Source organism: Paroedura picta, chromosome 6, assembly GCF_049243985.1.
Source record: "Paroedura picta isolate Pp20150507F chromosome 6, Ppicta_v3.0, whole genome shotgun sequence".
Classification (NCBI taxonomy): Eukaryota; Metazoa; Chordata; class Lepidosauria; order Squamata; family Gekkonidae; genus Paroedura; species Paroedura picta.
Window position 1 is genome coordinate 27683320 of NC_135374.1, and position 144179 is coordinate 27827498.

The 144179-nt window shown below is 45.8% G+C and overlaps 1 protein-coding gene and 2 long non-coding RNA genes across 11 annotated transcripts; 2 read left to right on the top strand and 1 right to left on the bottom strand.

Annotated features, from left to right (window-relative positions):
• Positions 1-21379: 21379 nt before the first annotated feature.
• On the bottom strand, positions 21380-91485 carry LOC143839631 (galactosylgalactosylxylosylprotein 3-beta-glucuronosyltransferase 1-like). 9 transcript variants are annotated; one of them, XM_077341912.1, is made up of 10 exons: positions 91144-91476; positions 88572-88645; positions 50950-51053; positions 45623-45796; positions 42490-42710; positions 39949-40093; positions 37864-38396; positions 36132-36428; positions 32948-33051; positions 21380-23853 (listed from the first exon to the last, which is right to left on the bottom strand). In XM_077341912.1, the coding sequence occupies exons 5-9, from the start codon at positions 42634-42636 to the stop codon at positions 32965-32967; spliced, it is 1209 nt and encodes a 402-aa protein (XP_077198027.1). In that variant the 5' UTR covers positions 42637-42710; positions 45623-45796; positions 50950-51053; positions 88572-88645; positions 91144-91476; the 3' UTR covers positions 21380-23853; positions 32948-32964. The 9 variants fall into 9 exon arrangements, with proteins under 9 accessions (XP_077198027.1, XP_077198024.1, XP_077198025.1 ...); XM_077341909.1 differs by lacking the exon at positions 88572-88645; XM_077341910.1 differs by lacking the exon at positions 45623-45796.
• On the top strand, positions 45265-53804 carry LOC143839633 (uncharacterized). The gene is made up of 3 exons (XR_013231805.1): positions 45265-45712; positions 51641-51754; positions 53206-53804. It is a non-coding gene; the product is annotated as an uncharacterized LOC143839633 (long non-coding RNA).
• Positions 91486-134151: 42666 nt separating the features above from the next.
• Positions 134152-140726, top strand: LOC143840642 (uncharacterized). The gene is made up of 3 exons (XR_013232275.1): positions 134152-134559; positions 135341-135465; positions 140612-140726. It is a non-coding gene; the product is annotated as an uncharacterized LOC143840642 (long non-coding RNA).
• Positions 140727-144179: the final 3453 nt, after the last annotated feature.

Here is a 144179-nt window from a genome sequence, read left to right on the forward strand (position 1 = left end):
TACAGGGGTACTCAGACTGTGGCCCTCCAGATGTCCATGGACCACAATTCTCAGAAGCCCCTGCCAGCGAATGCTGGCAGGGGCTTCTGGGAATTGTAGTCCATGGACATCTGGAGGGCCACAGTTTGACTAGCCCTGGTCTGGTAGAATGATTAGCTGGTTAGAGCTGGCTGAAAGGATTCAGCTGCAACAATTGTGAGAGTAGGGAATTATTGTTCAAAAGAAAAGAAAGCTTGTTACCTCTATCATTCTTTCTTCAGTCTTATGCTGACATTATAAATAACAGTTCTTGTTTTGAGATTCAAGTGGGTAGCTATGTTGGGCTGAAGCAGTAGAACAAATTTCTTAGAGTCCAGTGGCACCTTATAGACAAATACATTTTTTATACTTTAATTCTTGTTTTGTCTAACCCTATGGGTTTTGTGTCTCAGGGGAAGTATATATATACACACAGACAGAGTAAAGATCTTGCTATTCTATTTGAGAATAGAATGGTATCAACATGTAACTGGATCAGTGTATGAGCTCCAACCCCAATAATTCAGTGGAGGTTTGAGTGAGGGTCAGGTATTAAGGGGGCTGGGCTACCCCATCTGTGGCTGTCTCTGAGAGTGAGACAGAGGACCTGACATGTGAAATGGTAATGGCTGTCTATTTAGTCTAAAAGAGACAAGATGGGTGGTGAGTGTGACAGCCTGACCGATGTGTAACCCAGAACTTGATATACAGAAGTTTAGAAGGTGGCAGGTGGAAAGGGGGCATTCCATGTGGGCTGAGGGGTGTCTCTGCAGGCTGAAAACTCATATGTGACTGAATGTTTCTTTTCCTGTCCCTTAACACTGTTTCTGTTTCTGTTATGCATCTGTTCTATCTTAATAACTTATCCTCACAAGATGGAAGTGATGCTGGTCAGGAAGGCTGAGGTGTTAGAGGTGCTCGTAACATTAGATGGAGCTCAGCTGATCTTTGCTGTTATGGTTAAGAGACTCAAGGTTATACTGAATCCAGATGGAGAAACAAGTGAATTCTGTTGCCAAAAAAAAAATGCTTTCTTCTATCTCCATCCCTCCAGGAGGATGGCTCTCTGTCCCTTCCTCAGCCCACTCAATCTGGCCGTGTGGATTCATGCCAAAGTAATCTTAAAATTAGACTGTTGTAACATGCTCTACATAATCTACATTTAAGATGACTCAGAAATTCCAGTGCTATAGAATCCTTCATCTCAATTACAACCTGGAGCTAAACAGAGCATGCATATTACACTCCATTGGTTACTAATTAGTTTCTAGGTTCAGTTCAAGGCCCTGGTAATTATCTTGGAAGCCTTCACAGCCTTGGATTCACATGTCTGCAGGAATCCTGGTCCAGACATACTCTACTTGATAGCTTCACTTGTCTGAGCAAAGGTTCCTAAAGTTGTCTTTCTGCAACTGGTTATGATCCAAAGTTGCTGGTACCTAAGCCTTCTTTGTCCTGCTTCCTACCCAGTGAAATGGCCAGCCTAACAAAGGCCCACACTTTTATCGTTCTGCAGAATGTTTATCTGTGTCCCTCAAGAATGTCTGTGAAATTCTAGATTCAAGTGGGTAGCCTTGTTGGTCAGAAGTAGACACCTTTATTGAACCCAAGATGTTTTGCATCCAATTCAATCTCAAGTGAATACAAACAAATCCAGATTGCTGTTTTTCGTATTTATCTCTAGAATCTAATGGGTAGCCGTGTTGATCTGAAGTAGCACAATAAAATCAGAGTCCAGTAGCACCTTTAAGATGAACAAAGATTTATTCAGGGCGTGAGCTTTCAAGTGCAAGCACTCTTTGTCAGACTATAATCTTCTTACATGACAGGGAATATTTAGCAAAAATCAATTCTGTTACATCAGTAGACTATGTCACAACCAAATACAGCCCCTGGACTCTGACTTTATTGTGCTACTTAAGACCAACACAGCTACTCATTTGAATCTTGGTTTCTCTTTGTAAAGTACACTGAATTCTAGGGGATTGGTTAGCTGTTTTGACAAAGGATTATCATTGGCTGTATTTAGTTGTGACACAGTCTACTGATGTAACAGAATTGATTTTTGCTAAATATTCCCTGTCATGTAAGAAGATTATAGTCTGACGAAGAGTGCTTGCACTCGAACACTCACGCCCTGAATAAATCTTTGTTGGCCTTAAAGGTGCTACTGGACTCTGATTTTATCTCTAGAATCCGTTAACCATTTTCATTATGTTGTATGTTAATTTACTCTCACACTACACCTATAATCTCAAACTGATCCATTCTGTGACATTATATCCAAGGAAATGTGTGTGCAGGAAAAAAATCATGTTCAGGGGAACTTTGGAGGCATACAAACCTCTGATTGGTTGCCTCCATTGATTGACAGGCTGAGGAGCAGTGACTAAAAGAGTGTGTTGGTCTCACTGGTGCCTCTTTCACTGCTAGTGAGCAGGCGGAAAGGCGAGACTGTCACACAACTGAAGGTAGGAAACATCACGCAATTTTGCCCCATGTGCGGAAGTGGTAGAGAAGTTGTTGTTGTTGTTATGTGCGAAGTCGTGTCCGACCCATCGCGACCCCATGGACAATGATCCTCCAGGCCTTCCTGTCCTCTACCATTCCCCGGAGTCCATTTAAGTTTGCACCTACTGCTTCAGTGACTCCATCCATCCACCTCATTCTCTGTCGTAGTATACCTGATGGTCATCTGAATTAAATTCACCCATTCCTGTCCATTTTAGTTCACTGATTCCTAAAATGTCGATGTTCAGTCTTCTCATTTCTTGTTTAACCACGTCCAGCTTGCCTTGATTCATGGATCTGACGTTCCAGGTTCCTATGGAATAAAAATCTTTACAGCATCGGACTGTCTTTTCGCCACCAGTTACTTCCACAACTGAGCGTCCTTTCGGCTTTGGCCCAGCCGCTTCATTCATTCTGGCGCTACTCGTACTAGCCGTCTGCTCATCCCCAGTAGCATATTGGACACCTTCCGACCTGAGGGGCTCATCTTCCAGCGTCATATCGTTATGCCTATTGGAACTGTCCATAGAGTTTTCATGGCAAAGATACTGGAGTGGTTTGCCATTGCCTTCTCCAGTGGATCACCTTTTGTCAGAGCTCTCAGCTATGACCTGTCCGTCTTGGGTGGCCCTGCACGGCATAGCTCATAGCTTCACTGAACTACGCAAGCCCCCTTGCCACAACAAGGCAGCGATCCTTGAAGGGGGGTAGAGAAGTAGAGTTTCTTAATAATTGTAGAAATTCCCCCTTGAGGAGCCTTAATAGCTTCGTTAATGAGTGCTTGGGGAATATGACTTTCCTTCCCTTGGCTGAAGAGAGCATGTCAATGTGTGTCTGTGAAAAGAAAGTCCAGTTTGGATGTTGAAAATGACAGAGGAGCAGTCGGATGGCTAGGGACTGGAGTGAACAGGATTTCTGTTGAGATATGTGATGTTGGATAGGCAGACCTGCTGCCCTGCAGGAAGGCCTCTGTACAATCACCTGTGCTACATTTGTAAATGATAAAGAAAACATTACAAAAATGCCATAGATTTCCATAGATCTATGCGATAGATCTTCTCCAACAGGAACCAATCCTACCCCTGGAATTTTTCACAGGTCTCAGAAACATGTAGCATCAAAATTCCCAAGACCCATGAGGGCCAGTGTCCTTAAATAAAGGAGAGCCTAAGAATGCTTGCACAGCAGTGGGAGGACTCCTGTCTCATCGCCCACCCCCTTGCTGCTTCCCTACATGGAAATGGTGCTGGAAAGGAGCAATGGAATATTCTGTGCATGTGGAGTAGGAAAAATGGGGCTATAGCTCACTCCCCCAGCACTGTTTCCATGTGGGAAAACAGTTCAGCAGGGAAAGCAGGAGCTGTTCTTCCCCCTTGAGGCAGTTTCCCAAGCCCATTTGGGTTCTTCTTTACTTTTTAGAAGCCATTCCCCTACAACTGCTGTTCAGCTGCAGGGAACCTGTGTTTGGCCCCAAGAACGCAGACCCAACAAATGAAAAACCTGAATATATCGTTTGGCCCTTGGTCCTGTGTGTCCTCACAACTAACTTTATTAAATTAAGAGCAATTTCCAAGTAGCCTAAGTTTAATCAGCAGTCTATACAGCATACAGCAATAGGATGATTTCCTGCATTCTACTACTAAGCTTTGGACCACTTAATCAACACAGAGATGCAAAGTAGAATATTTGTTGCAAGCAATAACCCTTTTTATTGGACCCTGGGAACTCTCCACCAATAAGAGTCAGCTCAGCTGGTTTCCATTTTAGCCCAGCGTAGCATAAAACAAACAGCCCAGTAGCTCCAGTGTGTAGCAGAGAGATGGATGAAATCTGCTATGGTTGTCAGATGCCTGTCATCTATGGGATGTCCCTTAGTTCTGCATATTTAGACTCTGCTAGATATAAGCATAACTCCACTGTGAAAACCAAATCCATACTAAGATAGTTACAGTTTTAACCAGTGAACAGAGAAATATTCTTAAATCAAGAATCCTGTGCCTGCTGTTGGTAGTATTGCATGGTGTTAGGAAAGATGACTGATCAGGCACTGCATAATCTGACTGCCCCACTTTTTGATGACCCTTTGGAGAGTCATTCATTTCACCCCCAGTCTGCTAAGGTTCTAGCCAAATCATTTTCTTTGCCTCTTTCTCAGGCTTAAGTCATTGTGCACTCCTGTCCCCATTGCAGCAAGCTTCCTGCACCTTTTCCCTATGCTGTCAACCCCGAGGGACAGCTGCCAATCAGTTATGGCAAATGGATGTTACTGTGTGCCCTGTTATCTTCCTTATCTCGCTTGCACGTCATCATTGATACTTACTCTGGTTTTATTTGGGCTTCAGCTTTTCGCAAAGAGGTGACAGCTCGTGTCATTTCACACATGCTTGTGGCCATGGCCATCATGGGCCATGGCCCCAGCAGGTGAAAACAGATAATGGGCCAGCATATGTTTCTAAACGGTGGCAGATTCTTTTAACTCATGGTATTCCCTATAATTCAACCGGCCAAGCCATAGTGGAATGGGTCAATCGTGTACTAAAAGCGATCTTGGAATGTCAGGTGTCTGTGATAGAGCACACCACCTCCAACCCCTGTAATTTTGCAACAGGTATCTGGCCAAAGCGCTAGTTATAGTCAATCAGCTTACCCTTAACACAGATGGGCACACACCCATGCAAAGACACTTTGTCATGTGTTCACCCCTCCCCTCACCATTAGTCTACTTCAGAGAACTTCTGGATCCTGTCTGGAAGGGCCCGGTGCGTCTCATCACATGCAGCTGTCTCCACTTCTACAGGTCCTGTCTGGGTCCCCACCCATTGTGTTTGTCATGGCAAAAAGATCTGACCAACCCCATCCTGAACTTCAATCCTCAACTGACATCAATGTCCCAGCAACAGCACTCTAGGGGAAACTCCCCAATAACCTGAGGCTCTCACCATGTAGGCTCAATTAATGCTGCAGGAACAAAGACAGGAGCCAACTCCAGAGAATTTCCTCCTGGCTATCCTTGCTGTGATTACCACCAAACTCTCTCTTGCTGTGTGCGTTGTTTCTCTCTTCAGCCTTCCCCAGTAGTCAAGGCTGACCCCTGATCCCTTCATGTGCTACGAATTTTTGGGTAGAATGGGTAGAAGTCCATGGGCAGAATGCCACCCTGTATTATGAACACCCACTTGCATTATCTACTGCAGCCTTCATTCCGGCCCTTATTGTGTCCCCCACTCTGATTGTGGGCCAGCGACAACATCCTGCTATACACAAATCAACACTCTTTTCTACCCCTCCAACTGAACTTAATAAAGTTTCCTGGCGATTTTTGCACTTTTCGCATTTTACCAGAGGAATGTGCTTTTGTTGTCCCTCCTCTAGCATATGGAACTCTAAATGGAAAGATTGGAAACAGGCAAAACTCGTTTTGGACTCAGTAATTATTCAGCCTGTGATGAATATTTTTGGTTGTGGGGTGGGTTCAATTCTTCCTTCTCACCTAGAATAACTTTAGCCAACCCTATAATTACTGATATTTAGGGTAATTTCCCCACCTTCCTGGTCAACTTTGCTGAAAATGGGAATATCTGTGGGGGGTGGCAAATAAAAGCCCCCAGTATGTGGATTTTGCTTGATGGGATTGCTACAAATTATCACCCTGGTAACTATTAACATGCAGCCATTGGCTATTTCATGCTTCCTGTTCAATTAGTTAAAGATGCTGGCCTCTGGTTCCACACTGCCAAGATGAGGTGATTATTGATGTCCAGTTGTCAAACACTGGAGTTGTGGGTTGTCCTATTCTTAGTTCTGTGGCAGGAGTACTCACATTAGGAATTTACCTCGCCATAGTCACCCAGGAGAATTGCAATTCTATCCTGGCCTCACATGTAGATCAGAAAAATCAGTGAATGCCACTGGAGCAATAATTAGAGACTTACAACAGGAGACTGAAGACCTCCATCAGAAACAAGTGCTGGTCTGTATAGCTTTAGATTACCTCCTAGCCAAATCTGGAGGATTTTGCAAGATTGTAGGAGTTTAAGGCTGCCAAGTACGCTTTCGTAATCACTCCATCGAAGATTAATTACAGTGCCTCCAACGAATGATCACTAATAGTGTCAGTGCCCGTGACAAATTTTATGGTCGGTTAACAAATTGGTTACCAGACCTCTCCTACCTGCACCAAGCCTTTTTCCATTAGTTTATAATTATCATTTGCTTAATATCAAGTTTTTGTTGCATTCAGTGCCTCATGGGACAATGGGCAAAGATTCGCCCATCAGCCCCCTGGGGTCCTTGCGAACAAATGAGATATGTCTATAAACAGCTTTGACTTTTGGAGCTTGATAAAATTGGGAACGATGGGATGTAGGAGTGCTGAGACAGATCTTACATAATTGCACGGTTGGGCAAACCCAGGTACAAATGAGCTAGATCTGCCCCGGACTCTTATCCCAAGCCAAGGCCTTCATCTCAGGCCAGGAATTTCACCCCCGTATGGAAATCTCTCTTCTCAAGGACTCTGTGAGCTTGCAACTCATTATATGCATCACTGATCAGACAAGGCTAAATGTCAAATCCTATGGGCATGTGGGCCACTTTTTCTGCCTAACACTCATGTGTACTTTAAAGATGATCAATAAGAAGAAGTGCCTCTCGAGGCATTGGAGCTCTGCTCACAGATCATAACCAAGTGTGTGTGTTTACTTCATTTTCTTCACTAAGTTGCCACCCTGTTTTCTCATGGGCTCCCTTGCCTTGAATAGCAGAGAATCAGCAGACGTGCAGCTTCAATTGCAGATTTTTCTGACTGTTCTTGGCACATAAAATGTTGGCGACCCTGACTGGTTAGCCTGTAAAGTAGGTACAATTCTCCCATGGATTTGAGGATGATATACAAGAAAAGGGCAAAACATTTAGCAAATAAAAATGAATTTCGGTATGCACAATGGTGATTTTTTTTCCATTGAACAGCAAACCACCAAGCCGTATTGAAGACTGCATATATAGAAAGTCCTCATGGTTTCAAAAGACATTCACTGCGTGATCTGGAGAAGCTGCTGTTTGTGAAATAACAAGTTCAAAGGCATTCTGGGGGTTTACCTTTGTCACCTGTTTCTGTGGATCCTGGGTTACAACTAAAGAATAAAAAACCTTTTCAAGTATTACATGGGGGCAGTTGAAATTTCCCTATAACGGCAAACACACATTTTCCAGCTTCAGAACGTGTAAGCCTGACAAATTGTGTCTTTTTCCCTTTGTGTAGTTCAGAGCTTGAAAATAGACACATTTCCCTGTTCACACAAAATAGTGACTGCATACATTGGGAGCATCATGAATAACATGCACACCCAGTATGCAGAGTTGCATCCCCCCCATGTAACATCTTAAAAGGTTGATACTTTCAAAATTATGTTAGTATCTATTTCCATCTTCACCGCCAGCTGCAAGGCAGTCTGGTTGTAGTGGTGGAAAGTGTCTTCGTGTTGCAAATGAGTTATGGTGGCCCTGAGGCAAGAGAGGTTCAGAGTTGGTTTGCCATTTTCTGCATAGCAACCCTGGGCTTCCGTGGGGACTCCTATCCAAGTACCAACCATTAATCACTCTGCTTAACTTCTGTTCTAGTAAATTGGCTCTTGTTTTTTCTTACTGTGATGTCATGCTTTCTTTGCACTATCTCTCCTGCATTGTATTGGACATAGAAGACAGTTTGGTGTGAGAGCCAGTTTAATGTAGTGGTTAGGAGTGCAGACTTCTAATCTGGCATGCCAGGTTTGATTCTGCACATGCAACCAGCTGGGTGACCTTGGGCTCGCCACAGCACTGAGAAAACTGCTCTGACCAAGCAAGAATATCAGGGCTCTCTCAGCCTCACCCACCTAACAGGGTGTCTGTTGTGGGGAGAGGAAAGGGAAGGCGATTGTTAAGCTGCTTTGAGCCTCCTTCGGGTAGAGAAAAGCGGCATATAAGAACCAACTCTTCTTCAAGTGTTCTCTTATGGCAGAGCTCAAAGACCACACATGATTTCTGTTAGACTTTGGTGCGCTCTATTATGTAATTTCATCTTTTTTATATAATCCAGCAAGAGACCTAGAAAAATTGGACTTGCACCATGTTGAATACAAACATGAACTAGAATTGAAAGGCTAGGATGTTATTACATTGGCATGATACATGTATATTGCAGTTTCTGTTTGTTATTCATGGTCATTCATAATGCCATGATTCGAATTTTAGAAACTGTAGAATAAATTGCTGATTAGTTGCGTGCCTCTGTGTGTGTGTTTGTGTGCATGCGCGCTGGAAGTATTCCTTGAGAAGACGTCCTGAATTTATCCTGGTGGTATAAAAAGACAAAAGGTTTCATTTTAGATTTTCACTGGCATCCTTCCCATCATTTCAAATTCCAATTAAAAAAAAGGAAAAAAAAAAACCTTTCTCGATTCACAGTGAGGTTATTACCAAGGTCACTGATTTCTCTTTTAAATGTATATATATATATATATATATATATATATATATATATATATATATATATATATATATATATATATATATATATATATATATATATATATATATATATATATATATGGTATATATATATATATATATGTATATATATATATGGTGTTGCAAACTTTGGTCTTCTTAAATTAAAAATTGGTTTGATTGCTTTAAAAAAATATTAACAGCCTCCACTGAAGCATGCCAGAGCTATGCCTGGTGTATCGAACATCAACTGAGCTCAGCTGCAGTGTTGGGGAAAATACCCGTAAGCAATGCTGGGCTGAATATTTAAGCATCATGCATGAGGCTATTTTCTCAGCCAAAGGTCTGTCTTTCTCATTTTAACGCAGCAGCCTCAGAAATTAAGCCAATGTGTGTATGTGCGTTTTTTTTAAATGCAGCAAAACACAATCTTCAACAGAGCTTGAAATTAAGTTTTTGCAAAGGATCATAGATATCTCAGGGAGGAACTGGCTCACTCTTTGCTACCACATATGCATGCCCTTGAAATGCAGTTTCTCTTTGAATGAGTCCTAAACTGGATGTAAGAATTTTTTTTTAATACTACTTAATGACTAAAGATATACAGAACATTGTCTGAAGGCCTTGTATTGGACTTCTGCCACAATCCTGAAACAAGTTGTATCCTAAATTTAGAAGGTTGTTAACTCTGTTTAGGGTTGCATTGTTATTTACATTAAAGGTCTGAACAAACCTCAGAATTCTTGATAAGCCAGCCTCAGCCGCTTAATTAAAGTCGGCATGCATACTGGATCGGTCGGTTTGCATTGCAAATCAATAACCCTGGGAACATTCATGTTAGCTTGGCTGCAGTAAGAAAGGAGTTTTCCCTGTCCCTTTGATTTGATTGCCGAGTTCAGTCCTAAAAAACAAAACCTCTATGGCAGATTCCCTTCACGAGGCTATTCATCCAGATCTCTCCACAGCTAACCTGTCATCAACATGCAGTTATGTATCTGCAGGGAATTCGTGTTCCTCCTAGTGAAGCAAAGGAAGCAGATTCCACGGAGCAAACTGCAAAGCAATGGAGAGCCGTTGTGCTCAGGAAGGTTCGCTTTCTCCTCCGGTGAAATAACAAACACTAAACTAGCCCGGCTGCCCTAAGAGGATCAGTGACAGCTTAGTTTACATAAATGATCAAAAGCATATATTAAAGGTGCAAACGAGAGCCTGCAATGGAATGAACAAGCTGGATTTCATCCCCACCCCCAAAATTTGTGCTAGCACCCAGTCAAGACATTACGGTATTTCTGAGCATTTTGCAGATGTGAAAACAAGGACTTGCTTGAGTCTGTTCAGCCATGCAATCCCAATTTTGGAATATATATGCTTTTTCAGACAACGGCAAAGGGCATGGCTTCATTTTAAACACTGTATGAATGTTAAGTCCCATCCAGCATCTGTGGCGTAACAGTCTGCTCATACATTTCAGCTGGAGGGCATAGCAATATTTCTGCAACAGAATGGAGATCCTAAGGAAAGACATATTGAGAGAGGAGTAAAATCTGTGCATGCCAACATAGCCATCTGGAAAGACCCTCTGTCTTCCTATTCCATTCCAGTGAAATGAGCCATTTAGAAGCATGGCTCTTGGCTTCCTTTCCCCCCATTGACCTCTTATAACGAGCATAGAGTGAGGAAGAATACTAGGCCCGGTGATCAACTATGTAGGGCCAACATACACAGAGTCACATAAGGCATAGTGGTGGCGGCGGGGGGAGGGGAAGTTGGAGAATGGGCTTTGCTTTTGTTCCCTCCTTTGTTACAGCCACTTAAGCCTAAAAATGCTTGAATAAATAAGCAGAATGATGGCATTGATCCTGGGCTGTGTTACTTCAAACTGCAGGGTAGGAGAATTAGATGGTGGACTGCTTCCCCCTTAAAAAAGGGTTCCTGCATACAAATAGAATAATATGGACTCTGTCTATGACTCTTGCAATTCTCCACCTGCACTCTAAAGTCTATCTATCTGGTTTTATTCCACTCTTCCTCCAAACATTTCAGGGATGTGTACATGTTTCTTCCATCTTTTGTTTTCTCACAACAACCCTGCAGTGTACGTCAGGCTGAGAGAAAATGAGAAGCCCAGCATTGGCCAAGGACTGGGCAGAGACTTGATCCGAGATCTCCCGAGTCTCAGTCTGACTTTTAGTGGCTCTGGCCACGTTTCAATTTGCTATTGGTGGGAAGTAGCTAAACGTCACTAAAACTGACTGAGACAGGTACTGGAGGATGCACAAACACTCAGACACCATTCGTAGCTGTCACTACCATAAGAACTGTGGCCCACAAAGACCGTATTGAAGGATAATTGTATGGCGCTGAATTTCAAAGGGTGATGTATCAAGGAAGGCAGGAGGAGGGAGAAGTTCAGAGATGCCCATCCCAACATATTGATAGTCATGAAGCTGGTATATACCAAGAGCCAGATTAATGTTGTGTGTAAGAGTGGCAGCCCCTCATCTGGAGAACGAGGGTTGATTCCTCATTCCTCTACATGCAGCCAAGCCAGTCACAGTTCTTTCAGAGCTCTCTCGGACCCTTCTTCCTCACAGGGTGTTTTGTGGGAAGAGGAAGAATCTCTGTCTTCGCCATTTTAAAACGTCTGGTAGTAGATGATAGGAAAAGAGCTCTGTGTAAAATCTTGGAGAGCTACTGCTGGTCAATTTAAGCCAGCCTTTCTCAATGTTTTTACTATTGAGATACATCTGAAACAGGCTTCAAGGAACCCCAGAAGTGGCACAATCATGCAGAATATGGTTGGGAAGCATAACTGTGTACACGCCCACCTGAAGCCCTTGCCTTCCCACTCCCTCCAGGCCCATCATTGGCCATTTTGGGAGGGGGATCCATTCAATATGGCCATATAGGGTCATATTGTCCAATAAATGTTTAACATTTTAAAATATATATAGTAAAAATAATTAACTCCCACTCATTTGGAAAACCCTTCCTGAACTGTCAAGTTCCAGGATTTTGTTTGAGAAAGCTTGATTTAGGCAGTACTGAGATTGATAGACAAATAATCTTGGATCCACCATAACCCCGCCCCCCCCAAAATACATACATAAATATATACACACAGAGAGAAAATTATATCGTGTGTGTTTCAAGGTACATCTTCTTAGGGAGACATTCCAATTTTGGAATGGTTTTCCTGTACCTGCCATTTTCAAGATGGCGGATATGTAGGATGCTCATTTTGGTGTCAAAATATTTTTTTAGTTGTAGAGACAGTCATTTTTCTTCTTTGTAATGTTGAGACAGAATGTACTGGGAGAATTGTTAAAGTGACAAAGATGATTTATTCTGATGTCTTGAATAACAATAGACAAAATATTAGAGTGTTTGATATTTATCATGTTTATGTGTTGGCTAAAATCTCATTTTTAAACCATGTTTATAGCTCTAATACAAAAAGTAAATGGTTATGCAACATTTTTGCATAACTTGATTCTTGCAAAAAAATAATAGTCAGCTATCTTGCACCTGCATGCATTAGATCTGCAAGTTTTAGATCCACACAATGTCAGTAGTTCCGCCTCTGAAACCCTGTGTTGGTATCAAATGCCTGTTCACTTTTAGAACTTGGTCATCTCAGTAGGAGTTCACATACCAAGGGACCAAGCCCTATGAAGATAGGTTGAGGGACTTGGGAATGTTCAGCCTGGAGAAAAGGAGGTTGAGAGGGAACATGATAGCCCTCTTTAAGTATTTGAAAGGTTGTCACTTGGAGGAGGGCAGGATGCTGTTTCCGTTGGCTGCAGAGGAGAGGACACGCAGTAATGGGTTTAAACTTCAAGTACAACGATATAGGCTAGATATCAGGAAAAAGATTTTCACAGTCGGAGTAGTTCAGCAGTGGAATAGGCTGCCTAAGGAGGTGGTGAGCTCCGCCTCACTGGCAGTCTTCAAGCAAAGTTTGGATACACACTTTTCTTGGATGTTTTAGGACGCTTAGGGCTGATCCTGCGTTGAGCAGGGAGTTGGACTAGATGGCCTGTATGGCCCCTTCCAACTCTTTTATTCTATGATTCTATGATCATGACTAGAGGTGTGCAATTTTTTAAACTAGTATTTTCCAGTTTGGGTCTATTGGACCTGGACATTTAAAAAAATATATTTCTAAAAATCCCAGATCCCAACACTAGTATGGTATTTGAACCCAGATTTTTTGGGTAATCTGTCACTGAGACATATACACATGGCTACTCCCTTTAAGGTAGGCCTCAGAGAAGTAGAACCTTCTCCCTGAAAGGATGCTTCATCAATACAACCACCAACCCCTAAGTCAGAAGGGTCCTTTGTTTTAACCTTTGTTTAAGAATGAGAGTTTAACCAGCATATAAGCACTATAACTATCAAGCAAGCACTCTAATATTTTGTTTATTGTTATTTAAGACAACAGAAGTTTTAGACTTTTAAAAATTTCATCTTAACAATTCTCCTGCTATTTTTTGTCCTAAACATAAAAAAACAGCTTGTCTGGATTTATTCTTCCCTCCAAATATATAGACCTTAAAGAATAATACTTTGTTTCATTTTTACATCAAAAGGAATAGTATATTTTGTTTTCTTGACCCGCAAAATATATGGTTTGGCATCAGTATGTGCATCCTACAATAATGTGAAGAAAAGATCCACCATCTTGCAAAATGATGACTACAGGAAAAATGGCTGTCTTTACAACTAATATGTATAATTGGCTTTCTCAATCTCAAAACTCCAAGTTGTGCATTCTATGTGAATTTTAAATATTGTGATAACCATATCTGCCATCTTGGAAAATGGCAGCTACAACATAACCATCCAAAAATTGGAATGTGTACCCAAGAAAATTTTAAAGCAGTAGTGCCCTGAAACACAGACAAACAATAACATTCTCTACATATTTTTCCCCAGGAGTCTATGGTGGATCCATGACTGCAATGGTCTATATTAACGCTGCTTCACATGAATTTTTAATAACTCCAAGTACTGATCCAATCCAACCTCTTGTTTAGCTGCAGGATTAGGTTTCCCAGACCAATGACTAAGCTTTTCAGAGAGGGGAGCAATAAATACATTGCTTTTTGCAGAACTCCCCATTTTGTATGTGAATAGGCCCATACCTCTACATAAATTATAGCCAGTTTGCTTTTGGAAGGTATATTTCTTTCCTTTTCTTGTGTGTTCCGTATCTTAATTCCTGTTGAAGATGATTCCTTCAAATGAGGCTACTCCTGAGCCAAAGATTAATTAGGACAAACTATATGGCCATTGATTTTTCATGATTATTATCTTGGTAGCCGTCTCTCCCCTAGTTTGTTCTCTCTCCCCTTCCTCCCTTCTGTAACACTTATGACTGCTGGAACAAATGAGCTCTTTGAAATGGTTTTCTTGAAACATTCTTTTCACCTGTGATTATGTGATAATGAGTTTGCAGGAATGTCTCCCCTGTAATATTTTCTGGCTCTGGAGGTGTCTGTGAACATCCATTGTCACTGTAGCACCATCTATTCCAATTCTGAGATTTTGTGGATAAGATTGACAGAGCAAGAATTGAATTTGCTATTCAAGATTAGGCTTTGAATCCTTAAATGTATGCATGTTTGGAATTGGGTTCCATTTCTGCTGCCTTTGCCATGAATACATATATTTTTGTAACAGCTTTACAAGAAGATTATGTATCTATGTTGCAATGCGAATTTGTTTATGGATGTAGACATTAATTCTTAGCCTTTTCAGGCAGCCGTTATCTCTTTTCTATTTTACAGAGCTGGGAACCTACTTTTATTCCTTTCCCCTTCTTTTGTTCTGCATCTCTCTGGGCATAGCCACCCCATGAGTATACGCAAAGGAATAATTGCCTCAAAACTCTCCCACTGCCTGTGCTTCTAGTGGCACTGAAGAAGCCTAAATTTAAACCACTGCACACCATCCCAGTGTGGTCAAAGCAATGGCTTGTTTGATTGTTCAGGGCAGAGATACATCATCCTGTTCTCATCCTATTCTTCTACTGAGAAACTCAGAGCAGGTTACGCGTGCCTTGTGCCAAGTATTTATCCAACCTCTTTTGCTTAGCTATTGGATTAGATTTCCCAGACCATTTCAGGTTTTAAGAGCCATAGTGGATGGGGTCAGATTCATGATTCCTCAAGCACAGAAAATGGAAGCATAGTTAAACAAGTTTACAGAACAGGAGAGTTGTTCACCTTAGCTGTGGAAGAGTTGTTTACCCTGGTTGATGATGGATTCATATCCATCCCGCTGCCAAACAAAATCTGAGAAGGTCTCAGAGAATACAGAGATCTTGCATTGTGGTTGTCACAAGCATGTATGGCAAGCTGTTCTCAGCAGCATTTGCGCATCGATCATTCTTTTGTTAAGCTGTTGACTGGCTCGTAACTCAAAACAATTGGGCCGATTCATAAATAGGAACTGCTAACAATACACTGGGCCCCGGTTTGGGTGGCATAGTAACAATTTTGCATGCAGTAGGATCCAAGTCCATCCCCTGGTATTGGCAGTTAAAAGGGCCAGGTAACTTGGTGATGTGAAAGACATGAATATGAGACCCTGGCACAGCCAATCGGAAGCTCCTACGTGGCCCTGCCCACTTTCTATAAACACTTGAGAGGCACCAGGAAAGGTGTTGGCAGGTGCCATGGGCGGGGTCCCTGCCCCGGAGAGCCATTGCCACTCAGAGTAGATAATGCTCATCTCAGTAGGAATGAGTAAGAGTCCATTAGCACCTTGAGAAGACATCTGGCGGAAGAGATAGTGCAAAAGACCTGCCGTGGGATTGGATGAGGTTGAGTGTTCTCTCTCCTCCGAAGGAAACCAGTCAGTAGGCTGCCCCCTGGAACTGATCACCTCTCAGAAGTGAGGTGTACATGACAATACATTCTCCTTTAGCAAGGAAGGACCTTTGCTTTTTTCCAGAGGAGAGCTGCACTTTCATTGCGAGACACCAGGTATCTTCGTGTGCCGTTTTAATAATAGCCAAGCACCCACAGTCATAAATAAGCATTAAAAGGACTTCATTGACATTCTCTCTTTATCTCTCGTTAACATTTTTTTTTTTGCGATTAGAATGCAGGAGGTTAATAGAATTCATGAGATTCAAGGACTAAAACAATGGCCCCGATGAGATGCGGAGGAGCTTCTGTACTGCGTTTACTCTGCACATCCCTTTTCAAGCCAGAGGCTTCTCCCACAGGAAGCGTTATGGCCAGATCCCTTCCACTGACATCGGATATTCATGTATCAGACTCTCTTCAGACTGTGCCATCAATGCCTCTCCTGCTCACTTCGCTATCCCTCCTCTATAGCTTGCTGTAGTGGTTAGGAATGCGGACTTATAAGTGGTGAGACGGGTTTGATTCTGCGCTATCCCACTGGGTGACCCTGGGCTCACCACAGCCCTGATAGTGCTCTTTTGACTGAGCAGTGATATTAGGGCTCTCTCAGCCTCACCCACCTCACAGGGTGTCTGTTGTGGGGAGAGGAATGGGAAGAAGATCGTAAGCCGCTTTGAGACTCCTTCGAGTAGAGAAAAGCGGCATATAAGAACCAACTCTTCTTCTTCTTCTTCTTCTTCTTCTTCTTCTTCTTCTTCTTCTTCTTCTTCTTCTTCTTCTTCTTCTTCTTCTTCTTCTTCTTCTTCTTCAGACAGGGGCACCAGGCTATGTGCTCAGTTAGTGGGCTGTTCAGTTTGTAAAAGCCAGACTCTCCCCAAGCAATGTGGAAAGCGCTGTATTTTGAGGTGACATTGGACACGTCACAGTTCTCTTAGAGCTGTTCTCACAGAGCCGTCTCAGTCCCACCAACCTCCCAGGGTGTCTGTTGTGGGGAGAGGGAGGGAAAAGTATTTGTAAGCTGCTTTGGGAATAGCGGGATACAAACAACAGGTCGTCTTCTTCTCAAAACCACGGGAGGAAACCCACAGAAAACTGAAGGGCATAGGAAGGTTGGAATAAGACGAAAGAGGGTATGCGGGGGAGGGAACACTTGTCATTGCATGTGCAATGTGATTGCAGATACGGTTGTCTGTGAGCAACAGAATGAGTGCCACTGCTCTGGAAAATCAAGTTGTCTTTTGCAGAGGGCTTGTCTCAGCTAACGATAACATCTAATCCCTAGATGGCAGTAGCCTAAAGCTGTTTCTAGGAACCAAGAATGCCTTTATTTATTGATACTTACTGATTTCACATATGGCAAAAGAATACTTCACAAACTCACTTGTCACTAGACTAAGGTTCACAACAGTTACTGCCCAGCCCAGTAATGGGCTGCTAGGGCAATATGGAGCTTTTAGGTGCTTTCCAACTCCATGCTGAAGCTTCCTCTACGCTGGCTGGCTGTTCCTAGTGGAAGCTTTTGCAAGTAGTAGAGATAAGAACGGTAGTCATGGTTAGTGATGGTAGATGCTGGAGTTTTGGATTCAAAGGCTGTCATTTTGATTAACTTGATTGTTTTTTAAGGTTGCAGTGATCTTTTTTACTGCCCTCTGTCTTGGCCCTTTAGTGAAGTTCCAGACCCAAGAAGGAAGTTAAGCGGATGTCACTTTCCCCATCACTTTAGATCAGTGGTTCTCAACCTTCCTAATGCCGTGACCCTTTAATACCGTTCCTCATGTTGTAGTGACCCCCAACCATAAAATTGTGCCAGTGGTCTTTCACGGAAATTAAACTGAAACTGACCAATGGCGTGAAGATCCATTGCTCATGATTGTATATAAATTGTTTTCCCCCCCCCGGGGTTTCTCAGTTAACATTTTATGATTCTATTCTATGATTCTAAGTTCTGTCTCTTGTCCCACCATGCTGATCTCGCTCTTTTCCACTGCTCCAGAGAGACAAACGCTCTCCCCCCCTGCCAAGCTGCTTGCCCTGCCGCAACCCCTCTGAAAGTGTTGTTCGACTCCCAAAGGGGTCCTGACCCCCAGCTTGAGAACCACTGCTTTAGAGCCATGCCAGGCTTGCTTGCTATTGGTGTGTTTGGCTGCCCAAGAGCATGGCCAGCAGAAAGATGGGAACCGATGAGAAGGTGGGAATGTTCCACTTCTCCATGCCTTGCAGACAGACCATGAGCACATTCCTGAGTCCAATGGGATACAATCCAGGTGTGCAGCACAACAGACAGGAGCAAGTGAAGGAGGCATTCCTGAGTCCAATGGGATTTATTTCCTAGGAAATGCACATTGGATTGCGAACCTAGTTTTAAAAAGCCAAACTGTCTTTAATAAAATTTGGCACTACAGCTTCTGCATGCTGGAAATTTCTCATGGGGCCCTACCAGGAAAAAAAGAGAAAAAACGAAACCGTATCTGGGATGTAGCAGCCATACGTTATCACAAGGAGATAACGAAGGTTATAATCTTCAGAGGGACTTGCAGTACGGGGTAAATTAATTAATTGTAAAAAATAAAGGGAGTCCAGCTACGGAGCTTTGATTGTAGGAGTTTGTGAAGAATGAATTAAATTGCAGTCCATGAATATGATTAGATAATAATGGTGTAAGAAGTGCAAATAATACACTTGGTACAATAGGTAGAATTTATACAGGCTAATCCAAAAGTTACACAGTTCACATATTCCTCAAATGGATCTTGACAGATGGGTTTAAGCTGGGAATTTGATTTGAAGGAGCCAACGTGAATCAGGACTCTGGCGCATGAAGGGCCTTACACTGCCCCCACCCTGTGCCACTTTCGCCTCCAGGCTAGGTAACTGTACCTCACTGTATGCCTTCCCTTATCCCTGACCCAGAAATTACAATGGTACAGAATGCAGCCACTCGGTCCATTATGAGGACCCCATGGAGAACCCACATTCAACCTATTCTCCAGCAGCTGCACTGGTTGTCGCTTGAGTCCCAGATCAGGTGGTTTTAAGGCCTTACATGGTCTGGGACCTGCGTACTTGATGGACTGCCCCCCACCCCCAAGAGCTCTTTGCTCCACAAATTCCTACTTGCTGGTGATTCCTGGCCCCAATGAAGTGCCACTGACTTCAACCAGAGCCGGAGCTATTTTCCCCGGGCTCCAGCCTGGTGGAATGAGCTGGTGGTGGAGACCCGGGCCCCTGCAGAACTTCCGAGATGCTGAAGGGCCTGTAAAATAGTGCTCTTCCTTCAGGCATTTGGGTGAGGCCCAGGGTTGCTCCTATACCATCTATTTGGACCTCCTTTTATTTATTTATTTATTTTTATTTATTTAGATTTATATACTGCCCTCCCCGAAGGCTCAGGCCAATTTTTTGCCCAGGTTGTTCACGCACAACCTGAGCCAGCCCAGACAACATACTATCCATTGTGTGCCTTTGTCTCTTGAGGGTACAATCCATGGATGGGGCGATTATAGTGAGCTTTAATACTTTAGCAGGAAATTTTCAGGTTTTATATGTTTCTGTACTTGGGCTGTTTTTATGTATTGTTGTAAGCCGCCCCAAGACCATTTTGGAGAGGGGCAGCCTAAAAGCCAATAAATAAATAAATCCTTCATGGCACAGGAGAGCTACTATTTACCTGTTGAGGAAATGTAGGGAACAGATGATTATGCATGAGTTTCTCCTGTGGGGCAAAGAGTGGATTCCTGGGTCTATTTCAAATCAGCAAATGGCATCATGGACTAGGGGAGGTCTCAGTGCCGTCTCTCTGTGCACTGTCGTCCCGTTTACTTAGTCACTGAGTTCCCAAAGTTTTCTTGGCATCCAGAATTTGGAAAATAGCTTTGTATTTCCTGACATAGTGAGAAAAGTGGCTGCTGTTGTGATTTCTTTCGTTTCCTCCTGTCTGTTGTGCTGCACACCTGGATTGTTTGCAGACCTCGGGTTCAGCTGTGGTTTGTTTGTTAGTCTGCTAATCGTAGACTTCATTCAGATGTCACAGCAAACTGAGATCAGGTACAGGAGCAGCTTACTACAGTGCTTGCAAGAACCCCACACTCCTTGCACCTCCTTCTGCACACGGACCTTGATTGGTTTGAGCAAACACCATTTCGCCATCTTGTCTGAAGGCTGGTGCCTTGGCAAACTGGAGTTCGCTTACTGTCCACAAATAGGTTTTCTGTAACTCAATTTAATCCCAGGCTGGGAGGGGCAAACTCCAATTTGCCGTGTCGTTCAGGCATCACGGTGAAATGGAGCTTGACTGAACCAAAGACTTGCATTCCAGTGTCATAGCAAATTGAAGCTTCATCAGTCTAGGGAGTTTTGCTTGAACTCAAGGCTTGCAGGAAGTTTTGAATCAAGCTCTGCCCATGAAGGGAGCAAAGACCTGGACAGATTGAGGAGCACATAGGAGCAGGGCACTAAGTGGTTGGTGCCCAATCTTAGTCTAATTGCAGCTTGTTGAAGTACCTGGATACCAACTCAAGTATCAAATCATGGCTTCTGCTGTCAGTTTGCTCCTTGCAACTTTTTGTCTCCCAGCAGGGACAGCCAGCATGTTGTAGTGATTAAAGTATCATATGAGGATGTACCATGAAGTTCTCTAGATGACCATGGACCAGTCATACACACCGAACTTGATCTACCTCACAGAGAGCCAACTTGGTGTAGTGAAGAGTGGCAGTCTCGACTCTGGAGAGCCAGATTTGATTACCTGCTCCTCCACATGCAGCCAGCTGGGTGACCTTGAGCTAGTCACAGTTCTGATAGAGCTGTTGTCATAGAGCAGTCTCTCAGAGCTCTTTCAACCCCACCTACCTCACAGGGTGTCTGCTGTGAAGACAAGAAGGGAAGGTGATTGTAAGCTGCTATGAGACTCCTCCGGTAGTGAAAAGCGGGGTATAAAAACCTTCTTCTGTTTGTTGCAGGTGGAGAAACCAATGTACTACCTTGACCTCCATGGATGAAGGACAGGATAAAAATAGTAAATAATGCATTGCCCTCTCTGCAGTTGTGGAGCAATAGTAGCACTGTGCTATAAACAATGATTCGTGAAGTCAGACATGACAGCAAACCACCATTAATACAAAAATCAGCTACAAATCCTACTTTTGATATCTCAGTTTGGCATCAGCCAGCAGAGTCTGACTTGTGAGACTGTGTTCTTTGACACATTACAAGTAAATGGGGTTTGACTGAACCACAGTTTATAAACCAAAGTTTATCATGCTGTTATCTGAAAGCAGCCGAGGAGGCATCTCCTTTTACAGAAAGGAATGTAAAGCTACACGTACATTGTTTGAGCTGGCAAGGGTTTTAAGAAGCACTACAACTTAGATAAAGTTTGAAAAATCCCACCCTCCCTGAATCTTGGAACGATTTTGTGATCGTATATCTCCCGAGGGTGTGGTGCTGAGAGTTCAGACCAGACCAAACCATTCAAGAAACATTACTGTAATCCTCTACTTGTTTTATTATTATTTTTTTATTCTTTAGTATCTTTCCTCTAACTTTTCTTAAGCCAAAAATCCTTTCTTTTCCAATTAGTGCTGCCACTCCCCCCCCACCCCCCGGGGCGATTGCATGACAAGGCAGAAAGTTGACAAGGTAAGCCATTTTCCATTATGCATTATGTGTGTGGGGAGCCTTCATTCTTGAATTTCCGCATGTCCTGTTGCTATTAAAGGCACTGGAACGACCCCTCCCCACACTCAAATGTTTCTTGTCATCATTTTATCCTCAGTGCTGCCACTAAGTTGAGTGAAGGTTATTTGATAATGACACTAATAGGGGCGGGCCGAGGCCTAGTTCCTATTCCTGTTCAGCCAGGAAGCTCATTGGTTGACCAAGCGGCCGGTCACTCCGACCTTCCTTACGGTGCTGCTGGAGGATAAAACAGAGGAGGGGAGAACCGTCGATCTCACCCCGAACTCCTTGCATGAAAGGCATGATACACTAGAATAGGCAATTTCCCTCAGAATATTCTCAGGATTGTGTTGAAGGCATGAGCTATAATGAAATGACCTCCACAGTTTACCTCAAAGAAGCAGCTGGTAAGAGAATTGAAAAGCTTGTTAAAACCTGTCTGCTAACCTGAACACCCACATAGACATTTTCTCTTTTAGATTTCAGACTTTCCTCATTACTGTGCTTCTAATTATTTTGCTAATTTAAGACACCAGGTTGTTGTTTTTTGAAATATAATGCAGCGAGCATGAAATATATATGGCATTTCAGCAGTGAGCATGAAATTTGTTATTCCCTACTGAGATTCAGAAGAAGGAATGGGGAGGGGGGGGGGAATTCTCTACCGTAAACATGCCTGATGAACCCGGTTAACATAAACGGAATAGGCAGATCAGACACTGGTTATAAATAAGTCAACAAACACAAATACTTGTCCTGCTGTTTCATAGTCACTTGCAGGAGTGGCTCAATTGCTTAAAAATGTCTTCCTTCAGTTTTCTCCCTTGGGAGACCTCCCAACACATGTGGAAACACCCAGGATGTGCTCTTTGTTGTGTGAATGCAGCCCACTACGGAGATGGATACTTGTGCTTTCAACCCACCAGTCTTTTTCAGGATTTGGCCTTGAATCCAGCCTTTTCCTAAGCATTGTTGATATCCAGACAACCTTTTCTCAGTTACAAGAGCAGGTACTGGTTACTAGTAGGTATGAATGCTCTCTCCAGGCATTCACACGTCCAACTCTTGCTCCAGTTTCAGCAGTTTGGGCTTCTGGTAGTTCTCCTGGTTCCTTTACCAAGTAACTCCGGTCTTATTTCTGTGCATTTCAGACATTCTCACATGGAATACTGTAAAAAACTGGGAGGCCATGGCTCAATGTTGCCGAACATTACTTGCTTATTCTGAATATCTTGATTATTTGGAGTTCATAGCAGTCCAGATGGGTCATGTTCCAAAATGGACCATCCAAGCACACCAGCAGTTCCAGAAGGAGCAAAAAGTATACCAAGCCCTTAGAACCCTGAATAAGACTGTCTTGTTTCCAGAGAGTGGTCAACCAGATGCCCCCACGAAGCATGTAGCCTTGCTATTGCCCAACATGCCTCCTCAGTACACCAAGAAAGGCTAAGAAGCATGCTGTACTTGTTGAAATGGTTACTTGTAACAATTACTGGTGGTGATGGGGAGACAGGTTTACTTAAAGAATACAGTGCATCAAGATTGAATACTGCTGAATTGCAAACACGGAGGAGCCTTTGAGTCTAGTTTCTCGCTCAAGTTTGGCCTTCAGATGTAAGTCACTGGAGATTTCTGAAACCTTGCTCAAAATAGTTCAGTTTCAAAAAGGAGCTGATGACAATCTTCACACATCCAAATAATGGGCTGCAGGTAAAATGTACATTTTTAGTACTGGCAAGTACCAGCTGACCACATGACTTCTGGCCAGAGAATCCCTTAAGTGGGATTAGCTTTTTAACAATCCCGAGAGCAATTTTTCCTCCTAAAGATGATAGAAAATCCCATTGTTCATACTACAGAGCAACCCCACCCCCAAATCTCATGGTTGAGGTTAAGTTTTTAAAAGGGCATGTTCCAGTGCTACACAAAACAGGGCTGCATATGTTTATTCATGAATGTAGGATTATCAAAGCGAGTTCTGTTTACTGTGGAGACCTGGCTCTTCTTTCGCTCCAAAGGCGGTATATTTTTAGCCTGTGGCTAATTTTTTAAAAAGTGTTTTCCAACAAATAAATAAAAAACACAGAAAGAAGAAGACACTTTCCCTTGTATTTACGGTCAATGGTCAGACTAGAAAGTAAACAATGGACTTGGGTACCATATTGACTGTGTCTCTTTTATGGCTCTTGGGGACTTGGAAGCTGTTAGATATGGACACGACTAGGATGTTGATTCTTGCCTTAATGTGCTGCACGTGATGGAGATACTGAGATGGTGCCACCTGAAAAACAAACACACAAGGGAAATTGGAGTGAACATCTAGGGGTGTGCCCCATGCCATGGAATCCCCATCAACTAGATTATAGCCAAGATCGTGCTTAGAGCCACTTCAGCTCTTGCAACAGGCTGTTGCTAGCCAAGCAAAATCTTTGGCTTTTTACTTGGAACTGACTCCCCCACGCCGAAACACACCCACCATGTAATGAACTTGTTTTGAATTTCTCAGTTACAAAATCAATCTCTCATACTTGATTAGTGGAGGGGTTGCTGTTCAAGACAACTATGTTCAAATGCCTCTTGGAATGAGTTTCACGGCCCCCACCTGGTAGAATGAGCTCCCTGAAGAGATCAGGGCCCTGCCTGAACTCCCAGAGTTCCGCAGGGCCTGCAAAAGGGAGCTCCTCCACCAGGCATTTGTCTGAGACCGACCACAGTCCCCCCCCCCCACCTCTGACATCCCCTCCTTGGCCTGAAGCAGCCTGACCTCTCTAAGGAATTTAGCTTGTATGTTGTTATTGTTGGGACCACTGAAGTTGTTGTTTAGAACCTCTGTTGGGTTGTTATTGTTGTATATTGACTATGTTGTATGTTGACTCGTTCCATGTATCCCCTATGATGTTGTATGTAAACCGCCCTGAGCCATATGGAAGCCATATAGAAATCAAATCAAATCAAATCATAAATAATCTTAGCCAATATCAGTTGATGGATTTCACATCAAGCCATTCCAGGACTGGATCCAGCAAACCTCCATGGCAGAGTGGGGATTTGAACAAGGCTCTCAGTCTGACATGTGAACTTCTGGCGACCAACTTCCACTCACCCTGGGAAAAGTCTGGCTACGTTACAGAAGCTTTGTAGTGGCAAGTTGGTCAGGTGAGTTGTGTGATGTTCATTGCTGGCTCCAGCTCAGTAGTCCCAAGTTGTACAGAGGCTGCTGTAGGGCCCATCTGAGTTGTGTGGCAATATGTGATTCAGTAGGCATTGCCACACTTTCGTGTCACACAGTTTGCACAGGAGCAAGTTGTCTGGTGGTTGCCATTGCCCTGGCCCTGATGAGTCCTTTTTCCAGGGCAGGAGGGGAAGTGGGCAAAGATGGAGTGATAAGCCAAAACAGAACTTTAGGGACAGAACCCAAGGTTTGTCTGGTTTGTGGTTAACCAGTAGTAACACAATCAGCACTGAGACCATGCTTTTCTTAAAGGAACAGGTGCTACTTCACTTATTGGGTGGGTTGACAGCAATTTTAATTAATTTAGCTTTCAGATTTTTGTATAGGACACCTTGTCCAGTCTGTTTATGGCTCCATTCCTTGGGTTTAAGTATCCACAGATGGGACTGTGTTGAGAATTACATATATAGTTGGGGACTCGCAAAGACTTATGGGGTTATTTCATTTCCTCCTTTCCCATTCTTTCTTCTTTCTCTTCCCTGAGAAGTCCTCATAGCCTCTTGTCTTTTCCAACTTCCTTTTCTCCTCTCTCTTCACCAGCCAACCTACATTTATCTGCCTCTCTGGCTTCAGCTTTTCTTCCTTCTTTTCCCCAGCTGCCTCTACCCATGAAAAATATGTTTATGATGCACAATACTGGTTTCCAAGTCCAGTTCTGTAGTGGTGGGGAATCCACAAAGACCTGCAAGGAACATCTCATTTCTCCCTGTAAGCCCCACAGTATTTCCTCTATCTCATCTAGGCATATCCTCACCTTTCCTTGATTCTTTCTCTCCTTTCATCAACCAACCTACATTCCCCCCACTCAATCATGTGATCATTTAGCTTATATCTGCCTTTCTCACAACTGCTTTCATGGAGTGACTGGTTATGTAGTAAACCCTGGAAGGGTTTCTGCTGCTCTCCCTGTCTCTTACAGTCATAAACCAAGGCATGAAGGCCAACAATACTATTGTTGTTGCCCAGCAACAGCCAGTGAGAGCAGTGGTCTCTTAAATATAGAGGTGCTGCTTATATTATTTTGGTGTTTTTACAACTCCCTCAGAGTTTTTGGTTTGAATTTGGATTTTTCTGCAAACCTGGGACATTTTCAGGTTTGTAGAAAGACCTGGATTTAAATATCCACAAATTTAACAATGTCGAGAACATTATATATTGACTTAATTTTGACCGCTGCTGGACAAGAAATTAGCAGTGTAGAAACACAGTTCTTCATTTCCCTCTCCTCCTCCAATTTGAATGTACTCAGAAGAAACTGTATTAAAATAAGGATGGAAAACAACCATGCTTTTAATAATACGATTTCTTCAAGCCTGAACAGAAATGAAATGTCTTGAGCACTGCCTCTATCCTGGAAAACAGACATGTTTCATTTCCATGCTGAAGGATGGTTATTTATGCAGTGTGTCCAATTGATATGCTATCTCAGAAGAAAGACAGAAGATACCCAGCGTAGTTCTCTGACAGTAGCCTCCTGCAAAGAAGCAGGAAGCATTTTGCATCAAGAGATCTACAACAAAGACTGCATAGCCTAACAGGAGAGAGGAACATTTCCCCTCCTCCCCGCCTTCTTTTTTGCTCATTATATAATCATCAAATAGCAATGGCATTCATCTTTGATTCTTCTGGAGGGCATGTTGAGGGTTACAAAAAACACAAAAGAGTATTTTTATCCTAAAGTTGAAGAGCATCTTGCAAATGGTCCTTTTAGCCCCAGGGTTACTGTAGTGTGAGGTGGATCTCTTTTGAGAGATACAGACAGTTGCAGGGCTAGATCAAACTTTTTTTTTTTTTTTGGAGGCACTTTGCAAGCTGTGTGTTTTGCTTGGGTCAGGAGACAGAAAGCCAAAATGCACACATCCATCCCCTGTTCCTAAATGAGCTATTAGGGGAAAACAAAGGCTTCTGACTGCATTGTGCAGATGGTGATAGCGGTGGAGTGACTTGCCCCTGATTGAGAAAACAGCACTTGCTCCCTTCTGTTTCTGTTCCCTTAAAATCTAATCAAGAGTAGGGCTTTTTGGAAATGCCTTTCCTGTACCTATCTTCTTGTGGCTGGTAGGTAGCCAGTTTGTCCTTGGAAGGATGGGATGGTCACTCAAGAGCCAGAGAAGAGGAGCTCAAAGTGAGGGGCAGAGGTTTTTTTTAAGATGAAAAAATGCTTCTGAAACCACAAGGTAATGCCATGGGGAGGGAGATGCTGCTTTTAAAGGGGACTGCATCATTGCTTATGACTATTACTTACTAATGCTTTGAATCAGGTAATTTCAAGCCTCTACGGCAGGGGTAGTCAAACTGCGGCCCTCCAGATGTCCATGGACTACCATGGAATTGTAGTCCATGGACATCTGGAGGGCTGCATTTTGACTACCCCTGCTCTACGGTGACCCCAGCGAGGGGCTTTCAGGGTGGTTTGACACTGCCTTCCAATCCCTAACCCTGCGTAGCTTCTGAGACCAGGCTATACCATGCTGCCCTCCCTCCTGCAAAGCAGATTGCAATCAGTTCTACAAAGTTTGAGTCCAGCAGCAACTTGAAGAACAACAGCCTTTTATTCTGGGTATAAACTTTTGTGCTCGCCGCTTATTCCCCTCTGCGGAAAGAGAACCCAAATGCTGTCACCAGCCTCCCTGATGTCAAAGCTTTTTGCTTCATGAATTATGGAATCAAGTTTGCAGGTGTGCTTTTGTATAATTGGTTTTGTTTCCGATACTCATGATGATCAAGACATGGAGCCACACAGAACATATTCAGCTGCCTCATGCCAAGACAGCCCTTTGGCTCATCAGCACTGCCTGCTCTGACTGGTGGGAATTCTACAGCCTCAAAGCACAGAAAACTGCCACCTGGATTCCTTCGGCTGGAGGTGCCAGGGATTAAAGCTGGCACCTTCCTTGTGCACTGATGAAACTGCCTTATTCAGAGTCAGACCATTGGCCTAACAAAGTTAATACCATTTACTGTGGCAGCAGCTCTTCAGGGTCTCTCCAAGGTCCTACTACCTGCTCCCTTTTTAAAACCATAGATGCCATGGATTCAAATTACATGCCCTCCCACTTAGCTTTTCCTAAACCGCTGGAAATCCTATTGAGCTACTCCCCTTTCAGCATCAGACAATTGATACAATGCTGACCGTATATTTTCAAGTTAACTTTATAATGAACTTTCAGGCATAAGGGCTAGGAACTTGTTTTCCTTTTTTAAAAAGACAAGGGGATTCACACAATACTTGGTGCTGTTCCTTTTCTTTTTCTTGTTGCTTCTTAGTGTCATTTAAATTGTGGAGATGACAAAGGAGTGGCCCAGATTCAATCCCTATCATCTCCAGTGGAAGGGATCAGGTAGTAGTTGATAGGAAAGTTCTCTGCCTAAGATCCTGGAGAGCTGCTGTCCATCTGGGTAGACCGTATTGACCTTGATGGCTGGATTCCGTATAAGGCCGTTCCATGTGTCCACTTTCTCCCCCACAAAATTCATTCCCCATGGAGGACAGGTAATGACCATAAGGGCTTTGTTATCCAGCACCTGAGTATCCAGAACACCCAGTCAACTCGTGTTGCAGAGAAGGCGAGCTCATTCTTTCAGCCGTCATGTTGCTGCATCTTTGGTCGCCCATGCTCTCCACTTTTGCTTCTGTAGCTGGTCAAGATGGTGCTTCTAGCTGTCGCTTGCCTTCTGCCCACTGGGCCTGCCAGCTGACATCATCCTTGGGTGCCTCCTTCCCCCATTAGCTTGCCTGAAGCTGTTGGAAGATGGATCTGCTGTAGGGCTCCCAAGCATCTAGCCCTCTTGTCTGACTGCTGCAGAGGATGGCTCTATCAAGAATCCTCCCTGGCAAGGGTACTGTCACCACAAAATTCTCACCATGAAATCTGGGTGGGGTTTGGTCACTGTGGATTTTTCTGGGCAAGGGGGTGGATTAGAGCAATAAACCAGGGTTTCTGGAACCCTTCATTCAAACTCCTATTCCATGTGAGTGCTATTCCATGTCAGCTTTGGGCTGATCCTGCGTTGAGCAGGGGGTTGGACTAGATGGCCTTTATGGGCCCTTCCAATTCTATGATTCTGTGATTCTGGATAAACAAGGATTCATTGGTGCTTTCAAAAAATGAAACAAAGCTACAAGAATCAAACTAATATGCCATTTCACAATTTCACAAGGTTTAAGAAACACAGGCCAAATAATGTGTAGACTTCTAGCCATCTGTTCGACCACTGTCTCTTGATACAAACTCAGCTGGGTAGATTCTGGAGAACAAAGGACCAGTTCTGCTTTCCACCTGAATACAGGCGGTTTTCGATCCTTACCCTTGGGCAAGCTAAATGGGTATCATGCCATTATTATGTGAAGAGCTGGAGTTCAGCGGGGACCCAACATCTAATTGTAGGACCACTACCGAAATGAGGAAATGCTGTGTTTCGTTTGCGTTTCTTCCTTTGTCCATAATGCCTAGTAGGACTTAGTTATGTCCTGGCATTGTGTAATTCCACCCTGCTCTCCTATCACTATCAGCCCCTAATGGCATGAAACACTAAACACCTTGGCTGCAGAAATCTTCCTGTATGTTGAAGAAAGAGAGAAAGTAAACACGCAGCTGCTGTTTTCAGCAGGAGTCTTGCATTTAGCATGATGATCTGAAGTTCATCTTGTATCAGTCTACTTTTATTTCATTCAACTAAAATGGGTATAGCGGCACATATTACTACACTGCGCACAGTCCACTGGAAGAATCTTGGGAGAGCTCCATTGGAATTAAGAGAAACGGAAATCTCTGTTCCTAAAATCTACATAGAAAACCCTCTTAGATTTCTGAGGTCTGAGCAGACTAAATCCCTGCACATGGTTACGCTCCTCCACAGACGTCCAGTGTATTTTGGAACCTCTGAGATCTGTAGTTGCTTCTCCCCACCTCAGGCCCAGCCTGAGGGTAACAAGCCCAGCACTGCCGTCTGGCTCAGGCTGATAGAGTTTGACAGTTCTTAAAGGCAGTTAAATCCAGGTTTTCTCCGCATGTCTCATTTCTTTATAAAATACAAAAGCTCAGATTCTGGAGACCAAACGACCAATTCTGCTTTCCACCTGCATATGGGTGGTTTTCGATCCTTACCCTTGGGCAAGCTAAACTGTTCAAGGAAATCGAATCTTCCTTATTGTTGCATTCGCAGTCTTGCCCATTGGCTCAATCCTGAGATAGAGTTAATTTCTAGGAGGTCTCAAGGCAGAAACTGGGGTTATGGGTGGGAGAGAACATATAGGAGGGGGCTAGAGATTAAACATACCTGGGATTGCCCTGATTCCACACACAAAGTCATTCCTGTTAGGCATCCCACCATGGTTGCTTTTATCCGAGTTTAGCTCAAAACCCCCATCTAGGACGTTTGGAAACAATAATTCTAGGGCACTTCAACCAGTGTTATGTGACAGCCGTAAACATTTCTAAGTAGGGCTTAATTGTAGTTGCACAAGCATCACATTGCGGAGGAGGGATCTTATACACTACAATCCCCAGACAAAGGTCACTTGGAAATCCTCCAGGTACTTCAAGCGTTGATTATGAAATACAGAATGGCTCACCATGCAGTTGCCACTGGTGACTGAAGATTTTCAATGCCAGCCCCATCTCACCATTAGCATGAGAAGCACAGAGAGCCAGTTTGATGTAGGGGTTAAGAGCAGCGGTCTCTAAACTCCAGAGCTGGGTTTGATTCCCTGCTCCTCCCCAGGAAGCCAGCTGGGTGACCTTGGACCAATCACAGTTCTGTCTGAGCAGTCTCAGCATGCAGATTATGAGGATAAATTAGAGAAGGAGCAAACTATGATTGGCACCTTGAGCTCCTGGAGGAAGCGTGGGTTATAAATGTAATGGCCAGAGGGAAAGACTATTTTAATATGGATCATTATACTGTCTTCATAATGGGTATACAGAAAGGGGGGAGAAAGACACATTACAATCCTGTTGAATTTCCAAACACTTTAGCCGGTTTCTGCACATGTAAGACAGATGCATACAAGACTGGGGCTGCAAATTGGTGCATGGGTTATTGCCGTGCATCGTTCACCAGTGTTGGTTAAGTTGCACTTCTCCAGTCAACCTCTCCTAAGATTCAAGAAATTCATTTCAGAGGGTAGCTATGTTAGTCTGTAGTAAAATAAATGGATTTGAGAAGAATTGTCTTTATACCCCACTTTTCACTACTCAAAGGATTCTCAAAGCAGTTTACAATTGCCTTTCCTTCCTCTCCCCACAACAGACACCCTCTGAGGTACATGGAGCTCAGAGAGCTCTGAGAGAACTGTGACTGGCTCAAGGCCACCCAGCAGGTTGCATGTGGAAAAGTGGGGAATCAAACCCAGTTCTCTGGATTAGAAGTCACTGCTCTTAACCACTGCACCATTCTGGCTCCAGTAACACTTGAGAGATCAAATTTTTTTCAGGTTATAAAATGTTCAAGAATCCAAATTAACTGACAAAGGGAGCTTTGACACTCAAAAGTTTATACCCCCCAAACCTTGTTGGTCTCCAAGGTGCTACTGCTCTTCTATTATTCAAGAAGACATTTTGGTGTCACTCATTTGGTATTACAAAATAAATAGTTGTTGCAGGTTTTCCTCTTAAGCTGATTGAAGAGCAGGTCTGTGCAGAAGTCCCCTCTTTTCAATGGGGCTTACTCCCAGGAAAGTGTCCTTAGGACTGCGGCACTGAATAGCAACCCTAAACAGAGTTCGATCTTTCTATGCCTATTCATTTCAATAGAAGCATGTAATTCTGTTTGGGAAGGCATTGTTAATGATGAGAGACAGGAGAGCCCTACATGGCTTGGCCTGAGTTAATTTATCCAAATGAACCAGAGAAACCAAGAGTGCTTAATCTAGCCAGGCTGGGAGGTGGAAAATGTATGGGTCAAGCATTCAAAAAGAGATACTGATTAAAAAAATAGATGTGTAAAGGCTAAAGTGTTTCAGGCTTCTTAAGTTGAGGGAAAAAATGACTAATGACAGAAATAAACATCATCCTTATCCATTGTTCCTCTATATATTTGTGAAACAGCCTGGGGGGTGGAACGTGTCCGGCTGTCCAAGTTGGAATAAGGCCAATCAAGTTGGAATAGGGCCAGCAAAGCTGGCTGCACCCTGATTGGCCCTGCCCTTGCAGCTCCTGCCCTTTGTCCCTGGACTCTAGCCTCTTTGCTCTCAGATGCGCCTCAGTGCCTGGAGCCAGCAACAGGTAAGGAGAGAGGGCCCTGGGCAAAGGGTCATAGTGGAAGACCTGCTAAGGAGGGCCTCTTGGCCTGCTAGGCTGTGCCTGCTAATGAGGGCCTCTTGGCCTGCTAAGTAGGGCCTGCTAACGAGGGCATCTTGGCCTGCTAGGCTGGGCCTGCTAACAAGGGCCTCTTGGCTTGCTAGGCTGGGCCTGCTAACGAGGGCCTCCTGGCCTGCTGACTACCTGCTAAGGAGCTCTGTCCTGGGCCTGCTAACGAGCTGGCCAGCTCCCGCCCGCCCCACTTGATCCAGCTGCGAGCTGCGAGCTTCAGCCCAAAACATCCTTAAGCTGCCTGGCCAGGGGCCAGGGCAGGGGACCCTTTCAAGACCCATTCTTAGGAATGGGCTTTGAAGCTAGTTGGATTATAAAATTATATACAATGAGAAAATGGATGGAAATTTTTCTCACCAGCATGATATTAGAACTCAGGAGAAATAAATGGAGAGTCAATTTGGGGCACTGGAAAAAACACAATGCCCAATGAACTTAAGATACAGCAATGCCTACTTGTTTTGGGTGGCTTTTAAAAAGGGATGAGACAAATTAAAGAAAGGTCTCCCTATGACAATTGATGACAGAGGCAGTGTATCTGAACTGTCTGAATCTGAATTGTCATAGGGAGTTGCGAGGGGGCAAACTAGAGTTTCTCAGCTTCCTGCACTGTTTTGGAGCTTCCAGGAAGTGTCTAGCTGGCCATGGTTGGAAACAGGATACTGCTGGACTACACTGGCCTTTGGGATGACTTTGCAGTGCCCTTCTTATACTTTTATATTCTTTTAATAAAGTTGCCCTCAAGGTTGAATTTCTAAATCTCAAATTCGAGATAAATGTAGAGCTACTTACAAGACTACAAGAGCAATCAACAACACAGAAACACTCACAGCATAGGATGAGTTCTCTACACCTCCACCCTTGGGTCTGTGAATCCACGTTTGCCTTCATTAACCAGGGTTGGCCTTTCAGTCCTTGTGTGCCAGACCAAGACCTACCGAGAGAAATTCATGCCGTATTAGAATCACATAACGGAGCCTGAAGGCATCGGCAAGTGTACGTGACAGCAATCTGTAAAGGCTGTGGGTAGGATGAGGGGCATGAGCAAAAGGACCTTTAGAAAGCAAGCCTATCAGCTGGCAACATGAGACTCCTTTGTGGAAGGGCATGCTTACGCATCCGCACGCTTTGGGATTCTGTTTTTTGAAACAAATTTGCAGATGCAGCAAAACCTTGTGAGAAATGATTAAACAATCATCTCTGCATGCAGAGTAAACCATGCAGATGATGAAAGACTCACAAAACAGGACTCTCACCGACCAAGGAGGGGGGAGCTCTAAAGATCTGGAGCACTCGCCAGGTAGAGAAATAAACATGACTCTGCAAACTAAACTGAACAAAAGAAAAGGGGGAACCCACAAAATAATATCCTCCATAACGGATGGAACATTGAGAGCAGCCAAAGATGTCAGGCCCCCAGATGGGAGCTGCTCATGTCCAGGAGACAAAAAAAATGTTCCCCTGGAGAAAGTGGCTGCTTTGGAGGGTGGATTCCATAGCATTATACTCCACTGAGGTCCCTCCCCACCCCAGATGCCACCTACTCCCAGTTCCACCCCAAGGTCTCCAGGTATTTCCCAACCCAGAGCTGGCAAGCCTAACAGCCAAACATCAAAGGCCAAGGGAGGAAAGGAAGATAATTTCACCTTCTTTGGCCCTTGGGAACTTATCGAATTCTGCAAGTGTGGCTTTGTGGACAGGGATTTCCAAGTTCCTGTTGTCACAGTTCCTCATGAACCTTATCACCTTCTCATGCCTTGTGAAAATAAAGTGTCTGGCCCCCATTATGTAATGCTGGCCCCCAAGAGCAGTAAAACTGGATCACGTAAAAACAAGCTGAAGATTTCTACTGACCTGTGGAACTTGCCTGGTATGTAGAAGAAAAGTTTATTTTAAAGCAAGCATTTGAAACCACTATTTAAATATGCACTCATCCATCCACATATTTAAAACCAACATGCCTTTTATACTAAAAAGTTTTAAACAAAAGAAAAAGACAAACACCCATCCCCAAAAAGCTTGCCTATGCTCCATGAGGTATAGAATGTTGAAAACAGCTGAGGGTCAGCTAAGGATAAAGGAAGGAGGGGGAATTAGTCTGAATAATCTTCAAAGAACATATAGAATCCTCCTGGGGAAGGTTTTGGGAGGCAAGGAGGGATTTCCATACTACCCCATTTTCCACTCTGACTTTCACAGGCCCCCAGCCTTCTTACTATTCATTCATATTCTTGATAAGAACTATATTTCCCACTCTATTCCTTTGATTCCCCAAGACATTATAGGGCACTGAATTGTTTTGGTGTATGCTGCTTTTGTGTATGCCCCTCTTGTGGCGCAGAGTGGTAAGGCAGCAGACATGCAGTCAATCTCTGCCCATGAGGCTGGGAGTTCAATCCCAGCAGCTGGCTAAGGGTTGACTCAGCCTTCCATCCTTCCAAGGTGGGTAAAATGAGTACCCAGCTTGCTGGGGGGTAAACGGTATTGACTGGGGAAGGCACTGGCAAACCGTATTGAGTCTGCCATGAAAACGCTAGAGGGCATCACCCCAAGGGTCAGACATGACTCGGTGCTTGCACAGCGGATACCTTTACCTATGCTGCTTTTGTTTTTTTGAAAAGATATATGACAAATAGTTGTCTGAAAACTGGTACATGGTGCAAGAACACTCATCAGAGATCCCTGCTTGATTGGTTGCAACAGTGGGTTGCAGCTTCCAGGTGGCACCTGGGGATCCCCCACTATTACAGACAACCAAGATCAGTAGCTGCTTTGGAGCGTGGACTCTATGGCAGAGAGTGGCCAAAGTGTGACTCTCCAGATGCCCATGGACTACAATTCCCACAATCCCCTGCCAGCATGCAGCATGGGAATTATAGTCCATGGACAACTGGAGAGCCACAGTTTGGCCACCCCTGCTGCATTATACTCTGCTGAGTCCCTTCTCTTCCCCAAATAACTCCTTCCCCAGGCGTTACCCCCCTCCAAATCTTCAGGAATTTCCCAACCCAGAGCTAGCAACCCTATTGCAGCACCCCATTTGAGGTCATATTCAGCAACAAACTGAGGTTCATCCCTACTTAAAAAGTTAAATATCCCTCTGGGGTTACCTTGGGGACTTATAACTGGCATAGTGGAAGATGACTGAGTCATCTCCTGTAACTCTTAAGTTTAATTTAGAACATTTGGTGGTCAGTTTTTGTTCACATCTAGCACCCAGCTGATCCCCACAGATGTACAGCTATTTACAAGACTATCTACATCTGCCTAATACCTCACTAGCAAATCCATTCCAGTACCTTATACAAGGTACACCTGAATGATTTATGATGGGATTCACACCAAGTCTCTCTGCTCCAACTCCTCTTTCTTCCCCCCTTCTGTGATTTCCCTTATCAATATCATATGAAGCTCTGGCTCATGAAACCTCAGGATACAATAAATGTTAATCTTTATGTTCTGCTACGTTTTGATCCAGAGACAGGGCCAAGAGTTTTCATACAGGTCCAGTCAACTTGCTGAACCCTTTGTACCCTGTGGAACTTGTACCACTTTTTTTGGGGGGGGGGGGTCCCTTTCCCTCATTGCATGTGCCTTAGCTTGCTTACCTGAACCATTTAGAACACTGCTGTTATTCCCCTCCCCCCAGTTCTCTCTCTGAACCATTGTATTAAATAGGTTGTGAAAATGATATGTAAGTGGTCCTGCTTTTTGCCCTGGAGACTTCAGTGGATAGGATCTGTGCCAACTCTGACTGCATGATAACCTGAAAGTTGTAACCACAAAAACCTTGGTAAGGGAAGAAAGTGTTTTGGGTGCCAGATTCCAGAGCTTCTGATCAGCATGTTCTACTGCACACAGTAGCCAATCAACCAAACTAACAGGATTAGATGCAGTTTGGGATGCAAAGGTTCCAGGGTCAGAAGGTCACATCTACCTATATCTATACCTGAAATACACAAGACAGGTAATGAAGAATTGCAGGTAGAAACTGCTGTATAGGTTCTCTGATACCTTTGTGCAGTTGGCAGCTTTGGGCTCCAATCCATCCATGGTCACCAGATCTTTCAGTAAACTGGTTTCTTGGTAGCCTCCTTTCACTCCGTCCAGCTTGAAACTAGCGTGAGGTTTCTCCAGGATCAGTTTGATGCTGATGGCAAAGCCTGCCATGTCGATGGCAAAGGGCCGGTTAGGGTCAAAGACAGTTTTCCAGCCGACCACTTTTCCTGCTGGACTCACTTTGGGGGACTCAAACCGGAGGCCACCGACAAAGGCGACTGGCCACACGGAGACCTTCTTTGTGTAGCGCATCTGATTGCCAGAAAGAAAACAAAGGATTTCCAGTCCCTTGACTGTGCAGTCTGCCCCTCCCCTATATTGTTTACTCAAGCTCTGGTTTTTAGCATTCTCCAGAACAAGCATCTCATTGCTTGACCTTCTCTTGCTTCCTCTTGTCTCACTTTTCAAAGCTTCCTGCTGTTCTGCTCTGTTGATCCCTCTTAGGATCTCGCCCTTTCCCTGACAACATCTACTACACTTCAGTATTATGTTTTCCTGGGCTGAATCTGCACTTACTTTGTTTATTCCATTGTGGATCCTGCTGAAACCAGATCGATTTGAACTCTTCCTCTATCATCCCCCTCCCCATTGAAACAGAAAAGTGTTCTGCACTTGATTAGGGAAACTCAGAAGGGGAGGGGCAAGTGCAGCAGGAGCCTCTTCCTTTCTTTTCTTGAAGGGGGGGGGGGAAGAGGGTTGGAGACAGTAGAGGAGGGAGAAAAAACCAAGAGACAAATCTCTACCGAGAGAAGTTAAGGCTCCTGGAGCTTCTGCTGAGAGAAGTTAGGGCTTTCCCTTTAAGGCAGGCTTGTAGCCTGGGAACGAGAAAGCCTTTGAACCGAAACCTTGGCCAATCAGGGCTTTTGTACAATGGAGGCTCAGCAGCAAGTTCGGAACAAGTAGAGAGCTGCATGCCGATTTTCAAATATAGAGGGTTATAATCTCATGCCGATTTTTCACATATTGAGGGTTATATCCACTCTAGGATATTGCAGGGAAAAGGTGGGGTCACTCTGGATCAATCATGCCTGTTTCAGAGGGAAATTTTAAATCAGACAAAATCAAAATGGAAATCACATTCAGTGGAGAGGGCAGGGACTGAATCGACCTGGGATTGGAATAAAAGCTCCATGCAGATTCAGCCCTGGTCCCATGAAGGCGTTCACCAGCAGGGGTCTGGGAGATGTTCCAAACTTTTCATGTGCCTGTCTATGAAGGTTCATCGAACTGCTTGAGAGTGGCTAATCTAAGTGCCATCATCACTCCCAATATGTTGCAGTCTTACTGCCTATTAAGTACTATCAGATCTCTTGATATCACAAAACGTTCATTTAAAATCTCCTCTGTCATAATGGATGGTTGGTGTCGTTACTTGCTTACCCCAATAACATGTTGTGGACCAAAGCAGCTATGAAGACACAGCAACTTACAAAGACTGCTTCTGGATCAGGCCAAAGGTCCACCTAGGCCAGCAGCCTGCTCCTAGCATTGGCTAGCCAGACTGAAGGCCCCACAGTCAGAAGCAGGAAGGCCCCTCATATTGTACCCTCAGCAGCTGGTATTCTATTGCCTCTGAACACAGGGGCTCCATTTAGCCCTCATATCTAATAGACACTGATGATCATGTCCTTCATGAACTGCATCATGGACCAACAAGATGCAACGACTGTGACCCTGAGTCGCTTACCTCTTCAAAGAGCTCTAGGCTATAGGTGTTGTCATCATCGGCAAAGTACACGACCCCTTCTGGAGGTGGTGCATTGCGGAAGTTCTCCCTCAGCCAGTGAAGTCCAAGATTCCTTTGCAAGGTGCCCCTTGGCGTGTGAGATGGGATCCAGGACAGGCCTACTTTCAGACTCTTTGGAGTCTCCACGTTCAGGTGAGTAAAATTGATGCCCGCCTTCTCTAGCAGATTGGATACTAGGTTGGTCCTTCGAGGCGAGTCCTCCACCACTACCCAATGCAGGTTCTGAACATGGAGGAAAGTGTTGGCCAGCCGGGTAAGCTCTGCCTTCTGCACTGGCCGGGTGTAGGTGGGCGTGATCACAAAGATGGCAGGTAACGTGTCCGACCATGGAGGAGGCCTGGCATACACATAGCTCCAAATTATTTTGACAGCTGTCCCCACAGCTGGCTGTCGAGCGCATGAAGAACCTTCTTCCCTCACGAGAGATGTACTATTGAAGAGTGATTTGGCTGTCACATTTTCATCGGTTTCTTCTAAGGCAAAAGGAAGACAACGGTTAGAGAATAAAGCACAAACACCACGAGGCAATTCGATGCCCATCTCAGCACCAGTTTTCATCCAGACTTCATCAATCCCCTTTGGCGGACTAATTCGCTTCCCCTGAGGCTGCTTATCGTTTGATCAGCTGCAAAAAAGCCCCAGAGAAACACCAAATTAATTAAGACAGCAGGGATGCCAAGGCTGATGGAAGAGAGGCTTGCAAAACTTCCCCTGTTAGCAAATCTGATTGTTAAGAATTTGCCGACATCAGTCCTAGAAATGCAAACTTCACCACGGAGCTTTGGAGGAGCATGTTTGAAGATGACACCGCAGGTTCCCCCCTTGGTGAGGATGTTCTTTGAAACCTTGTGTGGAAGGGGAACATTCTGGGAGTTGAGGAGAGAAAAGTATATGCCAGGGTTCACCAAGGGAGTTTTCCACAGGGCTCAGTTCAGAACTGGGCTCTATAGGCTGCACAGCTGTGTTGAACAATCAGAAAACAGATTTATTTTTAAAAGACCAGTCCTGAGATTTTTTTAAGGGAGAAGTTTAGAGCTTTAGAAGTGGTGGTCTGGGTGTCAGAACTTGGTATGAAATCAGAATTGGAATGGGGTCATCTAATTGAAACCTACAGGGCTTTTAAATAACTTCCCCATTTCTCTGTAAGTTTCCAGCATCCACCAGTCGCCCATCCTAAACACACTCACCTGGCTTTCGGCTGCTGTTCCAACAACACAGTGACCGCTAATTTTCCTGGGGCCAGTTTGGAAGATGAAATTTTAAGGGCTTTCTCCCACAATGGTGCCAAGTTTTGACACCCCCTCCCTTCAAGCTTTTGGTTGTGAAGTGCTGGCAGGCCTTACACGTGAGGATGCTGTGCCCTCCACCCAAACAAAACAGACATAAGTCATGTTCATCAGTTTGGATCATTTTTTGCCCCACAACGGGTGCATTTTTTGAAAAGAGCTTTCTGAGGCATCATAACTCAGAAGCCAAAACCACCTCAACAAACCGGGGAAGCAGTCCACCACAACATGAAAGACTGGAGACTCCATGAATATGACCTTCTCCTTCGGCAGCAAAAGAGGAACTGAGGGTGGGGTCCCTGAGCGGGAACAAGCTTTTCAACTCTGGCATGTGAGGGCTTTTAGCTGCAAGAATCTCTCTGATGACTGGCCTGCTCACGCACAGTTCTCACGTGGGACTGCATAGAACAGGGGTCGTCAAACTGCGGCCCTCCAGATGTCCATGGACTACAATTCCCATGAGCCCCTGCCAGCAAATGCTGGCAGGGGCTCATGGGAATTGTAGTCCATGGACATCTGGAGGGCCGCAGTTTGACTACCCCTGGCATAGAAGATCGATGAGTGGGGGGACGGACCACTGCAAGTCACTTTGAACGACTTGGAAGAAAACCAGGGTGAAAGTGTATTATGTAATTATTCCACCATTAGCATCTTGCATTGTTGTCTTCAGATTCCCCTCAACTACACCATTAGGGAGAAGCTGTGGGGGAGTTTCACAAGGCCAGGTCTGTGCACTTACTTCTCAGAAGACTGAGGTAGCGGGTGGTTGGGTACTGGTGCCACAAAGTGAGGAGAAGGCCCCATGGCAAAGCAATCAGGAGTGTGGTGAGTAGGTTACGTCTCCTCAGCATGCTGCAGAGAGCTTCCAGTGCCCGGGCATCTCCCTACCTTCCAGAACAAAGCAGGAAGTGAGTTACACGGGTGATAAAGGCACAGATGCACCCAAGAAGAACCATGTAGCTTCCCAGCATTTGCTCATTGGCATCTGTAGCTTTTCATTTCCCATGAAGTGACAAGCTCTCAACATATTTTGTCCATGCAAAGGGGGAAAAAAATCCTGAATCCAATCCTTTGCAGTTTAGCACTGACCGTGGTTGCTTTAGTAAAGCACAAGAAACTGTAGGCTCAACAGAATGCTACGTGGACATGGCATTTTAGTTTTTGAAAGCTTGGTACTTGCAGGAATATATGTCTGTAGCAAAACCAGCACAGAATTAATTGTCCGCTTCAAACCACCAGCAACTTGAAGCAGCCACTTGCACAGAACTCTCTGGGGAACTGGCCTCCATAATGAAATATTCTGGAATTATTTGGGTGGTAAAATGAAGCCGTAACCCTATGCGCTTTGATTTGGAAGTTTGTTTCAATGAACTCAGGGGCCTTGCTTTGAGCTAGCTTTGCATCAGCTCAGGTAGATGAGGCTTAAATGACTCATTTGGCAGAATTATGTCTCAGACCCTGTGCCAACCGGTACAGGGCACCGGCTACTCCTGCCCCTTTTCACAGAAGTTCATTTATTTTCAAATGTGGACTTGTGATGAACTTACAGGGAAAGGAATCCCCCTGCCTACCATGGGTCCTTCTTTCCTCTTGCTGCTTCTTTCTGCCTCCTGCTTTTCGCCCTGGGCTCCTCTGTCCTGGTTTATTGCTTCTCTGCCTGTCTTCCCTGCTGTCTTTTCCTTTCCTCACTGCATCACTGCTGGCTGCTTCCTTCCCTGCTGCCTCCCTTACTCTCCTGGCTTCTTCCTCCCTTCCCCATTGCTTTACTTGCTCAGCTGCCCCCACTGCCACTCGCTCCTTCTTCTCTAATGACCCTACAGCCCCTGCCGCCTGCCCACCACCCTCCCTCACATGGGCATCCACTGCCTCCTTGCTTCATTTGCATTTGGGTTGGGTTTTTGTCATCTTTCCCTTGTCCTTGTAGGCTCCTCCCTGCCCCAGCTGCAGCCAGCAGCCGGCTCACTCAGCCTGTCTTAAGAGTAGAAAGTGGGATTTTCCTCCACTATTTTTCTTTTTCTTCCAGCCACATCCAGCCACATTTTTTCTAGCCTTCTCTCAGTCTTCTAGGCAATGTTAATTGTGGTTGCTAAACAACCCGCAAAATGTTGGTCCTGATCTTGCAGCATTATGGGGTGAGACTGGCTGTGTTCAAACAACATATTTGCAAGCACAAACGTCACTTCAGTTCATATTCTTTATGTTAAAACTCTTTTTTTTTCTGAAAGCGTAGAGATTCCGTTGGATTTGATGAAAAAATCCTACCTCTTTGTACACGGTCCTATTCTAGGGCCGTGTTCAGAATTAGATACATGACGTGTTTGCTTTGAAGACTTACATGCCACTTTCCCAGAGAACCAGCTCATAGTGGCTTACAAAATAAAACTTGATACAATCACAAAACAGCATAAAACCTCTTGACAAACTACTTAAACCCAGCCAGAACATAAACACACGAATACTTGGGATTTCAGAGTGCTTCTTTTATTCCCTCCCAACAAATGCCTAGTTGCCATTATGGAAAAATTCAAACAGAGTGATTTACTTGGCATCATACAGAGTGCATTTTCAGCACAGCCAGTGAACTAACCGAAAATGTCCTTGCTTTGCCACTGAAGCACAAACAAACCAGAGTTCATGAGGGGTGTTCACCTGGTTAAAGGCTGAGCTTCCATATGCCCTTCTTCTACAGGGAGGGGTCTTGAAGGAGTGGGAAGGGGAGGGGTCCCGGGTGGGCATGCACACAGCTATGCTTCCCAACCATATTCTGCACAATCTCGCCACTTCTGGGGAATGTTTCAGGGGTTTTCCAATGGTAAAAATATCAAGAAAGGCAGCTTTAGAGGCACCAGGGGGCCCAGACTTCTGCGATACCAGAATTTTGCGCCCCTAATCACCTTCTGTCAGTAGTCCTGATTCTAGTTTGGTTATGACATCTAAATCAAGTTGACCTTTCACCTGGAGAACAGAGCCACTGGGCCAATTATTTTTAGCAGTTCTCCTACGCTGGACTGCTTCTTTCATCTGAAAGTTTAGAGTGTTCTTTAATGCCCACACAAAAGAAAAATGCATCTGGTGTACCTTTTACCATCACTGACTCTTCCAGTCTAGGAAAAGGCTCACCAAACGTGCAAATGTGAAAAGATACATGTGTCCTGATGCCCCCCCCCCAAAAAAAACAAAAACCAGTAGCCAAACTGCTGAACTTTCATATCTCTGTGCAAACAAGAAAGTTACATGAAAGGCAGGGAGCAACCTGATCAGCTTTCTTGCTACAACTCACCAGTGATCTGTCACAACAAAGGACATGCCTTGACACCGGCAGCTGAGGGGGAGGGGAGCAAGTCTGCCTAATTTTTACCCCCCTGGTCTCCCTGGCATCTGCTGCAGGTTTGTGTCCTCGGAGACTCTCCTCAGGGGATGGGTGCATATGTTTGGCACTTCCTCCTGGGCCTTCTTCCACATTCCTACCTGTCAAGTAGTAACTGAGCTTCCTCTGGGGACCTAGAGACAGAGAGAGACAGAGACAGAGAGAACAACTCCCATTAACCGAAGAAGAAAAAGAAGAGCTGTTTTTTTTGTACCCTGCTTTTCACTATCCAAAGGACCCTCAAAGCGGCTTACGATTGCCTTCCTCTCCCTGCAAAAATACACCCTGTGAGATAGGTGAGGCTGAGAGAGCTGAGTTACAGTTCTCTTAGAGCTCTCTCAGCCCCACCTACCTCACAGGGCATCTGTTGAAGGGAGAGGAAGGGAAGGCAATCGTAAGCCACTTTGAGGCTCCTTTGGGTGGAGATAATCAGGGTATAAAAAAACAACTCTTCTTGTTGTAGCATGCTTTGATGAACCTGTCACTGTGTTCCATTCATCATTTTCTTTTCGCTAGAGGTATGTGCTTCTCTCAAGCCTCTCCTCAGACGGCTCGTTTTCTTGCGCTCTAAATCTTTTCCAATTTGGCAGCATGCTTCTGGAAGTGCAGTGCCTATAAGAACAAACACAGAGCCACGGCAGTATGCAGTGAGGCATAGGATTACCAGTCAATTTTGGGAGATGACGGCTTAGATTCTATGACACTTGTCCCCTCTGACTTCAGTCTGGACCCTGCTCAGGCTTTCCTCCACTGCAGTGCTCACTTCCTCTGCCACACTGTGTGTGTAAGAACACCTTTAAAAACCTGGTTCTTCTTCTCCCAGGACTGCGAGCGGCCGAGGAAACAAACCCCACAGGAGAAGAAAGCATCCTAAGCAAAGTGCATGGGGAACAATGCCATCGGATCCAATCTACCTAGAATGGCTCTGGCCTTTTGTGCTGCAGCATCACATGTCCGGCTCCTCTGTGGGTCGCTCTGAAGCCAGCCCTCATTATCTGACATTCGTGCCATTGGTCTTCTCGCCAGCATTTCATTAGGGGTCCCCTGGCAACATCTGCAGTGACATTTCATCAAAGCCACGTATTGGCAGCAGACCTCATATCAATTATAAATGCTGTGTTTTTATCCAGCCATGTAAAAAGGATGGGGCGTGTAAAAAAAATGGGAGCAAGGCCATTTTCAGAGAGCGTAGCACTTAACGCGCATGTTTAAAAAAACAGAGAGATGGAATGATGAAGAAACGGAGATAAGAATGGTGAACTGCAAACCTGAAATGTTCTGCTAGGAAACAGTAAGCAATGCAAAGGCAAAGAGACATAATAGAAACAGAAGGTTGGAAAACAACAGATGTAAATTAGGCACCAGGAAGTGTAGGGGATGATTAAAAAAAAATAAATGAAAGGCTACAGGGAGAAGTCCACAGCTGGCAGGGCTACGAGAGAAATGATTGTGTGTGTTTAAATACATCAGGAACAAAAGACATCTGAACAATGAAATGTTGCGTCTCATTACTAGAAGCAGCTAATAGTGATGCAGAGAAGACAGTTGTGTTCAAAACAGTTTTCCAGATTAATTATGGAGAGAAGCAGGATGATACATTCATGCCACATAATGATGATAAACTATTTCCTGTTCCAACTGTTTAAAGGACTGTGGTTATATCTATATAGAGGCACGCAGATTGAAATGAGCAGGCCTTGATATCCTGCTGCAGTCATATTCCTCGTCTCGGCATATTTGCGGAAAAGAGTTTTCTGAGCAAGGGGTTCACCTGCGCCCCTTCGGTTCCCTCCAAGGAGCTGCATAACTGGAATCAGATTATTTATAAGCATTCCAATGGCGTCCAGAATTATCGATCCCTTTAATACATCCAGAAGTCAAGTCCACAATGCCAGAGTCCATTAGAACTGCTAGACACAGAAGACGACAATCCTGTTCCAGGGTAAGATGGCTGGGGACGGCTGAAAAACCTGCGCTTAATGTTGAAGTCTCTGTTGTGTTGTAGCCAGAGGCGTTACATAACTGGCTTGGAGCATCTTCTAGGGCAGGGGTAGTCAAACTGCGGCCCTCCAGATGTCCATGGACTACAATTCCCAGAAGCCCCTGCCAGCATGGACATCTGGAGGGCCGCAGTTTGACTACCACTGTTCTAGGGGGCTTTCCTAAATAGCATCTGTTTGGAGCCATTATTTTCAAGCAGTGCAGAATTTCCCCAGGACAGTGTTGTGTTAGTGGGGAGGAAGTGATTGTGGCTGATCTGGGGACCTTCCAAAATGTCAGTCTACGTGAATATACGTTAGGTGTGTGCCGGTTTGTGTTTAAAGGAACGTGTGGGCATGATATGTATGTGCAAATGATGACTTTCTAGCATAGTGAGCGTGGAGCTTAGAATGAACAATTCACACTGGGCTGGTGGACTAAATATATTTGGTAACTCACTCTAACCTGCACTTTGGCTTGCAAGCTCATCCATCATTCAGTGGCATGCACTGCGGAAGGACATGGCACCCCCCTTTCCAAACACATCCATGCTATGCATTTCTGAGCATATGCCTTGGACGTCAAGTTTTTACTTGCACTATGGTTTTTCTTTACAGAAGGTTGGTGGGAGAGGGGGAGCTTTCCTTGCACATCGTTAACTTGTGGAGGGCCCCCGATTTCATTGATGGTTCAGAAGCCAAGATCACAGAATCATAGAGTTGGAAGGGTCCATACAGGCCATCTAGTCCAACCCCCTACTCACCGCAGGATCAGCCCAAAGCATTCTAGAGCATCCTAAAGATAAAAAGTCTCCACCACCCCAGTTACTGTCCAGTTGCAAAGCTGTCCAATAGCTGTCCAGCTCAGTTGCCAGCAAACCAAACGGATCAAAAGCCCCGCCTGCAGGCGCTGGTGGCTGAGGAACACAGGATATTCCCCTGTTGAACTCGTTTGTGGCATTCTTCATTTTATGCTGAAGGCTGGGGATGATGAAGAGACAACCTAGGCATTTGGAGTTGTTTATAAGGGATTAATTTAGCTGGAGCAGTTGTGCTTTGCTGGTTACCATAAATGCTTGGGCAACTAAAGGTACCCGAGCACAGATGAATTGTTTCTTCTTAATGGCCTCCTCCACATGTCCTGGCACAGCAAACAGGTACAGATGCTGCCTCTTCTGCCTACAGTTTTATGGTCTTTTTAAATTTTACTTCCTTCTGTATGTTCAGTTCTGTTTCTCCTCCTTTACAGACAGAATTTAAAAAACCAGTTTTCATTTGCATTCCCCAAGAATTACTTACAATGAGTGATTTTTATATCTTGAATCTGGACCTTCCCATGTTCCACCTCGATTACTACCCTACTTTCAGATTGCTACCCGGAACAGCATTTTAGGGAAGGCAGACCAAATTATTCAGGACCAGAGATACCTCTGGCCAGCTTGCTGTTTCTGTCATTATATGCAGCTACTGTCTAAATTCTTTTCCTATTATTGGTTATTATTCACTAATTCAGGGGTAGTCAACCTGTGGTCCTCCAGATGTTAATGGACTACAATTCCCTGCCAGCAAACACTGCATTAATTCACTGACACCGCATCTTTTTCCCCAGAGGGCACTCAACGCGGCTTATGTCATTCTCATCTCTTCCATTTTATTTTAACAACAACCCTGTGATGAAGGCTAGGTGGAGAGACTGACTTGCCAAAGATCACCACGGCAGAGAAGGAATGTGAATCTGGGTCCCCTAGATTCTAGAACAGGAGTGTCCGAACTGTGGCTGTCCAGATGTCAGTGGACTACAATTCCCAAGGATAGCCCATGGGAATTCTAGTCCATGTACATCTGGAAAACCACAGTTTGCCCACCCCTATCTTAGAGTGACACACTAACTGCTATACTACATTGTCACTGGGACAGAGTCATATTTTGGAGCTGCCCTTGTTATATCCCCTTGTTCTCAATTCTTAATTACTTTGAACATCACATTCACACAGATTTGGATTTGATTTTAATCATAAGGCACCCCAAGAACCACCTTGTTGACTGAGGAAAGATACTTTTATAAAGGGAATGCATAAATGGCTGCACATGAATTTTTCAGATTGTAAATTCTACCCCTTTTGCCTTTCCATTTCTAGAGTATAATCAGATTTGTAAGAAAAATGCCTCTTCTTTCTTACTAGCAGTTCTGCACCTGCTTTTCTTTAAAATGCTTACAGTCTAAGACTGCCTTTCTCAACTCTTTTACCATTGAGGAACCCCTTCAGGCTTTGAGAAAGCCCAGAAGTTGTGCAATGGTACAGAATACGGTTGGGAAACACAGCTGTGTCCATGCCCACCTGGGGCTCCTCCCCTTCCCACCCCCTTTAGGTCCATCATTGGTAATTTTAGATGGGGGGGGGGGCAGATTTACAGTGTATCCTGACTTAAGTGGCTACTCTTTTGGGAAAAGAGCTGCTTGAACTGGAGGAAGACTCCCTTATCTGGGGGGAGGTTTCCAACTGCATAGTGGAATGGTTGGAGAACTATGTTTTACACATGTTAATATGTTGCATGCCCCACCTTACTGTTTTCATGGGCTGTTTCAAGGTCACCCTTAGCAATGTACACCCAGTAACGTGGGCCCAGCAAGGTACAACCGGACGCATAAGCAGACTTGGTGCAGACCTCCTTGCACAAGGTCTCATGCACCATCTAGCCCTTTCCTCCGTGTACTATGTAATACTCAGTAATTGGTTGTTCAAGGAGAAATGAGGCGAGGGATACAACATGTTTGACTTCACGGAAGTGGGCACTGCGGTCTGTTTCTTGCCTCGCCCTTTGCATAAGAATTGCAGCACAAGCAGAAACGTTGCACTGGCTCCAGCCCAGTGTCTGCACTTGTGTGGCCGCCTTCTCATGCCAGCCCAAGCCATTGCTCTGACCTGTGATGTGGGCAGACCACCAAAGTTGGACCATCAGCTCCACAGAGCATTTAATCAAGGGTGGGGCAACTCATTTTTCTTTTGTGTCATGCGCTCTGAAGCGCAACCCCAAGATAGACTCTGTAAGCTAGAACAGGGGTAGTCAACCTGTGGTCCTCCAGATGTTCATGGACTACAATTCCCATGAGTCCCTGCCAGCAAATGCTGGCAGGGGCTCATGGGAATTGTAGTCCATGAACATCTGGAGGACCACAGGTTGACTACTCCTGAGCTAGAAGGCCCAGAAATGAGTCGCTGCCCATTTGTTTCCAATATCGTCCCCCCTCCCCTGCCCAAGCTTCTTGCCTCCAGCCTCCTATTTTGCCAGTACTCGTGGCACCTTCCTTTTCTCAGTGCCTCTAACAACGTTCAATGGCCGCATGATGGATGCCTTCAATATGCTGCGGGTAAGATTCTTGAGCCGATTTCCAATTATGCATGTCTCCATTTAATTTCACCCATCCATCTTCCGCTTCCCTTTTCTATAGAGACATATACAGTGAAGTTTCATAATTGAAACTTTCAGAGTCAGCCTTCAAACAGAACCCTGCTCTTTACCTTAAGTGCTCCTGTGGCCAACATGATAATTGTGTGCATGTGTTGTTTTCAGCGGCACAAGTCATAAGAGTAGATTAAAGCGAGTCCTTGGTTAGAAGGCAAAATCGTGGAGAACAGGATTATGGGCTGCTTTACAATTACAAAACAAGGAGAATCTGGCAATCAGCAGCCTTTAAAGATTTTTTTTTGTTAGTGTGAACACAGTGCTCCAGGGCAGCTGTCTTTCAGGTTTCTGTCTCTTCTTCTGATCATTAGGAGGTAACACTATGATCCTAACTATGCTTACGGGCGAGCATCAGTGTGATCTCATGCAGCATTAGTCCAGTCCAAGGGCCATCAATGGACCAGAGGAATTCTGCATAGGATTCCTTGTTCCATTGTCTGAGGGTCAGCTCGGAAGTTCACGCCTTGAATAAATCCTTGTTAGTCTTAAAGGTGCTATTGGACTCAAATTTTGTTCTGCATAGGATTGTACTGCAAGAGTCATAAAACTCAGCACAGCTTCTGTCTGAGCAGAAATGCACAGGATCCTGCTGTCAGTCCCATTTTAGGAGACACAAACATTAAGCAAACAGAGATCACAGCTGTCAGTTCGACATGCTACAGCTACTCAGGTCCTTTTAAAACAATTAATTGTGATAATATTATTATTAGCTATCAAGTTGCAGCTGAATTATGGTGAACCCTGGTGGGCTTTGCAGGGCAAGGAATCTTCCAAGGTGGTTTGCACTGCCGATGACCCTTGTATTCTTTGGTCCTCTGCCTTCTAGATACTGACCAGGGCTGACACTGCTTAGCTTCTATGGTCTGACAAGATTAGGCCAGCCTGAACTATTCAGGTCACAGTGATAACATATTGCTTTTCTATAACTCACAGGTGAAAATTCCAAAACCTAAACCAAGAATCCCTTTGTGGACCCCTCCTTCATCTATTCTTACACACTGCTGAAAGCTGTACTCCATCTAACCTATATGGTATGTCTTCCCTTGATTTAGAAGGCCAGAAAGGGATGGTACTTTTAGTAAATTTAGAACTGAAAAATCCTAACCGCCTTCCCCTGACCTGGATCACCTGGGCCAACTCCATGTTGTCATTTCCCGGAAGCTCGATAGGCTCACATTTGGATGGGAGACCGCCAAGGAAACCAGGTTTGTGATGGAGAAGTAGGCAGCGGCAAACCACCCTGGAATGTCTTGTGCCTTGAAATCCCTGTGAGGTTGCCTTAGGTCAGCTGTGACTTGATGGGGGTGGGGGGAAGCAAGCTGTGGGTTATGTAATTAGCTGAAAATACGCCTCACCACTTAGAGCAGGGGTGAGCAAACTGTGGCCCTCCAGATGTCCATGAACTACCATTCCCATGAGCCTCTGCCAGCGAAGACCTAGCATCTAGAAACTCTGAGGAAAGAGATGATCTTTGAAGAATGAATTCAGACTTGAGGACAATTACATTTTATCTGGCAGACAAGGAGGCAGACCACCCCCAGGGAGGTTTTATTGGCTCCTTTTTTAATTGGCCTTCCAAAAGTAGGCAAAGACTAGTCTGTTCCAAAGAGCATCCGATACCTGCCTGAGAGCTTGGCGCATTAGTATGCACTGTCACTCCTTCTGCTCTGTGTTGCTTGCAGTTTCTCTATTTGAGTTTATTGTCTTGAGCGTTGCATGTTTGTAGCAATTATTAATGTTTGGGGCTGCCTCGGTGCGGTGGCGAAAGGTGAGATTTAACCATTTTAAGGAATTAAATCAACAAGCCCAGGTCTGACACTGCATGCCTTCCTCCATGAGCCTGTGATTCTGTGCAGAAAACATTTTCTTGAGACTTAATTGTACAGAGCTAGCAAAGATGGAGTGAAAATAGTCTTAGACCTGTGTTGTTATTCGCGATTGGTAGGTCAAAGTGTTCCATCACACCTACCGCATCTTCTTTCACGGGGCATGAGCTTTAGTGAGTGGCTCAGTGGGTCGGTTTCTGGCCAGACAAACTGTGCAGGGAGGAAGGGAACATGCTTCTTTTTCATCCACATTCTCTACCCCCCCCCCCTGATCCAGCTATCTTTAACCGCTCCTGCGGAGCGGATTAAATAAAGGAGTAAGGGCTAAAGGGGAGGAGATAGGGCAGGCTCTGTCCGGGATAAAAACTTGGAGGGCCCAATCAGGAGCCGTGAAGCGGCTCCTGATTGGGCCCTCCGAGTATCAATGGAGTATTGGGTCCTCAATGGAGTATTGGGCCCTCCATTGGCTGCTAGGCCCAGCCTTGCCTGGGCCGGCCAGAGAGTCACCACTCAGAGGAAGAAGCCTTCCCCAGCGGTAAGTCTTCCGGCCGCCTTCCCCTCGCCCAGGGAACCTTCTGCCGGGCCCTCGGGCAGGCTCACATGCCCTTGGGCCTGGCAGAAGGCCACAAAGCCCGCCCCCGCCGTCCCGAACCTTCTGCTGGGCCCTGGGGCAGCCTCGCCTGCCTATGGGCCTGGCAGTAGGCCGCAAAGTCCTTTTCCAGGCCACCTACCTTACTCTGTTCCTGCCTTCCTCCCAGCATTCCCGTTGTTTTTCCCTTTCTCCCTCTCTTCCATCTGCCTCTTTCTCGCTACCTGTTTCTCTCCCTCTTCTTCTGTCTCTGTCTTCCTCCCTTTCTTCCTCCCTTTCTCTCTGTCTCTCTTTCTCCCTTTCCTCCTTCCTTCGCCCCATCCCTCCACCCACCCACCATGCTAGGGCCCGCTGTATTTTGGCCACAGCGGGCTTAATATCTAGTATGTAATAAATCAGGGTTTGCAGCATACGGTTTTATGCCACTAGCAATGGTATTTTCCTCAGCTGCATGAGGCTCCCCTCGGATATAAGACTCTGGTGTCTTGTTCCGCACAAAATCTCCTTGGCTTACCTTTAATGCAAATTGTGGAGAAGGAATTGCAATCCAGGGATGCATGGGTGGCTGGTCTGGCTGAATGTCTTACATCCCTAGAAGCAGGGTAAAATCGCCAGGCACTGGGGTAGGGGTGGAGAAAGACAGAAAGTCGGTTTATGAGCCATAGATTCATATAGTTTTGTCACCGGCATCAAAATAAATAGCTCAAACCTGGTTTTGTTCAATGGTACATTAGGTGGCTGCATTCAGGCACCATGCTAAACCGGAATTAAATTCCAGTGTGTTGCACAGGTCACAGGTGCGGCTTGTTTGTCATCCGAGCATGCTCCCCTCACCCTCCTTTTCAGCACAGAGCAAGAAAAAAACTCCAGTCGCTCATCGTGTCTGAATCGTGTTTATAGATTGTTCTTATGTAAACCGCCCTGAGCCCCCGGGGAGGGTGGTATATAAATATAATAGATAGATAGATAGATAGATAGATAGATAGATAGATAGATAGATAGATAGATAGATAGATAGATAGATAGATAGATAGATAGTTAGATAGTTGGGTACAGCCTGTCTCCCTTTTGCAAGGCAGGATCCTAAGCCAAGATTCAACCTAAATGCAGCCAAGGTTTAGAATGGGTACTACGTTTTAAATATTTTTGTCATGTCCGTGTGACAGATGGAAGGCCACATCTGACCACTTCCATTCCTTTTGTAGGTCTTCATCCATATTTTTCAAACTTTTGACCATGGAGGAACCCCTGAAACACTTTTCAGGCTCCAAGGAACGCTGGAAGTGGTGACGTGCCCCTTCAGAGATGCCGACAAAGAAGTAAGATATCCATCATTTACCATTTCCATTGTGGAGAAAGAGATTGTAGAGCAACACGGGAAGGGGGATCCATGGACATCCAGTGATGTCAGCAGCCATCCAAACTTCTGGCTGCATAACCCCAGGGGAGCTCTCGTGTAACGCCTGGTTTCCCTGGAACCCTGCTTGGGAATCCCTGATGTACATCATTGCACTATATATGGAATGGCCACGTGCAAACGTGAGGGCAATTTCACACACCAAGCTTAAAAGCTGTCCTTGCTTTAAATCTGTTTACAGTGCAAATGCACAGTTGCGTTGGCCAGTGCCCATTTGAATTAAAAGAGCCTCTCTAATGCTTATTCTTTCCTGCATTAATAATGATTGCAGATCATACTTAAGAGAGTGACTCATAGGCTGTAGACCACAAAAATGGTCTGAGATGTTGGGAGGGCACACAGAGGCCTGCCAAAGGAAAGGCTCAGGATCTTGCAGAGGGTCTGTATAAAAGCGGCCCTTTTCACGCTTGAAAAGGTTGGGAGCAGTTGTGGGAACAAGAGTGCCTCAGCCTACTGTCCTACAGGTCTGATCAGAGTCAGGTCCTTGGAACATTTTCAAATTGTGTTAATATTTTTAATTACTTCAAAATGGCGGCGGCATCCTTGAGTTGAACCTGTGGACTCCATCATCTCTCCTCTCTGTTTCCGTCCTTTCCTTTCTTTGCTGGCACACACTACCAACTCTGCAGGCCAGATGGTGGATGGCTGGGGGGGGGGGGGCTTTGTTAATTGCTGATCATTAACTGTAATTTAATATTTTTATGTAATTCTGATTGTTTTATTGATTGGTTTATCCTACTGTGAACTGCCCTGAGACTGTTAAAGTAGAGGGGTGGTAGGGAAACTAAATCAAAAAGATAGATATATGATAGATGGATAGATAGACAGACAGAGAGAGAAAGAGAGATGATAGGCTCTTAAATAATAATAATAATAATAATAATAATAATAATAATAATAATAATCATAATAAAAATCATAATAATAATAATAATAATAATAAATTGTTGTGGTTCGATTTCCTTCACAATAACTTGGCCAGAAGGATTATTATGTGTCAATTGAGCTTTGCTGTCCTATCTTTTGATCTCCCTCACCTTTGCTGTTTTTGTCCTGTCTGCTTGACGGATCAGCAGATACAATTGTTCCCCTTGACCTCATATTTATCTGTCACCTTGCATGTCTGAAGCACTGGGACCCAGTCTGCTGAAACACAGGCCGAAATACAAAAATGTGTTCTTCCTTAAGAAGCCAGCAGGCTGTCATTTGTTTTTCTGCAACAGAACAACATAGTTCCCCTTCTCAAATACGGCTTCACATGTTCTCTTATGTTGTTCTATTTGCCATGTTATCAGAGTTCTATTATGTTGTTCTATTTCTCTTATGTTGTTCTATTTGCCATGTTTAATTCAGCCAATTCTGCATAGACACCCAAGACTTCCATCAAAGGGAAAAGTTCAGAAACCTCTACAAGATGAAAACAGACAAGTAACCCCCGGCACTGCTAAAGTTTGTGATGCTGCTACAAAATTGCATAGTATATATTTAGGACAGAAAGTGTGCCCCCCCCCGACCTAACCAAACACCCTAATGACTTGATATTTTGGTAATGGTTTTTTAATGATGTCTTTAAATCACAACTGGGTTTATAGCTGTTAATTTAATAAACATTTTTTGTATTTAAATATTTTTTCTATACTAATCTGATATTTTAAACGTACATTTAAATATTGGTCTGAATGACCATAAATAATGTTTGTACTATTTGTTCTAAATATTTGTACTAACTGATCTCTAGGCAGCAGAGATGCATTCTGCTGGAAGAAATGCCCACTTGGGAGAGGGAACTCAAATCCCTGATGCATCCCCTTCCTTCCCCAAATGCCATCCCCTCCAGGCACTGCTCCCAAAGCTCCAAGAATTTCCCCAAGCCTGACATGGCAATCCAGCCTATCACTTTCTCCAGCCTAGGAATCCACCAATCTGTCTAAGCCAGCGGTCTGCAAGCTTTCTCCCACCGCGGACCGCTGTGGCGTAGTTGTGGGAGAGGGCAGCCCGGGGGTCCGTGCACGCGCGGCAGCCCCAGTGCAAACGCGCATGTGCGGACTGCCGCACACATGCGTTTGCTTCCGGCAGGGGCGCAAACGCGCCTGCGCGGCAGTCCACGCACGTGCGTTTCCGCCGCCGCCATGCCGGCGGCCGCGGCTCCCCCTCCCGGCCCCTCCGGGCCGCCAGTAAATCGGCCACTAAAGCGGCCGATTAGCTTGAGGCTCGGCAAGCTTCTCTTCCCTCCCCTCCCGAAGCGAGAAGCTTGCCGGGCCGCGAGCTAATCGGCCGCTTTGGCGGCCAATTTGCTCGCGGCCTGGCAAGCTTCTCGCTTCGGGGGGGGAGGGAAGAAGGAGCCGCGGCCCGGCGCCAAGGCCTTCGCGGCCCGGCACCGGGCCACGGCCCGCGGGTTGGGGACCACTGGTCTAAGCGTTTCTTCCACCGAAGGAAAAGCCATTTAAGTTGGTGGAAGGCTACTGAGGTTGGTGGAAGGCTTCAGCCTTTGACTTGCTGAGTGACCGGCTACACAGGCCCTCTTCTTCATGAATGTTGCTGTTAAGGATTAGGACAACAGTGGCAGACCATAGGCCTCCCCCCTCCCCCCGCATGTTCTTTTAAGCCAATCCACAGCACTGACCACTCCTTTTTGGCACAGTAGAGCATGCTAGTTTGTGGACATGGAAGCAGCTTGTTATTTAGTAGCAGCGTAGACAGCCCTACAACAAATGCAACCAAATCCCAGGAGCCAAAAGCAAATGGCATTACAGGCACGTGTGCCTCTGTGAGCTCGTGCCAGGAAGCGTCTCATCAGATGTGTACACATCCGTACAGCCCCCATTCAGAGCCTGGGTGAACAGAGAGAGGCCTCTGCAGCAGCTTGGTCCGGTTGCCTGCCCTCCCTGCGGCCTCCATCTCTGCCAGCCCTCCGACACCTTGAGGAGGCCCATGCAGATTTCATGAGTTCACTGGTGTTGGGAGATGCGTGCCGAAGGCAGAGCCGAGCTGAGAGCCTTCTGTCCATTATTGATGAGGCTGACCTCTCTTTAAAGAAGAGATGCATAATTCATGCCCACGCCAGAGTTTGGCAGCAGCTCTTTCTGCTCCCGTAATTCCGTAGGCACTCTCTGCTGCCAAGGCCTCACCGGTTCCCTCACAGCCCCCTTTCCTCAGAGAAGCTGACGGGAGGCCGTGAAGTGGTGTCAAGTATTGCACTCCCTTGATGTGTTCGGCAGCATCTATTTCCTCCCCTTGCAGACACATAAAATAGGGGAGGAAGCACTTGAGGGGTCTTCTCCAAACTTAGGGTGGTATCTAATATTTCGCTGCATCAGAGGAAAGTTGCTTGGGAGAGACATATTGTAAGGGTGATGGTGATTTTTCCCACTCCCTAAACCAGGGGTAGTCAACCTGTGGTCCTCCAGATGTTCATGGACTACAATCACAAACAATTACAATTACAATCTCTGGCAGGGGCTAGCCTGATCTCATCTGATCTCTGACACCCTGGTTAGTAGTTGGATGGGAGACCACCAGGGATGTCCAGGCTGGCAATGCAGAGGCAGGCCACGGCAAGCCACGTCTGAACATCTCTTACCTTGAAAACCACGCAAGGGACTGGGTCAGCTGCGACTCGATGGCAAAAAACAAAACAAAACAAAAACTGGGGCTGGGTTTGAGGTAAAGGCACCAAATTTGCAGTGTAGCTTCAGGACTGTTTCCTCAGAGGAATCCCCAGGTTTCAAAAAGTTCGGGCATTGGGGTCCAATTCTACAAGCATCCTAAGGGGGTTGCGCCATCTGACCTCCACTGTTTTCAATTGCGAGGAACAAAAGATAAAAACAGTCTTTTTTCCCTCTCCACAGGAAACAATGGAGGCTGGATGGGGTGCCCTCTTTGGGTGCCTGTAGAATTGGAACACCTGGTCCAATCTTTTTGCAATTTGGGGGTTCTGTTGAGGAGAGGTTACCGCAGCAACACTGCAAATTGGGTGACTATACCTCAAAGTTCCTATTGACTTTAATGGCATCATAGGTTGTTACGGTGCCAAATTCAAGCCAGGAAAGGGTGCTGCTGGGGGGAGGGGGGGAGGTTGCACATACATTCACTTAACACAGTTGAATCAGGATAATTGTGGATTGCACTGGACGGGATCCTTCTATGGCTTTCCTTGTTCACTTCTGATTGTCACGTGGTTCCTCTGATCTGTATAAATGACTGAGTCTCTTACTACAGCTTTGCAAACAGTCTGGGGATTTGTATAGTTATTGCTCTCTGTGGAATCACTCAAGTCTAGATAAGAATATTTTCAACTGACATGTTTGGGAACAAGTCGAACACTTCAGCAGAAAAGGGGCTTTAGAATAGCACTTCTATTGACAAAGCACAGGAATGGCGGAGAGAGCTGGGGAGCCGCATTGGTGGGCACTGAGGAGCAGCACTGATCTAGCAAGTGGAATCTTACTGGAGTGGTGCTAGCTTTGGAAAACAACACTGCGCAAGTCGTTCAAGCCTAGTGTCTTGAATACAACTTGGTGTAGTGAGAGCCAGCTTGGTGTAGTGGTTAGGAGCGCGGAACTCTAAGCTGGTGAGCCGGGTTAGATTCCCTGCTCCCCTACATGCAGACAGCTGGGTGACCTTGGGCTTGCCACAGGACTGAAAAAGCTGTTTGGACTGAGCAGTAATATCAGGACTCTCTTAGCCCCACCTACCTGACAGGGAGAGGAAAGGAAAGGCAATTGTAAGATACTTTGAGACTCCTTTTGGTAGAGAAAAGTGGCATATAAGAAACAATTATTCTAATCTGGTAAAACGGGTTTGATTCCCCACTCCCCCACATGCAGTGACCTTGGGTTTGCCGCAGCACTGATAAAGCTGACCAAGCAGTGATATCAGGGCTCTCTCAGCCTCACCCACCTCACAGGGTGTCTGTTGTGGAGAGAGGAAAGGGAAGGCAATTGTAAGATGCTTTGAGACTCCTTTAGGTAGAGAAAAGTGGCATATAAGAATCCATTCTTCTAACCTAGTGAGCCAGGTTTGATTCCCCACTCCCCCCACATGCAGCCAGCTGGGTGACCTTGGGCTTGCCACGACACTAATAAAGCTGTTCTGACCAAGCAGTAATATCAGGGTTCTCTCAGACTCACCTACCTCACAGGGTGTCTGTTCTGGGAAGGGGAAAGGGAAGGTGATTGTAAGCTACTTTGAGACTCCTGGTAGAGAAAAAGTGGCATATAAGAACCAACTCTTCTTCTTCTTGGTTGGTTGGTTGGTTTTAAAGGTTCCATTTTGGACTAACACAGCTACTTGTCTGAATCAACCTAAGAAAAGTAACACCTTCCAAACCCACCAACTTCAATGGACTTTAGAAGGGCGTAATTCTGCATTACTCTGATTTGGATAGCCCAGGCTCATTGGTTCTGGCTAGTATTCATATGGAAGACCACCAAGGAATTCAAGGGCCATTTCGCACGGCTTCAAAGTAGCACAATGGTTGCTATTTGGAAACGCTACTAATTTGCCATAACCCACGACGTCGTAGACAATCTGCAACAATCCTGAAACCAATCTGCAAAAAGCGCTTCGTTGTGGCGCTTTCAGGGGAATCCAGAAAAGTGGATTCACCCTCCGGATAGCGATACACTCCTGCAACCAATCTGCAACAGTAGCGCTAAAGACCTGTGCGTTACCATTGTTGCTGGTTCTTCAAAGTCCCTCCCCCTGGCTCTCTCCTCCAAACTTCCGGCGAAGCGATCACCATTTTTTTTTCTCCGAGCGAGCGGGGATAAACGCACCGGCGAGCCTCTTTCTGTTTAGAGGCTTCCCTGGCTTCAGTCCTTCACCTTTAGTCACTAAGCACAAACCACTGAAAAGCCCGTTTGCTGAAATAAAGTCCCTTTATTTTTTACAAATAAATTCAGCCGAAAATCGGGCCCGTGAGAGGGGGGGGGATTTTTTTTTTATCACTCGAGGCAGCGTGCAAACGATCATACAATCAAACGACAGCTCACATTAGGCAGCTGGATGGGTCTCTCCGTAGCAACGAATCTACCTAGATTCGTTGCTATGGGTCGTTTTTTTTTTAAAAACCTTTCTTAAAGGGAAAGGGGCTGTTTGGGAGCATGCTAACGGCTGCCCATTGGCTGCTTGACGGCCAGGGGCGGGACGAGCTTGGCAATAGCGCTTCCTTTCTAGCGATTTCTGCCGAGACCGGAAGCCTGTGGGAAACGCTAAAAAACGCAACTGATTCCACTACAAAGGCAGGTATGCATAACGACGAATTCCACTATTTTAAATGGCGATTTTTCATTCCGCAAACAATTTGCAACAAAGATCCCTGTGCGAAAAGGCCCCAAGAGTTGCTATGCAGAGTCAACAGCAAACTACCTCTGAACAGCTCTTGCCTGAAAATCTTATACGGCCCCTATAAGTCAGTTATGGCTTGATGACAAGCCCTCCAAAAATTCTGCACAATTCATTATTTTTATTTTTTTTTGTTTATACCTGCCTTTCTTCCAAACAGGGACCCAAAATGACTTCCAACCTCCTCCATTTTATCTTCGTAATAAGCTTTTGAGCTAGGTTAGGCTAAGAGATTATTACTGGCTCAAGGTCACCTAGCAATCCATGGCAGAGTAGGGATTCATACCTGGATCTTCCAGACTCTAGTCTGACTCTCTAACCACTACACCTGCCTTCTCAACTTTTTTAATATTGAGAAACCCCTGAAATATTCTTCAACCTTCAGGAAACCCCAGAAATGGTACAATCATACAGAATATGACTGGGAAGCACAGCTGTGTACTCAACTACCCATAACCCCTTCCCTTCCCACCCCCTCCAGGCCCATCATTGGACATTTTGGGTCACCTGATGGGAGCCAGCTGCAGGTTCCTATCGGGGGAGGTGGGTTTAACAAATTTTAAAAATATATTAAAAATTAATTAACTCCCTCTCATTAAGGAAACCATCCCAGGGTCATCAAGAAATCCCAGGGTTTCACAAAAGCCTGTACTACACCATGCTGGCTTCTCCCACACTGCTAGAGACAATCTGGTTACCTTACAGACAAGTCCAGGCACTGCCGTGCTGCAGGCAACTGTGATAAAGAACCCATACCGATTCTTTTCAAATTATAATAAGTTTAAATAAATACAAACTTCCTACATGTTGGATGAGATGAGGGATGCCAAACCGTATCACAGCGGTCGACGCTTAGCGTTCAGCCTCGGGAAGGCAGCAGAACGGGCGACAAATTGTTATAAAAAATCCACCAGACATCTCGCTGCCAAAGCCCTTCCAGAGAGACAGTAATGCATGCAAAGACGCTTGCCCTGAGTTCGGTGGGAGGAGACGGGCCATTGTTAGCAAGGGAATCAATCTGGCTACATGAGATTTATCAGAGTAGGTTTAACATATTGTTTGGGATTAGGGTTTATCCGCATCGTCCTGCTGACTATGGAAATGGGCCCCTGCTGAAGGAGGCTGCTGTGGCAGCAGCTGGTTGTCAGGGATAGATCAACAGAAGAAGCGGAATAACACAGAACGGGACAGCCAGCCACTGAGCTCCGGAGAGGAAATGCGGATGGCGTTCTAGAACCATGGGGTCGGCTTCTTGTCCTTCCTTTGTTGTAAGAACTTAAGGCGATTGCTCTTGAAAGCCCCCCTTCCCCTTTGTGCTGCGTGTCTTTTCGAAAAGCATCTCTGTGACTATCAGTTGGAGTGTGCTGCTCTGTGCCTTCTGGTGGATTAGGAACAAGTTGACACGCTAGTCTGCAGCAACGCGCAAGCCGGCTTCTGTTAGCGGTAGGGCTCTGCAGCCCCTCAGTGGTATTCCGATGGGGCTGGGTAGGGATAAGCCATGAGATCCAAGTGGGTGGTGGTAGTCATGCCAGGGTCTGCATGGAGTTGGGAGCCATGGCAAGCGGTGCATCAACCAAAGTTGTGCCGGCCCCATTGGAAATATTTTATCCCGCTGGTCTAGTGCTCAAGGTTCGTTGAATTCAGAAATTAAAAACACCGCATGCACACTGGAAAACACACTGCCCCTCCCAAATAATAAATCAGCCATAAAATAAACAGAAGCAAAGCCCTTCAAACCAACAGTAAGGCCTGATTTAAACACAGATGTGGTGGGACAAAGCAACAAATCCATGTAGCTTGGACTAGTCACTGCTTTACAAGTAAAGTTTGAGAAGCCGGGTGGTGATATTCGTTTTTAGTCGGGGGGGGGGGGAATGGCTGTGAGGGGGCAGGATACAGGTTTATACAATTATACATGGGTGGGAAAATAGAACAGCTGCTCCTTTTCATTACCACTAGAAATCAGGACCATTAAATATACTTTATCAGCAGTAGATTCAGGACAGACAAAAAATCCCTTCATTTACAGAGCTCAGATGAGTTCAGTGCAATCATTAACTACCTACAACATACATTGGACAGTGATATGTAGGGTTGCCAGCTCTGGGTTGGGAAATAACTGGAGAGTTTGGAGGTGGAGCCAGAAGTGGGTGAGATTTGAGGTGGGGGAGGGGGAACTCGTGTATAATATTATGGGGTCAACCCTCCAAAGCAGCCCTTTTCTCCAGGGGAACTGATCTCTGTTGCTAGGGCTATTATTCCATGGGATCCCCCAGGTCCCGCCTGGGTACTGGCATCTCTAGTCTCACAGGCATCAGGAAGCAAATCATTTCTTGCCCAACAACTCACTTCCTAACACAGACTCTGGGACCAGGGCCTGCAACAAACCAAGGTACCAGCTGTTTCCCCATATTCACTCTGACAACACAATTACCAGATTTAACAACCCTGGCAATACCGTCTCAGTTTTGTTCACTGGCTTCTCTTCCAAAACTATATATGCTGTCAAATGCAAGCAATGCCCTTCCATGTGCTACACTGGATAGAGTCCCTATGCAAAAGAACAGAAGAAGAAGAAGAGTTGGTTCTTATATGCCGCTTTTCCCTACCCGAAGGAGGCTCAAAGCGGCTTACAGTCGCCTTCCCATTCCTCTCCCCACAACAGACACCCTGTGGGGTAGGTGAGGCTGAGAGAGCCCTGATATCACTGCCCGGTCAGAACAGTTTTATCAGTGCCGTGGCGAGCCCAAGGTCACCCAGCTGGTTGCATGTGGGGGAGCGCAGAATCGAACCCGGCATGCCAGATTATAAGTCCGCACTCCTAACCACTACACCAAACTGGCTCTCTGTGGACATCAGCTGTAAAAACCACAACCCTCAAAAACCAGTGAGAGAACATTTCAGTCTTCCAGGTCATTGCATTGCTGACTTCAGACTGGCAGTCCTCGAACAGAGAAGCTTCAAGGAGAGATTGCAATGGAGATGGCTGAACTTTAGCTCATTCACAAGTTTGGAACAAAGGGCCCTCCCCTATTCCATACTGAGCATAGGCCTCTGCAGACATTACATTATGTTCCAGTCAAGCAAACTGGGGACCTGACAGCCACCAATATGCACGAGTCCTCCCAATATACCCGATATGCACAGTTAGCATCTTGTACAAGTTCAGTAGCATGTGGATTTCCCATGAGGAACAGCTTCCATTGTGATGAACCAAAACATTGATTTCCCATGGTTCTGGTTCACATGAATGGAAGTTGTATGGGCACGGAAAATCCATGCAATGCCCAGTTCAACTGAGACAAGGAATGTGCACACAGGGTGAACCACTAGGATGCATCACATGGCTGGCAGGTTTTATTCATTTAAAGTTCAATTCATACAGCACCCCTCTCCAGAAATGGGTGTGTGCTTGTTCTCAATAGCAATGAAATACCTGCAGAGAGATTCTTTGAATGTTTTTCAACAAGCACACTCAGGGTTGTTTTGTTAAATTTCCCCTCAGCCGGCAGCAAGTCCCTATATTCCAGTATCTGCACATGCACACACTTGCCTGCCCTTCTGCTTTATTTCAGATGCTTCCCCCTTGATGGGAAGTCACCTGGTGGGGTCCTGGAGCCTCTGCCCAGCTGCCTTGCCATTGCTGCCATTTCTCATCACGGCGAACACGCAGCAAGTCAAACAAAAAGACAGCCCTCCTGAGCTCCATCGCAGGCTTTATTCCAAACACATCAGCTTATTACCTGGTTTGTGAAATTGGATTTTGGTGGAGAGACTAAATGAAGCTTTCGGAGAGGCAAAAAGACAACAATCGTTTCAATTTATTGAAGCGTTTTTGTAGAGAGATTTCAATCCTGGAATAGGGGGTGACGTCTGGTCAGAGCGACTGGTGGATTGTGGACACACAAGAGCCTGGAAGCAGAATTCTCTGTATTTTCTTGAGCAAATAGAAACACAGCTGACCTGACCATGGCAAGAGTTCATCTGGGACCTTGGGTGCCATGAGTGAAATATGGAGAAAGGGATACCTTTGCCTCCTGGATTCTTGCCTGGAGTCCCCCTCTTATTTATTATTCATATGTCATCAAAGTAGGGATGCAAAGCTGTACAAAATACAACCACCCACCCCAGGTGAAATAAGCAACTGAAAAAACAAACGGTGATCTGCTGGCTTGACCCAATTTGGGTCTCATACCCCTGGCTAAATTCAGGCAAAATGTCATATAGTCCTGGGTATTACCAGGTTTCCCAATCAGACCCTGAATTTGTCTCTGGACAGCTGCTTCTGTAGCATGCACCAATATGGCCGCTGGATGTACTCTGTGACCACACAGGGCAGCAAGGGACAAAGTGATTCACAAAGTTACTTGGATCAATTATTAGGGACTATTGTCTATACCAGAGGTCCGCAACCTTTGTCAGGCTGCGGACCGCTGTGCCGGGGTGCGGGGAGAGAGCGACCCGGGGCCCCGCGCGTGCGCGGCAGCCCTGGCGCAAACGCACATGCGCGGACTTGCCGTGCGTGTTTGTGCCCCCGCTGGACGCAAACGCGCATGTGCAGCAAGTCTGCACGTGCGCGTTTGCACCGCCGGCATGCCGGTGGCTGCGGCTCCCCCTCTCCGTCCCTCCAGGCCGCAAGGAAATCGGCCGCCGAAGCGGCCGATTAGCTTGCGGCCTGGCAAACTTCTCTTCCCGCCCCCTCCCAAAGCAAGAAGCTTGCCGGGCCGCAAGCTGATCGGCCACTTCGGCGGCTGATTTGCTCGCAGCCTGGCGAGCTTCTCACTGTGGGGGTGCGGGAAAAGGGAGCCGAGGCCCAGCGCCAAGGCCTTCGCGGCCCGGCACCGGGCTGCTGCCCGGGGGGTGGGGACCACTGGTCTATATAATTCTGTATAATTTGCTGAAAGTTGCTGGTTGCCAGCACTGTGTTGGGAAATATCTGGAGACTCTGCAGGTGGAGCAACCTCAGTGGAATATAATGCTATAGAGTTCACCCTCCAAAGCAGCTGTTTTCTCCAGGGGAACTGATCTCTTTAGGCTGGAGATGAGCTGTAATTTCAGGGGTTCCCCAGACCCCACCTGGATACTGGCATCCCTATGTCAAGTTCAATCCTACTATGTAGTTTTGCATAATTTAATGTGTCGTGTTAACTATTTGCTTTGCCTCAGTTCTGTTTTTGAAATTTCAGGTTTGTTCCATAACAGTATGTAATTGTTGACTGAATGCTGATCCTGTTGATTGTGTCATCTCTGTGTAATCCTCCTTGAATCCCAGTGAGACGTGCACACTACGAGTAATGTCAATAAATAACATCAATAGATATAGCATTCCGTGTGCATGTGTGTGTGCCATCAAATCGCAGCCAACCTATGGTGACCCTATAGTTTTTCAAGGCAAGTGATAAAGCAGAGGTGGTCTGCCATTGGCCATTTCTCCAGAGTCTTCCTTTCTGGTTTACCAGCCAAGTACCCATTGTACTTACCTTCCAAGATGAGATCAGGCTGTACCACAAGATTCCACATGTACAGCATTCCCTACAAAATGACTGCTGTTTGGTGGGGAAGTGAGAAAGAAAGAGGCAGCGGGAGGGAAAGAAAGAAGCAAGTTTCTTTTCTCCCCCTCCATTAAAAAAAAGATCTCTTTGCCTGCTTCACCTTTTGGTTTATTGATACCTAATTAAACTGTCAACTGTCCATTTCTGCTGGGATCCCAGGCTTATGCCTTGTTGGACTCATCCCCATTCTTTATTGCATCAGTTCCTAGAATAAATGTGGGATTCTTCACCTCTGTCCCCTCACTACCTTCTTTGTGGCTGCGTGCTGCTCTACCCAAAAGGCACGGATCCTTACCAAGTGCTGTCCTAGGTAGCCACCTAGTGGCAAGGCTGTCCCTCTTCATGAGGCAGAGGGGTAATAATTACTGCCAGCCTGCCCTCACAATCCAAAACCAAGAATATACTCCATGTAATAACTCTTCTTGGGACCAACCGAACGGAGACAATTTGATCGGTCCCACTAAAAGGTTTGTTTTTGAATTGTGAGGACCAACATGGCTGTTAAGAACTTTGTCTTCACAATGCCAGTATGAAAACAGAGACACACAGTGTCTCAGCTCACTAAAAAGTGTGGGTCAAATCAGGAGACGCTGAATCTCAGTGGAACAAGGCCTACGAATCCAAGGAATTCAAGGCAGTTCTAATTAGTAGGACAGCAGCCAACAGAACAGCATGTGGGATCCCAGCCTTTGTTTCTAATGACAGGCCCAACTCATGTCTTCAGCGGAATGAGGTGAAGGGGGCAGGAGGGATTTCACTACTTCAGACGGTATGTGGTGCATCACAGGAATTAATAGTGTGGAGCACTCTCCTGTAACAAGACAATACAGCAAACAAGAGAGGGGAGATGTGCTACTTTTCTATTTGTAAGGAGGGGCATTATTTTTTTAATGTCAAGGAACAGCGAAAGCCACAATCCATCTCCTGCAGTCCAAAGTGGGGAATCTTATTCTAACATCTCAACAGTCTACCACCTCATTCTCCAGCTTGTGTGAACCAGCCTTAGATGAAAGGAATTTCACCTTGATTTTATGGACAGGTATACTAAGTCTCAGTATTAGGCATTGGGCGCCAAACACTAGCATCACATTGCCCTGTAAAAGAACATGCATGATTTGTATATGAACACACCCTCCCCTCTCCCCACACCAACTAGCACCATCCTGGTACAAACTGTCCACCCCCCCACCCCCAAGTAGCTATTATCTCCAGGGGAACTGACCTCTGTAGTCTGGAGATCAAATATAATTCTGGAAGATCTCCAGGCATGATGTGGATTCTGGCAAATCAGCTCAGGCTTTAGAAGTTAAACCTCCTAATCTTGGGTCTTGAAGTTTAGATTTGAAATTCAGGCAATAAAAAAATGCAGGGCGTAGATCTTGGATGGGCATTGCCTCAGCACCTGAGCACCCACTTTACCAACAAGTGTCATGGTTAGTCCTTGGCATCTCCACTTAAGCAGATCAAGCAGCTGGCAATGCAAGAGACCTCTGTGTGAATTCCTGGAGAGCTACTGCCAGAATAGACAATACCAACCCTGATAGGCCAATGGCCTGATTCATCTTACAACAGCTTCACATGTTCACTGCCAACTGAAAATCTAATCCCTTGGTTTGGTTCACAGGCCTCCCTAAAACCAACTAAGAATCAACACATTTCTTTGTACTGATAAAGGACTTCTTTGTATGTTCCTCACCACTGACTATTACCCCCAACACACATACATACACATTCAGTGACTAAGATTCTACAGGAAATGGGGGCTATGGGAACAGGGTTTCTAGAGCTCTGGCAAAATAGTCTCTGAGCAAGGATTCTGCATCCTGTAAATTCAGGAAGGAAGCATAGGTCATGGGCAGTGAGGTTGTCTGCAGTGTGGTGTCTGAGCAGAAGTGCTGATGAGCTGCCTCAACCCCTCTTCAAAGGTAGGCTATTCATTTGTGCTCTAGGTACCTGCCTTTACAAAGCCAATGGAAGAGCTAAGATGGTGGTGGTGGTTGGGTTGATACTGTTTGCTCTTTTTGGACCCCCTTTATTGTGCTGGGCAGAAACAATTCAGGCAATCAAAATTTGTAAATCTCCTCTCCCCAAAGATGCTTCCCATGATTTCCTATGAGCTTCAGATAAGAATCAGAAGGTGAAAAAAGGAGGATATTTCAGATTCCTAGTTGCCAGCACACACGCAGCTGGATTTTCCTGTGTGATACAGGAAAATCTACTTCTAAAGTGCATTGAAAGTGCATCTGTGGAATGAAGAAGAAGAGGAAGAGTTGGTTTTTATACCTTGCTTTTCTCTACCCGAAGGAGTCTCAAAGTGGCTTACATTCACCTTTCCTTTCCTCTCCCCACAACAGACACCCTGTGAGGTGGGTGAGGCTGAGAGAGCCCTGATATTACTGCTCGGTCAGAACAGCTTTATCAGTGCTGTGATGAGCCCAAGGTCACCCAGCTGGCTGCATGTGGATGAGAGGGGAATGAAACCCAACTGCCAGTCTTCAACACTGCACCAAGTATTAAAAGCAATTAAGTGTGAACGATTAAAAGCACCTAATGAACATCTTCCCACCAACATAACCCTTTCAATAGCCATAAATTATCCAAAGAGACCGCACTGCTACTCAAACAGTGAAATAATCAACCGCTAACTTGGAAGCTATAGCATGCAAAAAAGAAGTTATATATGTTTAATTCCTATTGAAATGATGACATGTAAGCATTAACTTACATGGCTTTCAACCGCTGAAGCCAATATTATGTAGTTCAGGGGTAGTCAACCTGTGGTCCTCCAGATGTTCATGGACTACAATTCCCATGGGGCTTATGGGAATTTTAGTCCATGGACATCTGGAGGACCACAGGTTGACTACCCCTGAGTAGTTGTTAAGAGTGATGGACTCTAATCTGGAGAACCGGGTTTGATTCCCCATTCCTCTACATACAGCCTGCCCAGTGACAGTTCTCTCAGAAGTCTCTCAGCTCCACCTATCTCATGAGGAGCTTGCCGTGGGGAGAGGATGGTGATTGTAAACCACTATGAGACTCCTTAAAGTAAAGACAAGCAGGGTATAAATGCTCTTCTGCTGCTGCTTTGCTGCCACACAAGCATACGGAGTCATCAGCAAGTCCTTTTTTTCTTTTCTTTTTTTAATTGGAACATAATCACATGAGTTTCAGGGAAAGCCTGAACATATTTTTGGGTGTGTTTCAAGGAGTAGGACATCTGCCAGTTGAGGAACTGGAGGTGGCCCGTTTTGCTTGCAGGAACACAAGAGAAATGTCATAGATGGGAAATGAGAACAATCAGAATGTTCTGTTATTTTCAGCTTCAAAATAGTGATTTACTGACTCGTCCTGCATTGCAAGCCATGCCACTCCGGAAGAGCGCAAAGGGGTGTCTGGTTAGGGCAAACTGAACAGCCCAAAGGAGAGAGGCAATTTATTCAAAGTCACACGAGGTACCGCATATTACCCACAATGTAGTAGACTGTCAACTTGGACAAGTCATTAGTCCTCCACTGAAGTTCCCCACCATAATAATAAAGACCCGCCTAGCTATTTTCCAGAACTTCACTGGCCCCACACAGTAATTTCAAGGTGCAATATTCAGAATGTCAAGGGGGGGTTGTGCTTTCCTTCACAGGAGCAACACATCCTAAGGTAGCCAAGATTTACATCCTTGTGTACTTGCAAACCACACAGTGGTGGAACAAGCTGCTCCAAAATTCTCATAATACTCATACCTGGTCTGTCAGAAGAATGTATGTCCTATCCTCCCATATTATATTTTTCATTTGGCTTGAGGGAACACAAAATCTTAACATGACAAGCCATGAGCAGACGGCTTTGCCTGCCTAGGATTCCAGCTTCCAGTGCCAGCCTCCCCAGGGAAATGACCTAAGGCCTGATCTAGACAGATAGCTGAATGGGGTGGTAATGAGGTACCAGAGTGCTGAAGTGGCAGAATGGATAGCATCAGTTTGGACAGAGAGGAAGAAATTACCCTGATCACAATCCCCCTGGATGAAGGATTCTCTATAAAACTACCACACTGTGTGAATGACTAGGCTGGGACCATTTATCTTGGTGTACTGATTTTTAGATTTTTTACATTAAGGGAAGCATTTAAAAGGTGGTCCTCCCCGCCAATGGTCTGTAAGGGAACATCACATTCCACCCCCTCGGAATTCCTCCCGATCACTCTGGGGTATGTCTAGGCCAGGCTCAGGTATCAGGTGGTGGGAAAGACCTCTCTGCCAGAGACCCTGGAGTGCTTCTGCCATTCAGGGGAGAGAACACAGGGCCAAGCAGACCAGCAGTCTGACCCGATACAAGGGAGCTTTGTATGTTCATCTGCCCCCCTGAATCAAGTCCCCAGGGCACTCATAGATTCCTTTACTTTGAGGTATTTCGGGGAGGAGGGGAATTACGAGGGAAGAACAACAGATGTGAAAAGGACGAGGAATTTCAGTGTGAAGAGAAAGATGGAACAGGTTTGAGAAAGACACTCAACACACTGAAATAAAGCAGAAGGGAGGCAGACGATAACTGAGAAGATGATAACTGGGAAGACAAGAGATGAAAAAGGCAAGCAGAGCGAGAACAAGAAAAATAAAGGAATGAAGTATGAGTGCATAAAGCAAGAGGGGGGAAAAGGAGTCTGGCTGGGCATCTCTGGTTTCTCCAAGGACAAATTAACTTGCTCCTATTTTCCGTCTTCTCTTTCATGATCTCGCCTTAAAATTGCAAGAATGTGGCAGCACAACATCAGCTCTCTGATTTATTAATTCCCTCCTGTCCTACAAGTCCACCAGACAAAAGCATCTGTGTTTCCCCCTAGAGGAGCGCATGAAGGGCCTCATTCACATTAGAGGTGGGGAGTAAAGCAGCAGATGCAAGACAGCCATCCGCACGACACTCCTCAGCCCTTTTTCACCTTGTGCAAACTGGGGCGGGGAGAAACAATGGGGGTGAGGGGGAAGAGTCCATCCAGATAAATGGCAAAAGGGGACCGGGGGGGGGGGAGGAAATGTAATAACAGGGAAGAAAACAAAATCAGTAAGGACCAAAAACAACCACACAAGCTTCTCAGCAAAAGCATTGGAACTGGAAGCCGGCAGAACAGCTGTCTTGGCAAGTATGTGGTGTGATTTAGCTGATCCCTTTCACGAGAAAATAGGGACTCTTGGACAGTGGTCATTGGCAAGGACCATTCATCTGAATTTATGAGCTATTCCTTTTGAGCCCTATGAAAAAGAAACTCCAGCCCATAGTTTCTCAAAACCTGCCACACAGTGGCCAAGGCTGCATGTGCAGAGGTGGGGCTTCATACCTGGTTCTCCAGATTAGAGGCTACTGCTCTTAACTGCTACACCAAGCTGGCTCTCAGGCCAAGGAGGATCAGCGAGATGAGGGAAGACCTGGTCCTTAGGAGGATCAGAGAAATGAAGGAAGACCAGGTGCTGCAGGGGCACCTGCTGACACTGTACCATCCTTCCTTCCTTCCTTCCTTCCTTCCTTCCTTCCTTCCTTCCTTCCTTCCTTCCTTCCTTCCTTCCTTCCTTCCTTCCATTTGTATACCACCCTCCCCGGAGGCTCCCTGCCAGAACCTGCAAGGGAAACCTCTCCACCAGCTATGAGATGGCCACCAGACCTCAAATGTAGGCCTGTAGTCCCCAAGGACCCCCTCCTTTTCTGCAGGGATGATGGCAACAGAAGGCAGGGCTGAGGTGGCCTACAGGAGGTAAAGGGCCAGACCAGCTGTGTGCAACCACACCACAGAACTAGAGCAGTATGCTGAGAGCGCTGCTTCCATGCAGGATTCCTGCTGGCCAATGCACAGTGTCACCTCAGGAACGCCAGCACCCACAGGCAGTGCGGCTGAGTCCCATCACCTCCCAGTTTACTTAAACTGAGCCCTGGGAGGTCCGCCTGGTTGGGTCTATTGATTCACCAGGTTCTGAGGGGAACCTGACTGTACAGCACAGGGCATGAGGCCATGAGGAGCTTTTGTGGAGAGCATCTGAATTATGCCGAGATCTTTCCTCGGTGTCCTGCTGCTTCTCTCACTGCATAGGCAAGGAAGGGTGAGAGGCATAGGGCCGCGTCCTCTGTGTATGTGCATTAGCAGCAGGAAAAGCAACCAAAAATGGCAACTCTATAGGGGCTTACAGCCCAACAGGTAAGCATTGATCCAGTGAGTTTCCCCACCTGCACCAGCAGCAATCATTAATATGGATCTGGGCCAGGGAAATTCACTGAATGTCGGCTCTGTCAACAAGCAGGGCAGTGATTGCTTCTGCCTACACTGGGAGGAATGTGTTAGGGAGGAATTGCCTCCCTCTCCCCCCCCCCCCCGTATGCTTTCTGCTGTAAGAATTTGCCATGTAGTCCAGGGTTAGTGAACCTGCGGCCCTCCAGATGTTCATGGACTACAATTCCCATGAGCCCCTGCCAGCATTTGCTGGCAGGGGCTCATGGGAATTGTAGTCCATGAACATCTGAAGGACCACAGGTTCACTAACCCTGATGTAGTCTCTTTTTTGGGGCCTGCTTCATATGTTAGACCTTCGAGGTGTAAAGCTAAGGGCCATATTGACACACAGGTGTAAGTAACTTTGCCCCCATGTTCCTTGAAACAAACACCAGCTGCGTGGGGCTGCCCTCTTGGCTGGAAGACCAGGATGATTCTCCATAGAGAGAATGTGAGTAGGGCTGCATGGAGGACGGAGTGGTTCCTGAGCCAACATGAGACAATGAGGTTCTTCAGCCACACCTATTAGCTCTAAGCTCCAGGCCGCTTTCTCCATTGGCTGATTTTCTTTGAAATGAGGTCACTGCACAGAGCAGGCTTTCTTGGCCAGGGTTGCATGACACTCTGGGGTTCCTTGATGGCTCTGGAAGGGTTTCCCAAGTGGGTGGGATTTATTGTTTTATATATTTTTAAAATTTGTTAAACCTCTATTGGGTGATATATATTCATACATATATTCATCGGCCCCAGGTGGGCGTGGCCACAGCTATGCTTCCCAACCATATTCTGTACAATCATGCAAATTCTGGGGTTTTTTGAAGCCTGAAGAATGTTTCAGGGGTTTCTCAATGGTGAAAAAGTTGAGAAAGGCTGGCATAGTGCCCCAAAGTGTGAATGCAACAGACTTCTTTTTGCAAAGATGTTTCTCACACAGAAACACCAGTCTGGGGTTGGGGTGCAACACCCTTTTGCCTAAAAAGGCATCTGAAGCGGGTTTTGCATTGAAAACTAGGTTGCTTTCATTTGGATTAGGCCAAAATTCTGCCCCTGCTTGCAACCCACAGGACATTTTCTTTTCCAGCCTTACATAGAAAGGATGGGAAATGCTGGTAAGAGAACATTACACAACAGAAGCAACTTGTGCCACAAGAGCTGTGATCTGCCCAAGCAAATGGGAGCCCTCTCAAAAGTGCAAGGCAAACATTTCGGTAATTTATTTTTTAATGAGATCTCTCAGTTGTCAGATAGTTTCATGTAAAGTGTTACTCTGCCCTCTCCCCCGCCCCGTTCCAGCACAGCCCCCATATTCGTTATTCGGCTGCCTTGAAGTCTCTTGGAAACAGGCAAGCGATTCTCCGGGTGCCAGACAGAAGGAATTTCCCAGCGGACTGATTTCTGGCTTGAAGTAGCCAGCAATTGTGAAGTCTCATCCCAGGAAGGCTGCCAAGGTGGGGGAGTCTGAAGTTGGGACAGTAGCCAAAGGTGTGTGCGTAGGAGGGAGAGAGAAGAAACCAGAACTGTCTCAGGTGCTTGGGGTCCTTTCTGCCTTATGCTCAGAGAACAACGAGGGAGACAGCAGATTGAACAAGAAGGGGGTGCCTATTGATAGAACAGAAACAAATATTTAAATCAACCAGGATATTGACTGACTCTCTGGAGTCTGTGATTGTGTATCAGGACAAGGCAGAGGCCCCATAAACGTTGCTCTGAGTCCAGGGGCACCTTTAAGACCAACACAGTTTTATTCAAGGTAGAAGCTTTCATGTGCATGCACACGTCTTCAGGTGCAAAGGATATACATGAAAGTCCATACCTTGAATAAAACTGCATTGGTCTTAAAGGTGCCCCTGGACTCAAATTTCGTTCTGCTGCTCCAGACCAAGAGGGCTCCACGTCTCTCTCTAGTAGGCGCCCTCTCTAATATGCATCTTCATCCCATTCCCTCATCAGTGGCACTGGGGGGTTTCTTTTTCAATCCCTGAACGCACCACCATTAAAAGCAAATGGCAGCCAAGCATTCACATAATCTCTAGGTGAACTTTGATAAGCATGAGATCACGCTCAAGGCCTGTGCCTGTGATCGTGTTCCCTCGCGACACTTGCCACAAGACTGGACTCTCTTTTGCCAAGTCAGTGGCTTCAGGCAAGCGATCCCCTTGGGCCACACATGCGATGCCCCTCGCATCGGGAAGGGCCACGCCCCCCTCTCGATCCAGCACTAGGCTTGGTAGATAACTGTTTGTGCACTGTGGGAGTGGAGCTAGAAAGAAGGAGATCTCAACAGCAATGGATACACGAGCCTAGGGAAAGTGGTTTAAAAATCAAAAGGGATGATCCCAACCATTTACCTAACCTATTTCAGCTTGGGAAAACACTGAGGTGCTTTGCCTGAAGGGAGTCAATCTCTGAACTCTCCGTTTTAAGGTTCTCTGAGTTTCTGTTGGGATAAACCGAGCCCTTGACAGTAGTCTATTAGATGGACCAATACTCTGACTTGGAATAAGGAGGTTTCATATGTTTAACTCCCAGTTGTTTGATGGGGAGAGGCCATGGGTCAATGGTAGAGCATCTACTTGGCGTGTAGCAGGTCCCAGTTCAACCCCCAGCATCTGCAGCTATAAAGCCATTTCTTTAATAATTCTTCATCTTTTGTTTGGATTGTGCCAAAATCTAGCTCTTGGCGCAAGGCCCCCGAGCACTTTCTCACGCTCCTCTGGAAAAGCACCATATGTAATGACACTTTATATTACTAAGAAGCCACAATAAGAAACACAATACCCTTTTAACCAAGACCCACCTTGCAAGCAGCTAGATTCAAGTGGGTTGGTCTGAAGTAGCAGAACAAAGAGTCCGGTGGTACCTTTAAGACCAACAAAGATTTATTCAAGGTGTGAGCTCTTGTGTGCATGTGGAGTTCTTCGGACAATGAAATAAAAATGACCATACTACATATATAAGGGGAGAGTAAATGAGCAGTAAATTAGTAAACAGCACAATGAAAATATCCAGCAAATATACAGTATAGTGAAGCTGTTTAGCAGATTCAAGAGTCTTGCTAGAATAAGAGGTGGTAGGTTCTCCATCTTTGGAAATTTTTAAACAGAGGCTAGATAGCCATCTGACAGAGGCTGATTCTGTGAAGGCTTAAGGGAGTGGCAGGTTACAGTAGATGAGCGATTGGGATGTGAGTGTCCTGCATAGGGCAGGGGGTTGGACTAAATCAGGAGTAGTCAACCTGTGGTCCTCCAGATGCCCATGGACTACAATTCCCATGAGCCCCTGCAAGAGTTTGCTGGCAGGGGCTCATGGGAATTGTAGTCCATGGACATCTGGAGGACCACAGGTTGACTACCTCTGGACTAGATGACCCATGAGGTCCCTTCCAACTCTATGATTCTATGATTCTAAGAAGTTGAGTTCATAAGGTTATCAGGTTATTGTTAGGGTGCTTCCCAGAGAATTAGCCTACAGTCTGAGTCTCAACGTGCAACTGAGGGCCTCGTCACAAAACGGCTTTAAAAAAAATGCTATATTATTATTGCTGGTATTTTTCTAGGTCTACAGCAAATGTTAACATTTTTATGACTGTTTCTTTCCCCCTTTCTGTACTATTGCTTTGCGACATGCAGGCAGTAGCCTGAACAGCAGCTGTGAAAGAAAATACTCAGGCAACTTAAAAAAACAAAAACAATGGAGAACACTATTGTTTGTTTTTGCATGCCAGGGTGATGCGCGGAGCAAGGGATCAGACAGACTTTGCAATCGACTTTGCCTCCTTTCAAAGACACAGTGGGAGAAGCTTTCCATAAATGGCACTGTCCAAGCCAGTTCAGCCCAACTGTTTGTGTCTTCAGATTGCAAAGAACCTGCACTATCTGCTGTTCCTCAGAGCATCATGTATTAACCTCTGTGCTTAATTTCTACATGAAATCGGTAAGTGCCCCCCAACGGTGAAACATCCATTATTTTCACAGCCGCTGAGATTTTCTTTTCTGTCCAGTACCACAGTACTGTTTTTCTGTATCCGTTCTCCTACTTTTTTAAAAATAATTTGTTCCTAGATCAATGGGGCTGGACTTCTAGTATGCACCTTACCGTGTAACTCAGAGCAGCCACCGTGCAGCTGTAATGCTAGGGCTACTGTGCATGTCCAAGGTAAGGAAGGTGTTTAAAGTTACGGTATTCTCTGAATGCGGGTGGGCTTGTGTGGTTTCCCCTACTGCTGCTGACGTTGTTGACACAGCACAGCAGCCACTGTCCTTCCACATGGCGGGTTTCCCCACTCCAGTTCCCCATGGTGGCTGTTGGTGGGGGGAGAATTTCATTTTTTCTTTAATAAACAATTGACAACATTATAATGTTTCAACAACCTACCTGTTTCCCAAGGTTTCCTTTATAAAAGGTCTCTATCCCCTTTTCATTGCAGTGATGCCTTTGTGTTATATTGTGGCAATCATGCTATCATGATGCATCAATTCCCAATTTCTCCTTTTTAAAAGCACTCCCATGGTAGGAGGAAAGGGGCACAGGACCAGGGAAATCGGGCCAGTTTGGCAGGACCAGGAAGAGCTGGACTCTTGTGACATGGGTGCCACCCTGGCTTTGCTATGTGCTTTCTCCCAAAATTGCAGCAAAGCAGGTTTGGGAAAGACCACAGAGCAAAACCCTGGGGCCATTCCGCACCAGGATCTATGTAGCAAATTGGTTGCGGAATGAAAAATCGCCATTTAAATAGTGGAATTTGTCGTTATGCATACCTGCCTTTGTAGTGGAATCCAGTTGCATTTCTATAGTTCCACACAGGTTTCCGGTCTCGGCAAAAATCGCTAGCCAGGAAGCGATATTGCCGAGCTTTGTCCCTCCCCTGGCCGTCAAGCAGCCAATGGGCGACCGTTATCATGCTCCCCCAAAGCCCCTTTCCCTTTAAGGAAGGTTAAAAAAAAAACACGTTGCAACGAATCTGCGTTGATTCGTTGCAACGGAGAGACCTATCTAGCTAGCAGGTGGTGTTTGATCTGCTGTTTCATCATTGCCACGCTCCCCCCGAGTGAAAAAAAAAATACCCCCCCCCTGCACGGGCGCGATTTTTGGCTGAAAATACAGCAAACGGGGCTGTGTGTTGCTTTGTGCTTGGTGACCTAAAACAGCTCTGGGGAGGGACTGCAGCCAGGGAAGCCTCACTGGGTAAACAAAGGCTCGCCGGTGCGTTGATCTCCGCTCCCTCTGTTGCAGATTGTCAATGACGTTGTGCATAACTGCAAAACAGTAGCGATTTCAATTTGCAACCATTGTGCAATTTTGAACGAGTGCGGAATGGCCCCTGGTGTTGCACAAAAGCACTCTGAAGAAGCAGGGTAGGGGGTCTGTTTCCCCACAGCGTCCAGGCTGTGGCAAACAACTTGTGTGCAAGAGACGAATCTTCATGCAAGCGTACTTGGGAGCACTTGCGGATCAGAGTCACAGATGCAGCAAATCCCATCCTCGTGTTCTGAGCAGGGCTCCAGGATTTCTGTTGCAGTGTTGTAATAGTCAGATGGTGATTAAGATTAGATTGACACGGCCGTTTAAGAGGAATCGGGAGAGAGGCTGTGGCTGTATGATCCGGGAAGGAGAACAGAAATCGCTTTTTACAAGTCAGCTGAGATATGCAGACTGACCTAGTCAATGCATGGTAAAGAGAATCTCTTTTAAAGTACCTTAGAAACGGTGCAGGGCTCGGGTGAAACGACAAAAAGATGCAGCTTGTGTAAAATGACAAGACATTCAAAATGCCATTTGGAGCAGGCAGATGAGGATCACGCGTGGCGGAACTCCGTGTGGAGATTACAGAAGCCTGGCTGGGAAGGAAAGGGCCCAAGCTGCAAGCAGCAATAGCTTATTCCCCACCAGCTCCTCATCTTCTCTCTTTCTCCAGCAAAGAAACTGGCTGGCTCCACCCAGTGCGGCAGCTTCAGTGATGAATGAGACAGCCAGGTGAGTCAGTGAGGCGGAAACAAGTAGAATGAGGTGACCCGGGTTCAAATCCCTGCTCCCCCATAAGCGCTGCTAGATGGACTCTGTGCAGACACATGGTCTCAGGGCTGTCCCACAAGGCTGACAGCCTATCCCACAAGGCTGTCCGCGAGGGGCATGAACCTTGTGTGCTGCCCAGCACTCCCTGGAGGAGAGGCAGGAAAGTCTTGTACCATAAGAAGGCAAGGGATGACCAGCACAGTGTCCAAATCAGCCAGCGTTGAGTAGTGGTTAAAGGCCTGGACTAGGATCTGGGAGACCAGGTTCAAATCTCCACTCTTCCCTGGAAGTTTGTGGGGTGACCTTTGGCCAGCCACTCCCTCTCAGCCTAATCTACATGGCAGGGTTACTGTGGTGAAGGTAAAGTGAAGGGCACGAGAGCGATCCTGTAACCCGCTTTGGGTCTCAGTTGGGGAGAAAAGCAGGGATATAAATATCTAGGTAGAGAGATGATTAGGCTGCCTGTGATTGTTCCTTAAACACTGCGAAGCAGAGACATCTTCAGGTAGAGATTGGCCCTTGTGAATATTCAGATTATGTATTAAAAATGCACATAGTTACAGAACAACAGAACATGACAAGGAGAATGGGGGGGGGGGGTTAAATAAATAATAGTACGATTTGGGGCTCTGCGGTGCCTGCTACAAGGATGCTTTCTGTTCCAGATCCCTGACCCATCCATATTGCCACCAAACAAGATATCGCTATATTGTTATAATTTAAGGTGGATTCTGATTTAGAGGCAATGAGTAATCATCTCTTATGCCATCCACGGCCCCAGAATTAGTCATATTTCATCTTGAACCAGCCGGTCCTTTTTCGGAGAGAGCAGAAAAGCATTTTCCCTTACAGGCAATGCAATAACTGTATAACTTAAGGCTGTGTCATATAACCATATTTTTCCCCCCTTCTACGCATCGCATCATAGCTGGATAATGTGAAACATTACCTTTCACAGAAAGAGCTTTTTCATTGCATCCGATTCGTACTTATCAATGTTAACGCCTGCACTGGAAGCATCCCCCGAGAGTCACCAAGTTGAACTAGTTGCTCGAAGCTTCTTTGGCTGAAACGACTGGGATTTTGCTTGCCTGCCTGTAATCTTTATTCTCTCCATAACTAAAGACAAGCTACGTTTTTATTCTGCCATAAGAAGAGCTCCACTTAGCTTGAAAGCTTTGGAATCAGAACCAATGGAACATATCAACATGCCCACTTTGCTTCTCACATTATGGGTTGTTCTGTGTTATTAAATTGTTTTGTATTAGGAAACAGAGACAGGGGAGTTCTCCAAATATTTGGCTTTATGGGAGCAATTTGGAGGTGAAGTAGGATTGGAGGGTGGGATACAGGAGATAATCTGGGCTGCTTCCATGGGTGCTAAAGGTAGTTTCATTGGAATCCACCAATAGCTTTCTAATGCTACGGTTGTAGAGCTGTTCAGAAAAATGGGGGAACAGAGACTGAAGCTGTGGGGCCAGGAAACAATCTAGAACCTTTGTCGTCTACAAGGGACTTGGGATGTCATCCACAATTCTCTCTCGTTTCATCTTCACAATCCCCTCTCTGAGGTAGGTCAGGCTTCAGACATTTCAGTCTTATGCCCAGGGAAGCCCCCAACAGAACCGTCTGCTAACGGCAATCCTCCTAATAGGCATGAGTGCCTTGTTGGGTGAATGAGGGCAACATGTGTATTCACTGTATGCATACAGTTTTGGTACACACCCACTGATTACTGGGTTATTCAGAGTTCTTGTTCATGCATATTGAGGCTGCATCCACATGGGAGAGATGCATATCACCCCTGTTCACACAAAATGGTATCCGTGAGTAGTCAAAGGATATTAGATTGCAAACTCCTAGTATGGAAGGACATCACATCTGAGCAGTCTTTGTGATGCCCAAGGTCACCTAGAAAGTACCATGGTGCGGTGAGATTTTGAATGGAGGGTCTCCTAGATACCCCTAGACACCCTTACCATGACACCAAACTGGAGATTTGGGACTGTCAGATACAGCTGTAGCTCCCAAATAAGTGGCAATGCCCCCTTCTTGCTGCCATTACCCTGTTGTCACCATGGTTGCCTCTACAGCAGATCAAAGCTTACAGCAGAACTGTCCTTCTATGACAATTCCCAGTTCCCTTTGGGACTGAATAATTAATACCCAATGCAGACATAATGCTTAAAGCACGGATAGTGTGAGCCAGGGCTTGAGGTTTTACTCCTACAGAGAAAACAAGCTAATCCCTCACCCTGGAAGCCATATATATATATATATATATATTTATTTATTTCAAACATTTATAGCCCATGTTCGCAGCCACTAAGGTTTCTACAGGGGCTACAGGCTTATCACTTATCACAAACTGGAAAGGAGGGGAAATGGCTTCAGCCATGACTTGCGCTGTGCAACTGTAAATGACATTGCTTGGAACTTGCTAAAAGGGGGAGGAGGTCTACCCTTCAAGCACTCAGTCACTCTGCTCTACATAAATGTCGCTGTCTCCATAATGATAGAGGACACAGTGAATATGGCAGACAAATAAACAACTGGTTTCCTCCCCACCCCCTCACCCCCTATTTCTAATCTCAAACTAGTAAGTAAAGAGAATCCTTTGGGCATATTTTTCAGAAAGGAGAATCAAACATCTGAAAAGTTGTGCAGTGTATTTCTAGCAGTCATGAGTGACCTACACAGAACTGTGCCAACATCTTGTTTCTTATGAGGACACATACACAAACTAGAGAAATCCCAGTACAGAAAACAAAGGACAGGGAGGGAAGGACAAGAAGGAAGAATGCCACCATGCAGGAGCCAAAGGAATGGAAATATACTCATTATTAGACACTACCCTAACCCCCAACACGAAGCTGAGCGCAGAGCTGCCATGAACACAGGTCACAGCCTGTGCACGGCATTTGAATTTTCAGATGTCTGATTCACCTTTCTAAAAGATATGTTCAAAGGTAGGGGAGGGCACAAACTGGCTCATGAACAAAGGCTTGTGACAAATTTGGAGCAATTCATGGTTTGCAAAGCAGTCTTTGTGAACTGAAGAGCTGCCACAAAGTTCTGCACTATTTAAACTCCTACTTTCTGCTTCCCACAGAAAGCAGGGAGGAGAAAGCAGGGGTTGTGAATTAATCCGAACCTGTTCAGTTCAGAAACCAACGTCCTGATTCACAGTGGTTATCACAGAACCATAGCGTTGAAAGGGGCCATACAGGCCCCTAGTTCAACCCCCTGCTCAATGCAGGATCAGCCTAAAGCATCTGTCTTTGATAAATATCTATCTAGCTGCTGCTTGAAGACTGCCAATGAAGGGTGGCTCACCACTTCCTTAGGCAGCTGATTCTACTGCTGAACTGTTTTGACTGGGGAATTCCCCCCCATATCTAGCTGATACCATTCTACGTGTAGTTTAAATCCATTACTGCAGGTTCTATCTTCTGCTGCCAACAGGAACCCCTCCCTGCCCTCCTTCAAGTGACAAACTTTCAAAGACTTAAAGAGAGCAATTCTCAGTTCAGTTCTGTCTCTTGTCCCACCATGCCAATCTCGTTCTTTTCCGCTGCTCTGGACAGACGAACGCTCTATCTCGATCTAACCCACAAGGCTGTTGTGTGGATGCCCCCCGCCAAGCTGCTTGCCCTGCCGCTACCCCTGTGAAAGGGTTGTTCGACCCCCAAAAGGACACTGTTGCATATTCCCGTGCGGGATATGCACTCTGCCGGAGGAAGAACACTGAGCAGAGCCTGGGAAAGAAGAGGGCATACGTGGAATCTCCTGCACCTTGATTGCCAGCTTGGTGTTGTGGTTAGCAGCAGCAGCCTCTAGCCAGGCTGAGAATCACTGCCTTAGGGTAAAGCAGGGTGTGAATGTGCATATGTGTGTAAAGGAATGGCGGGGTGGAGAAGAAGGGCTCATTTCCTGTACTTGCTGGAGATATGTATACAATTGCTAAAGGGAAGGCCCTACTACAAAACATACATGTCCCATTTGTTAAAGGGATGGGATATAATGCATTCATGAATAGCCACATACACAAAAGGGAGGGGTCTTGTGCACATCGGTAAGGGTTAATGCACACAAAAAGTCAGTCCGCTGCCAACAATTCAATCAATCATGATTTCTGCAAGAGCCCCTAATTGCTGTTCTTACGACTCGGCTGGATCCAATCCCCCCTCCCCCTCAAGAGCCTTTCCCACCTGAGACCACAAGAGGAACCCCACAGGTGCTAGATAAAAGTCCCAGGATGCTTTTGCATCACGCCCATTTCTAGGGTTGAAGCCTGAGCCCAGGAGACCCCTTTTGTGTTTTGTTTTTAAATTGGATTGTGTCCATTATTATCCATTATATATACATAGATTATCTAAAACACTCTGTCACCCCAGGGAAAGGGGCCATTTAGAGGGCTGCTGATGGGCCGCTGCATTTCAGATATAATGAAAAGAATACCTTTGCGGAGTGAGTCTCAAGTACTCCCAGGGCATCCCATAACGCGAGAATCCTTTCAACAGCCAGTAGCTGTTATCCCTCACTTAGGACATGGCAGGGGTAGCGCTGCCCGCGGAGACCTGAATGGGGCCACAGCTTGCACATTTAGTCACTACGTTATGTCAGCGCCATGGGGATTGACGATGGGCCAATCTTCCAAACAACCGTTCCGCCTTATTAGCAGGCTTGCACTCCTGGACGACACAGCCTGCCTTCATTTGTGCCAAACTCCTGAGTGCAGAAAGCCCATGCACCATTGATGCACAGGAAGGGTGCACGGCCCGCTGCTTCCCTTCGCGCCAGAGGTGGGCTGCATTTTTGTTTCGGCTCCTGCCCCCCCTCCCCAAGTGCCTTGAATAGCACTCCCAGGGCAAAGATTGCTCTAAAAGTGGAGAAACGATCTGTTAATGGATCTTTGGCTTGTGGGTAATTCGCATGGGCTTTGGCATGTAGCATGCTTTCATTCAATATCAATAGACTTTCAAAATACACAATATTGAGCTTTAATTGCTGTGGGTCCTCCCCCCTTCCTACTCCCCCAAGCCTTTATTCGCTGCAGAGTTAAGTGCACGGAAAGCCATGCTAAGTGGCCGTCGCGGTTCCCGCCAGGCAAGAGTAGCAATCATACTTCCTGGGTGCCCGGGCCCTGGCCGTCTGCGGGGGAACACCTTCCACTCCATGGCAGTGGGAAAGGCAGTAAGACTGCTTCCCCCAGCCCTGCCCAACCCATTCCCAACACAGCAGCTCTACTGTCTCTCCTGAAGCCCCTCGTGCCGACAGAATGAAATGCTATCTTGCCACCGTGGATTTATGTTGCAGCAAGGACACTGTTTGTTGCATATCCCCGTGCAGGATATGCACTCTGCAGGAGGAAGAACACTGAGCAGAGCCTGGGAAGGAAGAGGGCATACGTGGAATCTTCTGCTCCCTGACCGCCAGCTTGGTGTTGTGGTTAACAGCAGCAGCCTCTAGCCTGGAGAAGTGGGTTCGATTCCCCACTCCTCCGCAAGCAGCCTGCTGGGCGGGTCTCCATTCTCTCAGAGCTCTCTCAGCCCCACCTATCTCACAGGGTGTCTGTTGTGGGGAGAGGAAGGGAAGACGATTGTAAGCCGCTACGAGACTCCTTTGGGTAGAGAAAAACGGCGTGCCAAAAAGCAGCTCTTCTCCTTTAGAGATTGCTCCCACACAGACAAGCCAACCAAAGAGATGAAGTAAAGAAAACCAGGGGGGAGAAGGCAGCCAGGTATAGCCTGGCCTCGTCAGATATCTGGAGTTAAGCAAGATCCATACATGACGGGAAACCCTCAAGGTAAGCGCTGCAGGGGAAGGCTGTGGTCAATCTCCTTTCCTTCTCATTTGCTTTGCAATCCCCTTGCTGGGGTTGGCTGGGCATGGACAGTTCTTTCCACGTTCGCAAAGACAACCAGGGTAGGTTAAGGGCAAGCCCCTAGACAGATTGCTCCCCCTCCATCTATGCTCCTGACTAACCCAGAGTCCAGTTCCGAGACACCTTATTGAAGTCAAGGAGGGCAGATCATGCGTATCAGTTTGTGGGGTCACGGCCATCTCTCTCCCTACCCGGCACAGAGAATGCGGAGCACTCATACAGAGGGAATGATAAGAAGAATCCTGGAAAGGCATTTAGCACTAAAGGGAGCGCTTTGTGCAAAACATGCACAGCTGAATAATAAACAGAGGAGGAGAAGATGGATAAGGCATCTTCTCAGGCCGTTCTGGGGATGCTGCCTCAATATTCCTGACACAGTCACCTCCAGCAACTGCTGCTTCAAGGACAAAGCGTACATTGAAGAAAGGAATGGTGGAGAAACCTGGGCCTCCACGCTGGCCCCTGTGATGCCCCCTCCCCGATAACAGAGCACTCCAACTCCCTTGGTGCCTGTTCCTCTTGCCCTGAAATCAGAGGGCACAGTTTACTGGCTCGACCACCTTCACTTCATCAACAGCTTGGCACAGCATCTCCCAGTCCTAGGGCAAGCTGGCTGCCTGCACAAAGAAAGGCCCTGTTTCCAAAGGGCAGCAGAGCCAGAGCTGGCCAAGCCCGTATGCCAGATTCCTCCCTGTAGGGTTACACAGCAGCGGAACAAACAGTGGCTGGAAAAGGAAACTTCGTGGCACATGGGTACGTGGAGTCTTCATCTTCCTCAATAGGGAAGGCCCCAGACTTAAATCTCAGGGAGGCTTCCAGCTGAGCACACAGTAGCAATTCTGGCTGACACACAGAGAAAGGAAATAGCGCCTAGAGGGTGGCACCATTTCTTGGTTACCCATTCAAAGAGCAGTCAATATTGCGCACTGTCTGCAGCAGATACTACCTACTGTGCATTGCAATCCCTGGGTGTCTTTTCTCTCTCTGTGCCCAAGCAAGCAGGCAGCCTTCCAATAACCATGTGTTCTCTACCATACAGGCCACCAGCAAGGTCTACAGAGGTGGCAGCAGTGAGCAGCCAGAGGTTCTAAGGTAGGCAGGTCATCGCTTTGTTCTTGTAGAGTTCTTGTGCCTTTGAAAGCAGCTAGGCAGACACATCTGTAACAGGCACAGTTGCACTGAGCATGGCAGCACAACAAAGGGAAAGGCAGCCTCTACTACCTTTTTGTTGGTCGCACCACGCTCAAAGACACAACAACCTTGCAAGAACAAAACCTGTGGCAACCTCCACTCTTCTATGAGACTGTCAAAACTCATGCCCTGGTTGACATAGACTGGGAAACCCATGACCAGCTTATCTGGGGCTCTGCTCTCATGACTCTTATAAGACAGAGAACCTTCCCCATCTCATACACACACACACACACCCCTATTCACTTGGCTTGGTGACTTCATGACAAGACATATGGAATGGAACAATGGATTCTCCACCCTGCTATCCTGCCAAAGTTGAGGACCCGCATCATGCCCATGGCCAATCTCACAAAGCAAATGTGGTGGATTGTTGCTTATCCCTGAAGTGTTTTACCAGCCCTTTTCAACCTTTTGACTGTGGAGGAGCCCCTGAAATAAATGTTCAGCCTTTGAGGAACCCAGAATAGATAACAGCTGGCCATGCCTCCCTGCCACGTTCCCTGAAAGTGACATGTCACTGGAAGTGACATCACCAGCCACACCCTTCAGCCTCCTTTCATTCCCTTCCCCTGCCTTTACCACTACTATGGTAGATTTATTTATTTATTTAGATTTCTATACCGCCCATTTCTTTGCAGCTCTGGGCAGTTTACACAGAACATTATAATCTGCCTCATATAGCCAAAAACGGCAGGAGATGAGAGGACAGCCCAGACCCTCCATACCAAGCCACAAGCAACTCCCCCCTATGATTTTTATGCCCACGGCTTACCCACCACACTCTCCAGGTAGAGGCAACCAGTTCCATAGCTTGTGGTCAAGCCTATTAAGGCAAAATGGGGAAAGCTGTGGACCCCCTCCAGAGTTCCCATAAACCTCCAGTGATCCACAGAGCCTTGGTTGGGAATCCCTGGCTTATTCTATGGAGTCTCCTCATGGGGTCACTGTGTTCCCCCCATACTGTTTAACACATACACATGCTGACAGGGATTCATGGTAACTGTAGTCCATTTATATCTGTAGAGCCACAGGCTGGCTATCAGAGATGTACACAAACTTCATGGGAGGAGTCATCTCATGATTGACAGTGAGGTTTTACAGATATGTGGATGACATCCAACTCTGTTTTTCCCTGACCTCTGAGCAATGTGGGTTTGTGGGAGCCCTGAAAGGGAGCCTGGGGAAGTTCATTGGATGGATGAAGGACATGAAACATATAAGAATGAAATGATGTTGGTCAATGATAAAGCTGATTGAGGCCTGAGGAGTCAGCCTGCCCTGGAGAGAGATGTGCTTGGTGTAGGAGGAGATCAGGAAATTGTGGGTTGCTGCTAGATCCTGGCCTGTGGTTGCAGCCTCAAGTAATTGGGAGGGGGGCACGCAGCACCTTTTATCAGCTTTGGTTGATGCACCGTGTAGTTGAACCATCGATTCCTCTAATGCTGAAGACTGAAATAAGGAATTCCAAAAGGCTGTATGTCCATAAATTCTCAAATAAATCAGTTCCAAAGTTCAAGTGTTTATTTATTTCTATAATCATAAATGTCTTGAGCAATCAGAACGGGGTCCCGGGTATTGGATTCACCTGTTTTCCTGAACCTTCTTCAATGATTACTCCTTTGTTCTGCAATATAAATGCCATATGAAATGCCATGCCCATACCTTGAAAAGCACGATTTCATCATGGTGGCCCATGCTCTGCTCACACCCAGGTTAGATTACTGTCATGCATTTCCACTACTCCATCAAGGAAGCTGCAGACCTCAGTTTGCAAGGCTTGAGCTAGACAGTTAACAATAGAACATCTTGGAGGTCATTCATTCATAGGGCTTCAATAAGTCAGGAGACACTTGACAGCACTTCACACACACATACACTGTGTTTTAAGCAGGGCCGCTTTCAGAACCATGTAACAATTTCAGCGGGTCCAAAATGAGGCAGCCAGGTTATTGTTGCGGACTGCACCATCTGTGCTAAAAGATCACCAGATGCCCATCTCTTTCTGTGCACAATTCAAAATGCTTGCTCTTAACTTAAAGGCCTGACATGGCTTGGGATCAGGGTACTTGAAGGACCACCTCCTGTGTCATTCAGCCCACCAGTTAAGAAAGATCCTATTCTGAAGGCCTGCTTTCTGCTCCACTACCCCTCTGAGGTGAGGTGGCTAGTGAACAAAGGCAGGGCCTTTTCAGCTTTGGCACATCACCTTTGGAATACTTTCTCCCCCAGGAGGCCCTGCTTTCCTTTACATTCCCTTTTCAGGGGCTTGTTTTAATGCCTGCGACATTTAATACTTGTGTTTGAATTTATTTGTTTTGTTGTTTTAGTTGTAAGCTACCTCAAGTAGGTGTCTGGAGAGACAGCATATACATGTCCTGAAAAATAAATCAGAGATGGGAGGACCCAGGTGTTCGACGTCTTTTCTGATACACACTCTCCTTAGTTACTACTCTTGAGATAACCGTGACCAAGTTGCTGTCATCACGTAAAAGCTGGTTGATGGGGACAGAAAGGTCTGCCGGGAAAATTACCTGCAGGAAGGGCAATCTGCCAATGAACATGGGAGAGGTGGGAAAATGAGGTAAGTAAAGAAAGAAGAGCCTCTTGTGGCACAGAGTGGTAAGGCAGCAGACAGGCAGTCTGAAAGCTCTGCCCATGAGGCTGGGAGTTCAATCTCAGCAGCCGGCTCAAGGTTGACCCAGCCTTCCATCCTTCCGAGGTCGGTAAAATGAGTACCCAGCTTGCTGGGGGGTAAATGGTAATGACTGGGGAAGGCACTGGCAAACCACCCCGTATTGAGTCTGCCATGAAAACGCTGGAGGGCGTCACCCCAAGGGTCAGACATGACTTGGTGCTTGCACAGGGGATACCTTTACCTTTACCTTTAAAGAAAGAAGAGGAAAGGCATCTCTGAGTACCAACGAGGCTGTTCAAAGCAACATGCTGTCACTTTAATTGGCCTTAGCCCTACACTGTATCAGGGTGTGTGACTGTGTATAGGTACATGGCCCAGCTGGGACGATTTCTATGCTGAATCTATGCTTTCCCCACAAAGTGATCTCCATGCACTCCTTGGTGCTCAGAATTAAATTCTAGCCTGACTTCTGGGGAGCAATTCTGTCTTCCACCAGTAGGCCTCCTAACTAGGAACCTGTGGGATCTGCAGGGGTTGTTGCCATTGGAACAGTAGCTCTTCCATCCCTTTCTTTGTTCCAAGACAGTCACCAGGCCAGCAGGGTCTATGGTTTGAGCCCTCGGTCTGCGGACAGGCCGGTTGCTGTCTTCCTGTCCATGGGACAGCACTGATGGCAGAAGCACTGTGGGTGCTTCTGGGGACTAGGAGTAGATTCACTTGTGGTGTTGTGCTTGTGGAGGAGGGTTGAGGGATGGCTTCTGTGACATCATCCCGGCATTCCTGCCATTGCTACATGTTAACCGGGACCTTCCGGGCTTGGCTAATCCAGGGGCATCACTGCTAAGCATCACTGCAATCGGTAGGCTGCAATGCAGTTGTTCTTTGGGAGTGGTACTTGGTGTTGTTATACTGGTACTCCTTTTGAATGCAATCACTGAGCTTTTGATTTGGCTGCTGGGATCACATGGGATCAGGACTATGTTCTGGAGGCATTGCAGTCGCTTGGCACGGCAAGGCCACAGGAATGTCCTACCTAGCTCCTGCTGCCCCAGTCCCTTCACAAGGAAGGGGTCTTAAAGAGGCTTCCAGCACCAAACATCCAGGGATGAGAAACAGACAGTGGTACCTCTGCAGTCAGAATGTCAGGACCGTTTCCCATGATGCACAGGGAAGAAATCTGGGTTTGCTGCTGAACTCAATAATGAGATACAGCTAACCATGTCTCCCCCAGTGAGTGCATCTATAGGCTCTGTTTGTCACCAACCATTTGCTTTGTATATTTTCAGGTGTACTTAAAAAAAAAATCTCAGGCGTACATCTGAATACACAAAGTGTGTAGTGACTCGCCAGTGTTCAGCAGCAGCATAGCTCTAGGCCCTCACCGGAGACAGGTAAAAAACCCTCGCTGACCCAGCAACTCTTGTTCTCAGCGTGAAGCACCACTTTGAGGTACTAAAACACAGAAAATCTGGCCCCAAAGTCATTTACCTGCTACATCTTTTGTTAGCAGGCTGCCAGAAGAGCAAGCAAGCATTCAGATCTGACTCTCATTTGCGGTGCATGCCACCCAGAGGCATCTCTGCCGTTTTTTCCAATGCAGCAGAGACCACCTGGAAAATCAGCCTCCTCAGGTTTCTCCCGCTGACTCACATTTCTCATCCACTCCTTCAGGGACATATCCACACACACCACTGGGCAATAAAACCTGCTGCTGACTCTTCAGAGTGCCTTATCGACTCGACCCAGGTCCTTCAGATGCCAGTCCAACTGTCTATGAATGAGGACATTGGGGCCAGGTTCTGCCTCAGAGTACGTATGTGCAGAAGCGTCTCTAGGCTTCAACCCATAAAGGAACCCCCGGCCACACTCTGAACTCTTTTCTTACTGACTGGCCTGACCTGAATAGCCCAATCTCACCTGATCTCAGAAACAAAGCAGGGTCAGCCTTAGTTAATATTTGACCCCCAAGGAACACCAAGGATGAGAGACCCCTCCAAGGAACATTGCCTGGAGGCAGGCAATGGCAAACCATCTCTAAACACCTCTTGCCTTGAAAGCCCTAGGAGCTTGACAGCAACAAAACAAAACTAAACCTAAATTAATGTGGCTTCCCCCATTCTCAGCACACAACATCTGCTCATTACACAAACACTTTGCTTCTCTTTGATTGACCCAGTTGTATGAACCCTGACCTACCATTCTAGCTTGGCCATCCTTGGAAATAACTCTATTCATGCACTGCCATCTTGACCCCTGCTTCCCTTTTCTCCCTGCTTAGGATCAATTCACACATTATACAGCAGTAATTATAAGATTACTACCAAGTGGGTACATTTGGCAGGAAATCTCAGCCACTAAGCCCATCTCTTTGATCAGCATGTACCTGTGGGACAAACACATTTCCAAACCTTTCTTTTACGGTCACACATTACATTGCTAGACATACACATACAACACGGGATTGGTTCCAACGTCCTGTAAAACCACGGTTCAGTTAAACAAACTGTGGTTCATGTGACTGAATGCAGGGCCACTTCACCAACTGCAGCTAATCAGAGTCCCTCAGACCAAGCCCTGAAACCAGTTTCTTAATCACAGTCCTGATGTCTGCTCATAGGTGTCTGGATTTAATTCTGGCTTGTTCTCTGGGCAAGGCCCAGCTAGATCACAGAAATAAGGGAATCCAACCAATGTTTGCTGAGCAAAACCAGGACGTGAGTGAATAGTCCTGGTTTCCCAAATGAACCCTGCTCTTTATGTTATGTCTGGAAGCAAACAAGGCTGCAGCTGCAAGCAGGAGAAGATAAGGAGGACCAAGGGGCAAGGATGAGTAGTTGATCTGACCTTTTGGTTCCCAACCCCTTTCATGATGAGTTTAGGCAGGGGATCTCAGTCAAGACGTTTCTTCAGCTCCCACCCTAGACAGAATGTATGATGAGGTCAGTCATTGTTTTTAGAAGCCAGGAGGAAGAGTTTTTCTAGCTTTTTATGCCTCAAAAACGAAGTATGCCCCCTCTTTATTTGCTTCATGGACAACAGGATAAAGGATTTTTAAAAAAGGAGGAGAGGCTGATGGGGGTGTGCTCTCCGATGCTCGTGTTGCATCCCATCCTGGTACCATTTTGAAGGAAGCACTCATGGCCTCCGTGTGTCACAGGGAAGTTTTGAAAATCTATTACTCCTGCAGCTGACCGTACTGGAGGCTGACTGCCAGAACTAAATCAGCAGTTACCACTGGTAGACCTTGCCTGTCATGGCTGACCTGTGCCCACCATTTTCAAGTGCTTATTCCTCCTCTTCTAGCCTCTCCCCCATTGTCTGGACAGTTGTCCCACTTCTTGTGACTGCACAGCAGCCCCCCCCCCCATCCCTGACCACTTGGCAACCCTCTCAGAGGCCGTTCAACTTCCTCCTAGCACCCCCCATCCTTCTCTCTCTCTCTCTCTCTCTCTCTCTCTCTCTCTCTCTCTCTCTCTCTCTCTCTTATTTCCACAGCCACAGCAAATTAGCTGGATGGGGATTGGGTTTTTCAGCTCCCATCTCCTCAAAGCTGCAGTGGCCTCTTCTCCTATCTTGATCATAGGAAAAAAAATGGGAAACTGCTTGTAGTGGCAAATCAGAACCAGGCTGCAAAGGACGAAATTCCCCCCAGTTGGTGCACTGGGGGAACCTCATCCCTCTGCCACTGAGCTAAAACAGAGTTGGAAAGTGCTCTTCGTGATTGATTCGTGGCTTGCTGTTGCGAGCGTGCGAGATCAGATCATTAAACAAAACTGGATCAAGCAAACAGTTTCCTGTGCTTTCAAACAATCGCACAGCAGGGAGATTTGCAGCCGATAAGGGTTTTATCCCCGCAACACAGTGATGGGAATCGCTCTTCTTACAAGTTCCCCTTGGCATGCAGATTTCCAAGCCACAGGAGTATCCCAAAGGCCGTTAGCTCTGCGACCATCCCCAGACATTACAGCTAGGTTATGCACATACCTACCATTTGGAGCACAGACACTTGCCAAGATTAAGACTTGCAGCTGCAGGATCTCATGGGTACCGTGACTTACAGTCTGAAGATGCACAATAAACTCAGAGTCCAGTAGCACCTTTAAGACCAACAAAAATTTATTCCGGGCATGAGCTTTCGAGTGCAAGCACTCTTTGTTGGTGCTACTGGACTCTGATTTTATTGTGCTACTTCAGACCAACACGGCTACCTATTTGAGCCTGAAGATGCTCACCGACACATCCCTTGCACAAAGAGCTTTGTCTGGGCAACATCTCGCTACAAATATTGCTCAGGACTTTGGTTTTCGTGCTAGTGCTGGGCCCTGGAACGTTCTCGAGCACACTGGGGGTGTTTCCCGCACCCCCTGGCCATGGAGACGGGCTCTACGGTAGAAAGTGAGGATTCCGGCCTCTCTGTTTTGGGGAGTTAAGCTCCTTTTGCACCTGCTGTCTGGCACCTCCCCCTCTCTTACGGCTCTGGCCTGAGCAGGACAGCCGGAAAAGTGAAATTCTTGCTTCTGTCAATTCCATCCCAAAAGAAGCTGTTACTGCCAGCGCAGGAGACAGCTAACTAGATCCACAGGGACAAGGGCAACTAATGAGAGAGACCGCCCCCCCCCTCCCACATCACTTTATGCGGTTCAGTCGTCAAATGACGCCCTGCCCGGCACCAGCTTTCAGAATTTGTTTGGATAAAATGCACCCTGCTGAACCATCTTCCTAAAATTTCATTCCCTGCATCTAGGACTATCTTTTGCAGTCCTAGGACTCCCCCATCCCGTCCGCCAGCAGTGGCAGGATGTGTTTTCCTCGGTCTCTTCCAGACGTGCCAGGAGACTTGCACCAGCATGAGAGAACTGGGCACCCAGTGGGTTCCTCGCCTGCCTCTTTCTGCTGGCGCTTTGTTCTTTCTCCGGAGGCCAACGGGCTTCTCCGCTCTCTTTTCCAACACATCCCTTTCCTACCCCCCCCCCCCATGGTAAGCCATAAGTGAAGCATCTCACAGAGGTCAAGGCAGGGTTAATGAGTTCATCGTGACCATATTCTGGTAGGTGCTGCCACCGGGGCTTCAAGAGGAGAGAGCTCCATAGAGGCTGGAAGCCCCTCAAGAGAGGGGGGCGCAGCAGGGATGCTCAGGGGGGGGGGGAGGGAACATGATGCGGGCGATTCTTTGATCCCTGACAAAAAGCCTAAACAACCACAAAGTGACCGAATTCTCAAGCTCGATTTCTTTGCCGGAGCATCTTTCAAAGTTCACGGTGCCCAGCCTGTCCCACCGCTGGCAATCGATCATTCTTCAAATGTTGAGTGCGGAACCAAAAGAGAGAGACGACCAAGGTCGTTCCTCTCCCCAACCAGCAACCCCCCCCCCTTTTTTTAAATTTAAATCAGGGTAACGGAGGAATCAAGATCTTACCTGGGAAAACCCTGCGCCACTTGGCTTCATGAACCCCCAGGAGCACCCGGGCGGGAGATCTCCCGCCCACCAGGCAGTGCGGAGAGGGGAGGCAGGCAGGTGTCCGTCCGGCTCCAGATCTGCCGGCTGCGGGTGCAGCACGTGCCCCCCAGTGGCGGCGGCGGCGGCGTCCTGGGCGCTTCGACTCCCGGGCTGGCTCTTTCCCGACTGGAGAGCGGCGGGTTTGAGGAGCTCCCTTACAAAGCCGCGCTGCTGAACGCTGGCCGCTCGCTGGGGAAGGAGGCGAGGAGGAGAGCTCTTTAAGGGCGCCCCGCGCGAGCGCCGCCGGCGGACTGGCTTGCAAGCGGCCGCGCCACCTTAAGAGGGGAAGCGGGCTGAGAGCGAAAGAGGCAACCTGAGCAAAACGTTCCGCGGCTTTTCTATGGTGCAGAAGAGGGGCCAGCAGAAAGAGCCCAGGCCGGGCCAGGCGAATCCCACGCGGGGCGCTCAGGCCACCCGCTCGCTCCTCTTGCCTCCGGGACCCGCCATGCCTGCCGCTCTGTGGGGGACGGGAAGCGGCTCTGGGGCTCTCTGCTGCCAGGGGCTGGCGGGCTCCGAGCCCGTGTCGCGCTGCTTCGTGAGGAGGGAGCCTCGGCCAGAAAGGCGGCCTATAGAGAAAGCAAAGCGATCCCGCGAGCCGCCCTCGAGCCATTCGTCTCCCCGTTTGCCACTGCTCGAGGACAGGCCGGCGCCACTCCTGCAGGGCAGGCGACCGCGGGCTCTCTGCTGGGGCGCCCCTTCCACCCAACCCAGCGGGCAGCAGGGTGAACAGAGCTGGTGGGCCACATCTGGGGTGCTCTCCGCGGCTGACACCCTGGCTATCTCCTGGGTCTTTCAGGCGCTACGAACTTTACCCTGACCTGTCCATGCAATGTTTCCTAGGCTAAGCGGCAGTTTTATCACACTTTTGCGATTAGGGGCCACTAGACTCATCTTCCGGCCATTGGGGAAAGTACTCGGTCCACTTATTTGGGTGAAACCCCTGGCTGCTTGTTCTGCACATGTTGGATAATGCACTTTCAATGCGCTTTAGAAACGTTTCCCTGTTTTGCACAGGCAAATCCAGCGGCAAAAGCACATTGAAAGCGCATTATCCAATGTTTGTGGAATGGAGGAAGGGCTTTAATAGATCAGGTAGAACCAGGTCTTCCCCGGAGCCACCGATCTGAAACACTGATCTTGTATATCTTTCTAAGATGCATTCTGTTTTATTCTGTTTTATTCCTCTGATTCTATATAACATGCTGAGAAATACTCCCTTTTATACTTTTATTGATTACGTTTTGTTTTGTAAAGGCCTTTGGCTATATACAATAAATACACTACTGATACTTTAAAATGCTACTGACTTGAAGCTTGCTCTGCTGATATACAATAGAAGAAGAAAAGTTGGTTCTCATATGCTGCTTACCAGGAGGAGTCTCAAAGCGGTTTACAATCGCCTTCGCATTCCTCTCCCCACAACAGACACCCTGTGGGGTGGGTGAGGCTGAGAGAGCCTGATTTCACTGCCCGGTCAGAACAGCTTTAACAGTGCTGTGGCAAGCCCAAGGTCACCCAGCTGGCTGCATATGGAGGAGGAGCGGGGAATCAAACCTGGCTTGCCGGATTAGAATTCCATATTCCTCGCCACTACACCAAGCTGGCTCAGCTATTCACTGTTCATATAGGCTTGTAAACAGGTAACATGCTTGTAATACATATCTATTTCAGTCGTAATTCTAAGTCGCAATTCTTGGGAATCTATCCCAACTGACTTTCTTTTGGGTAGACCTACTTTGGCTTGCGTTCTGCACCATAAAACACACACTTGCCATAGTAATTACCTGACTGATTTACAACTGTTTAACCAAAAAGTTGGACTTTATTAACCAGCTGTCAGATTTTATGTGTCATATGCAGTAATTATGGGTGGCTGATACTGTCTTAGAAGAGAGATTCCTCCTTTCCATGAACTGACCAAGGAAGGCCTTCTATAAGATGATACTTTATGGGGCAACTTATCTAGAAAACAGTGGGTTTTTTCCCTGCAGAAACATTGTTTTATTCATATTGATTCTGATTTAATTAATTGACCAAGAGTTAATTGTCTAAATGTAATCGGGTGACAGTCTGAATTTGCACTGTGTGGCTCTGCCTTGAATGCAAAGGTGAATGGCCTGGAAACACTCTTGTTTTAAAAATGAAGTTGTAATAGGGTTGCCAGTTCTAGGTTGGGAAATGTCTGGAAATTTTGGGGTGGAGCCTAAGGAGGATGGAGTTTGAGGGGAGGAGGGAATTCAGAGAGGTATAATGCCATATTCACCTTCCAGGACTGCCATTTTCCCCTGAACTGATATTTGCCACCTAGAACTCCATTGTCAGGTCTCCAGCTCTCATCTGGAGGCCGGGAACCTTAGGCTGCTTGTCGTTGCATTGGTCTGAGGCCAGATTCAAAAGCTACTTTTTAACCAAGATACAGAACAGAATCAGCTTTAGAGTTCTTCAGAACCTTTCATCAGGCTGGGTGCTTTTGAGTTTATTCTGTTATTAATTATTTTATTTTCTTCATTTATGCTCAGCCCCTTTTGCCCCAATGGGGACCCAAAGCAGCATCCAGCATGGTTCTTCCATTCCATCCTCATCTCAACAGCCTTACAATTAGGCTAGGTGAGACAGTGGTCCCAACCACTAAGTTTTAGCAGGCTGGAATTTTTTCGTGTTCTGTTTTAGGTTTATTCCTGTCCGTCCCCACGTCCCCTAATTTGGCTAGTTGCTCCAGGCTAGCCTAATTGGCATGCTCATAAACAATCCTATGACAACAGTCAGCTCAAAGTGAAGGACTGTGCATGGCTCAAAGGTGACACCAAAATGCATTATGGTTATCATGTGAATGCAAGTCTGCCTTGCCTTCCGACCAATTAACTGCATATTGGAGAATTCCGAACTGTATTAAAAACATTAATGCGCAAATGCATTAAAGGCTATCACGTGAATGCAACTCCGCCTTGGGTCATTGCCTTCAGTCAAATTAACTGCACATTGGAAAATTCTGAACTATATAGAAGTCATTTGCATGCACATACAAACAGTGGGAGGAAATAAAGGGCCAAAACGTCCAAAGCTGTCTGCTTTAATCCACTTGGCACTAATCCTTATTAGATGATTTTGAATATGCATTTTGCGTAGCAGTTTCACACATCTCCATGTAATGGAGCCAGCAGCCTGCTGCTGCAAGATCACTCCTAGATTGGTGTAAGCGGGGCTGAAATTGCAAAATTACTGGAATGGAAAATTGTATGAATTCTTTATGTTTTCAGTCATAATAGATCAAATGTGTATGACTGGGAATCCAATAAAACCCAGGTTTGGGGCACCAATCACACACTACAGAATTTAATTTTCGAGTCATGACACCTGCAGATACCTTCCACTAACTTTCAAGCTATATAATGTGTGTGTGATTCCCCCCCCCCTTTGTTTCAGCTTGAATAGCCAGTTGTTTTCTGCCGTGTCTTACAGAGCAAGAAAATAAAGAGCACTACCAGTTGTAGGAGACAGACCAGGGCCAAGGCTGATGGTGCCAAAATGAGGGAATTTTTGGACATGTTTTGCCAACTTGACATAGCTAGTTGGTGAAATGCATTTTGGGGGATTTAATTGAGTAATACAATATTTGTAAATGTTTTTGCACCATTGGGCTTGGCCTTGTTTGTCTCCTGTGTCTCATAGGGCTCGTTTCTATCATGAAATGGAAGACACTCTCAGAGGCTCCAGTGAGATGTTGGTGGGGTCTCTTGGGCAGTCTTCCAGTTCCTGCATTGGGGACACAGGAAGGAATGGACCCCCAACCTGTGCTTTTTAAAGCGGCAAGCATCCGTGGAGCTCACAAGAGTGTGTAAGAGGTGTACTCCTGCCTCCAACATGGCCTCAGGCAAAGATGTGGGGTGAAGAAGTTGTTAACTTTCTAAGGATTCATTATTTCAGAAAATTAAGAGCAATAAAGAAGAGGAAGAACTTTTTTTTGGTACCCCACTTTTTACTACCCAAAGGAGTTTTAAAGCCGCTTACAATTTCCTACCCTTCCTCTCCCCTGTGAGACAGATCGGATAGAAAGAGTTTTGAGAGAATTCTGGCTGGCCCAAGGTCACCCAGCTCGTTGCTTGTGGAACAGTGGGGAATCAAACCCAGTTCTCTAGATTAGAGGACACGGCTCTTAGCTTGGCTTTCAGCCGTTCAATATTATGCAAGCTATTATTATTACTATTATTACTATTATTAAAAAGATATTTAGATATGTTGGTCCCCAAATTCGTATGTGGTACTTCAGAATTTTTGTTTACTAAGTTAAAATAAACATGCTAAATCAGATGATCACACACTATTTAGGGTACCACGGTGGGGGGAGAAATCTGGAGAACTGCTTCATTGTTCCCAGGAGGTGGGGGAAAGCCGTGATTGAGAGGAGAGAGGGCACTCTAATGGAGGTGGCAGTGAATGCGGGGTGCCTAGAAGCTCATAAGAGCCTGCAGCCAGCCATGACGGGGAGTGTGCTGAAATGCAGATCACTGTTAAACCCAAAGGACTAGGTAGAAACCATGTCACCTAAACAGAGCTAGTACTAGTGACAAGGCTTCATGTGAGATGCCACCTCTGGCTGGAAGTGACTCCCTCAGTTCTTCCCACTTATCATTATTGGCACGGGAAGTAGCAGCTGCCTGTAAAGACCCTAGGACATGTTCTACCATAAAAAGTTGATTAAATTTGAATAAATCTGCACATAGATGAATACTTGTACTGGTGGAAAATGCCTGTTTCCTGAAGAAAGACCCATACATTAACAAGTTATGATTAACTTAAAATATGATAAATACTTTTTTGGATGTGGGACACATCTTCTGGTGCGCCTCCTGAAATGGATATGAATATGGATGTGATGTCTGTAGTCCCGCCACAGGGAGCATGTCAGAAAAGGCAGAAGAGGCCAAGGGGGATGAGGAGACCGAGTCAGAGACCATGGTGCCCCCTGGGGACCCAGCCAGTGACTGTGATGCCAGCAGGAGGTGAGGAACCAGTCGTGCTACCTCTGAGGCCGAAGCCGCCATGCCCCCTGGGAGCCCAGACAACATGTGCAACACCCAGCGGGGGTGAGAAGGTGGCCATGCTGCCTCTAGGGCCAAGGCAGAGCCTGCCCTGACACCTGGGAGCCCAGTCAGTTCCTGCAATTACAGCAGGCCAAGGAAGCAGCAGAGGCATCCTTAGGGTAAAAAGGTAAACGGGAAGGGGGGGGGGAGAAGGGTGCATGCATTTGCATGTGCATTCGCGTGTGTTTGCAAGGGAGGGAAGGGAACAGGTTGGGAAACCAACAGGTAAGGGGAAATGGGAGAGAGGAATGGAAGGGAGTCTCTGTGTTTGCTTGGGAGGGGTGGGGTGGGAAACCAACAGGTAAGGCAGGAAATGGGAGGGGGAAGGGAAGGGGGTCTCAGTGTGTCTGTGTTTGTATGTGTGTTTGTGAGGGAGGGAGGGGGGAGGAACCAAGGAGGAGGTCGTCAGGAAACCATCAAGTAAGGCAGGAGGGGGGAAGAGAATGGAGTCTCTCTCTGTGTATATGTATATGTGTGTTTGCGGGGGAGGGAGGGGGCCCTGGCCAAGTAGCCTCTGAGCAACTATGTGTCCCACATTCCCTCTGAGAGTCAAACTTCCAGGAGATTTTTAAAAAAACAACAGGTAACCCTTGTAGTGTAGGACTAGACTCTGGGAAGCCCAGGTTTGGATTCCCACTCTGTCATAGAAGTCTGCTGGGGGACCTTGATCAAATCACCTTTCCTCAGCCCAGCCTACCTCACAGGGTTGTAGTTCAGAAGTGATTTGAAAAAGTTGGTTTTTGTACCCTGCTTTTCACTGCCAAGAGAAGTCTCAAAGCGACTCTAGACTTCCTAGGCAGCATCCCATTGAAATATTAACCAGGACTGACCCTGCTTGGCTTCCTAGATCTCAGGTGGAACCTGAGGAGGGCAGGCTTTGGGAAGAGGAGTCTACTTTCCAAAGACGCCATTGTCTCGAAGTGAACTGATCTGTATTGCTTGGAGATCAGTTGTAATAGATCTCCAGCCACTGCTGGGGGTTGGCAACCCTATCAGCTAGGGCTATCTAGGCCAGGGCCTGCTGATGTTGCCTCTAAGCCCTCTGTGTCATTTGCCTGTGTCATTTGGATGGCACTCATTTGAGAAAGCTGTGCCTCAAATGCGGTCCCTGGCAGGATTGCCTGGGCCAGGTTCTTGGACACCCTCATCCATCCTTGGCCAGCCCCAGCTGTGTGGCGTAATGAGAAGCACAGCCCTGTCTCTAACCTCTGGCCTTCTTTGGCTGGGCTCTTGCTGAGAGATATAATTGACACATTGCTGTACATACTGGGCAGCCTCAGCTACCCAGAGAGAAAAGTCACATATTCTGTGTGTGTGTGTGTGTGGAAAAGACCCAGGATGACAGTAGTTTTGCTGTAATGCATCCAATATATCAGCTCTTGACTGCCAGACAGCCATCTGCTCCTCTGCCTCCCTCAAAGCAGAGGGTCGGCCTAGTAGGGATAATCACGTTTAGGAAAGACCAGGGCACCATTTAGGGAAAACGATGTTGGTGATGCATGTGCTGCAATTTGTCAGTTGAAACTGCCTTTCTGGTTTCTTCACTGAGCAGCCTTCTGTTTTGAGCAATTAAATACATCTGAATTCTAGAAGGTATAAATCTCTTTGCTTAAAAAGAGAGCGTATGGTTACCAGCCTGTGTTGATAAAATCATTTTAATTATTATGAGGTCTCATAAAAAGTGGCCCCATCAAATGCTTTCAAAAGGCACCCCAAAATGTATGCATATGTATAACTGATAGTGCAATTCTAAATATTCCTAGCTTGATTCCTAACGATCAATACAAGATGGTCCTAATTCATAAGTACAAGAGACAGTAGGACTTACTCTTTTCTAACTGTATAGAGGGTAGCAGACAAAAGCTTTATAAACCTTGTGGAGAATCTTACCAGTTCCTCCTAAAAGCTGTAACAGTGCCCTTGAGAATTGCTTTCTACCATAACCCTCTGTCAAAGTGGATGCTAGCTTTCCCTCCTACCACCCACCTCTAGGGAAATATTTTATAGATTTACACCCTATTCTCATCTGCTCTTGTACCCCAGAGACACAGAAAAGGCTTGTTCTTAAATTTTTCATATAGCAAAACAAAAAGCACATTTTTATTAGGAGTAGTGTGGTCTCAGATGACTGGGTATAGCTCTGTTGAGCTGAAGCATTTTCACAAGATAGCGCACTGAGCCTTATGATCAATGATAACAAATCCTAATGAACAATAAACCTTCAGTACAAGTGTTTTTTGTAAATGTTCTAGAGCCACCCTATATAGATTGAACGCTATTTTTATTTAAAGTTTACTGCCATTTTTTAAAAACGTGCACTATCAAACCAACCTCTTTTAAACTCAGAGATGAACACTAGAACATTTATAAAAGGGGAGGGAGTGGAAAAGAAACAAAAGCAATACATAACACAAACAAAGCTCCAAAGGTAAAATATATCCAAGTGGTTACAAACAAGTATAAAATCAGGTTTCGCAAATCTTTTGGGTCTTCCATTCTAGTCTTTTAAATACTATTTTTCTCTCTTCAATAGTAGTTCTTTCCAGATTTCTGTGCGTAGTAGAGTTACTGGTTTCCAGAGTTGCAAGATAAAGTGTTCGGCAATAAAGCACATTTTAAAATCCAGGCTTGTGGCTACTATGTGAGAAATCTCATCAGGACAGAATGATCCTTATTAATGAAGCAGTAATAGGTTGAGATTCCCCTCCTTTATCTTGTTAGCTGTCTTTTCTACTTCTTTTTTTGGTCATTCATTTTCACATTTTCTGTCCTTTCCATATCCATGACTCCAAGAATATCTTAGGCTTCCGCTTTTGGTTCTTTTAATTAGGTGAGGCATGATCTTGCTCTGTTCACTACAACCTAGCACAAATTGTGTTGGTGGGAGCAACTCAGCATGCCTGGACATGGAGGGGGGGGAGTTTGGGTTATTATATCACTGTATACAGGTGTTACCTCCTTGAACAGGATCCCTCTCTTTGTCTTTTCTGGGAGCTGCTTTCTGTCCCTTCCTCTCTCTCCTGCTAAAACTCTGCTATATTAACCAAATACCCCAATAATTGTTAAGCACTGATCCAAAGAACAGAGTAAAGATAAAAGAATGAGACTTTCCGTCCTCTTCTCCTCCTTGCTGTCCATCGACTAGGGTTACCAGACCTCCACTGGTCGTGGGTGGGAGTAGAGGGTAGGATTGCTAGCTCCAGGTTGGGAAACGTCTCGAGATTTGGGGTGTGGCTCTCCAGATGTCCTTGGAGCATCCATTTGTTCCAAGGGAACTGACGACTGTGGTCTGAGATGATATTTAATTCTGGGCGATTTCTTGGCCCAACCTGGAGACTGGCAACCTTCCCACTGACTCCCTCCAAATTCTGTTCTGAGGCGGGTCAGGGCACCCTCCCAGTATGGGCACAAAAATCACCCATCTTCTTGTGCCAATGGAAGTGCTGGTACCCCAGTGGAAGACATCTTTTGGATGCAACCCATTGTCTTCTAGTCTAGTCTAGCAAGGAAATATTTCCTTAATATCAGCCATGCTGAGAAACAGAAATGATTGAGAACGTTGTCAAAGGATCAAAACAGGATTTATAGGCAAAATGACATTTATAAAACTGCAACAGAGGGATAACCAGAAGCTGGGAAGGCGATATGTGAGAGACATGTGCTTTCTGCTGACTGCATATAAAACAGCACTTGGCACCTGAGGATAATTTCACACACTACACAGCGACAACAAAGCAAGGTAGAAGTCCCCAAAGGAACCGACAGAGAAATCGCAGTTCTCCATCTGTATGCAAAAAGCAAATTAAAAGCCAATGTGGTGCAGTGGTCAGAATGTTGAACTAGCACCAGGAAGACCTAGTTTAGATCCCAATTTGCCATGAAATGTATTGAGCAGCTCTTGGTCACTCATTGTTTTCCAGCTTAATCTACCTGAAAGGGTTGTTGTGAATATAAAATAGTAAGCAGGGAAGTTGGCCCGTAGGTATGTTTGCCATGACTCGGATCTCTGTTACTTTGCAGGAGTCTATGGCCAAAGTATACTAAAAATTATGATTATTTAGATACTCGAGAATTTAAAAGGTATGAATTGTACTCATTGAAAGGTGAAGACATACAGAGGGACAGGCCACTGAAGAAAGATTGGTTTTTGAAAACTGATACATTATCTGGATACTGTTTTGGCTTGACTCTCTTTTGAATGAACTATAATAAAAATGACATAAGAATATACAAGAGACAATTAGATATATTTTTATTTGAGACGTCCTTGTAGTTGGTTATTTTCTTCTTTGTTGTGAATATGAAATAGACAAAGAATGTACCATGCAGGCTACCCCTGATCTCCATGGAGGAAGGCTAACATCAGAAAATGATTTAAATAAATAAATTGTAAACGGGTGCAGGGACTGGTTCATGCAAGGAAGGAAGAGGAGCTTTAACCCATCAACTCTGATTGGTGTTGTGAATTGAAACCAGGCTCCCTTTGCCGTCATTAACATGTTAAAGAGGGGGAGGAATAGCCATTCTTTTTTGAAAAAAACGCAAATGCTAATAAAATAATGGAAAGGCCACTAAGTGGGGGCCGAATCATAAAACCCTTTGAGCACATGCTCAACCTTAATTTCAGCAGATCCAAAATTTACCTTTTCCAGATTGATGGGATTCTGTTTACTTCATCACAGCTGTTCAGCAAACTACCGACTGATGAGCTCTGACTGGATTCTGCAGACATCTCATTTAGCCATAGAAGCACAGGGGAGGGGAAGGTGATGCGGAGAGCTGCTGGAAAGGTGGGAATGTATATTATTTCCCCTAGAGCCCTTTCTCTCATTGAGACTGGCTATCTGAACTGCATTTAGCTTGCTGGAGCACCTTCCAAGGTTAAAACTTGCCAGGGAGCAAGTTTGACCGAGGAAATGGCACAAGGAGAAAGAATTAACCCCATCTTCCTTAGTAGTCCTGATCCCTCTCATCCCCCATCCTCCCTCAAACTCCTTTTTTCCATCCTAAACAACATGTCATGGATACCCAACCCTCCCATAAGGAGCCCTACCAAAACCCAGCTTGACAGATCTACCTGCTGGGGGGGGGGTACCTTAAACAGGCAAGTGGGTGCTGGGTGGAGCTAAGAGGGTGGCTCTGTGGGATCACCTGATTTCAGTCCTTGATGACACTGAACTCCTTTAGGGAAATTTCCAATTGAAGTGGGGGAGAGGGAGGGGCTAGAATATCACCCATGGGATCTCTTCCTTTCCTGAGAAGGGAAATTTCTCCCTTGCCTTCCAGGCGTGTTTGCATTTCCATCAATTGAAACACATCCCTTTGGGAAGCAATAGGGAAATATCTCCACTGCCAGCCCCTGGGAGGCGGCTGACAAATGTCTGCCCCTGGGTGTTTTGACAGAAAAGTTAGAGCTAGGGAGCTATTTGTAGCTAAGCGCATTTCCACCCATGCCCAAACAGTTGCTGTCAAAGAAGAGGCTGTAATCAAAACAGACAGGGCTACTGTGTAGCTTTGCAGGGGCTCTGGGGCAATTTGGACTTAAGAGTCCCCTTAACTAACCGTTAGGGAGAGAGGATAAACACACAGAGGCAAAGGCCAAGAAGGAGAGAAGCCCCACTGACCCTGCACAGGGCCTTCTGGAGCTAGCTCCTCTTAATGCACAGGGTTGTCAACCTCCAGGAGGTGCCTGGGGATTTTCTTAGAATCACAACTGATCTCCAAATGACTGAGACATATCTTTTGCTCCATTTTCTAAGGTGAAACTACCGTGTAACTATATGAGCAGATGGCCAAGGTTATCCAGTAGTCCAGTGCCAGAGGCATTTGTGGAATGGAGGAATACAGATTGCTACTTGCCTCTTCCCTTGCCAAGTGCCTTGGCTCAGAAGCCCCCAAAGTTTTGAAAGGCGTGGGTTGCCCTGCCAAGGTAGGCAGCACCTGACACCTCCCACCCAGCCAAGCCTCAGCATCTCCTCTCCTTGCCTTCTCCCAGCAAACACACTAATCAAGCTATTTTTTGCTCCTGCCTGTGGGGACGAGAAAGACAAAGAGTGATGGGGAGAGATGGTTATTTGTTGTGTCTATTTTTAAATACTTGGGAGGCATTCTGTTACTACAAAGGTTGGGAGCAGGGAGAGGATGCTGTGTGCTGATCAGCAGACAGATTGCCTGCAAGCGCACACCTGTTATAGTAGAACCTGGAGGCTAACTCTTTTGGAATTATAGCAAGCAGAGGCTGAGAACGTTTGGCTTTCGATACCCGGAAAGGAGGCCAAGCTCTGTCTGTATCATCCCAAATATTTTTCCTGTTTTCAGTAGCTTATGGCCCACCAAATAAATGCCAAGAAAAATACATCTCCTGGCTCTGATGCTGAAGAATGTGTGCTTGCACCTGTTTAGCTTATACTCTGGAACCAATAGCCATGTATTTTAAAGCTGTAATCCGATGCACACTTACCAGGGATAAACTTTGCCGATTTATCCAGGGGTAGTCTTAACTATCAGGCATCTGAGGCAGCTGTCCTGGGTACCAGGTTGGATGGACCCCCCAGTGGAAGGGAAAGATGAGCAAGTGCAGGTGGCTACACAGCCTACCCACCGCCATCAGGGCTTAGGCAGCTGCTGGCTGCCCCTCGCACCACCCACCCAACCTCTCAGAGGTGTAGGCTCAGCCTGTTTTGCCACCCTTTGCTTGAGCCTGCAGTGCCCCAGGGAGGGATGGTGGTGGTAGTGATTCTGTGCCCCCATCTCAGGGTCCCAGAATTGCCAACAATCTGCCCCCCTCCCCCCAGTCTTTTTAGTTAGAGATGCAAGGGACGGGGTCAGAGACCTGCCACATTCCCAGTATGTGTTCTAGTGGTAAGCTACCGCTCAGTGCCTTAGAGCAGGGGTAGTCAACCTGTGGTCCTCCAGATGTCCATGGGCTACAATTTCCATGAGCCACTGCCAGCAAACGCTGACAGGGGCTCATGGGAATTGTAGTCCATGGACATCTGGAGGACCACAGGTTGAGTACCTCTGCCTTAGAGGCAGACTTTTCTCATGTGACAAGATGGCACTCAGTAATAATTAATTCCTTGAACATTGATTAGGGCTGCCTCCCAACTGTTGAGCACTCAAGATCACCTGGCATTTCAACACATCTTGAGAGATCTGGGGGAAAAACAGCAGCTTGGGAAGTGGGCTCTATGTCATTGCACTCCATTAATGTCTCTCCTTTCCCCAAATCCTTCCTTCCACCAGCTCCACCACCAGATCTTCAGGAAATACCGAACCCAGAGTTGGTAATCTTACTGTAATCTATAGATCACTTCTTTCATGGCTAACAGAATTAACAAGAAGAATTTATTTCCTGATGTTACCTCAATGCTGCCTAAATTTTCTCAGGAGCATCCGGTAATGTCAACACTCCAGCCAGGTCAGCTGCTGAGGAGTTGGGGGTCCATCCATAATGACCCAGCAGCAGTAAGATGACAGTTTTGTCTGGAGATGAAATGATTCTTACCTTCACTTGTCAACAATAAGGCTTATCTCGTGTACTTTGAGCCAACCAGTCTTGCTATTTTAACCTTTCTATGTTCAGTGACAGGCCCTGGAAGAATGTGTATTTAAATTTAATTGCAACTTCAGTTTTGCCTAGAATGTTGTTTGTTCGAGGGGATTTTGAGCGGGCGTTTGTCAAATGAAAATGAACTTCTCTTCTTATCTTGATGGCTCACCTGTTTCTTTGAAGTGTTTATCGAGTCTCACTCTTGAAATTCCAGGCTTGTGCAGAAAATTAAATTGGGGGTCCTGTATACCTAACATCAACACATTAATTGAATTCTGGCTCTTGAGGAAATTAATTTCACTACCCACTTGACCATGGGAATCCACATTAGCATTCATTCAGGAAAACACATGTTTTGTTAGGTCACCCATCTCTGCTAAGTGTTGGCTACCTTTAAATGACTTTGGTGCAATATATACATACACACAGACACACACACACAAAGAGCATTGTGACACCTAAAAGACTATTTGATCTGCTGCAGTATAATGTTCATGGACTACAGTCCACCTGGTCTGATTCATGCAGTGTGTCCCCAGTCAGCAGATGGGCATAGAGGAAGAATCAATATCTATATCTATATCTATATCTATATCTATATCTAGTGAGGTGAAAAAACAAACGAAATGTAGCCTGTGAATTTTTTCAAGCAATCTGTTATTTTCACTTCAATCACTTGCTTCCCTTCCCCTTGGTGGTTTTTGCAAGAGATAGGGTTTTGTGTTTTCCCCTTTGCTGGTGTGGCTGCAGATGAAGCACAACAGCAAAGGGGCCTCTGCATGACAGGTTTCCCCACAGATTTCCTGTTCATCCCCCATTAAGTGGCTTCCCCCCAGTCCAACCAGGGCTTTTGCAATTAAAAAAAAAATCAGCACTAGAAACTTTAAACCGCTCCTGTGGAGCGGATTAAATAAAAGGCTAAGAGCTGTTTGGGTGGAGTTAGGGCGGGCCCTGTCCGAGATAAAAACTCAGAGGGCCCAATCAGGAGTCGCGAAGTGGCTTCTGATTGGGCCCTCCAAGTGTCCATCCACGGCCAAGCCGCCAATGGGGAGCTGCGCGAAGCGTGGCTCCCCATTGGCGGCTTGGCCCAGCCTCGCCTGGCTGGCCAGGGACTCTCTAAGTCCTCCGGCACCGCCACTCCTCCATCTTCGGAAACGAGCAGGGACACCGTGTTGAAGACACGGTGCCTGCTCCTTCCCCACCCCGGAGACCCTGCCCATTAGGGGGGAGGCAACATCGCTGGCTGCCTTCCCCAGTCATAACCGTTTACCCCCCAGCAAGCTGGGTACTCATTTTACCGACCTCGGAAGGATGGAAGGCTGAGTTGACCTTGAGCCGGCTGCTGGGATTGAACTCCCAACCTCATGGGCAGACAGCTTCAGACAGCATGTGGCTGCTTTACCAATCTGCGCCACTCTATACTCTATACTCTGTACTTACTTACAAAGAGATATGTTTCCCTTGCAGTGATACAAGAGCTAGAGATTTACCTTTTTAACTAGGCTTGCCAGCTTTGGGATGGGAAGTACTTGGAAGTTTTTTTAGGGAGGAGCTTGAGGACTGTGGGGTTTGTGATGGGGAGGGACCATGGTGGGGTATAATGCCACAGTCCACCCTTCGAAGCAGCCTTTTCTCCAGAATAATTGATTTTGTTACTCTGGAAATAAATTGTAATAGCGAGAGCTCTCCAGATGCCACCTGCAGGGTGCCAACCCTACTTTTTCACAATTGGGGAGCTGAGAAATTAGAGCGCCTGCTACACCTATTGCTACGAAGGGACATCACTATCACAATGTTCTAATGCTGATTCCTTTTTTAAAAAATAAAAGGTTCCCCCACCCCCAATGGCTATCATGGGAACTATATATACTTCCACCATTGCAGGCCTTGAGTCTATCAGGTATCCTATCCACAGCTATCTCTACGTTTTCTGCTCTTCCACATTCAGGCTTAAAATGGTCTCCTGCCTCTCATGGGACTCTACGAATGTAACCTTGGGGAGTGAAACAGAACATAGTTGCACCGTAAGGAAAGTATTATTCATAACGTGTCCTTGGTATGTGTTCCATAAATAATTTTTGGATGTGTGTCGCATGAATCAAAGTAAAACAATTGGCTAAGAACGAAGAGTGAACCTTGTTATTAAGGGGAGGAAAAACAGAAGGCGGAAGAGAATTCCGAGTGCTACATTAACCATGGAAAAGCATCTTTGTTAGATATGTCACTCAGGCTGCACACAGACATCACACCAAGCTGCAATTAAGGTGGGACTTGCCATGACAGTCATAAGTACAGTTCTTTTGTCCGCCCATGTGCTTCTCTTCCTCCTCTTCCTCGTCTTCCTTCCTCGTCTTCCTCCTCTCTTTCCAGTGGCTTGGTGAAGAAGGCACTGCCTGCTCATAGAGGCTTGGCTTGTTTCTGGCTATTGTCAATGCACCGCCCATGGCTGAATCTATTGCAAATTTGGCTCAGATTTCTCCGGAGGTGGATAGGAAGAAGGATCCTTCATGAATCACTGCTCACTTCAGATCATGAAAGCTCAAATCCTGCCACAAATTTTGTTAGTCTTTAAGGTGCTATTGGACTCTTGTTCTTTTCTGTTGTTGCAGAAAGTCTAACATGACTACCCATCTTGATCTAATACTTTTCTTGGGGTGACAAAAGTACCTTGAACAGCTCCGGTCTTCTATTTTTCTCTGCATGCCCATCTTCTAGCTAACAGCGTTCATCTGTTTTTCCACTGCTCAGGATCCTTCTCAGCATGAAAAGGTGGCCAAGGGTCATTCTAGTCCATTATTTCATTTCAAGGAGACCTCTAGACCCCGCCTGGATGTGCAATTGGACATTTATGAGTCCAAACCCCAGCCAAATATACAGTGTTTTAATATAGTTATTGTAATTAGTCCAAAAGTTAGTGAATTGGTAATGCTCATTAATAGCCAGTAATATTCAGAGCTGGTCTTTTTTCTGGTGCTTGTTGTCTGGCCTAGAGTTCATGAAAGGGAAACCCTGCCATCTCTTACACCATCTCAGTATGCTTTGCTTCCCCCCCAGCATTTTTCTCACTGGAGCTCAATCCAAGAACAAGGGCCCAGGAGCACCTTAAAGACTAACCCCATTTGTGGTAGGGTACGAGCTTTCGTGAGTCACTGCTCACTTCTTCAGTTCTGACAAGTAAGTTGTTCTTTTGTGGACTTGAGCCTGCTGTGCCTGATGTATGTATGTCAGCCTAGAACCCACATATCCACAGAACCATCTCTTTCAATATTCTGCAGGTCAGTCATCCAAGCAAAGATTTCTGCTGGCGCTACTCTGAAAATGGGAAAGATCAACAACTGCCTGCATTCTCTGTTGTGGCTCCAACCCAGCGGCCTGCATCATTATCAGGATGGAGCTACATTTTCTATCATTTAAGGTTGCCCTGGCCACTGGTGGGGGATGAGGAGATTGCCAGAGCCGGGTTGGAGAACTCCTGGAGATTTGGAGATGGGGCCTGGGGAAGACAGAGAACTCAGAGGGGGTACAATGCCCACCCTCCAAAACAGCCTTTTTCTTCAGGAAAGTTGATCTCTGTAGTCTACTGATGAGCTGTAATTTAAGGGGATACCCAGCTCCCACTTGCAGGTTGGCATCCCTGCCAACATTCCACAGGCAGTATACAACAAAATTGTTGAAGAGGTTTCTTGCTAATAAGGGTCATAATAGCATCTGGGTCATCTCACTCTGTAATCCACCTTGAGTCTCAATAAGAAAGGTGGGAAAACAACCAAGTAAATATGTAAATATATAATGGGCCCTCATTAGGGAGACATTTATACACGAGGTTAGGAAAAATGTTTACTTTTTAAAACTGTAGGGTCAAAAGGCTATTAAATGCAGGGAGTTCAAGATGAGATATCATTATGTAGAACTCAAAAGTAAAGAGAGAGAGAAAGAGAGAAAAAGAGAGAGAGAGAGAGAGAGAAAGAAAGAAAGAAAGAAAGAAAGAAAGAAAGAAAGAAAGAAAGAAAGAAAGAAAGAAAGAAAGAAGAATGAGTTGGTTCTTATATGCTGCTTTTCTCTATTCGAAGGAGTCTCAAAGTGGCTTACAGTTGCCTTCTCTTTCCTCTCCCCACAACAGACACCCTGTGGGGTGGGTGAGGCTGAGAGAGCCCTGATATCACTGCTCGGTCAGAACAGCTTTATCAGTGTCCTGGCAAGCCCAAGGTCACCCAGCTGGCTGCATGTGGGGGAGTGTAGAATCGAACCCGGCATGCCAGATTAGAAGTCCGCACTCCTAACCACTGCACCAAACAAAGATCATTCCAAATAGCTGTAGTGGGGGAATAATGCAAACTTTTTTGTTGCAGAGCAAGAGGAAAACGAGGTCTCCCTCTCTGTTAGATTGGGCTGATCAAAGCTCTGCTGCCACAGCAAATTTGAAAAGAAATATTAATTTGATATATAAAATCATGAGAACTAAGCTGCTTTTCATGCGCTGTTTTCCACGCACAGATGCCAAATTCTTCATTCCCCCAATTCAGAGAATGCCATGGCCTTTGTATAGCTCAGAAGGGGAGGAGAACGGATAACTATCTGAACAGAGGGCGCCTGTCACCCCGCTTCACTGATATATGAGGAAGTTGCTCCTATTCCCTAGCTCCTTTCTGCTCACTGACTTTCATCAAAATGGATTTTGAACAAGACTGCCTTTTGTATAGAGGGAATGAATAGACTGAAGAAGGGTCAAGCAGATATGCGTGCACAGGCTGAAACGGCTGGTATGCAGCACGGCTGCTTCCTAGAACAAAAGCCCCATCAGCAGTTCATATGGATCCAGAGGAATCATCTCGACCACCGACCCTGGTTGTAGAAGTGAGGCCAAAGAATAATCTGGGCCGTGTACAAAGGGGGAATAATATAACTTATTATTAATGATAATATTATAATAATTTTTATTTTTAGTCCACCTTTCCAGAGTTGCTCATGGAGGATAACAACATTCATAAAACATCATCATATAAAATAAGTTTAAAAGATTTGTAATCTAAATGCCCCCAAGTAATAGTTCCAGACAGGAATTTTTTGGCACCAGGACCTGGTCTTTCTCTCTCCCAGTGAAGAGGCCAGCTTTTACTGGTGGTTGTTATTTTAGTCCCCGATCACAAGCCCAATGGAATAGCTCCATCTTACAGGTCCTGCGGAACTGGTGAAGGTCCCACAGGGCCCTGATCTCTATCAGGAGTGCATTCCACCAGGCTGGGACCAGGGTCAAAAAGGCCCTGGCCTTGGTTGAGGCCAATCTCATGTCCTTTGGGCTGGGGACCCTGAGCAGGTGTTGCTCTGAAGATCTTAATGCTCTTGGGAGACTATAAGGGAAGAGATGGTTCCATAGATACACTGGTCCCAGGCCGTTTAGGGTTTTAAAAGTTAGCACCAGAACCTTGAATCTGATTAGGTTCAATGCAGCTGGGAAAGCAGTGGTGTTATATGTGCCCTTCATGAATGTATCCAGTTGTGGAGTGTTCCAAGAAGATCCTCTTTGGCTTTCTTAGCATTTGTACTATTCCTGTGACCATGTTCAGCAATGATACACAGCCATTTTGCCATTTGGTTCAGTTGGTGGTACTCTAATTTGACTCTCCGCCTGAGAAGGACAACCAGCCCCCCCACCCTGCCATTCATGACTGACCATGAGGCCTAGTTCTGACAGACTCCTATATATAGCATTTTACCCCACTCTTCAACCAAGACATGAGCCCCAAAGAGTGGCTTACAGCAGTTTTCAATAAAGATATAAATAAAATATCATAAAAGGTGGTCAGGGAAGTCATTATTGATGAGATCTGGGTCAAGGCATGATTGAAGGGTATCCGGTTTCTTCCTCTGGTGTCTCTAGGCAAGAGAATGCTGAGGCAGGAGAACAGGTTATATCACTTTGAACAGCAGATAGGTGATTCCAGCTTTGTGCATTCTTTCTAATTAAAAAAAATCCTTTCAAACAGAAAACCAGCACAGCAGATTTTCTATTTGCAGAAAGTATCTAATATGAGGAGGGGACATTCCCAAATTAACTAATTTTAGACTATGAATAGGTTTATACCTATTGAAATGTGGCCTGTTTGAGGGGCCTCATTGCTGACCCACTGAAGCAAGGGTTTTGTACCACAACGAATCCCTGATAGCTCCACTATGTGATCCTTCACGATCCTCCTGCTGCATGAAGTGGTTCAATCCATTCCACCACCTCAGGGCTCTGCCTCTTCACTCCTGTCACATTCCCACTACCTGGACCTCTTCCTCTCCATTACTAAAGTGAATGCATGCCTACACCTTTTAACAATCAATTAGGAGGGGCTATTCACCCACAGCAAGGCTTTCTTCCCCATATCTCCATTCATTGTTCACCAAGTGAGAAGGAAAGAAAACAAACCTGTGGGTAAAAACCGTATTGGGACCAGCTCAATCAATTTTTGAAAGCCAGTTTTTCACCACACCACTCCTACAGCTGTCCTGCTTGTAACTCCTTCTTTGGGGCTAAAGAGGCCACCCAGTGTAGGCAGCTGAAACTGCAGCTCAGGTTTTTGGGCTTCCTTGGGGGTGAGGACCTCCCCCACACAGGCCCTGACAAAAAGTGGCTATTGTGCAAGGTTAGGATTTACTTTAATAAGGAATGGCAGGAAGGGTGTTTGCGATCTGCTGATTTCATGCACAATTCCATTCCCTGCTTTCTTCTTGTTCATGCGCGGGTGCATTATAATGTAAAAGGCCACCACCTCTCCCTATTCAGCCTGCCCAGAACATTTTGATGCCTGAAATGGAAAATCCCCTCCCACACGCATATGCGACACACTAAAGAATAGGGGACACAATCCCCTGGCGCATTCTCCTACACAAGCCAAACGAAAATGAATGAGAGCTGTATGAGGTTGGAACCAGGTGGGTTGGTACACCACACGTCACATGTCTTTGCCTCCCACTCTCCAGCGGGCACAGCAAACACAGGCCAAGGTGGCTGCCTTACCTTGCGCTCCAGGCTGCATCTGCATATCATTGGATATATTGCTGTGGTAGTCATTTGCAACTGGATTTTCTTGTTTGGACAAAACAATCCAGCTGTGAAGGATTACATATTGTGATCTCCAGTGATGCGCAGGTGCAATCCAGGGAGGCTTCCTTAGATCCTTATCAAGCTGCGGTGGCAGTCTGCACTTTAAAAGCTCAGAAGTGTTGTGTAAATATGCAAAGGACAGGGGCCAGGCCGCTCCAAGGGACTTGATTAGTTAATGTGAGTTGAGCTGAGAAAATCTGCTGAGGAGAGGGGAGTCTAATTCATCCCTTCAGGCTTTACCAGGAGCAGCAGATGCAAAACGTTCACATTTCCCGCAAATGATGGAAGGGGAGGAATTCCCTTTGCCCTGATTCTGCCTCCCAGAGTCTCGAGGGTAGCCCATTCCTTCCCTTCCCTGCAGGCCATAGTGGCATGAGGCCAGGAGAAGAGGATTTACAGGTTCTCATTACCCTCTCCGTGCCCTCCAATGTGTGTGAAGCAGAAAGTCTTCCTGCCTTCCAGAGATAGTGCCGTAGGCATTCTCTTCAGCCTCCACTGCCCAGGATATAAACCTGTGGCAGCAGCCTTGACAATGATGCCGCTGTACTCCTGCCTCCCAGGGGCCCTTGGGCTCTGCATTTCCATCCCCCTATTACCAGAGGCAGCCTGGGCCTTTGTGCTGTTTCCTGTTGCCTGAGTGAGACAGACACACAGCCATTCCCCTTATTCTGACGACTCCTTGTGTGCTTCAGTGATGTTATTGAGGCAGAGTATCCACTTTCCCCTTGTGGTGGCTTCTTCTGCTACTGCCCTCAGACTGACACTAGGGATGAGATAAGTACCACTGTGTCAAGTGAATGAGAGTGAAGCTTCCTGCATGGTCCCTCTCGTGAAACAGGAAGCAAGAATTCTTGCACATGTCACACTGGCGTGAGACTATCCTCAGCTCTGGATGTGGAAAGATACAAGAGCCTCGTTTATTCAAGCCAGTCCTCAGTCTAGCCCAGCATCTTACATCCAGGGCATGGAAATGAAAACTTCCCTAATCAACATTAGATTTCAGAAGAAAATGGAGGCTAATAAGAGACTAGATTGAACAATAGAGCCAAAGCTTAAAATGGGGGTGGCGGGGTGGGGAATTAATAACTATGGGATTAATACAATATCTGGTCTGTAACTTCTAGATGATATTAAAAAAACAGGATATGTAGTGATAAATCCATGCTCTATGAAATTCTTGTTTTCGTTTAAATAGTAACTGTTAGTATATAACTATAAGTAGCAATTCTTTTTTCCCTGTATTTATATATAAAGCCTTCCCTTACTGTTGTCCCCTAGCAATTGCCATTCAGAGGTATACTGCCTCTGAATATGGAGGATTCCATTTAGGAAATATGACTAATAAAGTACATTATACTGCTTTCAGTCAGCACTGTAGCAAAATGTTGGGCATGGAATTTAATTTCTTTGTCATGCTCGTGGCCTGTTCTTATACCTAGAGTGGCTTTCTAGACTTCCAACAACCCCAAGAATGTGTGTCACAGTGACCACGCAATTTCGTAGCTGAATAGGAATCTGGTTTCAAGGTTCTCACATCCAAACACAACGGTTTACCTTCTTGACAGGGACTGAAGAGGCAAAGAACTGAAGGGCACATCCACATTACATATTAAAGGGAGTTGGAAATGATTTCTTTAATCATGACTTACCTATGAACTGCTACAGGAAATGTTGCTTTGTAAGACTCACTGAAAGACTGCCAGCCCTTTCTTCTCAGAGAACTACAGTTTCAAGGGATCCTTAGCTGGGAGCCATGCAGTTACACTCTGAGCTTGTAGTGGTTAGGAGTGTGGACTTCTAATCTAGTGTGCCGGGTTCGATTCTGCACTCCTCCACATGCAACCAGTTGGGTGACCTTGGGTTCGCCAGGGCACTTATAAAGCTGTTCTGACCGAGCAGTAATATCAGGGCTCTCTCAATCTCACCTACCTCACAGGATGTCTGTTGTGGGGAGAGGAAAGGGAAGGTGATTGTAAGCCGCTTTGAGATTCCTTCGGGTTGAGAAAAGCAGCATATAAGAACCAACTCTTCTTCTTATACAAATGTCCAAAATGATTTCGTTCCCCCAGCATCTTATGAAGTGAGCTCTGACTCATGAACGCTCAGGCTGGAATAAATGTTGTCTGACTTTAAGGTGCCCCTGGATTTCAGTTTTATCAGACTTGAGGGAGAAAGGCTGAGAGCAAGAACATGCATCCAAAATAAGCCTTTTTAAATTAGACAGGAGGAGTTTGCAGCAGTGGCTGGGGCTAGGTGAGCATGGCTCTTTTCTAATAAAGAGAGGCTTACAGACTGAATAAAGGAGAGTTCTCACCAATGAAAATAATATTGATTTCCCATCTGCTTCAGTTATCATGTAAAGACTTCATCAAATGAAGCCTGAGTCATTAAGCTGGCTGATGAGCTTAGGGAATGTAAGTCACAGAGTGATGTGAGTGCTGCTCAGGATGAAACCAGAGCTTTTAGGTGGGGGTTTTGGAAAGTAGCCCACTCCTAGGAGATCATTTGTTCTCCTTTTCAGAGAATATATGTCTCAGGACATACATGGCATGCTAGTTTGCCTGTATGGATATTTGCTTTAACTGACCATCCAGCCCAGTCATCCGCTAGTTTAGGGCCATGGGCTTGCTAGTCCTGTGACTAGGATCACATGTTCCCACTGATGCTGTGTCTCACCATCATGGCATAACAATTAGTCAAGTCTAGCCATGTTCATTCCAGTTACATTCCTTCATTTCTGCCCAAAGTTGACTCGCTCTTTTTGAGGGCCAAACTAGACAATATGCTTGCCACATATTGAAATTCATTTTATTCATTTTAGCCCAGTTTTTTAGGCTGTCAAAATCATCTTGTATTCCGAGTCTGTCTTCTGGTGTGTTTTCTGCCCTTCACAGTTTACTGTCATCTGCAAATTTAATAAGGACCCCCCCCCCCCTATTCCTTCATCCATATCATTTATAAATATGTTGAACAACACAGGGCCCAGGACAGATCACTGAGACACTCCACTCATCACCCATCTCCAAGACAATATTGAACCATTTATAAGCACTCTTTGGCTGCGACCTGTCAACCAGTTCTCGATCCACCTAACAGTAATAGGATCCATACTGCGTTTTACCAACTTGTCAATAAGAATTTCATGTGGAACCATATCAAAAACCATACTGAAATCAAGGCAAACTATGTCCATAGCATTCCCCTGATCTAGCAAGGTAGTAACTTTCTCAAAAAAGATACGTTTAATCTAACATGACTTGTTCTTGAAAAAGCCATGCTGACTCTTAGTAATTACAGCCACCTGCTCTAGCTGTTCAAGGACTGACTGTTAGATTAGTGATCCTCAACCTGTGGACCGTGGTCCACATGTGGTATGTCGACTAATTGGAGGTGGGCCACGAAGGATGCCTTCTCCCCCCCCCCCCGGCCCTTTACAACACACTTCGGGTGTCATTGTCTCCCATCACAACCAGATGGGACTATCTCATTGCAGAGAAACAAGCTCAGGGTTCCCATTGATTTGTCATTGTCATGAGTTAAAATTTCCATGAAAATAAAATGTTCCTTATGTTCATTGTTGTGGCATGTCTGTATCTTATTTTGAAGGGTTATTTAAACATTACCATAGCGATCAGAGTCAGAGAGCAGAGGGCAGTGGTTGAGAGTAGAGGAGTAAACTACCCCCCCCCACCAGGCCTCAGTAAAATTGTCAAGCGTTGAGTGGTCCCCGGTGATAAAAAGGTTGGGGACCACTGTGTTAGATGATTTGTTCTAAAATTTTGCCAGCTACAGACATCAAGCTAACGGGTCAGTAGTTACCCAGATCCTTCAATCTTCTGGCACTTTACCTGTTCTTCAAGAATGGTCAAAAATAATGGACAAATGTTCAGAAATTACACCTGCAAGTTCTTTTAGCAATTCATCTGGCCCAGAAGATTTGGTTACATTTAAAGAAACTAGGAGTTTATGGACTACCACTACGGCCATTCTAGGCCACACCTCTCATCATGTGAAATGATTTTGCCATGTTGAACAGGATTCCTCCCACAAGAGAAGAAGGAATTGAGCAGTTCAGCCTTCTCTTCATCACACCTTTTACAATGTCACTTTCTCCTCCCCACAGTGGTTCTACCATGACCCTATTCTTTTTCTTACTTTGAATAGAACTAAAGAACCTCTTTTTTGTTTTTAGCATTTCTTGCTACCTAAGTGCATACTGAGCTTTAGTTTTTCTAACACTCTCCCTACATGCATTGGTTATTTGTTTATATTCCTCCTTGGTTATAAGGTCCTCTTTTCATTTCCTAAATGAGTCTTTTTTATTACTCAATTCTTTTGAAAGCTGTTTATGGAGCTGTCCTGGTTTCTTTAGGTTCCTCTCAGGAATGGGGAATCAAACCCAGTTCTACAGATTAGAGGCCACCACTCTTAACCACCACACCATGCTTGCCCGACTAGCAGTCAGACATGCACTGGTGAAACTCACTTTAAGAAGCACTGCAGGTGAGGTCTGAGAGAGGAATAATTAGATTCTAGTTTCCCTTCCAATGTGCTTTTACCAGCGGAAAGAATGGTTGGCCCGCTGCCCTTTCTGTTGGTGATATTGGGGGGTGAGAGGGAAATCAGAACCTCTGTCTCTCTTCACTCACTCACAGAACCAAGCAAATGAGAGCATTTTAAAGTGAGTTCCCCTATATGTCTGATTGTGAGACTAGTCATAGACCCATGACCCAACATGTGTCAGGCGTACTGTGCAGTTACACATAGCACAGGAGGAGGGGGAGAGTTTCCCATTGGCCAAGTAAAGCCTTAACAACATTGATTGACTGACCATTAGAGCCACTGGAAAAGCCCTATCAGCTGATGGCATGGAGGAACTGCCCCTCACCAGGACTACCCCAGTCACATACAAAGATTCCTGCCACATACAGAGTAACCCCTGGTGGATGCTCCACGAGGGGATTCTGGAAATGCACAAGATGAATCACAGCAAAATTATATGTTTTTTTTCCCATTATTAAAAAATTATGCTATTTCTTTCAAAGAAAATGTCCCAAAAAGGGGGAACAAAAAAGTCAGGAAACCAAAGGCTGAACAAAAAATATATTAAAATTAGAATACAAATATTTCTTATTTAGTGCATATTAAGAAGATTAGGAACAGCATTAAAATATAAAAATCAGAATCAGTGCAATATTGCACATACGGTCTCAATAGTATGGCCATAGACCAAACACATTTCAACCCAAAGGATCTAATAAATTATAATATATGAACACATCAAAATATTATATCATTGAAATAAGACCTAGTTGGTAGCATAAGAAGCTCCCAGGAATATATAATAATAATTCCGGATGTGGAGTTCACAATCAAGAATCAAAATTGTCAAAAATCACCATGCTGTCCTAGGTCAAGATTCAATCCTGAGTGTGCATCCTCCTGTGTCAACCAAAAGAAAGTCAGAAGTTTGAAGTGGCATAGTTCTAAGTGGTGCTGACCATTGATCCAGCAGAGCTATTTTCCTAATCAGCTGTCTGGTTTCCGTGACACCAAGGATCTCCATTCTGGGGGTGGGGGGGGTGGGGTGGGGAAGACAGCCGTGAAGTTCAGAACTACAGGGTGCCACAAGAAATGGAAGCTCTTTTAGTTTATCAAATGAACGCTCACTAGCACCAAATATGGAGAGGGCTGGCAGTTTGATACCCCCCTCCCCTGATCTGTCACTTCTTATTTGGTAGAATGATCTGTGAGGTTAATTTTGCTAATGAACGCGTCTCTGGCATCTTGGCCTCCAGCATCCATCAAGGGCGTGAGAAGTGTCAAATGGAAGCGATTCAGTTCTCAGGGCTAAACTAGATCTGACGTTGTTAAGCCAGGATTGGCTTTCCTATTGCTTTAAATCCCTAGAAATAGCAGCAGCAGTGGGTATAGGTGGGGATTCTGATTATGACTGCAGTGGTGGATGAAGCGGAGTTTAAGCCCTTCCCTCTCACATCCTTTTCTCAGGGAAATTGGTCTCATGAAGCTGCCCCTGCAGGGCAAATGCTGCTGGGATAAGCAAACCTAGGAAGGCTGAATAAAATCAGAGTCCAGTAGCACCTTTAAGACCAACAAAGTTTTATTCAAGGAGTGAGCTTTCGAGTGCTTGCACCTTGAATAAATCTTTGTTGGTCTTAAAGGTGCTACTGGACTCTGATTTTATTGTGCTACTTCAGACCAACATGGCTACTCATTTGAATCTAGGAAGGCTGAGTTACATCAGGAAAAGAGCGAAGGAAGGGAAGGTGCCCAGCACCACATTCCTGTCTAAATCCCCACCACCACTAGGGCAATGTAAAAGTTTAAATTTGTTCATTTATTTGGAGAGTTATTCCCTGCCAGTCTGGTATCGCGGTTAAGAGCAGCGGCCTCTGATCTGGAGAACTGGGTTTGATTCCCCACTTCCCCACATCCAGTCTTTTGTATGGCCTTGGGCCAGTCACAGCTCTGTAAGAACTATCAGCCCCACTTACCTCACAGGACGTTCTGTTGTGGGGAGAGGAAGGGAAGGTGATTGTAAGTCACTTTGAGACTCCTTCAGGTGGTGAGAATTGGGGTACAAAAAGTCTTCCTCATCTTTCCCCCCCATTGGGGATGCAAAGTGGCTTCTACCCTTTTCCAGATTTATCATAACAACAACAACAACGTGGGGTCAGATACAGTGAGAGAAAAAGATAGTCCAATACCTGAACCAGTAAACTGTGCTGGCTCTTGAAGAGAGAGATGTAGTTGGAGAACTTGAAGGTCTCATTTAGTTTGCCCTTTAGATTGCCAAGAAGTTGGGAAGTTGGGTGGGGGTTTTAACACAAAGGTTTGGGTTAGGGATGGCTCTGTCAGATTCCTAGTGCAGATGGCCTAAAGTCTATGGCTGACTTCTGCAGGACCTCCCATGTACATGAGCCATGGTTACAGCTCTGGAAGAAGCACCCCTGTTCCATTTTTTAAAAGGAGACCTCCAGTGGCTGGGATTCAGTCTTGGGCAAGACTGAGATCCCTTATGTTAGACGAAAGCATACAGGCGCTTTGCAGGGTCTGTAAGTGCTTCTGCCCCTCAAAAGGCGGGGCAGGGGGCAGAGAAGTCTTCTGCTTGTGGCAGCTTGACACACACTCACAGAGTATTCTGAGCGTGTGACCTGGCTGTGAGCCACAGAGAATCTCCTGCTCTACTTTAAATAAAACCACTAAAACAGTAAAAACCTCAATTACCAGACTTGCAATTAGCCATCAAATTGGTTTGTCTGAAAAGAGGATGTGTTTGACATGCCAAATTATCAGTTCAGTATACAACACAGATAGCTGGGCTCAGGAACAGGAAATCGTGACAGGAGGAGGCTGTGTAGCAGAAGTCTGAATTTGACTCGGGGCTCCCAGTGAGTTAGCTTTAGAGTACAAGAAGCCACAACAAAGAAGAATGCCTCTGAACATGTACAGAGGGCACTGTCCAACCACTATGGAACTACAGCATATCCCATATATATCTCAGATTAGGGATAAAGGCTTTGGGATGACACAGCAAAAAAACCCAAGCAAGTCTGAGACACAGTTCTTGTGATTTTTAGAGATGAACCCCTGAGATGAACTGTGGTATGTATTTGCTTCTGCAAAAGGGTTTCTGCACTATGCCTGGCAACTGCTGAATGACTGGGGATGGAGACATGTGAGGCACTAGCATCACATGTGCCATGACATCACTTCTGGGAGAAACCAGAAGTGATGTCACACCACTCTAGGAGTTGCTGGAACCCCAATAGCAAAACCTCTCAATGTCTCTGTTTTTTGTTTGTTTGTTTGTTTGAATTCTCCCACCCCCACTTGAAGCTGTGGTGGGCAGTAAAGTTTCCATCAGCAATGTTTTTTTAGTTGTAGATCCTTGCCTTTGGCATACACTTACTCTTAGAACTGGCTCAACCCTACTCTCTTTCACCTTCCCCCTTCTATGCTGTCCCAACTAGCAAGGTTTATGGGTTAGTGTTCAGACTCAGAAAACCTTTATTGGCATACATGGGTTAGTATTAGAGCAGACTGGAGGTTTCCTAGCCATGAACATCCCTTGATAATCATAGAATCATAGAGTCGGAAGGGCCCTCCAGGGGCATCTAGTCCAACCCCCTGCACAATGCAGGAACCCACAACTACCTGCCCACACACAGTGACCCCAGTTTCATGGCCAAGTGATCCCTCCAACAAAAATCTCTAGCCTGCAGGAAATTCACCTACCATCCTATAGTAGCAGTCAGCAATTTCCTGGGTATGCAAGGAAATTAATTTCAACCCACTGGTCCTGGTCTGACCCTCTGGGACAACAGAAAACAACTCTGTTCCACCTTCTATATGACAGCCCTTCAAGTATTTGAAGATTGTTATCATATCACCTCTTAGTTGTCTTCTCTCCAGGCTAAACAGACCAAGCTCCCTCAGCCTTTCCTCATCCAACTTCATCTCAAAACCCCTCACCATCTTCGTAGCCCTCCTCTGGACACTCTCCAGTTTCTCTACATCTTTCTTGACTTGTGGTACCAGTTCCTTTTACCACTTCCTATCAGTTTCTTTTACCATTTCCTAGGGTGCAACAGCAATGGTCTTTCTACAGTGCTTGTAGGTATCCTATGGTCTTTCAGCTGGCCATGGTGGGACATATGGACATATGAAGCTGCCATATATTGAATCCAATCCTTGGTCCATCTGCTCATACCAGCAGTAGCTCTTCATGGTCTCAGGCAGAGGTCTTTCACATCATCTGTATCTGGCCCTTTTAACTGGAAATGTAAGGAACTGAACCTGGGACCTTCTCCATGGCAAACAGATGCTCTATCATTGGGCCATGGCCCCTCCCAATAGGGAAATGGGTGCTGGACTAGAAGGCTGTTTGGCCTGATCCAACATGGCTGCTTTTATGTTCTATGCTTGCCGGAAACACTGTATTGATCCACTTTGTTACTTATACTACAATCTGAGAGCCAGCTTGGTATAGTGGTTAACAGCAGTGGCCTCTAATCTGGAGAACTAGGCGTGACTCTCCACTCTACTCCTCCTCCAGAAGAAGCCTGCTGGGTAACCGTGGGCCACTTCACCAGGTGCTTGCTGTGAGGAGACAAAAGGTAGGTGATTGTAAGTATCTTTGAAGTTCCTGAAGGTACAAAAGTGGGGTATAAAAGCCAACTTCATCTAGCCCTGACAGATTTTAAACACAAAGCACCAGAAGTAGGCTACTCTGCTTTTACATGAGAATTTACAAACAGGGTTTTGCTGCCACTTCTTGCCATTTAGTTTGATTGTAACATGTAGATTACATGACGAGGTGCATCCACACATTGATGAATGCTGCACTACCAGGGCTCTGTTGCGCTCATTTGCAAATGGGATAGCTTGACCACACTGGTAAAACCAATTATGAATTATTCCAGTTGTGCAACATGCCCAAAGATGAGAAGCAGCAGTGCACAAACAGGAGTATTTATCAGGGAGAGAGGCCGTCCCCTTCTCGTATCTACTCAAAGCCTAATGATTGTTGTTATCGATCCAAACTGCACAAAGAAGGGGGAGCTGGGATATTAGGTGTGCAATTAAATATGAACTCTCAGAACTGGAATCTCATGCCACGAGCCAGCTGCTTGGGTTGCATTTGAAAATCCTTGTATTTTTCCAAAGCTTTATCTAGAGCAATTGGTTTCATGTTCCCACTCAATGAGCCTTTGCTGTAAATGAACTGAATGCATCAAATGATATTGCCTACGGGGGAGACAGTTTGTGGTAAAAGCTGGCAGCGGTGTTTGTGTTCTGTCCCTTTGGCTAGGGATGAGCAAGCAGCTTCTGTTCAAACGTGACCTTGACGTGATCTTCTTTCAGCTGACCTCAGTCCCATGGTTAGGCTGGCAGTCCCTGTCGAGATCTTTTTTAAGCCTCTTGCAATGCCAAATATTACTGTGCATTTGACTTTTCATTTGAAATCAAGGCTCAGGCATTTGTTGCCAATGGAGATTTGAGGCTTCAAGTTTAAATTCCTTCGTCTATGCATCAAATCCAAGGACCTCTCACGCACGAGGGGGATACCTGTTTTCAGTTCCAAGGGGACTATTTTGCCTAGGAAAAGGTACTTCTGTTACCAACAATCAGTGAAAAGTTAATAATTCAAGGGGGACTTGAATCCACGGATCAAAAGGATGTCAAAGGGGAAGCAGAAGGCTCTAGTCTTCTGGAGATGCTCAGAGCTACTGCTTTTGTTAGCAGGTCTTCTACCCAAATGTATGATTTTGTTCATACGATACATTTGTATAGCAGGTAGTTTTTCTAACATCACATTAAAGGGGGTTCACTATTGAAATAAGCTGCCTATGAAATAATGCAAGGCAAAAGGAAATAAGGGTTAGAAAAAGAGGACACAAATAACTTAAGATACTGATGCTCAGGCCTTACAGAGCCAATAAAATCCTGAGGTCTACTGAGAATCCTACTTGGGGCTATTCCACTGGGCTTACTCTGAGGAAAGTATTCTTAAGACTGCAATGTTTAACTGTTTCATAATGTCCCAATGGAATGGCCATTGCAGAAGATGGTTCTGGGCAGGGAAGAACCAAATGGCAGTTGGCCCCAGGTGGCCTATGCTGGGGTGACTATTATCTTCACACACACAGCAATATGGCTGACAGAAATGGCTGCTGAGGGAAGTGATTTGAGGAAGGAGGAGTCAAGTAGGAAGAGATGTTATGAAATACATAGATGATAGTTCTATTATTCATTTTTAACAGATGGCAGAAGATGTCTGTGGGTATCTGAATCTCTGAATATTGTTTATAAATTGGATATGTTCTGCTCATGTTTGTAGTTTATTTATATGTACTGATGGGAAAATGTTTGGGCTAATATTCTATTCAGCTCCAAACCAGCCATGATGGAGGTAACAGGGCTGCCAAATCTGTGCTGCCAAATGCCTAAAGATTTTGGGGCAGAGTCTAGGAAGAGTGGAATTTGGGAGATGGGCTATTGTGGAGAGTTCAGTTCAAAACAGCCATTTTTGTGCAGGGGGACTGATCTCTGTAGTCTGGAGATGAGATATAATGATGAGAGATCTTCTGTTCCCAGCTAGGGGGAGCACCCACATGCTTTCATTCACATTTGAAGCAGGATGGGGTAGGGGAAGTCAAACCCTGCACTCCCTCTGCTTTGGCTATTTATATATTTATTTTCCAGAAATAGGTGTGTGGCATCAGGGAGCTAAATCTTGCCCTCTGTCTAGTCTTATCATTTGGCAGAGGAAGAAGATGGCATCAGTCCAATAATCTGATGACAACACTGGACGATAGAGAGGCAGAGATAGCATGCATGTAGATGATGAAGAAGAAGAAGAAGAGTTGGTTCTTATATGCCACTTTTCTCTACCCGAAGGAGGCTCAACGCGGCTTACAGTCGCCTTCCCTTTCCTCTCCCCATAACAGACACCCTGTGAGGTGGGTGAGGCTGAGAGAGCCCTGATATCACTGCTAGGTCAGAACAGTTTTATCAGTGCCGTGGTGAGCCCAAGGTCACCCAGCTGGCTGCAGGTGGGGGAGTGCAGAATCAAACCCGGCATGTCAGATTAGAAGTCTGCACTCCTAACCACTACACCAAACTGGCTCTCTAGTGCTGAGTTACCAATACTGGCTTGGGAAATTCCTGGAAAATTGTGATTCATGTTGAAGTTGTGGGAGTTCAGGAAAGGTGGGAACTCAGCAAAGAATTGATGTAACTTTAGGACTTCCATTTCTTCTATACTTTATTGTTTGGTATAAAGTGTGACCGAAAGTGTGACCTATTCTGCTATACCCTCCAAAGAGCACTAAGACCCAGCAACCAGCAATTGCTCAGGATCCCTGGCCCAAAAGATGTAAAACTGGCTTTGAGCAGAACCAGATCCTTTTTGGTCCTGGCTCCAACCTGGTGGAATGTTCTCCCTGATGAAATCAGGGCCTTCTAGGACGTTAAACAGTTCAGGAGAGCCAGCAAGATAGAGCTGTTCCAGCAGGCCTACAGCTGAGGCCAGGAAGTAAACACCATGAAAATGCTCGCCTCCCTACCCACAAAACAACATTAAACCACCCACAAAAGCACCAACTTGCCCTATAGAATTGAGTTCCTTCTGCAAGGTTTTTAAGAAGCTGGTTTAAGAATATATAATTTTAATATAATTTAATTAATATAGTTTAGTTTGAAATACTCGGGAGCTATTTTTCAATGTAAAAGTTAATTGTATATGTCTTATTGTTACCTGCCCTGAGCCAACTAGGAAAGAAGGGCTGTAACAATTAAGTTACTGTTATTATTATAAATGCATAAAATCAATTAATAAAACATGATCTATGGGGACAATCTCCAGGCTTCAGCCACCATAAACCTCCACCACCTAGCAATTTCTCCAGCAATTAATATGTGTGGGTTCTGTTTCCTCAAGCCACTCCTGGTTTAAGGCAATCCTATGGATTTATGACCTCTAAAGTTTCTCATTATTAATAGCCTTGCTAAGGTCTTGCAAACTGAGGGCTGTGGTTTCCTTGATGGAGTCAATCCATCTCATGTTGGACCTTTCTCTCTTCCTGCTTTCTCTCTTACCTTCTCCTAGTCTCATTTCCTTTTTCATTGACTCCTGTATTTTTATAATGTGACCAAAGTGAAATGGCCCCAGTGAAAATTCAGCCTTGATTTCATCTAGAACCCACTTGTTTTTTTAGGCTGTAAGACTCACCCCCAACAGCACATTTAAACAAATACATTTTCTTCCCATCAGCTTTCTTCATTGTACAACTTTCACACTCATAAAGCATAATCAGGAATACCACAGTCTTAGTTATCTTGATTGTAGTCTCTAGCAGCACTTCCTTACACTTAGGGAGCTTTTCTGATTACTTCATGGCTTCCCAGCCTCAATGTCCTTCTGATTTTTTGGACGCAGCCTCTCTTTTGGTCAATGATGGAGCCAAAGCATAGGAAATTTGTTTCTTCATTGTCATCCTTACATCTGTATAATTCCTCAGTAGTCATTGCTTTCATCTTCTTGATGTTCAGCTGTGATCCTGCTTTGGCACGTTCTCCTTTCACCTCCATTAGTAGTCATTTCAGGATTTACTATTTTCTGCCAGTAATGTGGTGTTATCAGCATATCTCAGATACTGGTGCTCCTTCCGCCAATTTTCACTCCCCTTTCATCTAAATCTAATCCAGCTTTCTTTATGATATGTCCTACACATCGACTGAACAGATGGCGAGAAAAAATACACCCCTGTCTAACACCTTTGCCAACTGGAAACCATTCTGTTCCTCCGTATTCTGTCCTAACAGTAGCCTCTTGTGTAGAGTACCGGCTGTGCATCAAAAGAACCAGATGTTGTAGCACACCCATTTCTTTTAAAACCATCCATAGTATTTCACGATCCAAACAGTATTACTATGTATGTACTGCACTGGTAAAATTAAGTAAGTCTGAAAGCAGCTTGATTCAACATAGAGACATGTTCAGCTGTTCACAGGCTGCTCCATGGTGCAATTTCGAATGACCGCTATGAGTCACTGCCATTGTGTGAATCAGCTTTAGCTAGAAAAGACAATGAAAGCAAACTTATCAATGTTTACTGCTTTTCAGAATCCCATTTGTCTTTAGTCACCTGAGGCACAAGTTCCACCTTTTCTCATGGGAGACTACTCTGCATCCTAATAGATTCTTAGTTTAAGTAATTTGCTCGGAGGCACAATCTAACATTTATTCACACATTACTATGACAAATCTGATGAATGGCCCTGTTTTCTGTTTCTGGGTACTATCTCCGAAAAATATCCCAGGAAAGTGAGATCGATTTATTTATTTATGAGGTGTTTTGGAATGCTAAGAATGAGTTGCAGGTGCCACCACAAAATGGCTACCATGGAAGGCAGAAACCAAGCACAAAATGGCTTCCAAGAATGGAGCCAATCACAGAATGTTGGGAGATTCTAAGCCAAGCATCTGGGTGTTCCCTACACATCCAAAGGTGATTAATCCTGTGCTTTTATAAAAGCCACCTTCTGCTCTAGTAGAGAAAAGCCAGGGTTTGATCCTTGTTTTGGAGAAGAAATGCTTTGGGAAGGAGGCTATTGGGTGCCAGGAAACACATTGATGAGTGCCACAGTTATCACACCAGTAGCAGGAGTTCTCTCCCCCCCCCCCCCCCGAATTTGGCTTGTTTTGAGTCATGTCCATACAGGACCACAAGTGGTGATGCAGCACAGGTATGGTAGCCTTCTGAGCTCGTATTTGCTTTAAGAGCTCCTCTGAAAACCAACTTGCTACTTGATCTTTGGCAGTCCAATGCAGGTCTGCCTACCTATGAAGAATTCTTGTAGAATCCTCCATTGGAAGAGCCAGACTAACAACCCGAACAGCACATGATGCACAGTTTTGTCTATCTTTGCCCTGACATTCTTGTCTTTAATGAGCCACAGCTGTAGGAGGCTGTAATCTTGAGCAGAGAACCTGTGATTGGAAGTGCTTGTGTGCTTTCTCATCAGGCTGTTTTTCAGCTTAAAATTCTCCCTTCTGCAAATAGAGTGAGGGTTAACTCAGACATTTTCATGGTGTGTGATCCAATTTTCACCCATAATTGTTTTTGCTTTGTAGAATAAGGTCAAGGGATAATAAGCACTTTGGGGGCACCGCAAAAATCCACAAAACTTTGTAGCTCAAGTAGCTATCTCCCCTCCCTCCCCCAGTTCTGAAATCAAGCTATGACATCTGGCATGAAGGCTCCACCACAGGCTAGAAATGTGATCTCTAGTTGTTATCATCCTAAATTTTAAAAAAACTTGAAATTGCTCCAACTTACAGTCCTCTAAAGCCATCTGCACATGCTCAGCTGAGCCACATTTCATTGAACATCCTAGCTGTTTTGCTTTCCATCTGCCAGCAGTCACGGCTGGCCATCGTGAATTCCCTGCACCTGTCACAGCAGCTAAAGCCCCTCAGTCGATATAGACGACTTGCATCATTCTGGCCTTAAAACATGTCCCCAGAAATGTCTCATCTTTTCACCAAGCGATTGAAATTCTTATTCCATCCTCTCTTAGGTTTGGAAAAGGAGAACTTCAGGGCATTTTAGATTAAGCTTTCCCCTTGTCAAAAAAGGATGGGAGACAAATAGAAGGCGATAAGACAACCAACAGGTCTTTGCAAGAAGAAAGAAGGCAGCAAGGGCACTATAAACTGCTCCCCCCCCCCTTGTGCTGTGTAGATATTACAGCCTTTACTCTCTCTCTCTCACTGCTTTTAGAGAAGAAGAGCTGTTTTTTTATACCCTGCTTTTCACTAACTGAAGTTCCAAAGCAGCTTTTCCTTCCTCTCCTCATAACAGGTGGGCCAGGTGGGGCTGAGAGAGTTCTAGCAGAACTGTTCTGTGACAGCCCTAAGAGAACCATGACTAGGCCAAGGTCACCCAGCTGGCTGCATGTGGAAGGGTGGGGAATCAAACCCTGTTCTCCAGATGAGAGGCCACCCCTCTTTAACCACTGTACCAAGCTGGCTTTTTTACTAACATGAAAGGGCATTTGGCTGGTGTGGGAAGCCAGTAACTGCACCCGAATTCAGAAACATTGGATTTGGATGAGATGCAGTTTGTCTGAGAGCCTTTTGCTTTGGTCTCTCTCTCTCTCTCTCTCTCTGCATTGCAGTTTCCCATTCTGTCATGACCAAGAAGTAAATCCCACGATGGGGCCCTGCAGATAGTTATGCTCCTTAGCTGGGATTCATTAGTCGAGTATATTTCTCTTTAAGCCTTCCTCTAAGAAGCTCAGGACTGCGGACATGGTGTTTCATCCTCATGACTGTGGACAGAAATAGGCAAAGGAGAAAGCACTGGCTACTTAAAGAATAAATAGCTGGGGGGGGGGGGAGAGAGAGTTCTGGCAGTTTAACTTTCTCCACCTGAAGACAAACAGGGAGGAAGTAGGCTCACAGGAGCACGAAGTCTCCAACTAAGACAATCAAGACACAGGAGGAGATTATTTGGATATAATAATGCCCCCTGTAGGATATTGTTCATATATGCTATTGAATCCTGCATACTACAGATCTTGCATATTCTAACAACAACCCTATGATTCGGTTATGCTGAGAAAGAGCGGCGGTGAATTAACACAGCCACCATTTAAGCTGCGGCATACAGGGCAGGAAGAGATAGTGCTCAAAAGGGAGCGCCTGGGATGGGCTGTGCTGGCGTGGGACAGATGTGCTGCATGGGAGGGGGGGAGTGTGGGTGGTGCCTTTATATGGCGCCACATGCTCAGCAGTTGGCCTCTTCTCCCCGGCCAGCCGAACAAGCTGCTTCCCACCCTCCCGCCCTGCTTTAAAAGGGGTATTTGGAATGTTATGCACAAGGGGATTCTATGCTGGATGAGTTTCGAATGTTATACAATTTGTCATAGTCAAGGGGAGGGAGCCTAACCAGGGAAGGCAAGTTTAATAGAAATGGCAAGACTCCCCAGATTGGGGCCTCAGGAAGTGGCAGCAATTCTACAGGAGTCTGAACCAGCTGGGAAGGCCCAAAATCACCCGCAGAAGCAGGTGGCCTGGAGTGGGCTGAAGGAGGTCTATGCCTCCTAAAGCAGGGGTAGTCAACCTGTGGTCCTCCAGACGTCCATGGACTACAATTCCCATGAGCCCCTGCCATCAAATGCTGGCAGGGGCTCATGGGAATTGTAGTCCATGGACGTCTGGAGGACCACAGGTTTACTACCCCTGTCCTAAAGCATTTCAGATCAACATTGAGGGCTTGCCATGCAGCAAGGGATCCTGTGGCCCAGCAGGGGTCCGGGAAGGGATACCCAGAGAGCTGCTAGGGTGAAAAAAGATCAAATGGCCTTAGGCTGGTTGGTTAGGCTCCTGTTCCCCTTGCGGGCCAAAACCTCGTTGTTGTTGATGTTGTTATAAATAAAAGCTGTGGCCTGTTTGCCAAAGTTGAAGGTGTGAGCGTCATCCTTAAGCCCAACTGCACGGCTGCAAGTCAATGCGTGACTGTAAACTGCATGGAAGCATGAGAATCTGGGGGCCTTATGGTCTAACACCTATGTACGTATGTACGTACGTGTGCGTATGTGTGTGCATGTATGTATGTATGTATGTATTTTTGTATTTGTGCCACCCTCCAATACATCTCAGGGTGGTTTACATATAATGTCACAGGGTTGTACATGGAACGACCTAAGCATATAACATATAATAACATCAGTAATAATCCAACAATCAGGGCCGGATTTTCCTATAGGCTAACTAGGCTTCAGCCTAGGGCCTCATGATCAAGAGGGGCCTATATTCCACATTTTTTATAAAGGTTAGTACCAATCACAACATGTTTCGTTTAACATATTGATATATATCACAGTAATGATGTATTTTATTATCTCTCATGTAATTTACAAACTTAAAAATGGGAGGTGAAAGGGCCACATAAGTGGAATAGCCTAGGGCCTCTTTTCATGTAAATCCGGCCCTGCCATGGTTCTAATTTAGCACAATTTCAGTGGTTTTGATCAACAATAATATAACATGAACAACAACTTAGATAACCCCCCAGAGAGGTGAGACATTAACCCCTACACTGCCTTGAGTCACTAGAGAAATCTGTGTGTGTGCCTGTGTGTGAGGGAGGTGAGGTCTGAGTGCACACCATTACATTTTCCTTTGTAAGTGGAGAGAGGCCATTTATGCCTAGAGGGAAAAGTTAGAGACAGTGTTTTTGGAAGTGCAAATCCTGCATTTTACATTTCACATGAGGTTGCTTGGTTTTTTTAGTGGCACTAATTCTGCCAAGGAGGTGTGCACAGTGTGTCTCTGTGGAATAAGCATGCAGAGAGGCATGCCGCACCAAGGGATCTCGACAACATACAAGTAATCCTTTCCAATATAACTGCTCTCTTGTTGGGGGTGGGGGACATAACACAGGACAACTAATTATTATTTTTAGTGCATGTGAATTTCCTGGAGGTTTCTGATTGGTTACAGTGAGGTATAGGATGCTGGACTAGCTGTTTATGATCCTGAGGGGCCTTTTCATATATATCTCAATGGGGGATACATAGCTGGCATTTAATAAATGTAGTTACCAAAGTCAAAGCTCCGTAGTAACAACCAGCAGTATTCACTTTAATTTGTGCAGCACAGAAGCAAAATTGAGTCTGTTTGAAAGGCTATCAGGGAGGTCAGGCGGCAAGAGAACAGGGGAATATGCAGGCCAGCCGTAACGCTGTATTATTTAATGGAGAATTGCTTTTCGCTGTTGCCCAGTCGGTTTCGTGCTTCTGATTTCACATCCTAAATAAGATATCAAATATTAATACAAAATATTACCTCTTCCTCAGGGGCTAGCAAGCCATTCTTGGAGTGTGCTCTTGGTTGCCATTAAAAAGCTTGGGGCGACAATTCTATTATTTTTCAACAAGATATTACTTTTTTGATGTCGGAATTCAGCGCTGTAGGAAGCAAAAAAAAAAAAGGAAAGAAAACAGTGAAAGCAACAGAGAGAAGAGAGAATGAAAAGGGAAGACTGCAAGAGACGGGATAAAGGAAAGAAAAAAGTGAGGAAGGCGAGAGATGCCAAGGCAAGGATGAGGCAGGCAATAGATGAGAAGAAGACAAGATGGAAATAATTATTATATGTGTGGAATGAGTATGAGAGAGAGAATGCTAAACTAAATAAGATTCCTGTGACTGGATCACTTTACTAATTTTTGTATGTTCTCCCCACTCCAAATGGGATCAAGTCTAATCGTGGGAAGCATTTAACTGTCCCCCATTGCTTTTAATCCTGTAAGGCAAGGCATGCATTTCCCCTCATCCCCCTTGAAACTTCACAGGAGACAACTGGGACTTGGGTTGCTAAGTTAGAATCATAGAATCATAGAGTTGGAAGGGATCTCCTGGGTCATCTAGTCCAACCCCCTGCTCCGTGCAGGACACTCACAACCTTATCGCTGACAGTGTAGCCTGCCACCCCCTTGAATCTTCACAGAATCAGCCTCTTCGTCAGATGGCTATCCAGCCTCTGTTTAAACATTTCCAAAGATGAAGAACCTACCACCTCCCGAGGAAGCCTGTTTCACTGAGAAACCACTCTAACTGTCAGGAACTTCTTCCGGATGTTTAGACAGAATTTTCTTTGAATTAATTTCATCCCATTGGTTCTGGTCCATCCCTCCAGGGCATGAGAGAACAACTCTGTTCCATCCTTTATGTGGCAGCCTTTTAAATAATTGAAGATGGTTATCAGATCCCTTCTCAGTCGTCTCATCTCCAGGCTAAACAGACCAAGTTCCCCCAATCTTTCCTCATACATCTTGGTCTCCAAACCCTTCACCATCCTTGTTGACCTCCTCCAGACACGTTCCAGTTTGTCTACATCCCTCTTCAACTGGGGTGCCCAAAACTGTGGTTGCCAGCTCTGGGTTGGAAAATACTTGGAGACATTGAGGGTGGAGCCAGGAGTGGGCAGGGAAGGACCTCAGCGGAGTATAATACTATGGAGTCCACTCTCCAAAGCAGCCATTTTCTTTGGGGAACTAATGTCTGTTGCCTGGAGATGATCTATAATTCCAGGGGATCCCCAGTTGTCACCTGGAGACTGGCATCCCTACCAGGCTCCCACTGGACACCAGCAGGGGGTGGGGCATGGGGATAGGATTGCCAGGTCCAGGGTGGAAAACCACTTGGAATCTGGGAATGGAGTCCTCCCTTCAAAGCATCCATTTTCTCCAGGGAACTGACCTCTGTCATCTGGAGACGAGCTGTAATTTCGAGGGATTCTGAGGTCTCACCTAGAGGCTGCCCCCCCTATGGGAAACTTGTCCCCAGCACTGAGTCCAAACTTTCCTTCCCCCAGACTGTGCTTAAGAACAATGGGAGCACAGGGAAAAGTGATCATGAGTGTCTTACTCCTAGTTCTCATGCCGCTTTGGCCTTGAGAGGCCTGCACCCACGACCTTGCTTTCCCCACTGCAGATATTAGGCCTAACAATGATCGGTCTTGGAGAGGCAGCTGAGTTATCTTGACTCGAGGACTAGGATATGGAACAGCACAGCTTGAATTCCCTCCCCCCTCCCTTCACTTTCAGAATGTCTTTTCTCAGCCATGTGAATCAGCAAGCTGGGTGACTGATACATTTTGAAATTTAGCATCCTGATCTGCAGTTCTATGGCCACCTCAGGTGTTTGCCTGTGAGCACTTCTACTACCTGCTCCATTTCAAGGATAAATAAACACTCCTGCCTGCCACTTCAAGAACTACCTGTGAGTATTCCTGGATGGCTCCCCCCCCCATGAGTCCTATATTGCAAGCAAACAAAGAGTGGCACAGGATTATCCAGGTTCAATGAGAAAAGAAGAAAGACAATGAACTCAAATGGACAGCTGTGCTATAGCCAGCCTTAGAGGCTGCTATGGCTTGAATATCCACAGGTGTCAGCCTACTGAATCACATAAACAGCCTGAGAAGACAGAAATACAGATATGCATAGCAATACCTGTACACAGGCGGGCACGGGTCTATGTGCATTGGCTTTACAGTGTTCAAACTCTTTATATTATCTGAAACAAAAGAAGGGTTTTTTGACACCTTAAGATTTCATTTGCCAAATTAACAATACCCCACTTTTATCTCCCATGGGAACCTAAAGGATCTTACATCATTCTTCTCTCCTCCATTTTTTTCCTGACAACATCCCTGTAAGGTAGGTTAAGTTAAGAGAGGGACTGTCCCAAAGTCACCCTGTCAGCTTTTATGGCAGCAGCAGCAGTGGCTGGGGGGGGGGGGGGGGTCTGACCCTGGATCTGGGACTTGCGGGCTTGAGTCTACTTTGGCACATGCCATCACTATGCGTATGTTTTTAGATGCTCTAATTGCCTGCTACCTATTGAAATACATTATCATACTTTACCGCAGTTCTGTACAGAAGGGTAGTATTATTATCCTCCCACTGTAGAGATGGTGGCTTCATTGAAAAGTTGAGACATGAAGTGGGGACTTCCTTGCTAATTGTAGAAAATTGCATCACTGCTACTAAACTAACAGGGCTGTCTGGCTTAATCTTACAGATGGCTTTCCCCCTGCAATTCTACAGGTTCATGGAGGACATGGAAGCCATGAGCCATTAGTGACTAAAAGGAAACTTTTATCATCGGAGGCAGTAGACTTCTGAATACAAGGGATTGAGGGCAGCGAGGGAAATGGTTTCGGCCTCTATGTCCTGTTGTTGGCCCTCCAAGATGATTGGTTGGTTGGTGTGTGAAACCGGATGTGGGACTAGATGAACCACTGGCTCAGCAGGGCACTCCTTATATTTCTATGATATTTTAAACCAGCCTCCTAAATCCACTGAAATCTATGTATTTATAAGAATGTAACTCTGCTTCGGCTGGCACTGAAAACTAGCTCTCTCAAAGCAAACAAACAAAAATATCCCAGCACAACCCTACTTATTTTATCTATTAGAGTTGAACCCCACCTCTGTTTTAAGAGATCACACAAGAGGGTGTATATATAGTTCCTAGGAAATTTCCCAGCCAGGCACAAATCCAGTCCCACTTTGGTTCAGCAAGGCTACATAGCAGCTCATTCTGGAATAAGTGTTATTGCCTTTAAGGTGACACTGGACTTCTGTTTTGCTGTGTTGTATCCTGGGTCCTGGAATGTTACATGACAAGGATTTAATTTACTGAAATGGGAGACACCTACAGATCAAATTAAAATCTTAGTCTCAGATCTGTTAACAGATTCTGCTGCTCAAGTCTCCATTTCTGATTACCCTTTAAAATAGTTCTCTTTAACCTGCAACTCTAAAATAAGAGCCAGGAATCCTAGGGGTTGTGCTGCCTGATTTATGCAAGGACATTCATGGCGCATGATGGCTGCACTTGTGCAGATGAAGGCTTTGACATCACCAGCCCACTCAAGGCTGGTCAAGGAATGGAGCTGCCATTGGTGTTTCCTGTAGGCTTTGCTCCTCGAGGTTCTTCTGGGAAGGATGACCTCTAGTTTGGATCCCTTGCAGCAGTTAAGCAAACAAATCCAGTGTCTTTTTCATGAACCAAACACCCTAATTACCAGGAAAGAACCCTTAGTGGAAGGAAGTGAGAACCAACTGGAAGGAAATGGAAGCGACAGGAGAGCAAGTGAGGGAAAGGGAAAGGAGACAAAAAGGCAGGAGGCAGGCTGGTTCATGAGAATGAGGCACAAGTCCTAAGAGGACCTTGTAACTCCTCTGGAAATGCTGAAGCACCAGCTTTGATTTATATGCAACACAGTGGAATTGAAAGTGGCTTCCTTTGGCTTTTTTCCCCTTAAAAAATTTAAGTTCAGCATCGTGAACTATAGCAGAATCTATTCATTTTAACCTCGATGCTGCAGCTTTTTCTTAAACAGATGGAGGAGTGCCAGTTATAAACAATGATGCCATTCTCAGGAAAACAATTTGACAAAAAAAATCACTTCCTACATTGAAAATGATCCCATTGAAATTGTTGCTGACAGTCTCTTTGCATCCCCCCCCCCAAACCCTGAAATTAAATGTGTGGAGTATTTTGCTGTTGATGAAATGTTTATGTCACATTCTTCTGCTGAAGAACTACAGAAAATTAACCAACCAATACTTTGGCAACGGAAAAAAAATTTTCCTGACACAACCATAAACTTGTAAAAACAAACTCTTTTTTTTCATAATGAGAGTTTCCTGTAATCTTAGAGAGAACATTGCAAAAAAATCATGTGATTTCGTTGCAGCCTCTGTTACGTAGACCATAGGATCTGAAGATCTGGTGGCTGTCAGTTTATTTATATGTATTTAGATATTTATACCTTTCTTATCTCCCCAACGGGGATCCAAAAGGGCCTACAACATGGTTCTCCCCACCTCCATTTTATCTCCATCATAGCCACTCTTCATAAGGCTAAGGGGTTCTAGGGTGGGATGTGTCCGTGATGAGGAAGGGTCCGGATTGGACCCTTCCTCCGGACAGACAATCGGAGGGACCAATCAGCAGGCGCACAGCGCCTGCCGATTGGTCCCTCCAATTCCCAGCCCCAGTAACTGTGAGCCGCGCACAGCGCGGCTCGCAGTTACTCCCTTTGCCTTTGCTCCCTTTGCTCCCTTTGCTTTTGCCTTTACCGCTGGCCTGGCACGTCAGAGGCGCAAAGTGCCTCTCGCTGCGTCAGGCTGCCGCCTGAGGGAGCTCGAGGCTCCCCAAAAGAAGGCTGCGCGAACGTCCGCGCCTCTCCAAGCTCCAAGCCCGCCGTCGCTTGCCCTGAAGACAACCCGCACTTCGGCCCCACCGCCAGCCTCCCGCCGCCATTTTCTGCCTTGCAGCCAACAGGAGCGCTGAGCGTAGAGACGTCGACGTGGCATCTGCCGCCCACAACCAACGCGGGGAAGAGCCCGCGCAAAGGACGCCCGCCAGCCGCGCCGCCCGCAACGGCCTGCCGCCCACCAACCTCTCTCCCGGCCCACAGCCCGCTCACCCACGCTGACACCGGCGCTCCGCACCCACCGCCAGCCACCCGCGGACATCTCCCTCACCCCAATGATCACAGGTAGGCGCCGGCGCAGACACACCACTGAACACGGCTGTGACGCCGGCGGCGAAGACGACCCGCCTTGGACACGCGCAGAGGCGGCTGCGGGGGGGGGGAGGGCTCCCTAACCCTACCACCAGCCCCGGAAAGCCTCTGCCGGCTGCTAGCACCCGCTGCATTTCGAGGGCATCGGGCTTGATTACTAGTAGAGTTATATTGGGAGACAGTCACGGTCGGGGCTAACACTGATCTGGGACACCCAACTGTCCAATCAACTCTGGGCTAAATTCCTGCATTTTGCCCATTTCTGTTGAGTGGCTGCCTCTTTTACCTCAAAGACAAAGGGGTAAAATGGTATCAAATGTAACAAGATATACAGGCAAAGAAATTGTCATATAGGCTTTAAGAAAAAGCACACATATGTGGCTTACACTTCGTCAAAAGAGTGTTCTCACCATTTCACCAAAATAGAATTCTGAGGAGTCTTTGAGAGAAGATGAGAGAATTAAGATGGCATACAAACACATCAATTTGTATCATATATTATTTCCTGTGAAATGTTCAGGCAGTGAATTCAAGGAGGCAGATGGGCAAACATGTGAATCTGTCAGGAGGGTGGTATTCCTTAAATAGTTTGGGAGCTTTAAAGCAGCCAGCCGATACCAGATTTATCTCTCAAGGTCACCCGATTCTCAAGGCCAGGAAGATTATGGATGTGGTGTGATAGTTTCAGCTGGAAGTTTGTAATTTTCAACTGTGACCAACAGTCCTAATGGTGCTCTATTTTTTTTTCCTGCAGGGAGGAAATCCTCTCAAACATTAAACTTTCAGAGGAAAAAGAGACACCAGAAAATGGGTTATGCTCTTCCCAACCTGTCTTTCTTTAGGCTGGAGCCCCAAACAAGCTGCTTTTATTGAAAACAGGTGGGGTAATGTGACACATAGGTCTGAATGTTGTTTCAGAGGGTTGCCATGATGGACTGCAGTAGAACAACTACATTTCCAATCCAGTAGCACCATAAAGTTCAACAAGAGTTTTTGTGTATAGGCTGTTAAGAATCAAAGATGTCTTCATCAAATACCTGGCAAGAGCTTTACCTCTTGAAAGTTTATACCCTGAAAATCTTGTTTGTTTCCATGGTGCTACTGGATTCAAATCATGAATCTAATCCCCCCCAAATTGGAACTGTGTTGTGGGACTTCTAGATCCAGCTGGCAGTATTCATATTGTTGCTATTAATCTAATACAATATAACACTCTGTCTGCAACATGGAGAAAATCCATTGTATGGGGCTATTCCTGTATATAAAATGTACAGAAATGACACAGAAGGGCATTTTGGAGGTTGTTGTGCTCTGTGTGCCAAAGAAGAGACACAACATGAATTCACAAAAAGCACTGTGGGTAGAAATGCCAAGTCCAAAAACTAGAATAGTACTAGGGACGTACCATCACTCTGACTGACAACAGTTTTGAGGTTCATCTCTAAATATGAAACTTTTGATCCACTTTGCATTAATAGTGCAGCTCTCCAGATAAACTTTATATCACAGGTTAGAGAAAGATCTTCCCCAATGCTTGATATTGGAGATACCAGAGAATAAATCTGGGACCTTTGGCATTCAAATCTCAAATTCTGTCATAGCCCCATCCATTCACTGAGAATGATATGAGGAATGCAGGCAAAGAGCATATGTTCCCAACAAAGAAAATGGAAAACTTCAACTATCCACATATTGACTGTTTAGTCGCATATCAAAGAAAGACCGTTTCTAGAAAACAGAACTTATTGTGACATACTAGGGTTAGTTAGGTGACCAATGCGGTCAATGGGTAAACAATTTAAAAAATGGGATTAAAAATTAAATGTCTGTTAATTTAACATCTATCTTGGGTAAATTGGCACAATCTATTATTAATACTGGAATTATCTATCTTTAACAGTGCTTCGCTGTTAAAATAACAGCCTAAGGGGTGGGTGGGCGGAGACTGGGAATGGCCTGTCCGAGGCAGTGCCCAATCATGCTTCTCACATCCCGATTGGGCCCTGCTTTGGACAGGCCATGCCCACTCAGGACTTTGGCCCAAACAGTGGGCCCACAGTCCTGAGAGGCCCACCCTTCCACCCCAGCCAGGGGCTCTCTGCTGGCATCGCTGGCAGTTGACCAGGCCACATGTAAGTGCCCTGGGGGTGGGGGGGGGCAGCCTCCATTCCTGGTGGGCCAGGAAGCCCTCATGCCTGTGCTTCTCTCTCTCTCTGTCTCTCTCATAAGGATATGAAGACAAAAAACTGCGAACAGCAGAGGCAAAGGGCCATGAATCAGTTAAATTCAAATACAATCAAGAAAGGTCCAGGTCATTAACAACATCTGTAATTGATGAGCTGTATGAAAAGATATTTCCAGTGATTTTTTTTTCAAGGCAGCCATGTCAGTCTCCAGTACAGGCTGGCGATATGGTTGAGTGCAGAGGAAGGAAGGTCTCATCCAGCCCTGTCCATTTCTCCCATTGAAACCTATTCTCCTCTGTTAGTAGGAGCTGGCTGTGCAGTAGCAGAAGGGGGAATCTGCTTTTATAATAAAGTCCACATGAGGCCTCTTTCTTTAAAGTGATTCTGCTCTAATTGTTAAAAAAACAACCCATACTGTAAGAGGGAAGGCATTATAGGTATTCTCTCTATTTAAGTTAGGATGGAGAGAGATTTGGCAAGTACTTGTTCTTGTGGAGGTCAACGAGAGAGAAGGAAGCTGCTGGAAGGAAGTTCTAGGTAAACAAGGAGGTAGCAGAAGGACAGGCAAGGAGAACGACATGGAGAGATCTGATCTGTCCAACTTACTGTAGTGCCTCCTTCTGGAATACTGGCACACTTTGTACAGTTCTTCCCTCTGAATATCCTTACTACCATTATTCTTAAGGTAATACTGGGAGATGCTGGGAGTTGGGACAGTCATGTCAGCATCACAGTGATGTGTGACACCCTTCCCGCAGAAGACTGGAAGGGACATAATTGTGTTGAGCTAATGATGCCCTAGGCAACTGTGAGAGGGTGGGCCTGAAGTGATGTGCCAGTATTTGTCTCTGGTTGCCCTTCCTTGCATACCCAGGGTTGGTGGGATGGTAGGTGAATTTCCTCCAAGCTAGGCTGGATTCTGGAGATTTTTGGTGCGTGGGGGGTTCATCACTTGAGTATGAAATTGCGGTCACTGTGGGTGGGCAGGTAGTTGTGAGTTCCTGCATTGTGTGTGTGTGTGGGGGGGTTGGACTAGATGACCCTGGAGGTACCTTCCAGTGCTATGAATCTATGATTCACTTAAAACTCATTGTTTCATCCCATTGCACTCATGACACTTGGGTGTTTTGTGCTGGAAATGGTAGTGGGTACTGATGTGATGCTGCCAAGTCCTCCCAATTCCCCCCTGCCATTCTATGAAGTCATCCCAACCCAGAGTTGGGGACCCTAAATTTGCCTTTTAAAACAGTTGGACATGTCTGATTGTAGACCTCCCAGGGTCCCGTCTAGACGAAGACGAAGAAGATGAAGATGAAGAGTTGGTTCTTATATGCCGCTTTTCTCTACCCAAAGGAGGCTCAAAGCGGCTTACAATCGCCTTCCCTTTCCTCTCCCCACATCAGACACCTGTGAGATAGGTGAGGCTGAGAGAGTTAGGCTACTCCCCCAGGTAAGAGTGATGGTGGTGTGTGTAGTAGTAGTGGGGGTGGTTAGAAATTTAGTGGTAATCTAGGGTGAGCAACTCCCACAAGGCAGCATCTGGGCTTGTTTAAAAGCTCCCCAAAGGAGAAGTCATACAAATGTGTTTCTAAATAGAGCTTGTCAAGGAACAGAAGCCTGAGAGAAGTGAAGTTTCTTTTCATTTGTCTCGGGGACCAACGCTTTTATCAAAGCACCTGCAGGTTTCTCTCTTAAGGCATAGCACCTAATGGAGAAAAATGCATGTTCGTCAATCACTGGCACAGCATCTCTCCAAATGGGAGGGATGCTCCAGTAATATCGCCAGTGGAAAATAATTCAGGATACACTTGGTCACCTCTCAGCTGAGTCAAGCACTTAAAAAGAGTGTATGAAAGGAAGTGACACATCAGCTGTTTCCCTGGCCTTTTCTACCGAGGCGTATTCATTAAGGCACAGCGAGAGCCCAGATCCATCTGAATGGCATTAATTGCAGTCGGTTTGTCAGCAGCACCAGAGGCAAATAGTTTCACTGCAGCCTGAGCAAGAAGGAATCCATCGCTAATGAATTGTGGGGCTTCTGGAGCAATGCTGAAACAGGCTGTTCTCTCTGGAATCATCACAGCGGACACGATAGCCTGACAGAGACCTCCATGGCCCTTCTTAGCCCACGGGGCCATGATCTGAGATGAGATTTTGACTTGAACCCACAGTGACAGACAAGTTGGGACCTGTAATACTCATGGGGGATCCATAGGGGCCCAATTCACACCCACTCCCCTTTACTGTGGAGCTTGTGTAGGAGGTCTTCCCAGTACGTAGGTTGCCAAGGGGCAACTAACCCCACCTCTGCTTGTTCCTGCCAGCTGGTGCTCCTCTCTAGTCTACTCCCACCTGCATGAGTCAGGGGGCTGCCCCTTGAACTGACACCATTTGTTCAGGCCTGCATAGCACCTGCCACACCGTGGGGGAAGTTTGAGTTCCCTTTTCTTCTTCCGTGAATGGAAAAAAAGTAACTTTGGGAGGGAGATTTTGAGCTGCCGTATGACAAGAGGGCAAAGGGTTAAATCAACCTCTTCCTTCCTTCCTTCCTTCCTTCCTTCCTTCCTTCCTTCCTTCCTTCCTTCCTTCCTTCCTTCCTTCCTTCCTTCCTTCCTTCCTTCCTTCCGTGAATTGCAGAGCTCCAGTCGTTTGTGGAACAGTCCTCAGTTTGGACAAGGTGGGAATTTAGCAAGATGCCCACTGAAATTACTAGCTGTGTTAATATTTTACTTGGAAAAATATAAAATCACGGGTAAAAAAAGAGAAGAGGTCATACATGCGCAGACACAAAACAAAGAGCCCCCAGGCAGGTAAATAAGTAAATAAATGAACATGAGCAGAGTTAACGCAAACAGAGGAGAGAAGGGTATTAAAATGCTTTGGGTGCAGAATGCTTTCATATCCCACCAAACAGCAATCCTTTCTCATATTTCAGTGAGGTTTAAAAAGTTTACCGCAATGGGGAAATAGTGGTTTATAATTTTGTTGGTGAGTTTTTCTTCAGCGGGCACAAAATAATAAGAAACACAGAAGTGATTACAAAATATGTGGTTTTAAAACCACATAGGATGGTAATAACACACATTAAATCCTCAGACAGAGAAAATGAATATGAAAGAATGTTTCTAAGTATCTTCTCCAATCAATTATCCTCTTATGGGAGAGAAAGGCTAAAAGATGTAATTGAATAAATGACTTCTAAAAATTTAGCAAGCAAGGAACTTTCTGTACTACACAAGGAGGCAAAACTCCATGGTGAATCATATAACAGAAGCCATTTAACTCATTTTATCCTCCAATGGATAATTAAAACAGCAATATGCAAACTTCACATTATATACAGCAGTGCCATGGGGACACAGAGGCTGAGAATGCCTTTATGGCAGCAAGTTTAAGCTGGGTTCAATCTCACTGGGTTCAATACGATTTACTCCCAAATTAATGTGCATAGGACTGCAGCTTATGGCTTGAATAGAATTGGATTTCAAATTGTACCTTGCATTTCCTAATAAGTCTCCCCACATAGAACAGCTGTGGCTACAATGGAGCTCCTCTATCAACAACTTATAGTGCTGAATTAGAACTCAAATACAAAGATTAATTTAAATGAGTAAAGAATAGCAATTTGTCACAAAGTCATAAGAATGGAAGGGACCATAAATCATCCCGAATAACCATGAATCAACCACAAGCTAACTAGAGATGCCAAGAAACTCACAAATAATATCCTTGTAATGTGAATTTCCTGATTGCGATGCTCATTTCCCCCTTGAGAGGCTCTCGAATTATTAATGTTTGCAATTTCAAATAAGATGTAATTTGCACCTCTTGATCTACAGCCTTCATCACGTGACCCTCCTGCTTGTTTGCTGCCATTGGTTGGGACGAGCTCAGGACATACTTAATTGCTTAACCCCTAGCATTTCAAGAAACTGCCAGCCCAAACAATCCCTGGATGTCTGAAATGGATGTGAGTGTCTGGTAAACGAACATGTATTTGATAGAAGAAGAGAATGCCTAGTCATGTATGCCCCGAGGCATCTTATTTTATTTATTTTATATTATTAGATTTATATCTACTGCCCCTCCCAGCCAGCCAGCTCAGGGTGGTTCACAACAGATGAAAACACAATTTAAAACTAGAACAAACTAACCCCACCCAGCCCAGCCCACCTCCTCCTGCAGCGCAATAGTTGGAAAAGCTACCTCCCACTGTAGGATGGGGTGGTTTGGGGAGGGGGGACCCAATCGATGTTCCATCACCCGATGACATGATTGCTGTCTTTAAATATTTGAAAGGCTGCCACTTAGAGGAGGGCAGGGAAAGATTCCGGTTGGCAGCAGAGGATAGGATCTGCAGTAATGGTTTTAAACTACATGTAGAACAGTACCAGCTAGGTATCAAGAAAAAAAATTCACAGTCAGAGTAATTCAGCAGTGGAATCAACAGCCTAAGGAGGTGGTGAGCTTCCCTTCACAGGCAGTCTTCAAACTGCTGGACAGATACTTATCCCGGATGCTTTAGGCAGATCCTGTATTGACCAGGGGGTTGGCTTGTATGGCCCTTTCCAACTCTGATTCTATGATTTAGATATTCATGAGATTTTAAAAAAAGATTTAGAAATACAAAAACAGAACAAAGAATAATGATCACAAAAAGGGTCTTGCTGTATAGTTGCAATTTTTTGACCTAGTTTTGTTTTTCCACAGAGTGACCTTCCACAAACTCCAGCTCGATGTCTCTACTATGATTTCCTCATGCTCAAAACAATTCTGAAGTTGCTGTGAGGGCTTCCTTTGAAACTGCCGGTATCTGCATATTATTAAAATGAAAGGAAGAATTCACAATTAATTTTGCTTACTTCAGCATTTAAGCTGAGATGCTTTTCTATCTCAAGGAATTCTGAGATTTCCTTATCTGAAGAGAGGAGAAGAAAATGTTCTTGTTTTTTTAAAAGCCCTTTGGGTTTCTGCTGACATGGTAGCAGGGAGGCAGGGCACCCCGATCATGCACCTGAGGGCCAGAGCTGGCAGTCTTTTTGTGCTGACTCAGAGGTTTTTTGCTCCTGTATAAACTGGAGACTGAAGTTTCTGACATATCTGGACCTCCAGCTGCAATTTGTCTTGGCATAAGACCACGTAGATAAGAGGGAGTCCACCTATAGGATGAAGCTGACTATTGTAGTTCAATAGGCCGCATATAAAGCTATAGGCGGGCAAGGGATCAGCAAGGACTTGTAGGGGGCATCCTACTTGCCCTCCTCCATTATTTCCTCTTTCCCTTCTCTGAAAGCCCTCATTGCCTCTGCCTTTTCCTGCCTCCTTCTTTCCTTCTTTCACCAGCTAGCCCACCCTCCCCCTGACCCCGTCTTCAGTTTTCCTTCCTGCCACTTCCATGGTAGCCTCTCCCTGGAAAAGTCAGGTCAAGTTGCACAGTGCCAGTTGCAGGCCCAACCCAGCTGTGTGATGGGGGACTCACAAGGACTGGTGGAGGACATCTCAGTTTCCCCTGTATCTCATGCCCTGCCTTATTTCCTCTTTTCCTCCCTCCTGGCAGCTCCCACATCCACTCATTCCCTAGCCACTCACCATCCAACCTATATCTCATCTAACCCCTATCTTCAGCAATATCTATTATTTACTCCCTTTATACCTTCCGTTTCTTCTCACTGTGGACCTAAAGCATCTTACATCACTATTTTAAAGTATATCTTCACAAGCACCCTATGAAGTAGATTGAGCTGAGACCCTATGAAGTAGATTGCTGGGTGGCCCAAGGTCACCCAGCAAGAGACCATGGCAGAATAGGGATTTAAACATGGATCTCTGATCTTAGTCTGGAACCGTAACCTGATTGCAGATTTCCCCACAAACGAGGCTTTTCTCAGGATTTTAGAAATATATTTCTTGAGTGTTATGACTCCAATTTCTGGACCTAAGCAGCTCCAGACTTTGTGATGTTGATAATAAGCATAGATATCAATATATATTTTATTCACAGTGTAGTCCTGTCTGTAGGTACTTAAATCTGGAGATTGGGGCCATAATCAGACAAGACAGAATGTTTCAGAGGAAAGCCCTGTGCTTGCAGAAGGATTAGAAATCTAAATCCTTGTGAGGGGGGGGGGGTTAAAACACCCCCCTGAAAATTAAAAAAGGAATGCCTGTAGCTTTAAGAAGTAAATGCCCATAACAGTATTGCCTGCCTTGGTTTTTGCCAGCACTTTTACTGGCAAAATCCAAGGCTGGCAAAAGTGTGGTGAGGAAGGGCCCGTTCCAACATTGTTTCAACCATTGTTGTGAGGAGGAAGGCCCTTTCCAGTGCTTTTTCAGCCTTTGAGGGAGGAGTCATTGAGACCAGCGGGCAACTTCCATGAGTCACCCACGCCCAGCTACTTCCTCCTATCCAACAGCAGTCTTTCCATGAAGGCCAGTATGGTGCAGTGGCTTGGGTTTCAGATTAGGATCAACCCCACTGTACCCTAGATCAGCTGTCCCCAACCCGCAGCCTGCGGACCGGGACTGGTCCATGGATCAGTCGGTACGGGGCCACAGCTCCTCCTCGTCCTCCTCCCTGGCTGTTGCCTCAGGGGCTGCCCTGCCATTCAACCATTGGCTCGCCTTTGGTGCTCTCCGGCATCCACCATGGTTGGGGCTCCCCCATGGTTGGGGCTCCCCCTCAGCATGGCACTGCACAGTCAGGGGCACTGGTGGAAGTCAGGGGCACTAGTGGGAAAGCAAGTGGAGCAGGGGCTCAGGTGGCGGTGACATCCCTTGGCAAAAGACTATCAGCTGGGCCTCAGTAAAATTGTCCAGCGTTGACTGGTCCCCGGTGATAAAAAGGTTGTTGACCACTGCCCTAGATATTCTAATCTCCCCTTTGCTGTGAAATTTTGTGGGGTGACCTTGGGCCACTCACAAACTCTCGGTATAGCGTATCTCATATGAGGATAAAGTGGAGGAAGGGAAAATGATTTAAGCTGCTTTTAATTCCCATTGTGCAGAAAGGCAGGTTATTGGGTAAATCGATAAGAAGTATAGTTGAAGATGGGAACAGATAAAAGACAATCTGTCTGCTACACTGCAGGTACCTATGCAACAATGGCACGTATCCAGCCATCCGTGGACTTTGAGGGCTGAGATTTTTTTTATTTTCTCCTCTGCTGGATCCCACTGAGCCCCTTCCCATTTCTTGTTCCCTCCACAGTCCTCTGGAACAGTGTCGGGAGGCACAAAAGCTAGAGAGAAGAGCCAATTGAAATCAATGCGATTTCTTCCAGCAAGCTTCTTTGGAACCAAGGCTGGAGACGTGCTGCTATCTTGTCTCTAGACTTCTATTCCGAAAGATGTATTACCAGGAGTCTTTCTAAATGCTGGTAACTATTTTAATCATTTCCCACACCTTCA

What these genes read in the sequence shown, in the direction of transcription:
- LOC143839631 (XM_077341908.1), bottom strand. Translation starts at nt 42,636, where the DNA reads ATGCACCCATCCCCTGAGGAGAGTCTCCGAGGACACAAACCTGCAGCA. An exon ending in TTTGTTGTGACAGATCACTG is followed by an intron (nt 40,094 to 42,489) that starts GTGAGTTGTAGC and finishes TCTGGAAGGTAG; the next exon opens with GGAGATGCCCGGGCACTGGA. An exon ending in CTACCTCAGTCTTCTGAGAA is followed by an intron (nt 38,397 to 39,948) that starts GTAAGTGCACAG and finishes CTTTTGCCTTAG; the next exon opens with AAGAAACCGATGAAAATGTG.